General features: G+C 42.6%; 4 protein-coding genes across 10 annotated transcripts; all 4 read left to right on the plus strand.

The window, feature by feature from the left end:
- Positions 1-7,770: 7,770 nt before the first annotated feature.
- On the plus strand, positions 7,771-24,776 carry FMO3 (flavin containing dimethylaniline monoxygenase 3). The gene is made up of 8 exons (XM_033094172.1): positions 7,771-7,971; positions 12,690-12,878; positions 14,110-14,272; positions 15,538-15,680; positions 16,982-17,181; positions 19,289-19,644; positions 21,616-21,688; positions 24,367-24,776. Exons 1-8 carry the CDS (start codon positions 7,840-7,842, stop codon positions 24,707-24,709), a joined length of 1,599 nt encoding a protein of 532 aa, XP_032950063.1. The 5' UTR covers positions 7,771-7,839; the 3' UTR covers positions 24,710-24,776.
- A 3,264-nt stretch (positions 24,777-28,040) lies between these two features.
- FMO2 (flavin containing dimethylaniline monoxygenase 2) lies at positions 28,041-46,955 on the plus strand. Of its 2 annotated transcripts, none has more exons than XM_033092740.1 (9): positions 28,041-28,146; positions 28,481-28,646; positions 36,015-36,203; positions 38,499-38,661; positions 39,251-39,393; positions 41,634-41,833; positions 43,103-43,458; positions 45,522-45,594; positions 46,528-46,955. In XM_033092740.1, exons 2-9 carry the CDS (start codon positions 28,515-28,517, stop codon positions 46,877-46,879), a joined length of 1,608 nt encoding a protein of 535 aa, XP_032948631.1. In that variant the 5' UTR covers positions 28,041-28,146; positions 28,481-28,514; the 3' UTR covers positions 46,880-46,955. The 2 variants fall into 2 exon arrangements, with proteins under 2 accessions (XP_032948631.1, XP_032948632.1); XM_033092741.1 differs by having other exon boundaries at positions 28,045-28,146; positions 28,476-28,646.
- An 11,260-nt stretch (positions 46,956-58,215) lies between these two features.
- On the plus strand, positions 58,216-83,809 carry FMO1 (flavin containing dimethylaniline monoxygenase 1). The gene is made up of 8 exons (XM_033092742.1): positions 58,216-58,526; positions 68,421-68,609; positions 69,855-70,017; positions 71,811-71,953; positions 73,755-73,954; positions 79,103-79,458; positions 79,922-79,994; positions 81,716-83,809. The coding sequence occupies exons 1-8, from the start codon at positions 58,395-58,397 to the stop codon at positions 82,056-82,058; spliced, it is 1,599 nt and encodes a 532-aa protein (XP_032948633.1). The 5' UTR covers positions 58,216-58,394; the 3' UTR covers positions 82,059-83,809.
- A 4,458-nt stretch (positions 83,810-88,267) lies between these two features.
- Positions 88,268-109,965, plus strand: FMO4 (flavin containing dimethylaniline monoxygenase 4). 6 transcript variants are annotated; one of them, XM_033093078.1, is made up of 10 exons: positions 88,269-88,620; positions 90,126-90,269; positions 92,418-92,668; positions 94,800-94,988; positions 95,634-95,796; positions 103,039-103,181; positions 104,331-104,530; positions 105,544-105,896; positions 107,710-107,779; positions 109,525-109,965. In XM_033093078.1, exons 3-10 carry the CDS (start codon positions 92,537-92,539, stop codon positions 109,940-109,942), a joined length of 1,668 nt encoding a protein of 555 aa, XP_032948969.1. In that variant the 5' UTR covers positions 88,269-88,620; positions 90,126-90,269; positions 92,418-92,536; the 3' UTR covers positions 109,943-109,965. The 6 variants fall into 6 exon arrangements, with proteins under 6 accessions (XP_032948973.1, XP_032948969.1, XP_032948968.1 ...); XM_033093077.1 differs by having other exon boundaries at positions 88,270-88,620; positions 92,529-92,668; XM_033093079.1 differs by having other exon boundaries at positions 88,270-88,620; positions 90,130-90,269; positions 92,529-92,668.
- Positions 109,966-144,179: the final 34,214 nt, after the last annotated feature.

Below are 144,179 nucleotides of genomic sequence, written 5' to 3' on the forward strand. Positions count from 1 at the left end.
CACCAGCATGGCTGATGGGTGAACACATTTCCTTCAGCAATACTGACAGGAACAGGAAGTAAACAGGAAGGAGCACAACCCTCCTTTTCCAGGCTTCTCGCTGGCAAAGGAGCATGAGGTTTGCAGAGTCCCACGCCCAGCATCATACAGCAGGGCATAAAAGAACGGATTGGAGGTTGAGAAAAAATAATAATCGGCATGGAATTCTTCAAACCCATCTAAACGCCACTTCCTCTGTAAAGGATATCTTAATTTACGCCTAGACACACCTGTGCGCTCTCTCCTCTGCCTCAGTGTGGTAACTCGGTTTCCTTTTGGTGTCACTTATATCTTGCCCGGGACTAGAGTTATGCTATTCTTGTGTTAATCTCTCCCCTGTCCACTGTTACCCTGTCCATACCAGACACACACCTCATTCATCTCCACGTCTCCTGTGACTTCTCAATAACTTATTGTTGAATTTATTCACTGCTGCATCACCAGTGCCTACAACTGGACCTGGCACATAGTAGGTATATATTTTCTAATAAATGAATTAGTGAATGAATTTAACTGAATTGAATATCCATCCCAGCAAATGAGGCTTGAGTGACACTAGAGGTTTTTGAATATGGAACGCTTTGGTTCAACAGCATGCCATTTGAGAAAACAAAAGGAAATATCTTCTTTGTGGAGTGACTGACCTAATTTTAAACTCAGTTAACTTCTCCTTCCGCCTTGCCCCGCTCCTCCCCATGACAATGTCAAAAGCAATATGCATGCCAAAATCCCACGGATTTAAGTCAATCCAGAACTTGAAGCTAGTTTCACATAACACAATGAATGTAGAGAATGTGTTTAGCAACCTGTACTAATGAGAGAAAAAAAGTATTTGGCATAGACAAACCTGAAAAGATAAACACAGCGTATTATATTCAAAACAAAAGAAGAGTGACCCCAAGCGTTCCTTTGGAAAGAGAGAAAGTCAGTCCCACACCCCAGGGTACCAAACAGCCTGCAACCCTCTGGCAGATGAGTTTAATCACTGTTCTGTGTTGATTATAAGAGAACACTCAGAAAGGGAACATCGAGTTACATCAACATTTACTTACGGAGCTTGTGCTGAATACCCACCTTTCTACTGGGTGTTAAGGAAAACAAAATTATAAGTACACATGCTGTACTTATTATAAGTACACATGCTGTACTTAGTTTAAGTTCACTTATCCCCTGTTGGGAACTATGAAATGTGTCCACAGAGACAAACATGCACATTCATGAGGCGATTAGCCAACCAGCCCTGGAAGTCTGCAAGGTCAGGTAGTGTGGGACATGGCACTGGCTCTCTGGGGACTCAGCAGCAATGTGCGAGCAAGCCTTCTGGAGAGTTTGTCCAGGGTCTCGAAGCATGCCTAAGACTTGTCCAGACAAAAAAGGAGTGGAAGAGTCCCCCATCGTCAGTTTCAGAGGGCTGTGCCAGGAGGGAGCATGACCACAGGCAGAGAGATGAGAAGGAACGTGGTGTGTGATGGGCATGAAGGTACCAGACATCCTGCAGGCAGGACACATGCGGAGAAATGGCGAGATCGGTAAAATGAGGCACAGTGTGAATGCCAGTGGGAGGTGACCACCGACCCCTAAGGAGGGACACGACATAATGGGTGGTTTAGGGAGGATCGTTTCCCGAAGCCATCTGAGGTCCCTGCTTCAGAATCATGGCCCCTGAGAAAGAGAAAAAGAAAGAAACTTGCTGCCACAAGCAGAAGAGCTCCTCAGAAAGAATCGACTTGAGCCTAAGTTCATTTGACTTAGTCAAATGAACCGAGAAGATGAGGCAGTCAGTGGAAACGGACAGGGGATCCATTCTGACCCTCTGCCTTCCAGACTGAAGGGCTTCCCCTCCTCTGGGTGACCATAAGGGGTCAATGCAAGGTGATGTGCCATGATAGCTTGTTATTGCAGGAAAAGAAAGAGCAGATCTTCTCGGTGTCCCTCCTTCTCTCCGTGGGATAAGATGGAACCAGCTGGGCATGGGTCCCAGCAGGGCAATGAAGGAGCCACCCTGGAGAGGTGATAGAATAAAGCCTGGGGATCTAGAAAGCATGATAAATCAAAGTCCCTGGCTACAGTTGTGGGTCCCCCAACACTCCCTTAGGCCCAGCAAGATACAGTAATGAGAATTACAAGATGGAAAATGATCTGGAAAATCTTCCGAGTCCCTCACATATTCTGCAATAAGCAGCCTACCAAACACCAGCCTTCCCACATTTTACAGCAAGATTCACAGTAAATTCTCTTGTGTCTCCGAGCCCCCAAAATGTTAGTCTGCTGCCCAGGGAAGCAAGATAACGGACAGCTTGTTCAAATCACTCCCGCTATGTTTGGCATTCAAACTTGGAACCACCTATGGAATTTGAAAAATGGAGAACTGAAGTCCAGAGATGTTTAAAACTAATTCTTACTCTATAGATGCTTTGGTGTAAACTTCAGAGGCTCCAAAGCAATGGTGGCCTCTGCCCAGGAGTTCCCTTTACCCAGAAGAATGGGCCCTGTCTGGTAGACACTTCCTAAGCAGCTGCTCCTCAACTTGGGGAGCCATTGTACCCCAAAGCAGCGCTATTGGACAGGACCTAATATGACCCCTCGTGAGCTCTCTCAGATGGCTCACATCTGGCTTTCTGGAAATCCTTACACATGCTTTGGCTGAACACACACTGGGAGTACAGGCCAAACCCAACACAGAAATAACTTTCCTTCACAGCTAGCCAGTCCAAATCTCATCATCTGCATTTCCCAGGCAAGAATCGGGTGGACAAAGGTCCTCGAGCCCCCTAACCTGTCTCCAAGTGGTCAGATTGAGCCCCACCACCTCCTACACTTTCGGCGGCGAGAAGCAGGTCTTCTGATCCCATTTCTTTGATGGGAAAGGAACACACTGCACTAACAGCTCTTTCTAGAGAGATCCACTTCAAAGATTCTCTCTCGAGCTCCACTTTCTTGACTCTCCTATACTCTCAGTTGCATCAGCTGAAACTTCCAATTCAACTAGAGGCCGTCAGCAGCCCAATTAAATCGACTTTTTGACAGTGGAGTCACCTCGGACCATCCAGATCCTCTTAAAGCAATTTAAATGTATTTGTATTGTCTTTGGCTTATATGTTCTATCTTTGAAGTTCTATCTTTGCTGAAGTTTACTCAGTAAATGAAGAAATCCACAGAATGTTGAAAGGACTTTAGTAATCCTCGACTTCAATTTGCTCATTTTTGAGAGACTAGATGTCCGGCAAGAGCTACCACCAAATACACAACCAAAGGAACCAATCACTGACTACGTACTGTGTTACTATTAGAGAAGAAAATGAACATGTAGGTATTCTAAGCAGGACGGGCTTCCATTCTCTACCACATAACCCACTGTGCTAGTCAATGCCTAGTGACCCTTCTCCTGTGACCCCCTTCTACCTGGGAAGGACTAGAAGATGAGAAACTACATTTCGAAGACTTCCTTGCAGCTAGTGCTTGGATGCCACTGAAGCATTTCAAATGAGATAGACATCTGGTGTCGGAAGACAAAGGCAAGCAGAGGCCAAATTTCTGTGACTGTGTTGATCAGTTTACATCCGCCAAACTCCAGGTCCCATTCTTTGCATATGTCTCTGGGGGCAGCAGCAGTTTTACACTCTAGAGAAGGGTGTGACTTTACAAGGCCCGTGGCTTCGCCCTGGTTTCTGCTCTCCAGCCCTTGCATCCATGCAGACACCTAACTCCCTGTACTAGATCGCTTTCTTGGTGAAATACAGTGGTGTCCGCTTCCTGTACTAAGTCATGACTGATAGGCATAGCAGTCATTACATAAAGTATTAAAGATGGAAGAATCTTCTTTGTAGCATCAAATCTATAATCAGTTAGCAAGTCCCCAAAGTTCTACCTCCTAACCGTCTCTCATGTCCAGCCTCCATTCTCCCTTCCCCTGCACTGCTCTGATTTCGGTCCTCACTGGCCTAGACCATTGAAATCACCTCCTGATTTGAGTCCCTGTTCACTCTAGCTTCCACTGCAATCTGGTCATTTCTGATCTTGTCACTTCCTTCTTCAATATCCTTGAGTGGATTGCCATAACCTCGAGGGTGGCACTTCAATGTCCTTTAAAACCTTGGTTCTGCATGTTTAATTTATCTTCTGCTGTTCCCATCTGTGGAGGAGAGACTGTTCCATGATATGACCGCTGCCGGACCCTCAAGCTAAACCTGGGACCGAACAGAGATTGCTTCCTGTAAACCCCCTCAATTCCTCTCCCCTGCATCCCACTGCGTGCTGGTTCCTGGACAGGCCATTGTCCTGACCGGATCAAGTACCTAAGGCATTTCACCATACCTGGGATTACTCACATAGCCCACACCTATAGAATTCTTTGGCATCTGCCTGCAGCGCGGAGGATATCCACCTTATCCCGCAGCCGCCCAAGACACACCTCATGTGTAAGTTTCCTTAATAAAAAATTGCCAGACTAGAGTGGCATCTTTTTTTCAGGCTTTCCCGGCCCTCTGCTATGGAGGTAGATTTCTAGTCTAGGGACTTTTCCTGGGGTCTGCGTGCATAAACACTTTACATTCAGCAACACTGAATTAAGTGTAGCTCACTCTGTCATGTTCTCTTACTTCTCTGTGCATTTGCACATATTTTTCTTTGAGGCTTATGTCCCTTGCCTATTGTCTATCTGGCACGCATCTATTCTTCCTTTAAGACTCAGCTCTCTTGTCATGTCCTCCTGAAGCCTCCTTTGTTCTCCCTGAGTGTTGTCACCACACTGACTCACACTTGTTTTGTGACACTGGTCACCTCTCGCTCCTTCCGACGGTATGTTTGTAGACAGAAAGCACTGTGTCTGCTCATCGCTGAACCTCTAAGAGACAACCTCAACGAACGCATGACGTAACGAACGCGTGACATACAACGCGTGACATGCACACTCACATGAGTGGAGTGGGGGGAAGGAGGGTGGTGAGGAGGGGGAATGCAGAGAAGCAGGAGGGGCAGATACAGGCGCAGGAGGGAGCCGGAGACAAGTGACTTCACAATTCTGTCCTTTGAGTTCACTAGTTTTACAAACTCATCGTCTCCAAGAGTTAGCTCAGATCCTCGGATCGGGCCCTCTTAAGTTTCCAGAAAACTGAGCTTTTATTTTCTTAAACTGTTGGTACAAATAAACCTTTCCTTGTAGTCCAGGTGCATAACCTTTGTTTATATATTCTATAGTTCCAAAGCAGGAATAAATAGAAGAACCACTGTTCCTTTAATCTCCCAAGGGTTCATCTTACAGCTCCAGTGACCAGATTAGTCACTGTTTTATTTTTTGGAACCAGGGCCAGGGACCTCCTTCTTGCCCTTCCCCCATCCCTTTCTTCCTCTGCACCCTCATTCTTTTCCGCGTTCTCCTGTCCCTATGGGACCACTCTCAGTCCTTGTCTTCCAGGTTTTACTAGGGCTCTCCCCTCTATAATGTACGAAGAAAAAGGAATTTTTACTTTGACAATAATAACTCCTCCCACTTCCCCAATTTCTACATCAAAAGACATTGGTAAATGCCATTCTCGCCTACATTTAGAGAACTAACAGCTGGTTCTCTTGGAAAAGAAAAGTGGTTCATTAAGAGTAGGGCCCCTTTGAGCACGCCAAGTACCCTAAGTATATAGGGGTGATTTGGTCTCGTGGGTTGCACGCAGAAGGCTGGAGTTCTGGTTCTGACTCCTTTACTTGTTGCTTTCAGACCCTGAAGAAGCAATTTCTAATCTTCTTGGAGGGACAATTGCTTCACTTGTAATTGAGAGCGTGCATTGATGATTGTCAAGGTTTGTCCTGCTCTAGCATTCACTGACCCTGCTATTTTTGGCATCTTGAATAATCAGGAGAAGAAACCAGATTTAGAATCTTACTATATAGCACAATTGGTAATAATAATAATCATAAACTGCATAAATTAATGTGCGCCTGTTTTCTTCTGTTAAGGTGAGGACCCTGACATTTAAACCTCAGCTGGTTTGACTTATTCAAACTTATCTGGTTCCTGAATTAAGATAGCAGTTTAGAAAACATTTAGGGAAAATGACATTTAGGAAAAACTATAGATCTTATAGAATATTTAAATGTGGTTTTAGTAATTAAACTCTGACAGAATAGTAAGAAAAAAATGCCTCCTTTATTCAAAATCAAATGACTTTATAGAGGATTTATGGGTTTATATCCCAAAGACTTCGTAAGTATCTGCTCTTGTCAGAAAAAACAAATTTAGGGTTATCCCAAATGTAAAGTTGTTATATTGATTAAAGCTATAACAAATTAGAATGACTTTTAAAATGTACCTCTAGGTAAGAATACATACATATGTATACAAGTAACCTTTTGTAAGGCACCTACTATTAACAAAGACTCTCCGTAAGCAAACTTTAGTCAAGGTCTGGAGTCCTGTTTTTGACTCTGCCCGGCCTTTGGGCTCTGTCCTTGAACCTGCTAGTCCAGGTTTATCAACAATCCCGCTGGATCCAGTTCAGGGAAAATCCTCTTCCTTCCATATCTGACCCAACTCTACATCCCCAACCCTTGATATCTGATCAAATTCCTTCTTCACCCTGGTCTGCCTTCAACACAGCTCCTGCTGTCAAGCAGGCTTAGCCAGAACGCACTGGTCACCTGCGCGTGTCCTTTGAGTAATTTTCTATCCACCGACCCCCATCCTACTCCTTGGCGATAAGTCTCCCCTCGCCCTTGTAGTCAATCTCTCTCTGCTACCGCGAAACCCCACTGGGGGACCGTGTTTCCCTGAAAATAAGAGCGGGTCTTCTGTTAATTTTTGCCCCATGAGAGTTTCTTTTCAGGGGATGTCTTATTTTTTTCATGTACAACAATCTACCTTTATTCGATGACAGTCACATCATCTTCTTCTAGAACATCCTCAAAACTAAACGTGGCCGTCTGGCTGATGCTCTTAACTGGGGCTTATTTTCGGGGTAGGTCTCATTTCCAGGGAAACAGGGTCGTACCCCAGAATGATGTCGGCCTTATTGTCTTGAACAAGTGTCTGAGTAATTACCGTCTACCACTGTGTGCCAGGTCCATATGAGGCCTGTGCCTGTGATTTCTAGTTCTCACAATCATCCTGCGGGGTAAATACTCAGGTTTACAGCTCAGAAACCTCTGAGGCTCCCAGGGGCAGCCGAATTCAAACCCGGGAAGCTCTACAGGAGAGCTGCCAGCGTTTGGGAATTTGCGGGCGCCGGTGCGCGGGCTCTCACCGTCAGCTCTGGGAAGCGACTGACATTCAGCGCCCTGGAGGCCGGCGCGGCCCAAGCCCCGCAAGGCGCTGGGCAGCGCCGGCCGATGTGTTCTCCATCCTCCGCCCTCAGCCACCACAGCATCCCGGAGAGCGAGACTCCGAGCTTCGGTCCCTCAGGGTTCCCTCTCCCCAGGCTCAGTTCCAGCCTTTGGGGGAAGACAGGCGGCAGGGGTCCGATGTCGGTTACAGTCCAGACAGGTGATTGGAGAGCCCGGCGGGGCCCACAGGCTCCGGGACAGAAAGCCGGGTCGGGACACAGGAGTCTCCGTGACCCCAGCGTCCGCTCACAGCCCCGCCGCCCCACCCCGCACTCGCCGCGCCTCCCTGCGCACTCCCAGGGGCACAGCGCTCATCCCCAGGCCAGGTCACCGCTCCCAGGGGCCTGGCCGAGGGCGGGGCCAGGCCTGCCCTGGAGGCTATATATAGTGTGACAGGTCTGCCCAGGCCCAGGCCGGCAACTCCATTGCAGAATCCTAAGTGTCCAGGGACACTCTTCTAAAGAACCTCTCCAGACCTTCCTACAGGAGACCATGGGGAAGACAGTGGCCATCGTCGGAGCTGGGATCAGTGGCTTGGCTGCCATCCGGTGCTGTCTGGAAGAGGGGCTGGAGCCCACCTGCTTTGAAAGGGGCGATGATGTTGGAGGCCTGTGGAAATTTTCGGTGAGTGGCACATCACTGGGACACCAACAGAAGGGACAGGGGCTCTATAGCCAGTGCAATCTGATCATTTCTAATTCAGACTTAGAGGCAAGTCCTAAAATTTCCAGATCTGGAAAGTAAAATCTTCTCTCTCCCATCCCACTAATGTCCAACCCTTCAAAACAACCATTTGCGCACGCCATCAGGGCTTATCCTGAAAAGGACATCTCCAGCTTATTAAATAATGTCACCAGCCTGACAGATCTCCAGGCTCTAATGTCAGTAATTAGCCAAAATAGGGATTCTATGTCTATTGCTCTTAAATCCCTGGAACATGGGGGGAAAGAAAAAGAAAAACCTTGACTGGGGTCAGAAGTCCCAAGTTCTAATCTCGATTCTCAGGTTTTCTAAGTAGATAGATTTTAGGCAAGTCACTTTTTCCTTTCTGGACCTCAAATGCTCATTTGTCAAATGCAGAGATTGGAAGTGAAGTTACCTTTACTGTGCCTTCCAATTCTAAGGGGCTATGATTCTATAATGAACTCATGTCTATTGGGCAGACATTGTAAGTTATTATAAATGATGATGGTGTGCATTGTGTGTGGTTGTCATATACTCTGTGAGCTCCAAATCCAGAGGAAAAAACGATTGTCTCTGCCATTCAGGCTCATTGTTGTAGAACTAATATCATCAGGAAATATTCAATATAAACACAATTTTTAAATTTCAAAGCTGGGTTTGGGGAAACTTCTAGCCTTTCTGTCGTGAATTTTCCAACCATTATTATTGCTATAGATGATACATGTTTGGTCTGAAGACATTACATCCACATCATTCATCTTGCAACTATATTCTCTCCTGGGCTCGGTTATAGCCCAACCTACAACAGGTTGCTCTAACAGAGTATGTTGGTGCTAACTCAGAACACATCTGTATTTATCTCAAGAGCATTTCGCAAAACAATTGGGGGTGCCTATAAGCCTGAAAGCATTACATAAGACATAAGATCAGTAATTTTTACTTTTCCTTAGGGAATAATCAAGAGAGTGGTGGTGGTGGTGGTGGTTGTTTACGAATTCAATTTTATTTACATTTGCTCAGGGAGATGTGGCCATTTAGCCTAAACGATGAAATGGTTCTCTGTTATCTCATTAGCAGCAATTAAATGCTGCTTGAGCATCTATTTTGCCCAAGTTGTGTACTAGGTACTAGGCTAATATGTGACATAATCACGCTACATGCATGGGTTCTACTCCCTTTGGTGAAGCAAACCATCCTATAGGTCTACAGTCCTTTGATGGAAAGGGGGCAAAGCCCATTGGATGGCAAAACCTGTCCTGAAGTCATATGGTCAGATAACATGAGTGGAAGCCACAAGGCTACGTATAGCCTTCCTCTGGCCCACTCCGTGCTCCACTGCAAAAATTTTATTACATTTGCTTGTAAGGTGCTACCCAAAATCTCACTAGGAGTGCTATGGAAAAACATTTCCCCAGATCGACAAATTCCAAAATATACCTGGCCCTAAGAGTTTCCAATAAGAGATCACAGTACTTTATAACAAGATAGCCCTTGGTTGACAGTCAACTTAATGAACACGAGCCTTGTGAGTTAGAAAAGGGTGGACCACTGAATTCTTAGCAGGTCAGGAGAGACTTCCCGCAGGGATGGCACTCAGCTGAGAGTTGAAGGACGTCCTCAGACACGGAAAGTAGAGGAGCACCGTGTGACACAACTGCGGGGAGTGCCGTCCCCACTGTAATGTGTGGAGGGTGCCCTGTAGACAAGCAGTCACCGATAGTATGCCAGGACCATGTGAGAGAGGTTTCTAGGTTGGGGTGACCAGCAAGCAATGCATAAACAGCACGGAAAAGGCTATGAATGTGGACTCTCCAGGGGTCTGTAAGTTAACCAGTGCAGCCGGACCAAAAAGCCTATCTAATGAAGCAACAGGTAACATATCGATAAGGTACAAAGTCAGACTCTGGGTTATTCAAAAGAGGGGTTATCTCTTTCGGTAAGGTCACTGTATAGAAGTGGGATTATATCCTGTGAGGATGTAAACACATGCAAATAGTCAAAACTTCGGCCCCTCCACCCACCCACCCCTTCCTTCTCTTTGAAGAAAACTTGCTTGGTACAATGTGTGATCAGAGAGGGATTTCGGCAAATGTGTTATATAAGCTTCCATCTGGCAAGTCCTGTTAGGCAGAAGGTGTTCCGGGAGAGAAATCTGATAACTTTGAACCATTCACTGTGTGTTTCTCCTGTACAATGAAACCAAATTAGGTTTAAACACTAGTAGGCTGAATAGCATGTTTTGAGTTTCCTATACTTTACTAGGACCTCCTGACCTCTGAAGCTTTTAATCGGCTGTAATAAGAGGCTGCTCAACAAGTTGTGTACGATAGGTCAGGGTCCCGTGGACTGCGGAAGAGGGAAACAGATCGGTCTGCATGTCTGTTCTATTTATTCCCTCGACTTAGTCATTCATTTATTCACTCAACAAACACATATCTGCGTACACTACATATAGGGCCCTATGTCAGGTACGGCTGCAGATAAGAGGTACAGCAGGCAGCCAATGTTCTAAAAGCAGAGCAAAAGCGAGTGTTAGAATAACTATAATAATACAAGTGACCATGATTAGGACAGTGACGACGTTGGGAGCATGGGAGAGGTGGAGAGGACTCTCAGATGGTGAGAGGCTAGACAAGGAAAGGTATGAGAAAGGGGCCAACTTCTAAGCTGGACCTTCAGGGTAGACACAGACCAGCAGAAATGAGATTGATAAGCAGAGATGGAATACGAAAGAAGATCAAGGCAGATGACTAAAACGCACGCACAGCATTCTTGAACTAGCGTCTGTCCTTGCCCTCAAGTTGCTTATGTCCCAGCAGCGAAGAGGAGACATGGACGCAGTTATAAGCGTAGACGGATGGTGATAATGTACCCACAGTGGCTTGGATCTCTGGGTCTAGGGCTAGCTCTCCCAGCCAGAGGCAAACTCTGAGCTTAATTTCTTCCGTATTATCTCAAACCACCCCACACGTGGAAATAAGAAAAGTGCGAGCTCTCTGGAGCAATTGTCTGTTGCTATAGAATATATCTTTTGTTTGGAGAAAGAAAACAGATGTATTGTATAGTCCACAGATTTAGGGGAAAACCTTCAAAGTGCTTTTTAGGGTAAAAATGCCAGGAGCTCTAGGGCACAAATTCTTCTCTCCTCATGTTCTGATTGGCTGGGGCCCAGGGGCCAAAGGGCAGAGATTCATCAACAATGGAAATCATCCAAGAGCAGAATCGTACATCTTTTTTTAACAAGTCCCCAGCCCGTAGCTCAGCCCTCCCTCCCTTCAAACGGGCAGTTGCGAAGCCTCCTTCCCACCTCTCCTTCTCTCAACCATCAACAGAAGGCAGCAGCTGTGAGTGAACCCGGGGAGACTCAAACCTCAGAACCCACCAGACACCAGCCTTCACCCTCTTCCTGACCTTAGCAGAAATTTCCAAGTGAGGTTTTAAGAGTTAACATCTCCGAGCTCAGCTGTGAGGAGAAATACAGCAACTTATGAGTAGAGGAAGTTTTTATTTTCAACTTGAGGCGAAACCCTGAGGCCTCAGACAGACCCCAAGAGACACAATCTTCCCAGTTCTTTCCGGTACTTCATGTCTCCATCTTCCAGAGGTCAGCGAGGGATGGAGGGAGATAAATATTTTCAATCCAACTGCAACATGACATTCCATCCTTTTCCTTCATTTCATGAGAATTCCTTCAGGATGTGGGAAGCTCAGGCTGCCAGCGTTTAAACGCACTGACAAGGCAGTACATTGTATGAACTTTTGTCCTATCCTTGCAACAGAGAGGAAATGCTGATTTTCGATTAAGCCTCCAACGGCTTCTCCAAAGAAGCTACCTTTCAGTTGTGCGGTGGCTTTCAAATGAAGTCCCAAGACTGAACACAAGTTCTATAGCTTCTGGTTTCCGGTGTGTCTTTGGTGAGGAGTGAACACCTCTAACTCGTGCGTTAAGGCGTTCCTCAAGCACAGAATTCAGTACCAGAGAGTTGTAATGAGTAATGTGTGAAGTGTGTTCCCACGCCCAGCAGCAGTGTCCCCGGCACTTGTTGGAAAGGGACATTCTCAGGCCCCAACCCAGAATCAGAATTGCTGGGGGTGGGCCCAGGAATCTATGGACTAAGGAGCCCTTCAGGTGATTCTCACATCGCCAGAGTTGGGAAACCACTTCGAGAGACGGTTCCCTTGCTGCTGAAGAGCTCAGGGAATTCCATCCATATAGCCAATCAAATAGGCTAAAAGCAGCAGGCTCCTGTGGATCGTTTAGTTGTGTGGTCTTTTGTTTTATTTTTATTATTATTATTATTATTTAACATGAGTATGAGATCAGAACCAGGCCTGTGACTGGACAAAGAAAACTCTCTGGGGCTCAAAACACAGAGTTAATACTGGGGATGATTAGAGTGAGGGGACCGAGGTGGACGGCAGCCAGCTCTGTGCCAGGTATTTATCCTGTGCTCAAGGCATTTCTTTCCATATCTTAGAGACCTGTGAACTTTTTTCCCATGGGTCTTTGGGTTTTGTTTGTATTATTATTATTATTATTGTTATTATTATTATTATTATTTTACATATTAAAACGTTTTTAGTCAACCAAGAACTGAATATTCACTGAGCGGAACACCGTTCTTGGCTTCCTTTTTAAGCTGAGTTATTCTTCCTAGGACCGCGTGGAAGACGGCAGAGCCAGCATTTACCCGTCGGTATTCACCAACTCTTCTAAAGAGATGATGTGCTTTCCAGACCTCCCACACCCTGATGATCACCCCAACTTCATGCACAACACCAAGATCCATGAATACTTAAAAACATTTGCCCAAAAGAATGACCTTTTAAGATATATACGGTTTGAGGTAAGAGCCTTGGGACCTGTGCTGTTGAGGTCGGTATGTTTGTGGGTGGGAGGAGACGCAAAGACACAGCACCATGCTACAGAAATCAGAGCCAAACGGTGGGACACACAGCCATCAGAGGCGAGGATTATACAGGATTATACAGGATTCATGCATTGGGTTTGTTGGGCTTTGTTTTGGTCCCTAAACAAGTTCCCCGTGAGTCTCTGAGAGCTTTTAACATACCACAGGAAATGCTGGAGGCAGCCATTCCATCACAGTGCACGTTACACACTCGCACGCTCATATTTTAGGAACAATCCCAAGCTCTCTAGTCCAAATTTAGACTTTATGTCAATGAGTCTGGTTCAAGAAAACATGGCATTCGCTAGAGTCTTCCATTAGGAAGAGAGGAGCAATTTAAATGAATGATTAATATAGTACTTTCCCTCATCTTTCCCACACTTGGCTCCTTACACCAGGAGCCTTAGGAATTACGGCGTAGAGGCATTGTCTCTGTAAACAACGGGAATGCTTTACATTTGCTTAGAACTCTTAACCTGAATTCATCACTGTTAAACACAGAGCACATATGCTTAGAACACTAATCAGCCAAATTGTGAATTGTGATTATATATAATTTTATTATGTTAAAATAATAAATAAAATTACAGTATACACAATCCCAATTATAATTATTAATTATACTAATAATCATAATTTTTAAATTACAATAACTTAAATTAATTAGAGCAATTAAATATAGTTTTGATTGTATTTAATATAATTAAATTTTTACATATACTTGTGTAATAGTCATATTGTGGAAGTGGCTGATATTCCCAAAGGAGAATGTTTATCCAGAGCAAAGGAGAGACTAAGGATTGTACCCTAAGACATTCTTCTATTTATGGAATAGATGGAAGATGAGGAAGAAATCATGAATGTCTCTGGAAGGTGGCAGTGTGTAAAATGGCATGGTATCTTTCTCCAGACTACTCCGTGTTATATACCCCAAATTTACTAACTAGAGGTCAAAAGAGTAATATACCCCAGTAAGTCGTTTTCCTTTTGAGATCTGAAGATTCATTGTAACTCCAATTTTAATATCTTCCTATACATTTCTCAATGACCAGGAGACCTCATAACAATTACGTCCTCCCCAAAGACACTGCTTAATAAATAAACAAATAAAGAAGCAAACAAATATAGAATTGTAAGTAGAAGGAATTTCTTTCTGATTTTCTTTAAGTCCCTGGTTTGCACTATAAAGAAATGCCCCAGCTTCTTAGTCACCGGCCAATGGGAGGTTGTTGTGGAAAAGGACGGGAAGCAGGAACCGACTGTGTTTGATGCTGTGATGGTTTGTTCGGGACATCATGTATACCCCAATCTGCCAAAGAATTCTTTTCCTGGTAAGTTTGGAAAATCTATAATAAGCTGGGGATTCATATACAAACAGCAAGGCTGGGACAGATCTTTCCATAGATTACACATAATGCTTATTCTTAGGGTTCCAAAGATTTCAAAACGAATTTTTTTAAGTTTGATGATATGTGAAATGCAGTAATAATTGACCTCCTGAAACCCTATACTAAAAGAATCAAGGACCCATAAGTCAGAGATAAGATGAAGACACGGGTTCTTATCTTCGGCGCAGGAACCCGGAATTAACTGCACTGGGATGTCTGAGTGAAGGTACAATCACGAAAGTAGAGTCCAGCTGCCAAACCGTTTAAAGAAAGTCACATTTTGTTATGTAATTTATAATATAAACATATTTGTTATTTTTAGAGGGATCTGGGTTTTGTAACTTCATATATGTCCACATTTTGCAAATTAACTTTAGAAATCTCAGTGTGTGTGTGTGTGTGTGTGTGTGTGTGTGTGTGTAGTGGCACACTCCATTACTATATAAAAATGACAACATGAAATAAATACAATACACAAGCAACTTCCCTCCCTCCCTCCTTTCTCCTTTCCCTCAGTCCCTTCCCGTTCCCTCCCTCCCTCCTTTCCTCCCTTCCCTCTTCCCTTCCTTACAACAGGAACACAAGTCCACTCAAAAATCTCAGAGTTCCCATCTCAAGGCATGAATTTTATAGGCCAAACACATTTAAAAGAGTAGAGATTCAGGGACAACAGAAGATCAAAACCATTCACGGTAAGAGGCAGTCTATTTCCTGTAGGCTGACAATAAATAGCTAGGCTCAGCTCACCTGCGCTCAGCTCCTTATTCACTGGTTCTTTACCATGTGACCCCAGAGAAATCACTTAGTTGCCTCAATGTCCTTGTCTTTTAAAATGGACACAAGGCCAATACCTACTATTCAGAGATGTTATCAAGATTAAGGGCTAAAATATGTAAAGCCTTTAGCAGAGGGCCAGCCCACAGTAAGTATTCAATAAATATTAGCTATTATTATTATCATTATTATTATAAAAATAGAACTGCTCAGATCTTACCGGGGTTTTTGTTTTTTAAGGTACTAAAAGTAATTCTTTGGGGGTTTTGTGTCAAAAACCACCAAAAGGATTCTACTACAAACATTTCTACTGGGGAACTTTTTTTTTAATTAAGACTGATAATAGAAGTTTTAAAATTAAAAAGGTCAAAGAAAGTGAGTCTTCATCATTTCTTCTGAAAATCAACTCAAACCACTCCCCACGTTCCACTTAGGCCTAGACCAGTTTCAAGGTCACTGCCTTCACAGCCGGGAATATAAGGGACCAGAAGCCTTCAAGGGGAAGAGGGTCCTCGTGATTGGCCTGGGGAACTCAGCATCTGACATTGCTATTGAGCTCAGTCGCCTGGCTACACAGGTAAATGATCTAAAATGTTTCGGGATACAAACCGACAGTATGGCTGTACTACTAAATCAACAGCCTAAGTAAGCCCCGAGGATGATGTTTGTTGTGTCAGTCATGTCATAGCGCAAGGGATCCACCTGTTGCACCCACCTATTAAATCAAGGAAGACTTGAGACCTTCTCCTTGTGAAGCAAGGTAATGTGGTCCATGCTAGCGAGAAACTACATTCTGCTGGAACCGGAGGTAAGTGTGTGTGCGTGTGTGTGAGTGTGTGTGTGGGGGGTGTGTGCACGCAAGTGTGCATGTTTGTTTTAATTGAATGTTCTCATCACTTGCAAGCAAAGTGGTAGCTAGTCAGACTCGACCTTTATTTATTTAGCAGTATTTCTTATTGTGTACCAGGCAAAACTCACTGTGCCTCCCACTCCGAAGGCCTGGAAGACATAGAAGATTTAGTTTTTACTATTGTGTATCCAGTCAACAGCCAGGCCTTTCTATGTGTCAGAATTAGGTCAGACTGGAAATAGACACGGAAATAAATCAGAGTAGTGCCTGGCTTGAAGGAGCAGACAATGGGTAGTGAAGGGACGTCAGACAGGCTGACCATTGCGAAAGGAGATAATGAGGTTTCAGTGACCTTAGGTGTGGCGGTGGCAGCACCATGAAAAGAAAAGCTGACTTAGGCTGCATGGTGTCAGGAAACGCTTCCCAGAGGGCTCCAAGCTACACCATACGTGACCTGTAGAACCTGAACAAACAACATTTTTTTAAGGAAATAAGTTCTCAAATGCGTGTACATAAACGCGAAGGATTTTTTAAGAGTCCAATTCCCTTGGGTTATCACAAAAGTGGTACAATGGTCAGGCACTTAGGCTTGTCTCAGGGCTGAGGCAGCTGCCATGGTTTGGGGATACCCAGCAAGATGCTGAGGTGGGTGTGTAGGGAGAACTAGAAAAAGAGACCAGGGACAGAGAACAGAACTAAATCCTTGGCATCTCCTCAGCCGAGGGTTTCCAGGCGGGAATTCCCACCCGTTCTCAGGGACTTTATTCGCTTTCCCATTCCCGAATCCCAAGATATAAATAACTGTTTTCTGTTCTCCACAAATCGTTTCCACAAAGTGACGGCCGATACTACCAACCACCTGGGTTCAAGGAGCTGATTTTCCTGATTTCCCGACCGACTTTTCTCGCACTGTAAGAGTGCTGCTGCCTGGATATTGAGGGAAATGTACGGAGATGTCCACAGAGTTGCGTCGTATCTGCTTGCTTCTTACCGAGTGATACTGAAATCCATGTTTCCTTCCCCACCAGGTCATCATCAGCACCAGAACTGGTTCGTGGATTCTGAGCCGGGTTGCGGATAATGGCTACCCTTGGGACATGGTGTACATTACCCGCTTCGCATCCTTTCTCCGGAAGGTCCTTCCTTCTTTTGTCTCTGACTGGTTACATGTCAAGAAGATGAACACACGGCTTAAGCATGAGAACTACGGCCTGATGCCTTTCAATGGGTATGACACACACGTATTTATCATTCAAAAGAGCGGAACACTAGTTTACGTTGAATTCTTTCTCTCTGGGTCTTACTTTAGTTGGTTCACCGAGGCTGGTGGGATTAAACTGAAGGCTGCATAGGTGACACGGTATGCCCAGAGACCAGGTATGGGATAAAAATCTTACTGAAATTCGTCTCGTGGGGAAAGGCGTAAGGAAGAATACAACATGGGGTGGAGCAGACAGTTAGGTCACCCTGACATGCAGAATTCAGTTGTGGTAGCTACACGCTACAGCAGAGAATTTTGAGGGCTGGAACAAACTCATAAATTGTGTGTATGAAGGGGGGGCGGGTTGAGGAATATCTTTTCTAAGATTATGGGTGAATGGGGATTGAAATAATAATAGTAATACCTATTCCTGAGGACTGTTGTATTCAGTTAGACAAAAAAAAACTATAAGACTTTGTAAACTATAAAGCTTCTCAAAATATTGGTCCTTCGTCGTCTCAAATGTTCTCAGGAACAATTAACAAAGTGGTATTAATCAACACGTCTCAGCAGTAGGAAAACTCAAAACAAAAAGTCCCTCCACCACAGAACGGTGACAATTTTGCAGAATGGTCAGGAGGCAGGGGACATTTCAGGCACTAGGGAGTCACAGAACTGAGAAGCCAATCAAATTCACAAGATGCATGTATGTCCTTCTCTACGGAGACAGAGCCCAACACCTGAGAAAGGCATTCTCGTTAGAAGAATCCCTATAACAATCAACAGAAAAAAATATTTAAGTGGGTAAGACAAGAAAGAATTCACGAAGAAGTTTCACCCTTGGCCCATTCTAGGAAGAGTTTCATTGTGTTTAGAGAAACAGGTTAAGGAAAAATAAGAGGGAACTGGGAACTGGAATAGCAAATGTCAGGGTTAGGAGCTAAACCCTCACTCCCCAGCACTTTTCCTACCTTGTCTGACAGACTGCTAGATCCCTAAAGGAAAAAAAAAAAAAAAAAAAAAGTTGATTTCTTGCATTTAAAATTATGCTTAACGGAATAGCAGTCCCAAAGCTTGAGCTGGTTAAGAGTTTTTTGTCTTATGAGGGTAACTGCAGATTGTATTTTGGCTTTGTCCTTTAGGCAATTAAAACACTGTTTTGGAAATTCACTCCTAAGAACTAAACTCCCTCCCAGAAAGGCTCCCAAGTACCTAAGGTGTCACTGACATATTCTCACTGCTGTCTTGGAGAGCAGAGGTGGAGGAGGGGAGAGAAAAACAGGTTTCACCGCGACCTACTTTGTGTCACTTTATAAGGTAAAGGACGAGGCCGCAGGATTAAATGGAGGTAGAAGTAGAGAGACAAATTCCAAAATTTTTTAAGTTTCTCCGTGTTTGAGATAGTCGGAGGAAATGCCCAAATCCATGCAGGAAACTTAACTGAAAATGAAGAATGTCATCAAAACATCATTCCTAGAATTTTGGCAACTGAAGTACAGTATCAAAGGGGTTATACTTTCTTTTGTGACCTCAGCTGATGAAAGGAAGCCAAAGGTGGCAATAACTCATGCCACCCCAGCCAATCTGCTTTCCTCATGTAAGAGGAACCTTAGTTGCAATAATGGTTCTCTTATAAGAACGGATGCTTGCCGGTGCCAGGCACACTTTTAAGTGCTTGACAGATCATTGTTGAAGTAATTCTCACAACCCTTTGAGTTATTGTCTATTTTCGCCATTCCACACATAAGGAAACAAATGCAGAGAAGAAACAGCTACTAAGAGATGGAGCCAGGTTATAAATTTGGGTCATCGGGCTCCAGAGTCAGCACTCTTAACCAGTTTATTACGTCGTGGAATTAGTCTTATTCTAATCTATTTGGTGAGTCTCCAAAGAGCGTAAGTACCCCTAAGAGAATCTTCAACTTTCAAGGGGCCAAATGAGGGAGCTCAGACAGAAATACTTAAGGACTATTCCAGGCAATACAAAAGGAATCGCCCCCCCACCAAAAAAAGGGCTGTCCTCGTGCTGATGTGTAACCACTCAAATTTGGTTTCAGTGCCATGGGTGGTTGCAGGTATTTGGGGGAAATGAAATACTTTATGGCAAAGACCTTTGTCTCTTGTTTCTACACAGCACCCTGGGGAAAGAGCCTCTGTTCAATGATGAGCTCCCATCGTGCATCCTGTGTGGCACCTTGTCCATCAAGCCCAGTGTGAAGAAGTTCACGGAGACCTCCGCCATGTTTGAGGATGGGACCGTGTTTGAGGACATTGACTTCGTCATCTTCGCCACTGGCTATGATTTCGCCTACCCGTTCCTCGATGAGTCCATCATCAAGGGCAGAAACAATGAGGTCACCTTGTTTAAAGGCATCTTCCCCCCGCTCATGGAGAAGCCAACCTTCGCTTTGATTGGCTTTGTCCAGTCCCTGGGGTCTGCCATCATCACAGCTGACATGCAAGCCCGCTGGGTTGCTAAAGTGTTTGCAAGTAGGTGGGCCATTTCCATCTCTCATTCATGTAGTCAGTTACCATTTATTGAGCTCCTGCTGTATACCAAGCACTATGCTAGGTGCTGGAGATATAAAGAGAACATGACAGACATGCTCTTCAGCCTCAAAGTGCTTAAAATAGGGTGAGGGGAGTGCCACCAGAAGGACAATTCTAGAGTGTTCTGGTGAAAGGAGTTAGGCAGGGAGTCATTCCGTGACGAGGGAACAGCATGAGGAAAGGCCTAAAGGTGAGAAGCAGCATGGAGTGTATGAGGATCCAGAAACATTTTGGTGTGACAGAATATAAAGCCGAGACAGGCAGTGGCAAGAAATGGAGGATGGAACCTGAGCATGGAGGGCCTTATGAGCTGCGCTAAAGAGCTGAGACTTCTAGTTGTGGAATTGTAAGGATTTTACAAGGCTTTATGCTAGAGAAGGAGGGCAGTGGGTCACTGGAATGTCAAAGCACATCTCAAAGGTTGGAAAGGCCTTGTCGGGGGCATGCTGGAAAGCTTGCTGGTGTCAACCTGTGTCAGAATAACGATGCCAGGTCACCCCTACTCTACTGACAATCTTCTTCCCATCCCTCCACTCTCAGCTCCATGGTCTCCAGGGGCTATAAGTACGTTTATGTGAAAGAATCAAGCATATGAGGATTACAGGGAGAAAGGCCAGGTCTCAAATATATTGATTTAACGGACTCCAATTCTACTGGGCATCACTATGACTGAAAGTGTCCTTTCAGTCAAACGTTTGAGAATCTTGGCCAGTAGAGGTGTACCTTATACAACAGGTAATGGAGAAAATGTCACAATCACAGAGTACATGTGTAGGTTTTCTAAAAATGGTATGGATAAATAAGCTTCTATGTCAAATGTACCATGAAGGACCATTATTTTTAAAAGCCCTGCCATGAAGTCTTTTGGGAGGCTGCTCCCCTATAAAATACTCCTGTTGTCTCTTTCTCTTGAAAGGCACAACAGTGCCTACTGCCTGAGGTATTATGGGGAGACAAGATACAGTTCATAAATCCCCCAAGTTTACATGACACAAAGGGTATCATTTATTCATTTAGCAAATATTTACTGGGCACCAATGATGTGCCAGGCTCTGTCTTGGCACTTAGGACACAATGTCAAACAAAACGATCAGAATTCTAGAGGGGGCACAGCAAACATCTCACCACCAAGTACCAACGGACTGAGGTAACAGTGAGTGGGAGGTATTCACTCACTGCAAACGCCATAACAACTGCTTGCCATTGTTACAAAGGCCAATGAGCTCCCGTGGGCCAGCAGAAGAAGCCTCCACGGAGGGAGTGAAATTTACAAGAAACTAAACAATTTTGGCTGCCCCTTCTTGTTTAAAAATTTATTTTTCAATTCCAGGTAACATCGAATCTTATATTAGTTTCAGGTGTACAACATAGTGATTAGACATTTATATACCGTACAAAGTAATCACCCTGATAAGTCTAGCACCCACAGTCTCCTTGGTTGTAAGCTGATACTGGAAAACCCATGCTTCCTTCCATTGTCCCATTTGAATTGCCACGTACCTTAGAGTGAACTATTTGACCGGGTTATTTCTTGAGAGAATCCTTAATAAGAGGAGGCAAACATGAAATACGAAGAAATTGTTAAGCTATCGTGTCTGTGATGTGTACCTGAACTCTACTGAGAATCTGGCTCTCCATAAGGTCACAGGAATATGAGATTGGGTGATTTGAAATTGCAAACTCTTCTGCTGTCACCATCTCCTTGCTTTGCCATTCCCAGAATTAGTTCATTGGCTTCTCATGTCTTTGTTTATGAGAATTGTTATTCTACTAAAGACACCGAAGATAGCTCCTCTTGATACAAAATCTTTTAGGGATAGAGTTCATAAATACTGAAAGAAATCCATCAGGTGTCATTATACATTTCTGGTTGATCTTTTTCAATATTTTCTCTCTTCATTTCTTTTCTAGACTCATGTTCCCTGCCAACTACAAAGGAAATGATGGACGATATTGATGAGAACATGGAGAAAAACCTCAAATGGTAAGAAATGCACTTGCTAATGAAACGAATGGAACACTAACTATAATCAAACAATATTAGATGGGAAAATACTAGTCACTACATTTCTCCTGTATAACACTAGAACACAGGTTCTCAAACAGAGGGTGATTTTGGCCCTCCAGGAGACATTTGACAAAGTCTGAAGACATTTCTGGTTATCACAAGTGAAGAAGACAGGCTACTGGCATCTAATGGGTAGAAAGCGGGGATGCTGCTAAACATCCTACAGTTCAGAGGACTGTCCACCTAAACAAAGAAGTATCCAGTTCAAAATCCCAGGAGTGCTGAGGTTGAGAAATGACTGTAACACTTTCTCCAAGAGCTCTTTCTCATCAGCCATATGTCTGTCCTAACCACAGCAATCAGACAAGAAAAAGAAATAACAGGTATCCAGACTGGAAAAGAAGAAGTAAAATTGTCATGATTTGCAAATAATGTAATATTTTCTATAGAAAATTCTAAAGATTTCACCAAAATAACTATTCAAATAAATGAAGTCAGTAAAGTTGCAAGATACAAAATTAATTCAGAAGCCTGTTACATTTCTATATGCAACTAACAACCTATCAGAAAGAGAAATTAGGAAAACAGTCCCACGTACAATTTTACCAAAAAGTATAAATTATCTAGGAATAAATTTATCAAAAGAAGTGAAAGACCTGTACTTGGAAAGCTATAAAACACTGATGATAGAAATTGAAGAAGACACAAATAAATAGAATGATATACAATGCTCATTAATTGGAATGATATAAAATGCTCATGGATTGGAAGAATTATTATCATTAAAATGTCCGTACTACCTAAAACAATCTACAGATTCAATACAATTCCTATCATAATACCAATGGCATTTTTTTACAAAACTAGAACAAATAATCCTGAAATTTATATGGAACCACAAAAAACCCTGCATAGCCAAAGAAATCTTGAGAAAGATGAACAAAGTTGGAGGCATCACGCTCCCTGATTTCAAACGATACTACAAAGTTATAGTAATCAAATCAGCATGGTGGTGACACTAAAACAGACATATAGATCAATAGAACAGAACACAGAGCCCAGAAATAGACCCCCACTAATACGGTCTAATTGATCTACAAGAAAGGAGACAAGAATACACAGTGGGAAAAGAAGAATTTCTTCAATAAATGATGTTGGGGAAACTAGATGAATACATGCAAAAAAATGAAACTAAATCACTTTCTTACACTATATACAAGAAAAAACTCAAAATGAATTAAAGACCTATAGGTAAGACCTAAAACCATAAAACCCCTATAAGAACACATAGGCAGTAAACAGTTTGACATCGGTCTTTGCAATATTGTTTTGAATATTCTCCTTGGGCAAAGGCAACAAAAGGAAAAATAAACAAATGGGACTACATCAAAGTAAAAAGCTTTTGCAACAAACAAAGCTCATAGATACAGACAACAGCATGTTGGTTACCAGAGGAGAAGGGGGTTGGGAGGACAAAAAGGGTAAATGAGGCCAAATATAACATGATGGAAAGAAACTAGCCTTTGGGTAGTGAGCACACAATAGAGTATAGAGATGTTAAATTATAAAGTTGTACACCTGAAATTTATATAATGTTAACCAATGTTACCACAGTCAATTTAATTTAAAAACAAAAGCTTTTGATGGGAGCAAACCATCAATAAGATGAAAAGGTGACTTACTGAATAGAAGATATTTGCAAATGATATCCAAAAGATCTAAAGAACTCATATAATTCAATATCAAAAAAACAAACAATCTGATTAAAAAATGGGCAGAGGACCTGAACAGACATGTTTCCAAAAACATAGATGGCCACAGACACATGAAAGATGCTCAACATCACTAATCATGAGGGAAATGCAAATTAAAATCACAATGAAATATCACCTTACACCTGTCAAAATGGCTATTATCAAAAAAACAACAAATAATAAGTGTTGGCAAGGAAATGGAGAAAAGGGAATCCTTGTGCCATGTTGATGGGAGCGCAAATTAGTGCAGCTACTATGGAAAACAGTATGGAGGCTCCTCAAAAAATTAAGAATAGAGCTACCAAACGACCCAGCAATTCCACTTTTAGGTATTTATCTGAAGAAAATGAAAATTATTTTAAAAGATATCTGCACCCCTATGTTGATTGCAGCACTCTTTACAGTAGCCAAGATATGGAATCAACCTAAGTGTCCATCAAAAGATGAATGGATAAAGATATGGTCCATATATACCATGGAATATTACTCAGGCATAAAAAAATAAAATCTTACCGTTTGCAACAACATGGATGGACCTCGAGAGTATTATGTGAATTTGTATGTCAACTATAGTTAAAAGTGAATTTTAAAAAAAGAATAATCATGTATTAAAGAAAAAAACTAAGTTAATGAGTCACCCGGAGACCCTAGGGTCAGTTTACTTCAGGCCATTTGACCAGAGGCAAAAGCCCAAAGTGACGTCAAACTTGGATAGAGATTAGGAAGGAGAGAAAAATGAAAGGTCATTTACAGTCAAAGAACAAATCAATGTTGTGGAAAAAGAGAGGAGAGGGGGTGTTACAGAAGGTGCAGACGAAAAGGCTACTTTTCTGAGACAGAAAATAAGAAATTGGTGCTTCTGTTTACAAGTCATTTCAATATGTTCTTTTCTTTCCTCAGGTTTGGCCAGAGCCAGTCTTTGCAGACAGATTACATCACATACATGGACGAGCTGAGCTCCTTCATAGGGGCCAAGCCTAACATACCATGGCTCTTCCTGACTGATCCCCAGCTGGCCCTGGAGGTGTACTTTGGTCCTTGTACCCCATATCAGTTTCGACTTATGGGACCAGGGAAGTGGGATGGAGCCAGAAATGCCATCCTGACCCAGTGGGACCGAGTACTGAAACCAACCAGAACAAGAGTTGTCCGTGAAATTCACAGACCCCGACATCTTTACAATTTGCTTAAAATGTTTTTATTCCCGCTGCTTCTCCTGACTGTTTTGCTTATATTTTATTAGTGAGAAAGTTCTTTGGGTCTCAGAGTTCAGCCTAGAACTCTAATTGCAGACATGCCTACACACATACATATATGCCTACACACATACATATATAAAACCTCACCGCTGCTTTTTCCCTTCCTGCAGATGTACAAATGAATTCTGGCCCATGTGACTCAAAGTCTAAATAAAATGAAAAGTATTCAGCCTCTCTTTTCTTTCTTTTTTTTTTAAGTAAAGTTTATTAGAGTGACAATTGTTAGTAAAATTACATAGGTTTCAGGTGTACAGTTCTGTAATACATCATCTATATATCCCATTGTGTGTTCACCACCCAGAATCAGTTCTCCTTCCATCACCATATATTTGATCCCCTTTACCCTCATCTGCCACTCCCTCCCCCTTTCCCTCTGGTAACCACTAAACTATTGTCTGTGTCTATGAGTTTTTATTTCTTCATTTGTTTGTCTTATTCCTTTGTTGTTTTCAGTTTTATATCCCACACACCAGTGACATTATATGGTCCTTGACCTTTTCTGTCTGACTTATTTTGCTCAGCATAATAATCTCAAGATCTATCCATGGCCAATAGACATACGAAAAATGCTCAACATCACTAGTCATCAGAGAAATGTAAATCAAAACCACAATGAGATATCACCTCACCCCAGTTAGAGAAGCTATCATCAAAAATACAAATAATAACAAGTGTTGGAGAGGCTGTGGAGAAAAAGGGACCCTCATACACTGATGGTGGGAATGCAGACTGGTGCAGCCGCTATGGAAGGCAGTGTGGAGGTTCCTCAAAAAATTAAGAATAGAATTACCATATGACCCAGCAATCCCTCTCCTGGGTATCTACCCAAAAAATCTGAAAACATTTATCCATAAAGATATATGGGTTCCGATGTTCATTGCAGCTTTATTTATGGTGGCCAAGACAAGAAAACAACCAAAGTGTCCTTCAATAGATGATGGGATAAAGAAGGTGTGGTATATATACACAACGGAATACTATTCTGCCATAAGAAAAGATGACACAGCCTCTCCTTTCTGATGAGAATCTATACTCTAAAATGCTTTTCACATGCTGAATTGGCAAGGTTGGAGATGCTTAAAATAAAGGAGAAGATGGGAGAATGAATGGGAGTGAGCACAGATCTGTAGGGTGAACAAAGTTTAATAAACTTTTTAAAGGGTGTTTTGTCATGACAAGAATTGACATCACGACCATATTGAGTCTTCCAACCTATGACACAGTATATCTTTCCATTTATTTAGATCTTTAATTTCTCTCAGGGTTTTGTAGTTTTTAATGTATAGGTCTTACCCATCTTATGTCAGATTCATCCTAAATATTTCATATTTTTGGATGTTATTATAAATAATAGTTTCATTTTTTCCATTTATATGGTTTATTGCTGACATATAGAAATGCAGTAATTTGTTCTATTAACTTTTTTATGTAGATTCCATGATACTTTCTATGTAAATAATCATGTCTGAAAATAAATTTTACTTCTCTCATTCCAATTTGGATGCCTTTTCTTTCTTTTTCTTGCCTGATTGCACTTGCTAGAAACTCCAGTATAATGTGGAATGTGGAATAGAAGGGGTGCTATCAGACATCCTTGCCTTGTTCCTGATCTTAGGAATAAAGCATTCAGTCTTCTACCACTAAGTACATTAGCTGTAGATTTTTCATAAATGACCTTTAAGTTGAAGAAGTTTCTTTTTTTGTAGTTTGCTGACAATTTTATCAGGAATGGGTATTGGCGTTTGTCAAATGCTTTTTTTCTGCATCTGTTGAGATGATTATATGATTTTTAATTTTTAGTTTATAAATATGGTGAATTCCACTGACTATTAATCCAACCTTGCATTCCTGAAATATACCTTACTTGGTCATGAGATATTACCCATTTTATATACTGTAGGATTATATTTGCCACGAATTTTTGCATACATGTTTATGAGAAAAATTGATCTGTATTTTATTTTTTGATAATATTTTTGTCTGGTTTTGGTATCAGTGTAATGATAGCCTCATAGAATGAGCTGGAGAATATTCTGTCCTCTTTAATTTTCTGGAAGAGTTGTATATAATTAGCAATATTACTTTCTTAAATGTTTCATCGAATTTACCAGTGAAGCCATCTTGGCCTAACATTCTTTGTGGGAAAATTTTTAAACTACAATTTCAAGTTCTTTAACAGATGTAAGATTACTCAGGCTATGTATTTCTTCTTGAGAGAGATTTGGCAGTATGTGTCTTTCCGGCAATTTGTTCTTTTATGTAACGCAATTCGATGGAGATTGGACAGTCTTTTCAACAAATGGTACTGGGGCAATTGGATATTCGTATGATATGGAAAAAAATAATCATCTAGAAACTTACAGAGGTACTTGGGGAGCACAAGAAAAATATTTTGAGTGGGGGTGTCTGTGCTTCAGGAACATGGTTCAGGGTATGAGAGTCTCCTCCCCACCCCAGACCCAATATTAGATGGGTGTTTTCTCGAACCAAGACTCTGGTGGAAGTGTGGCTAAGTGCAGTGTTGACCCTTCAGACCCAGAATGTTTGAGCCAACTGGAAATTTCACTGGTAAATTGGACCTGTTGATATCTTATTCAATCAAACGGGCAATATTAATTTTCATCAAACTAAATTTGATGAAATGCTATTTGTAATTTCTGTGTACTTAGTCCTGTGTAATAAATAAACATAAGTATGTCCCTTCCCCTCATCTTTACCAATTATGCAAAATAAGATGAGAAAAGAATACTGAGACCTAGAGAGCATGCTAACTCAAAGGGCACTTCATTCTTGTGGTTGGGTACATAGCTGATCGTCTGTGAAACCCTTGTGAGTATTTAAACGTGTGTAGGATGTAGGTGTGTGGGAATGTCTGTGACCAAATCTAGTGTAAGGACTGACGCAGGCAAACTCATTAACAAATTGAATAACTACAAACCTTATCAATTCATTATCAATAATAATCACTGATTTTTAAATCAGGTTGGTAGAAAGGCTAACAGTTAAGAGACTGCTCATTTCGTGTCATCAGACACAAAAGAAAACTTCTCATTTATCCATATTTGCTAATTTGCAAATAAACATTGGCCACCTCCATTATAAAAAGGGTTTTTAAAGTATCTGTACGATGAGTGTAAGTGTGTCGTATCTGTATCATACAGTGTCATTACTGTAAAGACATTCCACCATTACTCTGGACTTCAGAATATGGGTCTCTTGCTTAGTTTCAGAACTAACAAACCCCTTTGAGTTTCTGCTGGCAGAAAGCTGAAGGATCAAGAGGCTCCTCCCATTTCTCAGAAGCACTTTCCATTTCTCACAGCCTCTTCCAACTTTTAAAACCCTTCTGACTGCCTCCCAGCACGCAACCAACAAAAAAACAACTGTGACAGAGAGACTGCATCAAAAGGCAACAACATAGGTAAGGATGACAGGGGGAAGAAGTTGACCAGGAAAAGCTCAGCTCTAAATGCTAAAGCTCTCAACTATAAGACCTTAAGTGGATTTGGCTAACCTCCCTATAGGATGTTAATTGAATCGTTTGGCTTGGTTAAACGGGTTGTGTTGCATTTCAATGGTACACCAAGCCTTTGTAAAAAAGCCTTGTGCAAAGTGGGTGAGACTTGGGAATCTGACTAATGAGATTCCGTGAATTACTGAATTCGTGCTGCTTATTAAGTTACCACTGTTTTAGCATTCAAAGCCCGTTACCTGACCATACCATAAGGACTCTCTTACCTTTTGCACAAGTGTAGGAGCATTGACTGATCAACTCCTGGACAAGAGACCATGGCAAAGAAGGTGGCAGTGATTGGAGCTGGGGTCAGTGGCCTGATCTCTCTGAAGTGCTGTGTGGATGAAGGACTTGAGCCCACTTGCTTTGAGAGGACTGAAGATATCGGAGGACTGTGGCGGTTCACAGTACGTGAGATCTCATTTATGGAATGGGTTGTTCTGCGATTGCATGGTGAATCAGACTGTGTTTCCCCGAAAATAAGACCGGGTCTTATATTAATTTTTGTCCAAAAGACACATTAGGGCTGATGTGCAGGGGATTTGTCATCCTGACAAATCATGCTGGGGCTTATTTTCCTGTTAGGTCTTATTTTCGGGGAAACACAGTAGCTGTTGATGACCCCTAGTGAGGGATTTCCTAAGCAGTTTTGATCAGATTTACTCCATGAATCTGTACAGGAACTGAAGAAATCAGCTGGCATCTCTCCCAGATCTTTACAGGTATGTGAAGGATCTCTTTCTTAGGAGTCCACCCACTGTCTCTCAGCCCACCTGTTGGTCACTCTCAAAGCATTATGCTAACACTAGTAGAGGACATTTTACAAAATAGAAGTGACAAGGGATCTTTTCAAGACACCACTTTTATTCCAAATCATTGAGCAAATGCTTTTTTACAACGTGTACTCTTATTACTACTGACTTTTACTTTTCTCTGACAAATCAACTCTGTTTGTTTGCTTAGCTTTACTGATGAACCTGCTGGGAAATTCTTTAACTGTATTATTAAATATATTCTGTTCATTAAATCCACGCTATTAGCCAAACCCAAATAGTGACAATGCCAGCTGTCCTTCAGAATTTGTATAAAAATGAGAAAGATACATAGATGGATCGCTGTAAAGATTCATAATGATTCCTTCCTACAATCTTTCGAGTTAAGTACTAACTTGCCACCTTCTAGGTGTGAGATCTTGGACAAGTTATTTACATCCCTGTGTCTTCATTTTCTCAGCTGTACGATAGGGATAATGATGGACAAGTGTAATGATCTCAGTGTTATTGTGAAGATTAAGAAAGATACTTCGAATAAAAAATTTATAATAAAGTGCAAACTTCTAGTAAAGTTATCGTTCGCTACAATAACTACGTTTGTATTTTATAGAAAAGCAAACAGACACTGAGAGAGAGAGTAAGTGATTTAGTCGTGGGTCACAGCTGGAGGAACTGGCTTTCAAACCTGGGTCTCTGTACACAGCCAAGTCCCTACTTATAACCATTCTCTGAGGTTAAGCAAAATTTCAGCTCAGACCTCAACAGTGACAACTTGAGGATTACATATCAAGTACATCTTGTGGGGTGGGGATTAAAACAGGTCGGGATATGCCAGAGAAAAGCAAAAGGGATGAGAGCATGAAGCGCAGACTCATATCAGTAGAGGCCATCCCAAGTGTTCTCCCTACACGGTGACCAGTTAGGGGATGGCGAGGAGATTGGCTCATGTGCTTTGCCACTTCAAACTGAATTGCATGCCAAAGGGCATTGTTTGACATCTGGCTTCTTAAATGTATGTAAGATACACCTGGATGGTTCCTTAAATTACTGAATTTTGAACACGAGCCCAGAATTCCTGAGTCAAAATCTCCTGTGGAGATTTTTTCCCTAACAAAGTATTTTTTTAGCATATTTTTATTAAATTTATTAGGGTGACATTGGTTAATAAAATTATATAGGTTTCAAGTGTACATTTCTATAATACATCATCTGTATATTGCATTGTGTACTCACCACCCAAAGTCAAATGTCCTTCCGTCACTATATATTTGACCCCCTTTACCCTTTTCTACCACCCTTTCCTTCTGGTAACCACTATACTGTTGTCTGTGTCTATGAGTTTTGGTTTGTTTGTCTTATTTGTTTGTTGCTTTCAGTTTTATATTCCACATATGAGTGAAATCATAAAGTTTTCGAGTTTTTCTGACTTATTTCGCTTAGCATGATAATCTCAAGACCCATCCATGTTGTCGTAAATGGCACTATTTCCTCTTTTCTTATGGCTGAGAAATAATCCATTGTATATACGTACATCTTCTTTAGAGTCCCAAATGATTCCTATGAGGAGACAAGTTTGGCAAAAATTGCACGAATACCAATTTTTAAAATCTATTCATCCAATGATTTAAGCATAGCCAGAGCTTACGATAGAGATGTTGGTACTTACACAGGACAAGAAAATTTGCAGAGAGGAAACTGGAAAAACAGTTGGATCACATTTCATTTCTTACTAACAACTTGTCCTTAGAATCATTATAGCTTTTCCTGAGAGGGTGACATCGCAAGGTGGTCATTTCTATCGTAATCAAAGATGTGTTATTTTTGTCCACTCTCAGTTTACCTATAGATTCCATTTGGGATTTTATCCCCCACATAGAATTTTTAACCTCAGGAATAAATGTTTAATTGTAACAAATTTCTATTTAATAATAAATGTCTCACTATTTAGTTTTATTTGGGATTTCTTATCCAAGAGCCAAATGTCCCTTACTTGATTATCATTAATTTGGCAGCAGAAGAGGTGAGAGTTATTTTGAGTGATTTGTCAAAAATATGACTTGATGAATTCCAGGAAGGTACTTTCTGCCCCAAAATATTTCTCCTGCTATCCTATTCCTGGTGTCTCAAATTTCAGAATTAGAGAAACTTCCTATGGATTGGAAAAGTTAGGTTAAAATTTAAGTTAATTAAGCCTTTTTAGATATAAAATGGTTTAAGTATAAAACTCCCTGGAAACTTTAACACTGTCATATTTCAAACCTGTCTTACAACTAAATCCAACAGAGAAATGTAAACAATTTTCTCTACCCAAAGAAGACAACGAAGCTCCCTGCAGAGTGAGACATACAATAAGGCAAAATTTCACAGAGGGTCCTAGGAAGGTCTTGATTACCAGGAGCCTGGACTGCCAAGGGAGGAGGTACTGAAAAGGATGCTGGGAGCCTCCACACCCAGGCCCAGGGCAACTTTGCCTCTGCACCACTCTACCTTCTAGAATTGACTTTGCAAATAGGTTATTCTTCAATTTCTATATTCAAACATAATCGTTCTAAGATCACTTAACACATTTAGGGGTGATAAGTTAAAACAAAATTTAAGACTCCTTGTCCCTTTGTTGTTTTCAGTTTTACAACAAAGGAACAAGACAAACAAATGAAGAAACAAAAACTCGTAGACACAAACAATAGTTTAGTGATTATCAGAGGGAAAGGGGGAAGAAGGGTCGTAGATGAGGGTAAACAGGGTCAAATACATGGTGATGGAAGGAGAACTGACTGTGGGTGGTGAATACACAATGTGACATATAGGTGATGTAGCACAGAATTGTACACCTGAAATCTATGTAACTTGACTAACAACTGTCATCCCAATAAACAAAAAAAGAGTCCTTGCCTCACGCCCTGCTCAGAGGTGCTGAATTCTTCCTAAATGTTCTCCAGCACCCCCTAGTGGCAGTTTTGGAATATGGGATGGGTGGGTAATTAACATATTTTTAACACTTTTTCCAGTAATGGGAAGCACTTGCAATGTATCGTCTCATTTTTCTTCACAATACTCCCAGGAAGTAGGTATTATAATTATTCCCACTTACACAGAAGGAACTAAGGATAAGGATAAACAACTTGCCCAAGGGAACACCAATGGTAGAAAAACAACACAAATGAAGGTCTGTCAGATTCCTGAGGTACTGAGAGAGAAAAGCATGATCTCCCTTCAGCCACTAACCTGCTCTGTCTCCTTCACTGTTCCTGACACCTGTGTTCAGAGGGAAGTTACCAATATACCTTGCTTTTGTGGGGTTTTTTGTCTTTCGTGTTTGCACTGTTTTACATTTGGATATAAATAAATCTTTTTCCAGCTACATATACACTGGATCCTTGAATGGTGGTTGGGGGGCAACCCCCACGCAGTAAAAAATCCACGTATAACTTTTGACTCCCCAAAAACTTACCTTCCGATAATAATAACCTACTGTTGAGTGGAAGTCTTCCCCAAAACATAAACAGTCGATTAACATATTTTGGGTATTATATGCATTATATACTGTATTCTTTCAATAAAGTAAGTTAGAGAAAAGAAAATGTTAAGAAAAGCATAAGGAAGAGAAAATAGAATTTAGAGTATTGTACATATTTATTGGGGGGGGAGGAAACGATGTATAAGTGGACCCAGGCGGTTCAAACCTGTGTTATTCAAGAGTCACCTGTACTCGGCTTATTTTAATTAATCTTCATATAATAGTCTCTAATATCTCTCTATCTTGTTTTCCTTTGACTAGATTTGAGCTGAAATATCACTTTCTGTCTTAAAATGTGACTCCCCCAAGAGCCAATATTCCAAACCAATTTGAATGAGAATTGTAATGTTATCATCAATTGTTGACAAACCACAAAAGCCTCTTAGATATAAAATGGTTTAAGTATAGAACTCCCTGTAAACTTTAACACTGTCATATTTCAATATGTCATTTCACTGTCATTTCATTTTAGAAAAAAAAAAGGTTTTTTTTCGACAGGAAAGCCTTGTCCTAACGCTGAAATTATCAGAGGGGCTCAGACATCAGAACCAGTTCTTCTCATTAGTTAAAATTGACCTGAGAAGCCAACCACACTTTGCAGCCAATGTATTGGCACTTGAAGAAACTAATATGTTGGCTATTGTGTAACAGTCAATCTTAGTTTAAACCATGCCAGATTGAGTAAGATTAACTCTAGTGGCCCAAAATAATAGCAACAGAGGCAAACGTGTACTGAGCACTTAATTAGAGCCAAGCATTGTGCTAAGTACTTTATCGAAACTAATCAAAGCCTCATAAAAATTGCTTGATGTTGGAATTATTAATGAACCCCATTTTACAGGAGAAAATGAGGAAACTGACTTAATGTAAGCTGCTCGTGGTTATAAAGCCATTAAAAGTAGTAGAAGTAGAATATCAACCCAGTCTGATTCCAAAGCCCTGATGTTTAACTCTACTTATAAAAGGGACTACTTATAAAACTATCTGGTCTTGAAAAAAAATTAGTATTTTTTTGCTTGATGAAATATTTCTGATTTTGAGAACTTGGTGGGATAAGAAACTCATAGACACTCAGTCTTGCCAAGAATACTGTGTTCCATCGTGCTGAAACATCCAGAAACAGTTTACACAATCAGTGTGACTCTAGTATTATGCAATTTGAAGCTAGTGTTTGAAAATAAAGCTATCATCATTTATTCATCCAGAGTTCAAAACATCGTGTCCTTTGTGTATGAGACAGAAATCACTTCATATTTTAATACAAACTCCCTTTGCATTCTAACACTTACATACAGTTAACAATAAACACCACACCGGACTCTAATCACCTAGAAAGCTGCCATACCCTAATCTGACTAGCGTTTACCAAACCATTTGGAATTGCAAAAAAGTTATCATCTGAGCCTTGATTCTGGACTAGGAAAGATAAACATGGTGCCCCTGGAAAAAGCATTTGACTCCTGGCCTGAGTAGGCATGAGTGAATAGATGGACGGATGGCTAAATGGACAGATATATGGGAAAGAAAGAGAGGAAGAAATATATATATTATATGGCAAAATCTCACAGTTAACTCTTTTTTAACTCTTTGAAACTGAGGTATAGAGTGAAGAAATAAAATGAGTCACTATAGTCAAGCTGCTAAATTACTAAAATGAAGTAGGCTGAGGTATGAGGAAACAATGTTGTTTTGTTCTTACTAGCCTGGGAATTTAAACTTTTGAACTTGCCCGTCCTGGACATACATCAAACCTCCAGGTAATCCTGATTACTCCCTGTGGTGGACTAAGGAAAGAATATTCATGCATCCAGACCACCTGGGGTCCATTACCCAGACCACTGGTCATCTAGAGAATTACCACCTTGAATCAATCCAGAGGCTAAGAATGCAGGACTGATTCTTCTCAAGAATTAACCTTTTACTATAACTCTTAGCTTTTCTTTCTTCTTTGGAACACTCTGGGTATTGCCTAGTTGTGTTTCCTGTTTGCAAACCCTAAGACCCTTGAAAAAAAAAATCTTTATCATTTATTTCTAGCGAAGCCTCCAGACTCTGTTTAGTTTGTTCAACAAAATCAAGTACAACCTCTCGTACCGAAAAAATCAGAAAACTCAAGTGTGAGCGTGAGTGTGCCTGGATCAGTTACTTTGGTTTCAGATCCACTCCCCAAGGTGCTTTTCTTATACTGCCGTGAACAGTGAGCAGTAGCTGACAGCTTTGCTAAAACTTAGAACTTCCTCCCCAATAACCATATGTACCACTACTCAGCATCTACTACATCCCTGTTTCACAGCTCAGGGGACTGCTCTGGCCCAGGCTCACACAAACTGAAAGAGACAAATTTAAACCTGTGTCTAACTCCTTCTGCTAATCCAGGCTGCCTCTTTCAGTGTTGCCAAAAATCCAAGAAGCCTTGATCTAAATCTTGGCAGGAAAGTAATGATTTTCTATGAGTTAGGATGAGAAAGGAACATGGACAATTAATTATTGTGGCCATGGGATTACAGGGAAATATTTACTTTATTTACTCTTCTGTGGAAGAGACTATAGTGCTGTTTTTGTCTGATTAAGTAATTTATTTCAATTAATCAGCGAACTCCTATAACCCTTCCATGTTTTTCCAAAAACCCTCTCCAATGCTGAATCATAATAGCAACTACTCTTTGCCTGGATGATGCCTTCGTCTCTGCATAGGCAGAAGCATCTATTAAGGAGTTCTTGGATAGCATTATTTAAACTGTCCTCTAAAAGCCTCTTTGATAACATGCTGATACGATATCAGGGAAAATGAATCACCGTCCTTGGCTCTTGTCATGATTTAACATAAAAGATATTATCATCAAGCAGAGCACTTCTTGTAGAGGAAATTATAAACTCAACCACAGCCACAGCCTGTGCTGCCTCCTGTTTTACAAAGCACACCCACTAACATTTCAAATCAAGTTTAAGGTTTGATTGGTATCAATGCTGCTCACTTTCATCATTGGACCAAGGTCGATTTGCATAAAGTGAAGGCAGGGGGTTCAAATCAACATGGGAAAACTCCCTGCCCCCAAAAGTACTCATTTTAATTGAAATTCTCTATTATGGTCTCTGACCATTGTCCCAGGGTTTATTGGTTCCTAAAGAGGCAGAAGGTGGGCATAGCCTCACCAGGGGGAGTTTTAGGAAGAAACTGGTTGTCACAATACTGACATTAAAAAGTTAGAGACCTGGGGTGCTAAATATACCCAAAGAAGTTCCCACTTCCAAACCCACCAATGGCAATAGCCCCTCCAGGGAGGGACACTGGGAGGCCCCACCTACGTGCTATCTATCACACAGGATCATGGAACACGCACTCTGACCTCATCACCCAGACATTTCAATCGCAATGAAAGAGGATCAAATCACCCAGGGGTGAAAGTTAGAGAGAAGAGCAGGATACCCAGGGATTTTTTTTTTTTTTTAATGTATGATCATCACTCTCTTATTTGATCCTTTAGGAAAATGTTGAAGATGGCCAAGCGAGCATCTATCAATCTGTCATCACCAACACCAGCAAAGAAATGTCCTGTTTCAGTGACTTTCCAATGCCTGAAGATTTTCCAAACTTCCTGCATAATTCTAAGCTCCTGGAATATTTCAGGATTTTTGCCCAAAACTTTGATCTTCTAAAATATATTCAATTCCAGGTATTGAATTTGGGAGGGTGGGCAGGGGGTGGAGGGAATGGTTTTCTCTACATTAGTTCAGATCACGTTTAAATAAAGAAGTTACTCTGGTAATGAAAGAACTTGTGAACAAAACAAAGTATTCTAATCCAATGGTTTGCTGGAAGATCAGAGCATGACACAATACCTCCAGAATTACCCTTGATATTATAGATCATACACATTAAAAGAAAAATCATCTGTTAAAAGTAAAGGTTTTGATGATTGGTTATATTGATGGTTAAACTGCATTTAAAGTAATATTTATAACCACTGAAGGGTCCTACCCGCATGTCCCTTAAAAGACATATGGAAAACACCAAGCTGATATTTCATTTTCTTACCTTCTCTATAGAAACAGCATTTTTTAGAAAAATGTGTTAAATAAACTGACAGCTCTCCATTCATCTAAGAAGCCTGTAGAAACTACTTTAGCTAATTATTTTTTTCTAGATGCACTCTCTAGCAAGATGAAGATGGGCAGATCATTTTGAAATACAATCAGAACTATTTTTCCTGTGCTTTCTCGAAAACAATTAATCAACAAGAAAAAAAGCCACTATGCTCACTAACCATGTCTGCTGAATTTTTATCAATAACCTTTACTCTGAGAACTAGTAATTGTGCTTAAGAAATAAAATTTAAAGTAGAACTCTAAATAAATAACTCTTAGTGGAGATTAGTTTTTTAACACGTCTCATTTTCTCAGTAATTTTAGTTTTGTCCCAGGTTCATAAGTTAATTTATATTGTGCTTCCCCGAAAATAAGACCTAGCCAGACAATCAGCTCTAATGCATCTTTTGGAGCAAAAATTAATATAAGACCCAGTATTATATTATTATATTATATTATATAAGACCCGGTCTTATATGGTAGTAAAATAAGACCGGGTCTTATATTAATTTTTGCTCCAAAAGGCACATTAGAGCTGATTTTCCGGCTAGGTCTTATTTTTAAGGAAACACAGTAGTAGTTGATTTGGGTGAAAATCTGTATTTGTAAACACCATTAAAGTGCCCAGTTCCATCTAATGTAGTTTTTCCCCCCAATTCCTGGTAGATCCACCCTATGAATGATAGATTTGTTATACCAGAAGATTTTATAGGTCTTTGTCCACTTAGCTATCAATCTATTTAACAGAAATATTGCCCTCTTACAATACATAATTTATGTTATCTGTTCTTTCAAAGATCATGTTAGAATTCTTTGTCTTATGGCTGTCACTGGTTTCTGGAGGTTGCAGAGGGGTTAGGAAAACTGACTTCTATCTATTGGTCTCTGAGTTGGGATAAGCCAAAAGACGTCAAGGCCCAGTTCTAACTGGACAGGGCTCTGTTACATTTCTAATCAACTCCCAAGAGATACTAAAGGTGTCAGTCCTTGAACTGCCTTTTGAACAGCAAGAAGCCACACTACTTTCACTGACATACTACCCTGGACTACAGCTCTGCAATCTTGACTCTCTGCTGAAAATGCCCAGACATTTTCATAAGCTTTCTACTAATATCCCATATACGTTTTTAAATGTGAACAACTTCAAATGTTGCCAATGTAACATTTTGAAAAATATGTGAAGCTTTGAAAAGCATATATAAGAGATTCAGGTACTTGCAAACAAGAGAAGCATGCCATCCCCCGAAAAGTGAGACAAGCTTTGCTTCCGTTTGATATTGTTACTTAAATACAGCAGACATACGACCTTTAAGTACACCTTTAAAAACTCACAGACCTCCAGACCGTGAGCTACATTTTTAAGATATTAATGAACCAATAAATTGTTTCATCCAAATGAGACCGTGGACATGATGGACTCTGCTTTAAAAATACGAAACATGAACTGCCATCCGTGGAATGCTGGCAAGGTATCGGGCAGTATGCAAAGTGCTTAGTGCACAGTGCTTAGTCTGCACAGAGAGGGGACACACACAAGTTTCTTGGTAAATACAGACTGTGTGATCACTTGAATGGTAAACATGTGTTTGCACGTCGCCCAGAATTTATCTCGCATTTCGCCCCAATGCTTACTTAGTCCTTAACTGACTGGTTTCCACTGCTGATCCGGCCTCTTGCACAAAGCAGCACGTCCTCGGTAGCTCCCTGCCAAAGCAGAGTGGGAAAGGCACGCTTTGCCGTAACTGGCTTGAAATGGATTCAAACGGAACCTAAATGGAATCACACACGGCACTCTACCCATCCCCATTCCTGGGGTGCTGGTCAAGGCCCCTGTAATGAGGCCAGATTAATTCCCCGTGGTGTCTTCTCTGTTTTTGTTTAAGACAACTGTCCTCAGTGTGAAAAAACGCTCTGACTTCGCGTCCTCTGGCCAATGGGAGGTTGTCACCGAGACCAAAGGCCGGGAGCAAAGGGCTGTCTTCGACGCAGTTATGGTTTGCAGTGGCCATCACATCGTCCCTCATATCCCACTGGAAGCATTTCCAGGTGAGGCCGGGGATCCCCAGCTTTGTGGAGTAGGTGTCTAGGCACTTTATATGCAATTTGGATCAATAGGCAGAATTAGCGGCTGCAATTTGGGGACAATAGTAAGATTGGGATAGAGCTAGAAGGACAAAAGACTCCCAATGCCATCTTTGTTTCTATTGACCTTTCTGGGTCTTCGTTACCCAGGGAGTTCAGCTAACCTTCTCCAGAGTCAGCATTTCAGGGAATTCTCACCTACGCTGGCTCTCTGGTGGACAGGCCCTTTTCACCATGTACTGCCGTGGCCTTTTTCCACCCTGTCAAACACCTGTGACTCTGTTCTCTCCCTGCAGCCTTTTCCACAGAAGCCTGCCCACAGGACAGGGATCCTGAGGAGAGTTCCTGGAAACTCTTTTGCTCTTGGACCATAGCTTAACAGCTCTTATATGCTTTAGACGTGGAGTTCGCTATCTGGCCTTGCCATTGCAACTCCCCTAAGCAGGGAAGAGGCCAAACAAATGATTGACCCTAGAAAGGAAAAGTTGACGATGCAGTTTGATTGGCATTAACTTGACAAAGTTGACAGGCTTCTCTCTTTTTTCTCCTGAAGGTATGGAGAAGTTCAAAGGCCAGTATTTCCATAGCCGCCAATACAAGCACCCAGAGGGATTTGAGGGGAAACACATCCTGGTGATTGGATTAGGAAACTCTGCGTCAGATATTGCAGTGGAGCTGAGTAAGAAGGCTGCTCAGGTGAAGGGTTCTCTGTTGACCTGGTGCCATGGAGGAGAGGAAAGCGGAGGCCACACCGAAAAATCTGAGCCGTGGAATCAAGGCTCCATTACTCATTAATTGGTTGGTTGGTTGCTCAGTGTGGTACCATAGAAACTCTGGGAGTCAAGAAGCCAGAGTTGACCTCCCAGGTCTGCCACTTTCAACTGTGTGCCCTAGGATGAGTCATTTCCCTTGTCCGGGATATGGTTCTCTCACTTTTTAAAAGGGAAGCTTGGACCAGGTGACTTCCAGCTTGTTTCTACCCAGGGGGCTGAGTGAGAAGTTGACCTGTTCATATTTTGGGGAGTGTCATTTAGAAATTTAGTGCATACTTGAATTATGTTTGAAATGTAAATAATCACTGGTTATCCAAGGGCCCTGAAAAAAAAGATGAATTTGACTGTAAGACTCCCAACCAAGATCCCAGGTATTTAGGTGCATGCTGAGGCCTTCCACCCACTGTCACCTTTGCCCCTGCTCAGCAATGACAAGACTGAGCTGCCAAGGAATCAAGCATTGCGAGATGCCAATAATGCCAATGACAATGATTGGGACAGACCTGAGCAAAGACAGGAAAATCGCTAGGGTTCCTTTCTCCAACGCCTTCCCTCCCAGCAGGCCTGGACCCAGGGACCCTGTCACTTATAAACTAGGCTCCTCAGCCCGGCATCTTCTGACTTCACGAGACCTACCACGGCCATGGCCCCAACTAGCACAACCATTCCATCCTGAGTCTCACACTTTCTGGACTTGCGATGCCCAGCAGCAAATGTGATAAACAAACATGGTTCCTCCCCAGCAGGTTAATGAAGGGGTGACACTGGGACCTGTCAGAGTCACCTTTCGGTCAGGGACAAGAAAGAGGAGGAGACAGTAAGGGAAAGAGACACTCATGGAAATATTTAAGCATAATACCTAATACCTCATCAAAGCACTGTCAAGTCAACATAAGGGCAACAGCAGGGGACAACTGGGACATGCGCATATCACCACACACAGACCAACAACGTAACACTGTTTTTGCATAAGTGCTACTTCACAAGCTAAGGAGTTGAGGTCCTTCCCAGCAAAATTTGTCTCCAAATTCTGGCTTATCCCAGATGTGTGACACTACATGAAACTCCTCTCCTCCAGCCCTACATTCACAAAGTAATAATAGCTAGCAGGCAATAGTTTAAATGCTTTACGTACTCATGTATCATCTCACTTGATCTGCATAACAATCCCGAGGCAGGTACTATTATTACCCCCATTTCGCAGAGAGAGAAACTGAGGCACAGAGGTTGAAATAACTTGCTCAAGACATTACAGCTAGTAAGTAGCAAGGCTGGGATTCAAATCTAGGCAGTCTAGATCCAGGGTCTTGGGTCTACAGCCCATGATCTCAAACACTTAAGTGAATCGATTTCCTTACAAGTGAAATCACATCTAAGTCTTTATCTGGGACAGCCTTCTACAGTCGAACTCATAGGATGGTACATAAAATTTTGAGAAACAATTCACATATGCATTTGGACAATGGGGGAGCAACAGCAAGCAAGGCAAAATACATAGTTGAACATGTATTTTTATGTATATTTCAAAACACATTTTGAAAGTGAGAGAAATCTGAGTAAGCAAGGGGAAAAATACATCTGAACGAGGAATCAGGTGTGCATTTGAAGAGATTGGGAATCAGTCTAAGTTCAGAGTTTTTAACTTGTAGAATATGTAAAACATTCTTTTAAGTATGGGAGGAAGTTGATTCACCTTGTTACTCCTACTGCAGGTAAACAGAGATCCATACATTTACGTCTACATAGTCACTGGGCTGTAACCATACATTTCCTAGGGTTATAACTATTCACCTTCACTATCAAAGAAACTTGGGTGGGTGGAAAAGACGAGAGGAGGGAAGAAGCATCGAACCACAACTATAAACACAGTAGAGTTGTGGATTTTACGATGGGTATTAGCCCAAAGATTTCCTTGTGTTTCCATACGAGTTCTCAAGACTGGTGCAGTCTTCCTCTATTGGTGTATATACCACGGGGTACCCCTTCTATAATACAGTTGCCACAGACCAGCGAAAACTAGAAGGTGCTTCACTTGGAGGTCATCTTTAAAACAGAACATTTCAGCAAATTCTGGGGCTGTACACGTGATGTGTCACCTACCCAGTAGTTTCCTCCCAAAAGGGACAATGCCCTAACGTAAATGGTATTCCTCTTTGCTTACAGGTATTTATGAGCACCAGACATGGTTCCTGGGTCATGAGCCGTATCTCTGAATGTGGCTATCCCTGGGACATAGTGTGGCACACCCGGTTTAGGTCCATGCTCCAAAGGGTCCTGCCACGAACACTTCAAAAGTGGATGATGGAACGACAGATGAACCAGTGGTTCGACCATGAAAATTATGGCCTTGAGCCTCAAAACAGGTCGAGTTATTTTGCTTTTTTTATGGCATACTCATCGGTAAGTAAGGTTGTCAGAAGTGCCTCTCTTTGCAAAGAACCAACATGGTAGTTCAAGCCACAACCTAACAATATAGTTATTATCACATAGGTCCTGGAGTTTGAATGCCAAATTTGTTCGGTGTGTCTGTAGAAAAGTAAATACTTAAGAAGATCAAGTAGAAATGGTATGAGCTGCTCCAGACAGCAGAATAGATCAGGGAAGGAACTTTCTAATACCCAGAGCTGTTCAACATCAGCAGGGCTGCTTTAAGAGACTCTGACCTTCCTTTCAGTGGGTTGTCATGGGAAACGTGTGTCATATTCTCCATCTGATAACTCATGCTTTGCTAACTCTCTATATCATGAGGATTCGTCCCATGGGCAAAAAAAAAAAAAAAAAAAAAAAAAAATCTCTGTTCATCTCCAAGTTATCCATCACTGACACAAGCACATATTATAGATATATAGTATATTATATAGATATATAAACACAAGCAAACATTATAGATGTTTATTTTAATTTAGCTGATAGCAAGCTCCTTCCCTTCAAAATAAAAACGCAGAGGAGCTTTGGAATATTTCTACCAATGCCATGTGACTACTGTATTCTGAGATCAGATACATGTAGCGTGTATTGTCTTACTATTTTTTAACATGGTTCTCAAATCTACAAAAAAGAATTTAAGAAATACAAGCAGACTTTGCTTTATCACCCATGCTATCACCGTATGTGAGACTTACGGGTCTCATAACAAATATCTTCAAACTTAATTCTATACATTAATTTCCACACTGATCCCTTATTACGTTTCAAAACGAATGAGAACGTCACAAATTTCCCCTTCCTTCCTTCTGATCAGATAGAGATTAACAGTAAGATAATGAAAGGTAGATAACATAAAAGAATGGTAGAAATACCCACAGGATAATAACCACTAGCATAGTCAGGGACTGACCACAGGCACTGCCACTTCGTCTAAGTCATCGGGGATGCTTCCTGTTTCAGAATACCTTTTACCCCCATCACCTACATGTTTTTCCTGTGTTGAGAGGAGAGATTGGTGACGTGGAAATAAAGCCAGAGGCTTGGGCCAGGTAGTAAGGCTGGGCCAGGACACCTAATCAAATTAGAAAGTTTTATGGATAATTGAGAAACTTCTTGATTTACAGAACCAACCCCGTAAAACATCCAGAGGGTCCCAGACTCCTCATTAAATGGTCCTACTGAGTGTTTTCTTCGGTGTGTTGCAGATATCTTATGAAAGAGCCGGTAGTAAATGACGATCTTCCAAGCCGTATACTCTGTGGAGCCATCAAGGTGAAATCCAGAGTGACAGAGCTCACAGAAACTGCTGCCATCTTTGAGGATGGGACGGTGGAGGAGGACATGGATGCCATTGTCTTTGCAACAGGATACACGTCCTCTTTTCCTTTCCTTGAAGATTCACTTGTTAAAGTAGAGGATAACATGGTCTCACTGTATAAGTATGTGTTCCCTCCTCAGCTGGAGAAGTCAACCCTTGCCTGCATTGGTCTCATCCAGCCCCTCGGTTCCATTTTCCCAACTGTTGAACTTCAAGCCCGTTGGGTGACGAGAGTTTTCAAAGGTAAGTCTGTAGGCAAGTGAGTGGCTGAGGGTGTCCTACCTGGTGGAGTTTGCTCAACAGTGAGTTTAGAGGTTGCCTACCTTGGCTGTTCTCATAAGATTTACATCCTGAAAAGTTAGTGCAGACATCACAAAATAACAAATATAGAGATACAATAGTAATAAATACCTTCCATCATTTCTTAGAAAATTAGAACTATTAGAAAATTCAGAGAATTTTGATTGGCATAAAGTTAAGCACATATTATCCTTTCTTTGACTCATGAGAGAACCGCTGAGAAGGAAAACACCTATAACTCCTGGTTTTACCTATATGATGTTTACAAATTCCTCAGAATATGTGAAAATCAAGAGACCTACAGCCTGCACTGCACTTCACTCCAAATGAACTCTTACTACCTAAGCAATTGAACCTCACAGATCCCTACAAAGTTATAAAATTATTGAAAGGTTTCTATCTCAGCATCTGTGTAGCACTTTCTACTGCTCAGAAGGCTGTTCTCTCACCAACCCAAGAGTCAACACAGCTCAACAAAAACACATTGTATACCTAGCCCTGTGCTGGCAGCTGGTGGGATAGAGAGAAATTTAAACAGATCAGTTTCACATAATAAGACAGATACTTTGATAGAGGGATGTATGGAGTGTGTGGGAAAGAGAGAGAAGGCGCGTAGCAATAGCAGGGTGGGACAAGGGGAGAGCGTGTGGTGAAGGAAAACTTTGTAGAAGACTGAATTTCTCAGGTGCAGAAAAGGGAGTCTCTTGAGCTAGAGTGCAGAGGCAGGATGCACATGGAGAATTACAGGCTGTCTGACACTCCTAGAACATGATATGTGACACGTCATGGACCAAGACACGAGAACATTGTAAGGCACGTTAAGGAGCTTGAATATAAAATGTAGAGCGGCTCATCCCAAATCTAACTCCAAATAAAAATCAACCGGTGGGTCCTTAGGGACCCTGATTAAATCTGGCCCGAAGACCCAGAATCTTCATTTTAGAAAGCTCTTCAGACAGAGGACCCAATGAAAGGCTGTAAGCAAGGAAGAGACATTAGCAGATTTACATTTCTGATACATTATGTCAGCATTTGTGTGGAAGGCAGACTTGAAAGGAGAAAAGAATGGAGTCTTAGAGACCAGAAAGAAGGCTACTGTAATAGCCTGTACTAAAATATGATGCAACCTGAGCCAGGCAGACAGACCCAGGGGAGGAGACGATATACATGTGAGAAGTAGTTAAGGATAAAATCAGCAGGACATACTGACTGGCTCAGTGTGGGAAAAGTAGGAAAGAGAGAGGAATCAAGAATGATGACTTGCCAATCTCTGGCCACGGAACCTGGGTGGACATCAGTGTTGTGAATAGAGAAGGGGTGTGTGGGAAAAGATGCAAGCCTGAGCAGGAGGGCTTCAAAGACGAGCTCAGTTTGGGACTTACCGAATCTGAGATGTCTGATGACAAGCCACATCCAGGGGGAACTGTTTTTCAACATGTCTGAAGCTCAGGGAACCCTTGTGGATGGGGTATGGGGTCCTAGCACACGATGGTAACTCTTGCATCAACCTACTTTTTCCATCCCACTGCCCTACATCAGTCTGCACTCCTCTCTCTCTCACCAGGCTTGCTGGAGCAGCCCCTTTACTGGCCCTGCTGCCTTTAAACTCACTTCCCTGGAGCCCATTGTCTGAAATTCAGCAGCGAGAAGGATCTTTTCAAAAGCAAATCTCATCTTATCACCTCCTACAGAAAACCCTCCCACAGCTTCCCATCACCGTCAGAATAGAGCTCAGGCCACCTGGCGTGGCTTCCCGACTCCTCCTTGGGCTTGCCTTCCTTCTCCAGCCTCTTCTCTTACCCTCTCCATCTCAGAGTTCATGCTGTAGCTCCACAGGGCATCATACAGAACTCACAGGGCGTGGTGCTCACTGGAGTTCAACAACGCAGCAGCCCCGAGGGGTGTAACACCAGTAAACAGCCATTGTTTAATGGTAGAAATCAAGTACTAGACAAAGCAAAGCTATTGAATCAAACCCAGGACTCAACCAGCCTTTCCTGTTCTAGGCGTGTGCACCTTGCCCTCAGAGAGGACTATGATGGCAGACATCAGCAAGAGGAACAAAAAAAGGATTGACTTGTAAGAATGCGTTTCTTAAAATTCTTTAACTACAGCCAGTGTTTCTCAAAGCATAGGTCTCTAACCACCTGTAAGAACCATCTAGCTGCTCGTTACAAAAGCAAACGCGAGGGCCACGGCCCAGACCAACTGAATCAGAATCTCCGGATGAGACTGGACATTTGTATTTTCATGTTCTTCCTAGGTGGCTCTTATATACAGGAGTTGAAGGACCGACTACTTAAAGATAGAAATTTTACCGAATCAGAGCATTTTCCCTTTGACTTAATTTCAATTTTGTAAAATGCCCATGTTAGATTCCACATCTTCTCAAGCCACCCACACTCTGTGTTAGAGAGGAAATGGGATGGGGACAATGGTGGTGGCAGTAGCCTATCTCTGGAAAGTGAGCTGGGGGATGGCCCATCCAAGTAAATTAGAAAAGAGGTTGATGTGAACTGAAGGTTCGAGTGCCATGGGAAAGTTGACTTGGAGTCTTACATCACACGAACAGGTTACCTCATGGTCAAATTCTAATCCATCTAACAGTCGTTGACCATCCTATGCCAGCCAGAGTGCCAGGTACTTGAATAATTTAACAAGCGAATCCTAAGTGTCTCCTCTGTGCGGGACACTGAGGTAGCCTTGCATCTGTGTTACCTCACGCACCTTGGCAGCGATCCGGACGGGCAGGCACTCTGCTGAGTAAATACCAAATAAGAATCACAGTGGTAAATTTGGTCACATTCCTAGAACTTCCACGTGTATTCATGGCTCTTTATGTGACAGCCTACAGTCGATCCGAAATGGGCGCCTCCTACTGAGATGAGCCGACACTTTCCACCCGATAGTCACTCAAAACTCACCCATCCATTCGATAGCTATTGCATGCCTACTGTTCGCAGGTAACTTAGAACATCCCGTGAATCTGCCCTTCTTACTTTCTTCATTAAGGTTTGGCGAGAGCAAGAGCCAGATGTTGCAGACCCATTACATCGATTACTTGGACGAGCTCGCCTTAGAGATAGGTGCCAAGCCGGACCTCCTCGCTCTAGTGTTAAAAGATCCTCAACTGGCTGTGAAACTCTACTTTGGACCCTGCAACTCCTATCAGTATCGTCTGGCGGGGCCTGGGCAATGGGAAGGAGCCAGGAGTGCCATCCTTACCCAGAAACAAAGGATGCTAAAGCCGTTAAAGACACGCACTGTAAAATCTTCTCTTCATTTCCCAGTTTCCTTCCTGTTAAAAATCCTGGGGCTTCTTGCTGCCGTTGTGGCCTTTTTTTCCCAACTTCAGTGGTTCTAATCTGTCGGTCTAACGCTTTTGCCTTTATTGTCAGTCAGTACCTCTTCAAGCAAAAAAAAAAAAAAAAAAAAAAAAAGACTAAAAGAAAAAAAATTAAATCTATAGTCTAAATCTGAGAGTTGAGAAGAGCAGGATAACTGGGGAGAATTAGCATAACTAGGTCTATGTACAAAACCAAAATTGAGTCATAAAAGGTCTTTGCCATTTCACACTTCCCTACAGTTCACCAGGCTTTCCAAAGAGGACAATAAAATAACACAGGCTAAATAGTGCTGCCAGACCTGACATAGGTGAGCTGTGTGGAAAATAGCAGAATTGCACAGAATGGAAAGCAGGCCCCATGGTTTCAATCATTGGAAAATTTAAACCGTGGGTAAATACTTGAATTCCTGAGTGATCTTTCATTGTGATCTTCTGGATAGTTTTCCTGTCCAGACTCTTTGCTGACAACGTCCTCAGACGTTAGGTCACGCTCCACTTACTTACCGGGGAATCACTCAAAAATACTGGCGAGAAAAATGAGGATTGACTGAAAACCAACCGCAACACACAGATGGGCTTTTAGGGCTCCATACTGAAAAAGGAGCATGTCTTACGTTTTCTACATTTTCTTACATTTTTCTAATATTTTGACAGACACACTCCTGTAAAACTAAAATTAAGCATGCCATGATAGCTATACGTAGAGTTAGCACTTATCATAGAACAGACATTGTGCTCTGCGTATAGTATACGTACATTAGATTATTTCATTCTGTGAGAGGGGTGCAGCTCTTATACCCATTTTGCAGAAATGAAACTGAGACTCAGAGCAGTTGAGTCACATGCAGAAGACGATACAGCTGGGATTGGAACTGGATATGCTTGACTCTAGAACTAAAGATCATTATCTTGCCCCATAATATCGTTATTTACAGCAACCTCCAGTATTGATAAAGTACTTAACAGTTTATTTATAATCAAATATATGTTATTTTTGGAGGACCTTTACAGAAAAAGCAGCACTCCATACAAAGGTGACCCGATTCATTTTATTTACACTATTTGGTTTATATTTCAGCTAGATCTAAAACACATGTGAAGGAGTTTACAGTGACAGACGCCTATACGTATAACATTTAAGATACGCATTGACATTTGGCAAAAACACGCATCAAGGGGAAAAAGTATATTTCCCAAGTAGACGAAAAGCATTATAACGACCGAACCTTGTGTTTAGCACTAATCTCACAGATAACCGAGCCAAAGGGCAAAGCGACATGGAATCCGTGTCATCTGATAAAAGGAAGCGTATCAGTTTGTCAGGAGACACATTTCCTTGGAACTGAAGTCCAAAAAAGATAGAAGCAACTCAATGTCAATAGACATTGAGCTAAACAATAAACATCTGGTTACAGAACGCTCAGTACAGCTGTTCTTTCTACGGACTGTGCTTTGGGAGGTAAACTATGTTGTAAGCCCAGGCCAAGTGCTTCAAAGAGGGAAAAGATCAGAAATTTAAAAATGTAGGCAAATCTCTGTTCTTGTTCTTCCAAGAACATGGTTCTTTACTTTGACTTGCATGTCTCCGCAAAAGCCTAGAACAACGAACGTGGTGGCAATCTCTGTCACTGCAAACCTTTTCCTTTAAGAGCCATTGAAATGACATCAGCATTTCAACGCAAGCATTTGTTTTCATGGCTTCTGTTAGCGGACTCTTTGACAAGCACCGCCGATGCAGCCTGTACTTAGTTCTCGATGAAAAACCGAGTACTTTGCTAATTAAGTGAAGATTATTAATAGAATTTATCAAACCTTTATAGCGCGCGTAGGCAAACTACTGTCTGTGTGTCAAATCCAGCCCACTACCTATCTCTATAAATGAAGTATTTTGGAGCACCGCGCCATCTATTCATTTACTGTCTGTGGCTGCTTTCACATTACAGTGGCAGAGTGAAACAGCTGCAACAGAAACAGTATGGCCCACAAAGGCGGGCGGGAAGAGGTCCACTAGGGCAACATTACTAAATGTGTACCCTTAAAATTCTTAGAACTAGGATGATCTCTTGAAATCTTTCCAAATATACTGATACCTTTTTGAAAACACAAACAGTCCATTTCCAGAGTCTGAAACTGACGAAGGAGGACACGTCCTCGTCTGTTCTTCTGCCTCCAAACATCCTGAGGCAGAAAACTACCCGAAATAAACCATCTGGGATAATCTGCTCCCAGCTGGGATCCCCTGACTACCTGCATCAGACTATCTCAGGAAGCTTCTAGAATCACAGGTTCCTGAATGTAAATGTAATAATAATTCAGACCTGCTGAATCACAACGTCGGCTAGACGCTCCTGTCTTGATAAGTTCCCTAAGAGATTCTCGGGCACATTAAATTTAAGAACCACTGGTCTGAGGACAAAAGCTGCTCCAACAAAAGCTGCTTTCAAAGTGTAGTCCATGGCCTTTTCCACAGCTCAGGGCCAAATCCGTCCTGAGGTGCAGCCCTGGTGCCGCTTGCTGCCATCTACAAGGTTTGTTCTTCTCCTGAGAAGGATGTTAGCTGGTTACCAGCCCCCTCCAAAGTCTCTCCCTATGATGGTTCCTTTATTAACCTTTCATTTTAACTCTCCCCTATATGATAGCACCTTAGTTCTCTTGCCAAAAGCCAAATGTGTCACATTTGCTCTTTACAGAAAAATAAAGATATTTTTAAAATAAAACTCTTGGATCATGATATGTAACAAAATTTCAAATAATGGAGATTTCAAAAGCTTAACCAAGACCAAGAATCTAGCACTCACATTACAAGGAGGATGGCAAGGGAAGATAAACGGTCTTTCATCCTGGAAAATGGTGCTACCCACCTGCAACGCCCAGTACAGAGCTTTTGGCTGTTTCCCAGGAGGCAGAAGGTTTACACAGAACATAACTCACTTTCTTGTCCAGTCTGCCTTATGACCAGATCATGGATCAATGAGACGGAAAAAAAAAGGCCCCTGAGATTGGATTCCACTTAGTCTGGGTCAGACGCCAACACGAGACTAAACATGCAAGGGTTTTATTAAGGAAAACACCTCTGTAAGGGAAGGTAGGGGGTATGCAAGGAAAGGCTAGAAGAACCATCAGACAACAATGCACGTCTGGCCCTGAGTAAAGGAGACTAGGAAGAGTCCTCATGCCATCAGCAAGTCCTGACTGTCCTGTGAATAATCTGCTTCCGTCTCTCAGATGTCTCAGTCAGTGCTGGGAGCAGCTCATGGGAAAAGAGGCCGTAGCACCAGCCACGGACTTCCAAGGCAGCTGCAGCTCAAGCCCTTTGTCAATTACACTCCCTGTGGTTCGAGATCCGTGACTCACATTCTCATGGCTCCCACAGGTGCATAGCACCATTTCCGTAGTTTCCAATTCATTGAATTATAGTTTTTAAAAATCACTTCACCTAGCTAAGTCGTCTGCTGTGGCTGTCATCACAGCCAACTCTAAGACCCTGCTCCCTGCAAAACAGAAATTAAGCGAGAGAGGCATGGGAGCATCTTCACTGTTCATCAGTTTCCCTCTTCAAAGGGGAGAGAATGAAAGTCTGAAGTGCATGTCACCGGACAGGGTTCCTCTTACCATTTCAATGCTGCCGTTCACCAGGTTGAAATATCAACAACGGCTAACCTCAGGTTTCAAATTCTGCATAGCCTTCCTTGTCTCTGGAGACCCGGGGAGCTGGGGACTCCCAGGCCAACACTGGCTCCTGCTGATGCATTCTGATTTCTGCCAGTTCCAGAGTCGTAACTGTGGCCTGGCCCTCGGTATCACGCATTACAAGTCCATAAAGTAAGTAACCAGACATAATCTCTGATTCCTTTGGATTAGGGAAGTGAGGCCTGGATTTTTTCTGTTTTGTGACTATGCTTCAGGACCGAATCACCTCAGCAGTCCTGTCTCCTGAGTCTGTGACCCCGGAGGGGCTATAAAACCACTCCCTGCCCCAAAGTACGGAGAGAATGGTGAATGCTGCAGTACTGAATGAAGTATTGTTTGTAATGAAACAATAAAGTCATATATTATCAAGCCATCTGTACACAATAGTAAATCCACTGCTGGGTGAATTATTAAGTGGCTAACCAAAAGAAAAAGCTTGGATTCCTAAGGCAAAAAAGGAAATCACAAACTTTTCTTAGCTGCTTCCATTAATAGCTTCTAACATGGTGTCAGACTATAGTTTGGGGGTTTGTCTATCAAATGTTGGCATTTGACACAAATTGGAAGAGAGAGGCAACCCCCCCTTTGGAACCTGACTAATTTGTGTTGGCATGTCCTTTTCCTTTGTTAAGAGTCCCCCATTCTATGACAACATGTTTTTTCATACTATCGTCAGATTTTTCTTGCTAACCCCACTCCCAGCTGAATTCACAAGATTACAAATTTCACGGGTTTTGAAAATCGCTTGTCGATCCCCAGTTTAGTGCCATTTGATTTACAGATGGAGAAACAACGTCTCAGCCTCTTGTCATTTCTTAGTTACCCCTCCAGCCTGGGGCACCTGGATGGCCTTGTTTCTGGCACGGCACACTTAGAGCCTGGCAGAATTTCTCTTATCTGGTGGTGGTGGGTAGGAACAGGCTTGAGGAGGTGGGGAAGGGCTGCTGGGGAATGGAAATGCCAGAGCACGGCCGCGCTCTGACCCGAGTTCTTACCGGTTTGTGCTGGTTTGTTCCAAGGGCTAAGTGGGCATGCTCACTGGCCCCAGTTGCCACCCAGCTAAATCTACTATCTCTGATTATTCCTGAAATGCATAGCCCACTTAAGGATATTGTATCATTGTGCAGTCTGTGCCACATCCACGTGTGCCAGTATCCATGTGCTAGGAAGGTGTGTGTGTGTGTCTGTGAGAGAGAGAGAGAGAGAGAGAGAGAGAGAGAGAGAGAGAGAGAGAGAGAGACATGGCAGGTGTATAAAGAAAGAGCTGGACATAAGTCTGACAGCAGCAATGAATATGGCTTCCACGGAAACATAGGTGAGTCACACTGGAAACATTTTAAAAAAAAAAACTGGTTAACTAATATAGTGTGAGACTCAGATGTAAGATAATCTGACACCAATAAATAAAGTCAATTAAAAACAAATACCCACAAGGTGAAACTCTAACCCAGAGGTCCACAAGCTTTCTAGATTCAAGGGGCCCTTCAGCGTGTAACCCTTCAGCGTGTAACCTTCAGCATGTAACCTTCAGCATGTAACCCTTCAGCGTGTAACATTCAGCGTGTAACCCTTCAGCGTGTAATCCTTTCACAAGTGCCCCCAGGCTATTGTCTCTCTTATTAAGTAGTCAGGTCCAAACAACTTACATATTTCTGTTCTTACAACTTTGTAATTGTTTGGGGGAAAAATAATACACAAATTGAAAGAAAAGGGATATTTTAATTTTATTCTTAAATAATCACAATTCCTTAATAAGGAGGTGTATGTGCCTGCTGAGCCCTGCACAAATCCCCAACCCTTAGGACCAGACCACACAGTGTCCCTTCATTGCCTGTTCCACCTAGAACAGGAATACTGTAATTATTTATTTTCAAGCCTGACTTCCCCACCACTTTCTAGAGAACGCATCATGCCTTATTCACCTTTTGCTCACCCAATACCTCCTCTCGGACTCAGCAACACAGAAGACCCTCGTCCAGTGGCTGGTGGCTAAATTAAGCAGAGAATGCATCCTTGAATCTGAATTGACAGGACCTACAGGGCATTTGATTCCACCCTCTATGCGATCTATTAATCCCCCACTTACAATGTCTCCAAAAAAATCATTATGTGAACTCTGCCTGAACAAAGCAAAGAGCAGAGCTTGGAATGCTAGAAAGTGCTTATACTGAGCTAACACGTGCCTCCATGTATCGTCTTTGTTTCTACCATTGGTCATAATTCTAATCCTTCTTTCCGCAAGGATCCTTCCAATGTTTAAAAAGGCAGATGTTTACAGTACTGCGTCTGGCCCTTGAAATAAGAGTCCGTACAACAGCCCCTTTTGCAAAGTGAGCCCAAAGTTCCCACAGTTGGCTCACAGGTAGCCAGGTCCCTGGCGGGGCTTCCCTCTGCCCAGGCGAATGGTTGGGGTGCACGCATTTCTTCTCACTGAACCAGCCTGGTGCTTTCCATCAAGCAGTGTATACCTGAAACTACAACCTCCTAGTTAAGGAAACATACAACACTGGACTCGCTGTACCAGGAGCCCTTTCCTCCCACCCGGGACCCCTGCTCTGGACACCATGGCAGGATAAGCAGGACTAGCCTCTCTCCAAGGAAATTTCATCTCCCTCTGCTGACCTCTGCTCTGGTGTCTGTATAGTCATGCTAGGGGCACTTCTTCCATCTAGTCTTCTATGACCCTTGTGCTTTAAAACGGTCACAAAAGATAAAATGGTCACAAAAACATAGTAGGGAACAACCTCAAAAAGTCGCGTGATTTGGTGTTACATGTATTGAGCACAACGCTGCGGGAATTAAAAGAACAGAAAACTGAAGGGAAAGGCAGAAGCACCTCTGACGGACCACGTTCTTATAGTTACACTAGGTCATATGTATCGAGCACTTGGTATGGGCCGGGAGCACGTCTAAGACTCGCGTCTCACACACCACTGCGAGCAAACTACTACGACTCTCTCCATTCTGATGATGCACAGAGGGGTTAAATCACTTGCCCCAAACTGCCGTCACTGGCAGAGTTCAACAGTCACTGGCAGAGCTAAACTTTAACCAAGCTCATCTGGTCCAGAGCCTGGTTGCTTCACTACATTATCTCCAATGTTCACGCAGCACTGGCTTCTGAACACTGCAGCTGCCCAGAAGCCGACTTGGCAAAGGCGTGACATCACTGACTGGAACACAGCCCTACCTGTGAACCGCCTGTGAACCGCCTCCCCCTAATATTTTGCTCAGTGTTCAACAAACATGGAGTATTACTGTGCTTCCCTTGAAATTCTAAAATAACTCAGAGCACCTCTGCCCATCATTTTGGGAGTTCTGACCCCACCCTGACCTCTAGCTCTGACGCCCTATCCATCCTCCCAGACCAGAGTGGGTAATTCAGTCTGACTTCAGTACATGACAAACTTGCACTTTACTTCTTTGAAGAGGCAGCAGCAGTATACAATGCCCAGGAAAAGAATAGCAGTTTCTTGCCCCATGGTTACAAATATTAACTATTATGCAACCGACTGGGAATTCCCGACTCATTCAGCAATGCTGTGTGGCTGAAGTTATTTTACTTGTTATTTTTATAAATTCACTTTCATCCAGTGACACCTACCTCACCAATTTAGTCATATTTTCTTAATGCGTATTACTTACGTCTTTCACATTTAGTCAGTTTTGAGGAAGCTTTCTTCATTAAAATAATAGTAATAAAACACATTGCGTTTGAAACCTCCAACAGAGGAATGGACAAACTTTTATTGAATATTCACAAAAGGAGCAATAGGTTTCAAATGTTGTTTTTGCAATAGCATGCAAAATAACACTCTAATAACTACCGTGTTTCCCCGAAAATAAGACCTAGCCGGAAAATAAGCATGATTTTTCAGGATGACATTCCCGGAATATAAGCCTTAATGAGTCTTTTGGAGCAAAAATTAATATAAGACCCGGTCTGTACTTTTCACCCTAATAAAATATCCTACTGTGTTTATCAATCATTCTATCTAAAAGTATAGGAGTCACTGACTGGAAGTAAATTTTAATTAAAAAAAATAAAGGAAGACAAAACTTCTTCTAAAAGGCACTTATTAACTTTTTTAATCACTGTAGTTTTATATAATTACAATATCTGAACAAGAGGTTGGATACATTGATTTTTATCCACACGTGAAGACAGTATTTACCTTGTGTGCTTATGTTTTCCTTATGTTTGCTTTAGCAAACCTGGGGACAACTCAAATGACACCTTGGTGACAGACCCGGCAGATGTGAAGTCAGAAAGAAAGAAAGAATCCTTAAGAGTGGCTTTGAAACCTATTTTGTGCCCTCCTTTTTTCTTTTTCTCTCTTTCCCTTTCTGTCCTCATCATTCTTCTATTTCCCTACTCATTTCCTTCACTTAGCGAAAAGACAACCTTTAGATACAGATTTCTAGTTTTCTCCAATGGCTCTGATTCTAAATATTCTGTAACTTTGTCTCTGTAAATATCCAGAATTGTCAAGGCAGATAACCACAAAAATACCAAATTAAAACAAAATCTCCTGAAGGTGTGGCCATAACCTAGCAACATTTTGGGGGGCACTTCACATGTCCCAAGACTGTGCTAAATGCTTTTTGAATATTAGTTGGTTCATTCTTACAGCAGGTTCTACCTCCAGCTTCATTTTAGAGAGAAGGACCCACAATATTAGCTCCTGGGGGTGGGGGGGGTGTAGCTTTTCCTCTCATCTTTCTAAGTTCTTCTGGCTGGGCTAATGATGAAACGAACACGAGACAGATTGACAGGAGGAAATGTCTCAATGTATTACATATGCACATATGGGGTCCCATAAGAATATGAAACTCTAGGACCAGTGGAGGCTTATAAGCCATTTTGAGCTAAGGAAGAAGTGGGGGTTGAGGCTTGGGACTTCAAAGGGCAGGAGGACAATTCACAGGGAGATAGAAAAGCAAACATTTGGTAAATAAATGTTTGCTGGACCATCTCTAGTAACCAAACACCGAACTCCGGGAGGACTTTGATCAAAAAGGGCCATGCTGAGTTTCTCCCTGTCCATTACACGCTAGTTCATATGAAACTACAGTTATCTGTGATGACAGCTTCCTTCCTGGAGCAGGTCCTCTATCTAAACTCCCTTTAAGCAGGTAGGGGGGAAGTCAAAGGATTTTCCTGAGTCTTTCCTTTCTTAAAAATAACCAGCTGGAAATACTCTGCTCCCTCCAATCCCCCCAAAACGGTTGCTCAATTAATTTTTCTTTCATTGAGAAGGAGTTAAGGTAATGACTTAATTCATTTTACCCATCAGGACACCAACCCACTGCCAAATATTTATGCAACAATTATTAGAGACCAAACGTGCTGCTAGGAGCCGTGAGACAACAAGAGACAAGTCCAAGAAAATGCTCTACGTTGGTGGAACACAGAGCCTTACGTAGAGAGACCAATAGATTCGATCAAGTGAATCCCCACGAGCACGCAGTCCCCTCTGGTGGGGAACACACTAGTTCCTGCAGGAGTCAGGAGAATGGCAAGCTCACCAGGGACACAGGCAGACCTGGATGCCTCCCTGGACCAGCTCTGGCCATCACTCTCATGCTCCCATCTCTGGAGGCCCACTTCCTCCCCTTCTCTGCCTGTCGGAGTTCTCTTCATCCTTCAAAACCTGGAGCAAATAATATTCCTGTGTTGCTTTCCAACACCCCAGAGTCAGAATTAGCACCTCTTCCTTCATGCTCTTATTACAATGTGTACATCAGACATATCTCTGTCTTAGCACCTGACACAAAATACTGTAATTATTTATTTTCAAGCCTGACTTCCCCACCACATTCTAGAGAATGCATCATGCCTTATTCACCTTTTGCTCACCCAATACCTCCTCTCGGACTCAGCAACACAGAAGACCCTCGTCCAGTGGCTGGTGGCTAAATTAAGCAGAGAATGCATCCTTGAATCTGAATTGACAGGACCTATAGGGCATTTGATTCCACCCTCTATGCGATCTATTAATCCCCCACTTACAATGTCTCCAAAAAAATCATCATGTGAACTCTGCCTGAACAAAGCAAAGAGCAGAGCTTGGAATGCTAGAAAGTGCTTATACTGAGCTAACACGTGCCTCCATGTATCGTCTTTGTTTCTACCATTGGTCATAATTCTAATCTTTCTTTCCGCAAGGATCCTTCCAATGTTTAAAAAGGCAGATGTTTACAGTACTGCGTCTGGCCCTTGAAATAAGAGTCCGTACAACAGCCCCTTTTGCAAAGTGAGCCCAAAGTTCCCACAGTTGGCTCACAGGTAGCCAGGTCCCTGGCGGGGCTTCCCTCTGCCCAGGCGAATGGTTGGGGTGCACGCATTTCTTCTCACTGAACCAGCCTGGTGCTTTCCATCAAGCAGTGTATACCTGAAACTACAACCTCCTAGTTAAGGAAACATACAACACTGGACTCGCTGTACCAGGAGCCCTTTCCTCCCACCTGGGACCCCTGCTCTGGACACCATGGCAGGATAAGCAGGACTAGCCTCTCTCCAAGGAAATTTCATCTCCCTCTGCTGACCTCTGCTCTGGTGTCTGTATAGTCATGCTAGGGGCACTTCTTCCATCTCGTCTTCTATGACCCTTGTGCTTTAACACGGTCACAAAAGATAAAATGGTCACAAAAACATAGTAGGGAACAATCTCAAAAAGTCGCGTGATTTGGTGTTACATGTATTGAGCACAACGCTGCGAGAATTAAAAGAACAGAAACTGAAGGGGAAGGCAGAAGCACCTCTGACGGACCACGTTCTTATAGTTACACTAGGTCATATGTATGGAGCACTTGCTATGGGCCGGGAGCACGTCTAAGACTCGCGTCTCACACACCACTGCACTCAAATTACTACGACTCTCTCCATTCTGATGATGCACAGAGGGGTTAAATCACTTGCCCCAAACTGCCGTCACGGGCAGAGTTCAACAGTCACTGGCAGAGCTAAACTTTAACCAAGCTCACCTGGTCCAGAGCCTGGTTGCTTCACTACGTTCTCTCTCAGCGTTCTGAAAGCCAGGGGTCAGACGCTCCTCCCCCTGCCGCAGTGGTGACAGTGCCATGTCCCCCGGGGGTGAACATGGCGCGTCCCACCTGATGGTGACACGAGGACGCCTTAGCATCCTCCCTTCCCACCATGCCCCCTCACTGGCAGCACCCTCTCTCTCCCGCCACTGACCACGCATTGGTAGCACATGGGGGAGGATGCACAACCCAGCCAGGGCCCTGGCAGCCTGCCAAGGACTGGACTCTCCCCGAGGAACGCTGCAGGGGCCCCCGGGGTGGCCGCAGTGCCTGGGCTCCTAGTCCCGGCTTCACGCCACCAGCTGCTGTGGGGTCTTGCATCACGTCGCCACACCAAGCTGAGCTTGTTTCCCGTGTTTAGTAAAAACCGTGTCTGCCAAGGTGGTCCTTGCCTGGTCCGCCTCTCTAGTGCCTCCGAGGGTCAGCGAAGGGAGGCTGGAGGCAGCAGTGCAGTCCAGACAGCAAAACTCTGTCCACTAAAACGTCCAAGTTCAGGCCCTTGGCCAGAGCTACAGTCCCGGTAACAACTGTACTAACATTTGGTACCAGTTACAAGTGGGCAGGGGGGTTGGGAGGGGAGTATACCAAGCACACACAGGGTTAAAGCAGTGACTGGAACATTTCTCTTACATGCACACCACCAGTGACCAGCTACGGACGATCCCATAGGAGCAAATCCCGTAATCTTCCAAAACCTTTTTCCTGGTTTGCTAAGCAAGCAAGGATGGGGTGGGGCTTCCCCTTGTGAGGGGAAAAAAAAAAGAATCTCTGCTGCATTTTCCCCACACAGGACAACATGGCCAAGCGAGTGGCAGTTGTGGGGGCCGGAGTCAGTGGCCTGGCCTCCATCAAGTGCTGTCTGGAGGAAGGGCTGCAGCCCACCTGCTTCGAGAGGAGCGACAACCTTGGGGGGCTGTGGAGATTCACCGTAAGTGGGAGTTTGCAACCACTTTGTTATTGTGTCTATTTAGAAAAGGGCTTGACCGTTGCAAAAAGAGATTGAATTTCTTTCACAAAGGCCAGTTGCCGTGGGGAGGGGCTGGAAATTAGAAATGTCTGCTGAACAGGCGGCCAGGAAGGGCCACTGAAAGTGACCAAGAAAAGAAGCTGGGCCCAGCCTGAGCTCAAGTGGGAGGTGCGTCAGCCGCCGTACAAACTGTATTCAGAAGCAAGATGCTCACGAAGAGTGGAAGAGGACGGAGTGGGTGGGCCAGGCCAGGGAAGCCCCAGATGAGGGGAGCAGAACCAGGGGGTCTGAGGCAAGACCAGAGACTGCATTGTTTGGGGGCAAAGGTGTACACACAGCATGGGAATTTCAGCCTGTGCAACACTGCACAGCATGTACCTGCTTCTTTTTCCAGCTGTCTCTAGCTGAAGCAAAACAACACAAGGCTGGGTGTAAAGTGAGTGAGTTCTAGCCTCACAGTCGTGCTTCCCAGACAGTCTGGACCAGGCCAAGAGCAATCAGAAGGCAAGAATGTGGCTTTGGAGCCTTTTTTGTTCCTTGAGCAAAAGAAAGTAATAGTTTCAAATCTCGGTGGGGCTAGTCTGGACTGGAGAGGGGGTTGGGATGAGGAAGGAGGGGAGGGGATTACAAAGCCCACACTTAACTGGTCCAGGGTCCGGGGGCGTCACAGGTGCCCTGGGGAGGCCCCCGAAACCCTGTACGCCCCAGGCTTCAGCCAGGGAAACATTTGCATCAGATCTCCCCAAACCTCTTATTTTCCTTCCTTCTCAGGAAGGCAGAAACATTTCCTGTGAACGTGAAATGTGCTGAGGAGAAAGTTGTCAGGAACAGTGAACCCGAGCATGGTGTCAGCCACCCTGGCCTCAGAGCCCCTGAGGGGCTAGAGAGAGACGGAGCATTCCTCCAGGATAGAAGGCGGAGCTCTGGAACTGGAATAAAGGAATCGTGTTCTAACTCAGTGAGCAAAGCTCCAGAGAGGCCAAGGTTACGAGTTTAGTCATAGTTCTCCCTTCATAGGCAAGCTTGGCTCACACGAAGAACGGTAGATCTGGAAAGGTGTCCAACCACCAAACATGTGGCACCATCAATGCCTGGGGACCTCCCCTAGGGGACTAGCTGAATGAGCACAGCTGCTCCCATGATTCACACCACATATGTTCCCATGATTCACACCGCATATGTTCCCATGATTCACACCACATATGTTCCCATGATTCACACCACATGTTCCCATGATTCACACCGCATATGTTCCCATGATTCACACCACATATGTTCCCATGATTCACACCGCATATGTTCCCATGATTCACACCGCATATGTTCCCATGATTCACACCGCATATGTTCCCATGATTCACACTGCATATGTTCCCATGATTCACACCGCATATGTTCCAACAGGAGAGCAGAAACCCGACACCCATGGTGCCATAACTCTCCCCTCCCACGTCCACTGAAGACATTGCTAATCAAGCATGATCCCCTGTCCTGGGTAAGCCTCAGAAGCCTTCTTAACACAGGACTCCAGAGAAGTACTACTCATCCACCAGAGGCAGCACTGAAACTGCCCGATGAGAGGGGTAATTAGCAGAGTTATTTGGTTAATCTGCCAAAGCGAAAAGTGAGCCCAGAGACCCTGTGCTACCAGACAAAAATGCTCCTTATATAGGTCACGGACTTATATATACACACACAAAAAGAATGTAAGAATTTAGAGAAAGCAGTTCTAGATCTGGCTGTGCCCAGCTAGCTGTGTGACTTGGGCAAGTCAAACATCTATGCACAAAGCACGGTTGAGGACACAAAACTCAGAAGGATTTACCCTGCCTTCTGGGAGCTGTCAGGCTGATGGAAAAAGGGCAGGATCCTGCAGATCAGAAACAGCGCTATGGGCGTTTAAATGAGGTCAGGATTACATCTACTTGAGGGAAACCAGGGAAGTCTTCATGGAAGAAATGGTATGTGATGGACTGCAAGATTTCAACAGGCAGAACAGATTGAGTGGGAGACACCAGGGAGGGAACCAGTAAAGAAAAAGGACTGGGCCTGCTTGGAAAATAAAAGTAGCTTATTGGTGTATGTGATACATGTCAGAGAAATAATGAGGGGGAAGGAGGGTGGCTGAATGTTTGGATAAGGGAGTCATACTCAATTTAGAAAGCGATGGATAGTGAGGAACAGAATTAAGGAGATTTATTGTTGTTATTGTTGTTGTTGTTATGTTTGTTTTGTTTGCACCATGGGAGGACCCAAATATGTTTACAGGTAGAGAAAGCATCTGGATGGGAGGAAATGGTTGAATCCATAAGCCTAAACTGGGACAACCTCCTAGCAGAAAAAGGAAGGCGTGAAATCACAGGCCCAAGTGGAAGGGTTCACTGTGGGAGGGTGGAGAGGTACCACGTCCTCAGAAACTGGAGGGGAAGGAAAGCGAAAGGAAATGTGAACACGGAAGGGAAATGTCAAAGTAGAGGGGAAAGAAGATACAAGAGCATACACATCGGAGAGCTCAGTTCTTTCAGAAAAACATGGCAGCTGTGGAGGGTGAAGAAGGAGTCGGGGTGGAGAGTTCAGAAAAATGGAGAAGGTCATGAAAAAAACATTGCAAGGCATGAGACAGAACATCAAAAGGATGGGAAAGCGGGTGGTCCAGCAGTAACCAGGGAAAATGGTGCCCAACTGAAAAGTCATTCCAGCCCCCCTGCCTCGTTTATAAAATGAGAACACAGAACCAGTTTTAAAAATAAATAGAGCAGGAAAAACCACCCCCACCTCCATTCAGCAGCCCCCTCTTGACACAGCGGCCTCTACAAACGTCTCTGTACAACCTTCAGATTCCTCTAGAGCCTGACTAAATATCTTAAAAATCCCTAAAGTAGGTGACCATGCAGAGGCTTTAGCATGCTGAGTCTCCTAGAATTTCTAGAGACATGCTGTCCCCCTCTACTCCAATGCACACGCGCGTGCACACACACGCCACAAAAGGTTGGTTAGAGGTGTCTGCACTCAAAGCACATGGCCCACTCAACACCTGCTCTTGCAAAGGCTGTGCTTGCCAGAAAGCATACGAGGGGGACTCTTTGTACCTGCTCTGAGCAGAAGGAGCCATAATGCAAAACGAGACAGGAAAACTGCAGAAACCCAGTAAAACACACGTGGACTGTTTCCATTTCCTGCCCCCCCAAATTAGAGAAGGGCATGAATCTGCTCTTTTCCAGCTATCACAGCCTTAAGCAAAGAGGAAACCGACAAAGGTTGCAATGGAAAAGAAAGGCCACCATTCACTGGGGAGGGGCAGGGGTGGCAACCTTTCAAAAAGGGATACGTTGGTAAAGAACCCACTTATGACCACCACGTCAAGTGGAGGCAGGAGGTCTGTTCCATAACCCACTCTGTCAGGCTCTCGGGAGGGAAGGACTTAGGACAGTAACACTATAGGTGCCTGACCTCGATCGCACGGTAATACTGAAGAAATTGTCCTGTCACTCAAAATCAGTATTACTCTTGGAGAATCTTAGCACAGGAAGGGGCCTTGGGAAATGACCTTCAGGTCACACTACGCTCACACCATCTGGAGGTAGTCACACTACACGGTCTTGGTAGAAACGCGCTGTGCTTTACCCTTCACATCCTGTGACGCGTCCCAGGACCTCAGAGCCCTGCCTGGAATGATGTCCTCCCTCCGGTGCCTCAAGGTCATCTCCTCCACATACGCATCCTTTCGTTTATTCAACACACCCTGATTGAGCACCTACTGTGTGCCTCATGTACCATATACATTTTAGATTCAGTGAGGGCAAGTATGAAGTACAATACTTCACCCCTCAATCACAGAGGAGTGATTTGTGAAAAGTGATGGACGCTCCTCAGTGATTTCTACTCGAAGCTTGGTGAGCCTGCTTCCTGCACTCTCTCTCTCTCTCTGAAAGCCTTATTTCTAAAAGGTCAGTAATCTTGGTAGGTTTCCTTTTAGTCATGTATCCAATAAACAAACATTTATTGAATTCCTATTATATTTAAAGGGGTACAAATGACAGGCCCCCACCCTTTGGGGGTTCCTCACATCTCTTCTGAGATTTGCCCAGCTCTCCTGCGTTGTGGATCAGAGAACCAAACGCCGTCCTCCACTCAGCCTGACTCTTAACTAAAGAGAAGGTGCAAAGCAAAATGGGTTTGGGCTGCTCCAAAAGAGGAAAAGGAGGAGAAAGGAATTGTGCTTGGAGAAGAGGTGTGACTGTCCAGCACAGAGAGAATGTCCCGACTGAGGAGCCACTTTTATTATTTTACACCTCTTTGTAAAGTGAGAAGAGAGAGGCCTCTGACCTCATAAAGCTTTCTTCTCATTGCCCATAATCCTCCCCAAAGGACAGGAAGCCGGAGAAAGTGAATCTCGTGGTGATTGTAGAAGAAGACCACAGTTAACAGTTGTGGGGAGCCGCCCGGGCACTGTTGTAAATGCATCATAGCTGTCATTTCAGTTGATCCTAGGGGGCATGGACTATTATGATTCCAATTTATAGCTGAGGCCACTGAGACACAAACAGGTCGAGACACAAACAGGTTTCCCAGGTCATCAGCTTTAAAAGCACAGCACTTGAGTCTGAGCCCAGGAGGTGCGAGAAGTACACTCCGTGTGTTTCCAGAGTGTGTTGCCCCGCTCCAGAATGAGGGCAGGCATATACCCTGGACCGTCCGCGGGCTCTCACGCCGTGTCCTAGCGGGTGATGGCGACCTTCACCTTGCATCGCAGGACCAAATGGGCCACGAAGCCAGACAGCACTCCACTCGTGCTCTTACTCTGTCCTTCTCTCCACAGCTCGTCCCTCCACCACCCTCACTCATTCTTTCCTTCAGTGCAATCGTCCCATCCATTCTCAGGAGGCATGTGCTTCCAGAGTGCCAGGGCAACTGGCAGACCCATACAGACACAATGCCAGGGGTGCCTGGCGGCTGGGGTCCCCACGGGCCTGGGGACCACTGGGGCATTGTTCACTGACACAAATACTGGGGGGCAGGGCCCAGGACCTGCATCCCCCTTCAGAAGTGACTCTCTGTATGGATGCCAGACACTGCAGACCTTGTGTTTCTCCAGGAGAAACAATCAGTGGGAGGAAAGAGAGACTAGAGCAAAGAGATGGTGCTGGATTCCACCCTGCGGGCTGTTTCACTCTAAGCTAGTTTCTTCCCGCTAACATCTGTGATACATAATATCATAATAGGCTTCAGTGTTGTCAGAAACATTCTCTTCTCCCTCTCTGTGCAATTATCTTCCAAAGTTTTGCAAAACAGAGTTATCTGGGGGTTTTTTTCTTATTTTTGTTTGTTTGTTCATTTGTTTTAAGCTCCCATAAAATACACGTCTCCCTGGCTTACCCAATTCCAGAGTCCCCATTACTCTTTGATAACTAAATGTGCCATAACAAAATGCTTTAAATTTTTTGAACTGTTTTTATGGAAATCTTTACAACATGTACTATGCACCTCTCAACAACGCCCCCCACAAAAAAAAAAAAAAGTACATATTCCAAACTTAGCCTTTTGTTATTGCTAACTAGAAATTGACAGTATTAACAGAGTATTTTTGACTATGTCATAGTCTCATATGCCAGAGAAAAGTGAGGGAGCTTTGGCCATGCACTAATTGACCTCAAAATAATTATAACTGATGTGTTCCCCGGTATACGGACAAGAAAAAAAAATTCTGAGAAGTCCTCAAATTACACCAGGCCAGCGAGGGTGCAAGGTAAGCGCAAGGTAAGCGCGAGAGAGGTTAATTAGTTAACAATTGCTGGGCAAAACAACAACAGACTGGTAAGATTCCTGAATGCATGTTGAAACTGAGTTAACTTCCAGGAGAGGCAGGCACCTCTGCTTCTTGCTTACGCGTGAACTCTGCTGACTGTTGCCCACCACCAATCCTCCAGAGCAAACTCTTCTTCCGTACGGACTACACACCTATCCCAGAACCAGCCCCACTTCACCTTCTCCCATCCCCTTTATCTGTAGCCAATGTAATTCTTTCAAAGCAACTTAGATCTTTCTTCCCCAAACTGCTGGTCAATCCCAGGATGGTGGACACGCTGTCTTCTCCATCCAGCCCTGCTGCTGGTGGTTTAGATTGCATGCCCCCGGACCTGGTCCTTTTCTGGCTAGCACATCGCTCAATAGACCCTTTCTTTCTGAAAAGCTTTCAGTTGTGAAGGTTTCTGTTTAACAATACTATAGTTTCTTCTGCAGTTGTTGCTCTCACTTCTCAATACTACAGCTCTTCATAGCTATTTCTATTGTCTTTTTCCTTATAACCCGGAGGAAACTTGATCACTTTTAATTAAAGGAAACCAACATTAAATTTAGTTCTAATGCCTGACTTCAGGTTTCAGGAGATTCGAAAGCTCTGCGAGCTAATAAAGTGGCTGTTGACGTAAGAAACATCCAAAATTGTAGAGAATTTGTATGAGTTTATTTCAGCCTGACAACAATTGCCAGGAAGCAACATCTCAATAGATTGAGGAAATGCTCCGGATAATGGCACTTCTGCAGCTTATTTTCTACATGAGAATCAAATGAGGAGACCTAAGGAGGGTTACGTGAAATCCATGAGTAGTAGATTAAGGGAGTGGGAGAAAGCAAAGTGGAGAAATTTTCAGGATTGGATAAAAAGTAAAATGGAGAGACACATGCCTCTTTTACATGGGTGGGTGCAGGACAGTTAATAATTCACATTTACAGCACACAGAGATGGTATGCAGGGAACAAGAAAACAATGAGGGTTTCGTGGTTTCGTGGTTTCCTGCTCTGGTGCAAAGAGTGTGCCTTCAAGGGGTAGGAAAGGAAAATGACTCAGACATTCCATGGGTACGTTATCCTAGATGCGTAAGAACAGTGGACAGGCTCACTTAAGGCAAAGACTGACCTTTGCTAAGGAAGTTACAGGCCTGGGACGTGACTACCCACCATGACCTGCCCAGTTAGGAATCTGTGATCAGCCCATCCTGGGTGGTTACTTTGGGTCACTGAGCTTGTCAGGTTTCTTGCATAGCCCCATTTTCATTCACATTTCAATCAGCCACATGTAACTGTGGAATGTCGTTGACACGACTAAGAAACTGAACTTTTCATTTCATTTAACTTTAATTTTAAAACCAATCCTAAATTCAGCTATTGGAGAGCTTTGAAGTATATTTGTTAACAATTTGGGGATGTGAATTCACTGTGTCCAGTGAAAATTCAGCATTTAAATGGAGATGTATAAAATACACACTGGATTTGGAAGACTTCAAATGAGAAAAAGAATGAAAAATACTTCATAAGTTTTATATTGATTACATGCTGACATAATAAAATTGGTCTATAGTGAGTTAAGTAAAATATTCTATTAAAATTAATTTCACCTGTTTCTTTTTATGTTTTTTTAATGTGGCCACTGGAAAAGTTTACAGTGCCTCTGTGGCCTCCTCATGTTTCCGTTGAGCAGGACTGCTCTAAAGCTTATTACTCAAAGCATGGCCCCTGGACCAGCAGAATCCACGGGGGAGCTTGGCCCCCCCAAACCTACTGAATCTGCACCTACATCTTAATAAAATTCCCCAATCGATTTTTCACAAGATTAAGACACACGGATCTAGAGAACTGTGCTTCTCAAAGTGGAGAAGAATCAGTGTTTCTCTCATTTCCAATCGAGTATAGACAGTTATATTTGCAAAATATAACAAAAATGAAGTATTAGAAAAATGAGAATGAAACAAAGAGAAATCTCAAACTATCACATCAAAATTTGTAGAGCGTCAAACAACATAAAATACTTTTCAAGAAATGTCATTACACAAATGTAGAAATAAAACAAGTCCAAAAAGTGGACACATTGTTCTTTGAAAGTGTGTACATAGGCAATTCATACAAAGAATCACCATTACACTTGTAACTTTTTATCAAACAAAACATGTGTGGAATAGCAGTTATTCCGTATGAAACACATGTAGTAGGCACACTTTCGATATGCATTGCACATATTAATATTGAAGGTTGTTAATGTGATAATGAAGCTTGCTTCTTGCTTGTCAATTTAATCTGGATTGGATGGATTGACAACTCTCCTCCCGAGATAATGTATATCTAAACCGTTTCTAAATTTTGCTTGATAGAGAAACGAGGCTCACAGTACTATGCTGATTGGAATAGGAGAGATTTTAAAGCCATTTCAGCAAAGCTCAGGCTATTCATTTTTAAAACTGCTATCCAAAAAGAAGCAAACACTGCTGTGTGTTTAATACATCTTCAGTCCTTTATCAGTAGCCAGTTCTGATCATTTATTCTGTAAGGTTATACTTAAACATCAATTACCTTTCAATGAACGAAAATCATTATAGATTTTAAGTACGTTTGGAAACAGTTTCCAAACTAACCTTAAAACCTCACACATTGTAACACAGTCCTGCTGCATGACTCATTCGAAGCTTGGATCCTACACAGCTCATCACAGGAGTTAAATCCAAGACTGATCTGTGCCCCATTCAACACACAGGAGTCCACTTACTCCGATATTGAGCAATGTCAAATTATTGTTATAAAAGTTTCTAGATGCTTATTCTCAACTCCTGTCTTGTCCCAGGCAGGTAATAAATGGTTCCCATCAGTGCAGCGATGCACACTGCATTTTGAGTCACACTGGTTTAGGTCTTCCTGCAGAATAAAAGGTCAGGATTCAAACAGTCATCTTTCTCAGAAGGCTTTTAGATTCCAATTTTCTGGATTTATTCTGGATAAATGAGACTGTCAGATACGGGTCCACAGATAAGCAAGATGGAGTGAACTCATCAGCTGATGGATCGGTAATGTGAGTTCAAACCACAGAGATATGTTTATAATTTTATGCTCTGGGATCGCTATACACGTCATGCAGACATCCATGCCCTTTGAGGGAACAAAGTAAGCTCTCTCCATATGTGAGGTTTATGTTCATGTTTCCACTTGTTCACACAAATAAAGTAATTTTTGTTTCACAGGAAAAAAAAAGAACTATACATTTCCAAGATGGTAAATAATATTAAAATACCATGGACCTTTCCCACTGAAATCGGAACAATCCAAAAGACAGAGGCAATGTATACTAAAGACACGACGAAACTGCTTATTATTCAACCTTGTGTTAGTCATCTGAGATGTTGATATTCACTAGTTATTCAAGTCAAAATTTGGGGCGGAGACTTGGTTAGTGCTGCGCCATGTGCTATTGTCAAACACGGAAACCTCTGATCTGCTTCCTCTCCTAAGCCGTAAAGCCAATCAGTTTCCCCATGCTACGCATTGTACCTTACTGCCGTCTATCAAATCCCACCGCTCTGGGTTTCAACTGCCATTGCCTCTGCAGCGGTCCTCATTGGCAATCGGGTGGATTTGTGTCTTCCTTTCCTTTCCAGATCCTCCTAAGTCTTGTGTTGTAGAACCAGAATTACCTTTCCAAAATTTAGTAGGAATCCCTTCCACATTAGAACATTAGGAGGACTGCCATAACCTTCCTATAACATCCAAATTCCATATTCTCCTGTATTTTCTGTGATAGTGTGTGACTCTGGACTGGTGAGTTTACCCCAGCCTTCTTTATTAGCACTTAATGAACGAAACTGTAATTCTGATCATGACATTCATAGCGGGGTCCAAGGTTCACCATCTGTCACGTGCAGGGATAGCAAATCCCACCGGAAAGGTGTCAGGGAGCACACGCACGCATGCGTCGTCTGGATCACCTTAATCTTGGTCAGTGCTTGAAACGTCTGAAAATTAACATCCCTTTCACGGGTGTGCACACACATGCACAAACACGTCCGCGGTCATGTGTGTGTACTGTTTGCACAGGACCATGTTGAAGAAGGCAGAGCCAGCCTCTACAAATCTGTGGTTTCCAACAGCTGCAAGGAGATGTCTTGTTACTCAGACTTTCCGTTCCCAGAAGATTATCCAAACTATGTGCCAAATGCTCAATTCCTGGAATATCTCAAAATGTATGCAAACCAGTTCAACCTCCTGAAATGCATTCAATTCAAGGTAAGACACGAAACATCAGTGACGTAGCAGTCACGAAGGGTTTGTTGGTTTGTTTGCCTATTTTCTATGATCTCTCCGTAGCCTAGCCTTGGGTTCTGTAGATGAGAAAATGAACTGGCAAGACTGAGGACAACTGGTTGGATTCCTTTTCCCTTTGTACTTACCCCCGCCCCAAGTAAATCTGGCGTTGGAGGTGGTTACTTTGTGCAAGCATTCACTTGCATAAATTTTTAGTTTGCAATACTTATATCCAAGTATCTGAAGGGGCCTAAAATTATCAAGCAACATTTCACCTGGGGCCAAATGCCTGCACACAGGGACAGTGAGATCTCCTGTCAGCCCCTGGTACTCTCTTCTTGACTAGTCTTTGATTGGAATGAATGTGCGCAATGGCCCATATGCAAGAGAACCTCACTATTTAAGGGATGTCTTCTCTTGCTATCCCTCGGAATAGAAACATCTGTGAATATTGTCCTTCTCATAGGGCCTACTCACCTCCCTTCCCATTTCAGAGATGAGAGGAAGGTAGAAGGACATGGGTAAATGAACATATCCTTTTTTCTTTCTTTTTTTCCTCCCTCTCCAATAAACAAATGAAAACCCATGTGTTTCCCTTCTCCTGTTTCCCTCCCTATCAGAGATCAGTATGTTGAGGAATTCATAAGGAATTAACACAGAGAAAGCAACATGAATGGAAAGATTGGCCAAAACAAGTAACAAATAAGACTTACATTCACAACCTTAAAAGTACTGCTGATCAAAACAAAATTGCTGTCTCGAAAAGATTACTGCACCCCCATGTTCACTGCAGCATTACTTCCAAAGGCCAAGACATGGAATCCACTGATGGATGAACAAATAAAGAGAATGTGATATATATATATATATATATATATATATATATATATATATATATATATATGATCAGCCATAGAAAAAGAAGGAAATCCCATTGTTTGTGACAACATGGATGGACCTTAAGGGTATTATGCTAAGCAAAATAAATCAGACAAAGACAAATACTGTATGATCTTATTTAAATACGGAATCTAAAACATTGAACTCATAGAAAGAATAGGTCAGTGGCTACCGGAGGTGGCCCAGTTCGATTTTCAGTGTTATGTTCATTAGTTATATTTAGGCTGTGCTCTAGAATGTTTGAAATGTCAACTGGCCCATCAGCCAGCATGCCTTTACTGGCATCTTGACCACGATTAATCACGACCTCTATGATTCTTTTTTCAGACTAAAGTCTGCAGTGTAACAAAACGCCCAGATTTTACCGTCACTGGCCAATGGGAGGTGGTCACTCTGTGTGAAGGGAAACAAGAGGCCACCATCTTTGATGCCGTCATGGTCTGCACTGGGTTTCTCACTGACCCATATTTGCCACTGGATTCCTTTCCAGGTACAGCACAGTCTGCAACTAACCTTACTTTGTCTCCTGGGAGCCTTCCTAACACTCGACAACTCTGGGAGTGAATTCCTATGTCTCCTCCGTTAAATAAAGCTGTGAGGTAACAGGGGTTTTTCTTCACCAAGCAGTTTTGGGTTCTCGTATGTTCCAAACGACCTACGAGTACCAAAGAGTAGGATGAAAAACTAACGAGCCGTTTTATACTTCGCTGAGGTTCAACGTCCCTCCTTACGTGACCGGCAGCACTTGGGAAGTCTTCTAAAGACGGGGGATGCTTAGATAAGTTGGGAACCGAAACACACTGCCGGCGTTGAGTTTAGAAGCCAAAGGGCAATCAGCGAATAAAGGAAAAAGGACATTTGTTTGTTTGTTTTTGAGTCATACTAATGAACCAGATCAGAAGTTTATGGCGCTGGATCGTAGTCAACAGGGAGATAAGTCTTAGGAGGCAAGTTAAGACATCTTTGGGTCTCTGTTCCTTTTTCTGTCTTTTGCAACCATGAATCATGTTAATCTATGTCAAATATCAATTTGGACTGCAACTCAGAGGGAATAGAAAATGTAATGGTATGATTTATTTTATCTGCAGTAAAGGGTTCAAAAAGTTAAAACTTTAGGAAATGTTTCTCTAAATAGGTCCTGTACTGATCCCAAGGCTTATTTGCTAATAAACTCAAGTACTTCCAATGATCCTTGGTTACTCAAGTCAGGTCAAGTTAAGATAAAGCACATCCTGAATACTGCCCTAGAAGACAATCACTGAAGGAAAGCACCAAGTTCAGTCTTCTTCCCAATGCAGGAAACTCTTCTCCAATATCCTTGAGAGAAGCTCAACAGCCCTGCTTGAATACGTTCCACAGTGACCTCTCATCATCCCACAAGTCAACCCAATCCTTCGTCAGTTGTTTTCTGCAGAGAAAATTCCTGAGCAGCGAGCTACTCCTAACTCCCAGGAAGGAGTGCCTGGTACAGGACATTGTATTTATTTAGCACCTACAGTATTTAGGTGCTTAGAATGCAGACGGGGACAAGACACCATGTAGCCTATATGAAGGAGTGGGGTTTTATCGGAGTCCGATGGAGGAATCACAGTCTGCGTGTACCAATACTCATTTTATAACAAACTCATGTACCTCCAATGGCCCTGGATCTGCACCCCAGATGTCAGGTCAGATTAGGATAAAACATATTCTGAAAGCACTCGAGTCAGGTCAGATTAGGATAAAACATATTCTGAAAGCAACTGAAACAATGTACCCATTTTGAATTGGATGAGCTTGAGACCCAGGAAATATAGATTCCAGGCTATACAATTAAGAGCTAAATCTTGGGCTTTCCACTTAACTTTTCTAAACCTTTGTTTTTTCACCCATAAGTTGAGGGGCTCTTGTTCCTTGGTTGTGAAAAGCTCTCTATAAATCAAATACTAATATATAAGATATTACTGCCCCATTGATTTCTATCAACCTTTAAAGGGTAATGACTCCTTACACTTTTCTTAATTAGTCGTTATGCCATGATATTTCAACTCAGTAGTTAGTCATCTAGTAAATAAAACTAGAGGCCTATCTAGTGCAATGGAGTAAGTACCTCCATTGAATAAATAATCACTCACTAATTGCTCTATCTTATAACGTCATGTATTTATATTTCAGATTTTCTTTAAATTGAATATGCTATAATAAACAACCTAAACCATTGTCAAAAGGATGTCACTAATTGAACAATATTTATGTTTTGTTCACTGATCCTATAAATTCCCTATTTGACTTTTTTTTCTATAGGTATCCATACCTTTAAAGGCCAGTACTTTCATAGCCGACAATATAAATATCCAGATCTATTTAAGGACAAGAGAGTTCTTGTGATCGGAGTGGGAAATTCTGGCACAGACATTGCCGTGGAGGCCAGCCATGTGGCAAAGAAGGTACCAGTCTCTATTTATATATAGAAAGGCTTTTGGGGGTATTCTTTTTAGATTTAAATGTTTTTTGATTTCCATTATGATTGCTTTTTAAGTCATGAATAATTAAAAAAATTTTTTTTATTTTTCAATTACAGTTGACATTCAATATTATATTAGTTTCAGGTGTGCAATATAGTGGGTAGACACTTATATAACTTACCCCGTGACCCCCCAATAAGTCTAGTACCCCTTGACACCATATACAATAGTATCGATTCTATTTCCTGTGCTGTACTTCACATCCCTGTGACTATTTTGTAACTGCCAAGAACGTACCATTCTTGATGTTATTAATGAAGAACTTTATCCTAAGACACAGACCTCAGACAAACAGTGTGAGACACCATGATAAATGCTGAAAGGAACTCAAAATTCCTGAAACGTATAGATTTTTAAAAGCATTTTTAAAACACATTTGTAAAGTAGTTTTTTAAAGGTGGATAAATTTTACTGTAAATTCCTGGTGTCACCTCTCCTCCAAAACCTACTTCTGGGACTTCCTATTTTGGTTGTTTTCCTACTCATCGAATGAGAGCTCCTGAAGCCATCAGTTTCTCACCTCGTTAGGTCAGAAACTCTTGGCGGTTTCTCCTTGCTACGATGTCCCATTTGCTCCCTCCTTTCCTTATGAATTGCCACCACCATCATCAGATCCATACCACCTCACACCAAGGCTGTTGTTGCATTTTCCTCCTCATACTAATACTATTGACATAGTATCATTTCTATATCAAAAAAAGAAACTCATCTCAGTTTAGAACACAACTCATTTCTAATAAAATGTCCTATCCGATTCTGCATCAGGACACAGAAAGAGGCAGGTTCAGTGCAAATATGGCTAATATCAAAATCATGGAAACACTCGTAGCTCTTGCCCCACATTTCTTGTATTGCACATACTGCTCCATTATAAGGCCAAACAAAATATATAACAAAAACAGACACAGTTGCTCTGGTCACCATGCCCCAGGATTTGGGGCGGGAAACATCTGTTAAATCAGTCGTTTTGGATCTGCAAAGTAACAGGTTGGTTGAATTTTTTTGAGTTTCCACCAAAACAAACTGTATTAATGAATTCAATGGCAGTTCAAACAGTAGTTTCTGTTGAAACCTTTTGTGGACCACTTTCGATTGCAACCATTCCCTGTTCTTACTGCCTACAACCATGTTTCCCCGAAAATAAGACCTAGCTGGACCATCAGCTTTAATGCGTCTTTTGGAGCAAAAATTAATATAAGACCCGGTATTGTATTATATATTATATTATAGTATATTATAGTATAGTATAGTAAAGACCTGGTATTATACTATATTATACCTGATCTTATATTATATTACATAAGACCTGGTCTTATATTAAAATAAGATTGGGTCTCATATTAATTTTTGCTCCAAAAGACGCATTAGAGCTGATGGTCCAGCTAGGTCTTCTTTTCGAGGAAACACGGAATTAGTAGTGTACACCGGTGTAACCCCAGGAGCTCACCACAGTATCTCGTTCCCCAGTGTCTAGCACTGAGGCTGACATATAAGCGCTCAATAATATACCTACCCTAAGGCATCTTAATTCTCGAGACACTCGAACCATCACCCCAAAATAACTTTAAAATCGGAGCTGGAGGGGCCAAAACTATCTTGTCAGGGATGTATTCTGAGGGGGGCAGATGTCTGGGTGTCATTTAATTCGTGCGACTTCTCGAATCTCTGTCCAGGCCAGCCCTGTTCACGTGTTAGCCTGAGTGACCTCTTTGGTTGCTTGCAGGTGTTTCTCAGCACCACTGCAGGGGCATGGGTGAGGAGCCGAGTCTGTGACTCGGGGCTCCCGTGGGACATGGTGTTCATGACGCGATTTCTGAACATGATCCGAAATTCTCTCCCAACCCCGATCGTGAGTTGGTGGATGGCAAGAAAGATGAACAGCTGGTTCGATCATGCAAATTATGGCTTAGTACCAGAAGACAGGTAAGTATGATGTATCTTGTTGTACCTTCTGGGGGCTATTCAGAAGACGGCATGCTAGTCCTTCCCATGGCATATCCAAACCTGGCAGTAACATGACAACACGACTGAAGACGCAGGGAAACTTCATACAAGCTTACTCGATCCTAATAGCTAACAGTTTTTGAGTTCTTGGTAAGTGAAATCATGGATTTCATCGTGTCAACAACTCTTAAAGGGAGTATTATAATCTCCCTTTCATCATGGGTGAACTGAGGCTTAGCGAAGTTCGATGACGTGCCCAAGCTCATTTAGTAGTAAATGAACTCTGTGGCCTAGGCAAGTTCCCTGAGCCTCAGCTGCAGCAATCTAAAGTGAATGATTTGTCTGTGACTCGACCAAAGCAACACACTTGCCTTGTTTCACTGGGCAGGACAAATCAAATCCTATAGTTTCCCTTCGCCATCACTCTAATAACAGTACCGTCTTGACCTTGTCAAGATGACCTTGATTTCATTCTGCCCTATCTGCTACAACCTACGACTTACCCGTTAACAAGAATTAATGGTTTTACTACCTTATTCATTAAGTTTGTACAATGAGGTTCCATCACCAGGGTGACCACAGTCTGATCCCTCCCCCCCCAGTTTTTACTCTGGACCAGCATGGACCAGGTGGCACCCAAGCCGCCGTTGATGGCACACAGCCCCCTTCCTATTACACACACTTCTTCTTTCCTCTTGCTCCCTTCCTCCTTCTCTTATAAACCTTCCCCCAACCTTGCTCTCCCCTTCCCTCCATTGTCTCCATCTTTTCCTTCCTCTCTCTTACCTTCCCTCTTCTGCCTCCTACCTCCAAGCCTCTCTCAGAGGTTTCCAGATCTGTTCACCAGAGCTTTTTCTACCATAAGCTTTATCTAGCCTGAATCTAGCCCATGGGACTATAAAGCATTCTACTTAATCCCATAGACTCCAGAAACTGAAAAGAGCCTGAGGAATGATCATTCTTTATCTCTTAGATTTAGTAAATCCTTTACCATTCCCGAAGTTCTTACATATACTGTACTGTTTCATGTCTCGCCATCCTACCCAAAGAACTAAGGATGGCAAGTGTTAGTATCCCTATTTGACAGATAAATAAAAGCAAGCCTAGAGGGAGCGAATGACCTTCCCAGCCTCTGGTAAACGGAAATAGTGCTCTTCCCACTTTATGACACACCCTCTTGCTGTGGATTCGCCACACGCCAAACATGGAGCAGCTCATTTCACATCACCTCACTAGGGGTTTCTGTAGTGATTCACAGCCAGAACAAAATCATTCTGCCCTGGTTCCTTGTGAGCACATGCCCGGTTTCCTGGTACAGCTGCTTCCCAGGAGAGAGCTTCCCAGGTGCCAGCAGCTCTAGAAGCCTCTGCTTCTCCTCGCAGTCCTGCAGCACTCAGCTGTGTCCCAAATCCCAGTGATGGCTGAATGCTGAAATTCAGCAAGGGGAGCCGGGCTTCCAAACCCTAGTAAATGGTAAGCACGTGTCATCAACCTTCTTGGTCACTCAGGAATCCCTCCCACAGAGGTAACGTCTCCCCTGACTGGCACCTCCGAAGATGGCGGTGGCCTGGGGGGGGCGGGGGGGTTACTCTCGTCCCCCTCCCATGAGCAATACACATGGATACACAAAGCAATTACTCCTGTGAGATAGCCAAGCGCTGCACGAACAGCTTCTGACAGCAAACAGGAGAAAGAGACAGAACAGAAAAGACCGAAAGCGCGGCAACCCTCAGGGAGCTGTGGGAACCCTGAGGGCAGCGGGAACCAGTGAAGGCCATTGCTACCTACGTCCCCGTCCCCTCCGTGGGGGGGCAGGAGCGCCACTGGGGGCGTTGGCCTACCTGCAGGATCCCCAGAGCAGTTCTCAGCTACCATGCCTGGAGCCTTTTGCCTCGGAACAGAGGGAGCAAGTGGGAGCAGCAGGGAACGCGGACACCTGTTCTGCCTGGTTCTCCCAGCAGGTCAGTGTCCGGGGTACAGGGGCGCATGCTCCGCTCCACGCCGCTTCCCAAACTACTGGCACGTGGAGCCCGCAGAGGGCGGCAATACACCCGACCACAGAGAGATCGTTTGCAGAAGGCTGGGGAACAGGGGGACCCTCCTGGAGCTGTGGGGACCCCTCCGGGCCATTGTTACATCATCCTACACCACTATATGGCAGGCGGGGACTCTATTCCGGGCTTTGGCCTACCTGCAGAGTCACCTGAGCCTGTTGCCAGCTACATCACCTAGCAGGGGTGTCCAAACTGCATCCTGGGCTGGGCCAGCTGCAGCCCGCAATCCATTTTTAACTGGCCCGCAGCAAATTCCAAAAATATATTTAGTTTACTTAAATAAACCAGGTAAGGCAATAAGTACTTCACCTGGAGTGAGTGACCCGGCTGTTTGTGTATTTTACCTCATATGGCCCTTGGTGAAAAAACGTTGAAACAAGCTGGGTATCCCTGACCTAGAGGCTTTTGCCTCGAACAAAGGGAGCAGGAAGGAACAACAGGGCGTCACCATGCGCACCTGCAGGCCAATGCCCCAGGTGCCATAAGCATCTGCCCCCTCCTATCTGCTTCCCCAAACCACCCAGCACATAAAGCCCACACAGAGTTCTCCTCTACTCAGGACCACTTTCTGAACAACAAAGGAGAGAAACTATATATGGCATGCTGGGGAGCTGTGAGAGCGCTCTGGGGATTACTGCATTTCTCCAGGGTTGGAAGGGCTGGTGAGGGCCATGGCCTGTGTCCCCTCCACCTCCATAGGGTGAGTGGGAACTCTGTCCAGGTGCTCTGGCTGCCTGCAAGTTCTCTGTAATGTGTTCCCAGACTCATTGCCAAGCCCGTTTCCACAGGAACAAAAGAAGCAAGCAGGATCAACAGGGCAGTACTACCTGTTCTTGCTTCCCCACCTGGAGCCACTCTGGCTGAAGGGTGGGGCAGGAGGGGGCACAGTGCCCCACACGCCTTAGGAACCTGCTGGGCTCCTACCCGCCTCCCAAAACCACCCAGCACACAGTCTACACAGAGGCCATTTCTACATCAGGCCACTTTGCAAAGACTGGAAGAGAAAGCTATTTTGCTTAATTCATAGAAAGAAACCTAGAAAGTCAAACAAAATGAAAAATCCTCAGGAGAAAAAAAAATATCCTAAGGAACCCTAAGTAATTTGCCTGATAAAAAATTCGAAGAAATGGTCATAAGGATACTCACCAATCTTGAGAGTGGAATACAGGAACTTAGGGAGAACTTCAACAAAGGGAAAGTATAAGAAAGAACCAAACAGACCTGAAATACACAATAACTGAAATGAAAAACACATTAGAAGGAATCAATAGCATATTAGCTAACACAGAAGTATGGATCAGTGACCTGGAACAGACTAATGGAAATCACCCAATCAGAACAGCAGAAAGAAAAAAGAATTTTGAAACATGAAGATAGTTTAAAGGATCTCTGGGGTAATATGAAGTGCTCAAACTGTTGCATTAAAGGGATCCCAAAAGGAGAAGAAAGAGAGAAAGGGATGGAAACTTTATTCAAGGAAATAACGGCTAAAAACTTTCCTAACCTGGAAAACTAAAAAGTTTTTGCACAGTGAAGGAAACCTCAAGAATACAAAAAGATAACCTACTGAATGGGAGAAGACATTTGCAAATGATATACCCGAGAAAGAGTTAATATCCAAAATATATAAATAACTCATATAATTTAACCTCCCTCCCCCCAAAAAACAAGTAATCCAATTTAAAAATGGGCAGATGACCTGAATAGACGTTTCTCCGAAGAGGACATACAAATCGCCAACAGATATATGAAAGTTGCTCAACATCACTAATCATCAAGGAAATACAAATTAAAACCACATGAGATATTACCTCACACCTGTCAGAAAGGCTATCATCAATAAATCAACAAATAACAAGAGCTGGTAAGGATGTAGAGAGAGGGAAACCCTGATACACTATTGATAAAATTGCAAATTGGTGCAGCCACTATAGAAAATAGTATGGAGAGTCCTCAAAAAATTAAAAATAGCCTATGACCCAGCAATTCCTCTTCTGGGTATTTATCCAAAGAAAACAAAAATACTAATTTGAAAAGATATATGCACCCCATGTTCATTGCAGCATTACTAGTAATAACCAAGATGTTAAGCAACCAATATGTCCACCGATAGATATCGTGTTTCCCCAAAAATAAGACCTAGCCAGACAATCATCTCCAACGTGTCTTTTGGAACAAAAATTAATATAAGAACCTGTCTTACTTTACTATAAGACTGGATCAATATAATATAATATAATATAATATAATATAATATAATATAATATAATATAATATAATATAATATAATATAATATAATAATAATAATATAATAGCAGGTCTTATATTAATTTTTGCTCCAAAAGACCAAAAGATGCATTAGAGCTGATTCTCTAGCTAGGTCTTATTTTCGGGGAAATGGGGTAAATGGAAGAAGGAAGATGTGAAATATATATATACATATTTATATTTATATATATATATATATATATGAATATTACTCAGCAATAAAAAAGAATGGAATCTTGCCATTTGCAACAACATGGATGGACCTAGAAGATGTTATGCTAAGTGGAATAAGTCAGTCAGAGAAAGACAAATACCATATGATCTTTATATGTGGAATCTTAAAATAACAAGATAAATGAATAAACAAAAGAGACACAGACCCATAGCTACAATAGAGAACAAGCTGATGGTTGCCAAAGGGGAAAGGATGAGGAATAGGAATTTTTTTAAAAAGCTCAGGATCCGTGACAATGACATGTCAATGTAGTAGGTTCATCGGCTGTAAAAAATGCACCACTCTTCTGTGGGATCTCGGTGGTGGGGGAGGCTGTGCGTGGGTGGGGGACAGGAGATAATATAAGAAATCTCTACTTCCAATTCAATTTTGCTGTGAACCTAAAACTGCAATGAGAGATAACGTTTATTCCAAAAAAAAATGTTTTTTAAGCTCAGGAAAAAAAAAAAAAAGACGGGCAGGCATGTCCTGCTTAGCCAGGGGCAGAGCCCCCCAGTGAAGACGGAAGGAGAAGGAGGTGGGAGGGCTGGCTGCATGGTCACTGGCGGATCTCTCCTGTTTTTGTTTAGGACGCAGCTGAAAGAGTTTGTGCTAAATGATGAGCTCCCAGGCCGAATCACCACCGGGAAAGTGCTCATCAAGCCAAGCATAAAAGAAGTGAAGGAAAACTCTGTCATATTTAACAACACCCCAAAGGAAGAGCCCGTTGATATCATTGTCTTGGCCACTGGATACACCTTTGCTTTCCCCTTCCTGGATGAGTCCGTCGTGAAAGTTGAAGATGGTCAGGCATCGCTGTATAAGTACATCTTCCCTGCGCATCTGCAAAAGCCAACCCTGGCTGTGATCGGCCTCATCAAACCCTTAGGCTCCATGATACCCACAGGAGAGATGCAAGCTCGATGGGCTGTACGAGTCCTCAAAGGTAAGTGAGTGCGTGAGAAATAGCAGGGCGGATGTCTTATTTTGGATACTGGAAATTTTGAGAACCGACCCAAAACATCAGTATCTTTAAAAGCAGGATTCATTCGATTGCTCACTGAAGTACACTATCATAACGAATGCATGCCAGTACTAGCCCAAAAGGTGAATCGGAGGTCAAAAATTATAAGCTGTGCCTACTTGTCATTTTGGCCGAATCAACTGGTTCGGTTCATATTGAAAAGTTCAATCAACTGAATGACAAAACTCCAGCAAAGCAGTTGTGAGGCTCAGTCATATCAAGTAAGTAGTAAGATGGCCAGATGCTTATCTTTGCAGCGGGAGCATATTACCAGAACTTTTGAGTAGCCAGGTACTAGAACTAAAGATGAGCAGTAAAGCACCTTTACCCACTATGGAAGCACCAACACCGAAAGTTAAATGGCCTTTTTTGGTCTGTTTTATAGGCGTGAATAAGTTACCACCAGCAAGTGTCATGATAGAGGAAGTTAATGCAAGAAAAGAAAACAGGCCCAGTGGGTAAGTTAATGACTTATGCATCCTTTTTGAATCATAACTGAAATTGGTAAAAACAGTAGCAAAGAGAGGTGAGAATCACACCAGATGGAAAAAAAGCACCTGGCTCTAAAAGAAAAAACTAGGATAGTCTGCTTAAGGAGAAAGGAGGGAAAGGGGAATTGAGAAATTTTAATGTCACAATATCAACACCTCAAACCGTGGTCATCTAATACCACATGGAGTTTGGATTCTAAACCAAATATAATTAACCCTCCTCTACCAGGTACGTTATTCCGTAATCAGCAGGTGAACAGTTATGTTCCATCCACTCTGACACTAGAAGGGTCTGCTCATTCATTCATTCATTCATTCATTCATTCAACAAATCGGTATTCAGCTCTGTTGTTTTGTTCAGACACAACGCTAAAGCAAGAGTTGGTAAACTATGGCCTGTGAGCAAAAGTTACCGACCACCTATATTTTTCTTTCACATGTTTAAATGGCTGGAAGCAAAAGAAGACAAAGAATATTTTATGATGGGTGAAAAGTATATGACATTTGAAAAGTAAATCACAGTGGCCATAAAGTTTTATGAGAACATACCAACATGCGTTTATTTACATCTTATCTATGGCTGCTTTCCAGTTACAACCGCACAGCTGAGTAGTTGAGATAGAGACCATAATATGGCCCTCAAAGCCTAAAGTATTTGCCCTCTGGCCTTTTGCAGAGTAAGTTTATTAATCCCTTCCTTCGAGCAGAGGTTTCCATTTGTGCTCTACTCTTTGGCTACCTTTCAAGGACTGGAGATAAAAGTAGGGAGGTGGCCAGTGAAAAGGGGAATATCGGGGACTCCCCACTCTCACTCCTAATCCAACTAAAACATCTCTGGTTTTATCTGTTTTACTGTTTATCTGTTTTGGGTTATGATACCAATTTTGCCTTAAAAAAAAAATAAAAGGTTTCTAAGGACAAAAAAAAGTTTTAAAATCACTGAATAAGTTGAGGAAACAACTCCATCTAGACTCATTTATAAATATGAACTACGATCCAAAAACCATGGAAATAAAGAAGCAAAGAGCAAAAAAAAAAAAAAAAGAAAAGAAAAGATTCTTTATCACTTCTTTCATTCATATAGACTTTCAGACTTCAAGTGTTGTTCTACCCTCATGCACATCCCAAAACAATAAAAGCATTTTGGATGTCTCTTCTTCATCCTCAACCTGGAATATGATTCGATGTCCGTTATGGAATTCCAGTATAACATAGAAAATTAATTAGAACCACACAACGTAAAAGCTTCTTTTCACATAGGTCAGTCAATGATTTTAGGGTCTAATACCAGCATTACACGGAATTCCACCCTAATGATTTTTGCGGCTTTTTATATTACACAAATACGTATAGCAATAATTGAGTTTTAGAAAGATTTAGGAATGGCAAAATTATGTAAAATATACTTTTTTCTAGAAATTGCTGATCATTTGATGAAAGAATGAATACTAGAAGCATTGAGAGCATTTGGAGAACCACATGTATAGAGCCTCTTTTCAAGGAACCCAGCTTGTATTAAAATAATGCAGTGAGACCATTAGATAGCTATGGGCGTGGAGGGAGGAATACAGAAAACCATTCCAAATTTTGCAACATAATTGTTTGCTTTTGGCAAGTTTTCTTGTTCTAGGTTATCGTTATTTTATCGTTTTGTCTTCCCTTGTATCCCCAATCTTCCTTTTATAAAGGTTTGGCTTGTGTTACTGCAAAGCTTTACAATCAGATTACATCACATACATAGACGACCTTCTGACCTCTATCAATGCAAAACCCAACCTGTTCTCCATGCTCCTGACGGATCCACGCCTGGCTTTGACCATCTTCTTTGGCCCATGCACACCATACCAGTTCCGCTTGACTGGCCCGGGGAGATGGGAAGGAGCCAGAGATGCCATCTTGACCCAGTGGGATCGAACTCTCAAGGCCACCAAAACTCGAGTTGTACAAGAATCCCCATCTCCCTTTGCAAGCTTTCTTAAACTCTTTAGCTTGCTGGCTCTCCTTGGGGCCATTTTCCTGATCTTCCTATAAATGAAAGGTGACCTAAATGATGTGTCAAATGCACAGAGTAGATTCCCCTGCGTGCCTTTGAATCTCTGCCAAGCACTAGTGACGGTAGCTGAGTTTCTTGCTGTGGAAAGGTCTGTCTTCGTGGGGAAGGCTGATGTACACAACTTAACCAATGAGAGATGCCAGACGAGGAAATGTCAGTTGATTTGTCCCAAGTCACAGAGCTCATAAGTGGCTGAGTCAGGACATACGTCTCCAGAGCACACATCCAGGGCTTTGAGTCCATCTGGAGTTTCCAGTGTTCAGATGACTTCAAAAGTCTTAATAGTGATACCATAAAGGTCATATTACAAGGGTATCACTCCATGAAAATATCTGTACGTCTGTCTCCCTTTCTCGCTCTGCCTATGAGTGTCGACCTGCCTTCTGGGATTTGGCAGGTCTTTTCCTTAACGTACAGCACTGTGTTTCTGAATCTCCTCATAAATCATTTCTCTGTTTCTCCCTCCGTCCTCATCTATGACCGTGACCATGCTGGACCTACTGCAGGGCCACAGTGTAGGACAGACTCAATAGAAAGCACGGGTCCTCATGCCTCGTCTTGAAATTATTCCATAAATCACACGGGGAAACAGTATTGTTTTTTTTTTTTATTCCCATTCATTAAAACATTAATTTAGTTAGGTCCCAGAATTCTAGTAAAAGAGGAAACATATTAAACACTTTGGTTTCTTGCACACATCCTTTAAATCGGGGCTTCTGAGGCATTTCATCTCCAAGAGTAATTTGACATTTTCAGAAATTCTTCCCAGTGTATACAAACAGGGCCCCCTGCGAGGCCAGTTTTAAGTAAAGATGTCTGTCTTCATACATTTCAATGCTCTGGATCTTTCAAGTACCTCCCTGTGGGGGAGATGCTTAGAGAACGGGGCCCAGTGTGGAAAGCTCTGCCACTTACTAGGCCTGTGAGCTGGAGCAAGTCATTTACTTTTCCTAAGTGTCACTTCTCCTTTCTATAACATAGGAGTTATCATACATCCTACTTCCTGAGGGTGTCGTAAGGTTTAAATGGTGCGACCTACGTAAAATGCTTAACCTTAGTCCTGGTAAGTGTGTACTAACTAACAGCCATTATTACTATCATTACCAAAGCAGGATGCATGTTGTACTGCTTGCTTTATTTTTTTCTGAACCATAGACCTAGCTCCTCGTTGGACATTCCCAACAGAGTGTGTCATGGGCTGCTCAAATGCAGTATGTGCAAAATTCACCTCAATATGATCCAAACAGCCTCCCACTCATGCCCTGATATCATTACTCTCTGTAGGGAAAATGTATGTTACATATTTCAATAAATAATTATACAGAACTGCACAGTTTAAAAATAAGTGGCACTCAATAAAATTTGTTTTCTTCTTTCATAGTCGAATGAATGAATGAATACATAAATACATAAATAAAAAAGCATTGTTCCGAGCACGGCCTTGGGGCTATCTGATTTTGAATCTATGGAAGCTATTTTAAAATTCTGTAAATTATAGGCAACAGCAATGCAAAATAATTCTTGCCTATAGACACGTAAATAATATCCAATAGGTTTAGTTGGCTCTGTGCCCCCACCAGGGAGAACACTAATTTTGCCTCTGTTTGCATATTCATTTCAATAGCCCTGATCTATAAACGCGTGCCTTCTCTGAACTGGTGGTAATAGCGTACCCATTCCCTGCTTTAATAACAAGTTAAATAAAAGTTTTTAAACTGTGTTCCGTTTATATTTTTGCATGAGAGTCATGATTTTGCTTCCTTTGAAGGTGCTCTCTGAACACCTCTCTCCAGGAATAACAGTACTGTTATGCATCCATAGTTTTCACTAAAACACAAGTCACCGTGCCCCTCAGACTTCACGTCTCATAGTCAGCAAGTCCTGTCAAGTGTGTCTCGCGTGCAGAGCAGGGATCATGTGGACGTGTGTGTAAAAGTGCGGACGTGGCGTCCGATGGCCTGAGTGGAATCCCACCCACTTTGCTGTACAACCTGGAGCAAGTTATTCCCTCTCTTCTAGCTTCGGTTCCTCTAGCTGTAAAGTGTGGCAATACTACCTGAGCATTTGACTAGGTCACTGGCCCCATCTCCATGCTCCCCCGACCCCAGTATGATTTGAGGGTGCAGTCATAGTAGGAGTAGATAAATAAAGAATTTCTTGGGTTCTCCGACTCCAGTGCCCCCTTATTCACTGCTCCCCAGTTAAGGATGTTTCACGTGGAGGCTTTAGAGAACTGAGAACTATAACCCTTCAGGGTTGTCCTGTCCTCGATAAGACAGAACACATTGTTTTTAACTAGTCTAACTTCAGAAACTTTTGATTTAAAAGAAAAAAAAAAGTCTTCACATCTTTCTCTGCCAAAAAGAACTTGATTCAGCATTTTAAAATAGACTCCAAAAGTTTAAGCCAAAAGGGAAAAGATGGGACGATCAGCTTGTGTCAACAGAATAAGCCTACTGAGCACATTTGCCTACGGAGTATGAGTTATACCCTTTAACTGTGCAATGTGTTTATTTCTGACATCGATTTTCATGGAAGTGCAAGCAGACTTTATAAAGAGTGTGACTGTGATTTTGAGTTACAGCCACATTAGCAAACAGAGAGGGAGCAAGTGCCACGTGTGGTTCGGGAAGGAAGCTAAGTCGAAACATCAGCAAAGGAGGAGAACACGTGTCACCAAAAAGCTCTTCTGTAAAAGCTACTCTATAGAGTCCAGGCATAGAAGGAATCAAGGGGAGACATTCCAGGACGTTTGAGAGGAAGTTGGTAACTGTGGGATGAAAATGTCATCAAATGCATTTGGGGGCAATTTGGCAATATTGACCAAAATTTTAAATACATAGATCTTGTGGCACAGCAATTACACATCTTAGAATCTGTGCTATAGAAATTGTCATGTACAAAGATATGTACACACAGATGCTTTTGTGCACTGTTTGTAACAACAGCAAAGAGAAATAACAGGGTTGGTAATGAAATGGTTAAGTAATTCATGTAACAGTCTAACTGCAAGGAACAGAAACTCAACACTAACTGGTGTAACAAGGGAAAACTGTGGCTCGTATCACTGGAGTCTGGATTTTATAGACTCGCTTACCGAAGGGCATTTTGGTGACACCCGTGATGATGGGCTTCAGGGATGAGTCAACCCAGTGGCTTCAGTACCATTTCGCCACAGTTCCCTTGGATCTGCCCTTCTCCCTAGACCAGCCTCATTCTCAGCGTGCTAAGAGGGCTGCAATTGCAGTCCACAACCTGTAGAACAAGAGAGAAGTATTTCCAGTATTCTTCCGGAAGCAGGATATGGCAGACAACAACTTGTATCCAAAAAGTCTGTTTACTTTTTCCTTCTGGTCACATGCCCACCTAGCTAAGGACAACCTTTCCCAGCCTTCCTTGCAGCTAGTGTGGCCATGTGATGAAGTTCTTGCAAATGGGATGTGAATGGAAATAACACATGTGATTTCTCCCTCGCTCACTTAAAAGGAAAGGACTACCTCACTTTATCCTTTCTGCAAGCTGTGTCAGGGTCATGGCAGCAATTCCGCTTCAGCTCAGAGATGGCAGAGGAACAAGACAGAAAGAACAAAGTTCACTGAATGACTCAGGCAACAGAGCTGCCTCAGCAGCTGAGATTGGTCCAATTGTTACATAACGGACATTTTCTCTTATTCGTCCATTGTGTTTCGAGGTCTCTGCTAACACCAGCTTCCCTTTTACACTAACTAATATGTATATCCTACAGTCTCCAGGGACTCTCTCCTCGTGTCAAGTCCTCATGGCGTGAATCGCATCAAAGCGCCCTTCGAAGGCAATCATTTGCCAGGGGGATGGGATTCCCCTTTGACTCCACACCTGGAGCTCTGGGTGGGGTCAGCTATCTCAGAGAGGCTCAGAGCTGCCTGCAGGAGGAATGAAAGGACCTCTCGCTCAGTGTCTCTCTTCCCCATCACTCCTGTCAGAATTCTGCAATTACAAAATCAAGTGGACCATCTTTCCACGCCATGTCCTCAGTTCCTGAACCTGGTTACCTCTAAGGATTTGATCCTCCACCTGTCTCAACCATCCACTGCTATGTCCACAATCTAGAGCGGTGCTGTCTAATAGATCGTTCTACTGTTGTAGAAATGTTTAACCTTCACCCCCCACCAATGTGGTCACGTGCCACGTGTGGCTGTGAAACACTTGAAATGTGGCTAGTGCCAAGGAAGGACGGAATTTTTAATTTCATCTCATGTTAATTCATTTAAATCCAAGTTTAAATAGCTCCATGCAGCAGCGACTATTGAATTAGACAGTACAGGTCTAATTCTTTCTCTCTTTTTTTCCTTCTCAACAAGTGCAGCTCTCCACAGCCCAAATTACAAACATCCCACTCTCTACGGGCCGGCCCGGTGGCTCAGGTGTTTAGAGCTCCGTGCTCCTAACTCCGAAGGCTGCCGGTTCGATTCCCACATGGGCCAGTGGGCTCTCAACCACAAGGTTCCCAGTTCAATTCCTCGAGTCCCGCAAGGGATGGTGGGCTCTGCCCCCTGCAACTAAGATTGAACAGGGCACCTTGAGCTGAGCTCCCGGATGGCTCAGTTGGTTGGAGCGTGTCCTCTCAACCACAAGGTTGCCGGTTCACCCGCAAGGGATGGTGGGCTGTGCCCCCTGCAACTAGCAAAGGCAACTGGACCTGGAGCTGAGCTGCACCCTCCACAACTAAGACTGAAAGGACAACAACTTGACTTGGAAAAAAGTCCTGGAAGTACACACTGTTCCCAATAAAGTCCTGTTCCCCTTCCCCAATAAAATCTTTAAAAAACAAACAAACAAACAAACAAACATCCCACTCTCACAGGATACCACAAGAACATCATTTTCATACAACCAAGTTTTTGGTGAAGTAGGGGGTTTTGTGGAGATCTATGAAAATGGTGAATATGGGAAAGAGGTATGATCGCTCAGCATACTCTCTGGGGCAACTCACTGAACTTGGCATTGGAAGAGGTGCACACATTCTCGCTGCACAAGCCAGCTCCGTCCGGTACACCACCAGATAGGGACCTCTGGAAAAATCTGAAAGTAGACTGTATGTATGTTGGATAACATTATTAAATGTATATTGAGTTTCTTGGCTGCAGTGATGATAATGTGACTTTCTGGGAGCATGTCTTTATTCTCGTGAGATATCTGCTGAAATCTCCTGATGTTTGAAGACCACTTTCACGTGTGTGTGTGTGTGTGTGAGTGTGTGTGCACGCACACAAAGAGAAGAGAGGTGGGTGAGGGGAGAGAGTGACGGAGAGAAAATGTGCCAAGAGGCTAATAGTTGATGAAATAAATGGGTGACGGGTACACTGGGGTTCGTTAATGAAACTGTTCATTGGACTTCTCTGTTGGCTTGATAGTTTTCCAAAGAAAAATTAATTTGCTGCCAACAATAGATTTCATCGAAAACTCAGGATTTGCAGTTTCTATTGAAAAGAGCCTGACACCTTGGGCCCAGGATCTCGAATAGCAGTATTTAGCTGAACCTAATAGACGGGCTTCTTATCTGGCCCTCATCCCTGCTTTGGGTTACCTTCCTGTTCCCTGTGATCATTTGTATTTGTGCTCCTGGTCTGGAAACTGTTCAGTGAACCCAAGATGGTCTATTATAAGATGGTCTGTTCCATGGACTTGAAGAAGGAGGGAAACAAAAGAGAAAGAAAAAAGGATGGTGCCTATTTAGTATTCTATAATCGCCACTGCATCTGTAACTATTCCTTTTCTTGTGCCCTAGGTTAATATTTGAAACTAATTTTATGCTTTCTCAAATGCATTTTACCAGCTCCCTCTGCTGACGCTTCCTGAGAGAAAGAAACTGCTTAAATTCATTGTAAGTTTTGAATTTTAATCACACTCCTGGGGTTAAATAGCTCTGGACGTAGAAGAGCTTGATGGCGTGACAGTCACTTAAATTACTTTCTCCTTTGGACAGTTCCTGCGACGATGGTTCAAGAGAGGAATACAAGAGTCAGGGTTTATACTAAGCAGACCGCCTGTTTCAAGGAGGGCTGTGCTTTGGGGCGACTTGGCGCCCTCTAAAGGCTACAAGGAGAAGAGCAGCCGATTACCACCTGCTTCCTTTTAAGTTTAGAGCTTGGCAGGAACTGTGACGTTGAGGAGGGTGGAGAAAAGGGGCAGAAGAAGTCGTTGGTGCCCTTTGAATCCCAAAGCCCGATTCTAATTTGCCCTTTAGCCCTCCCTTGTGATAACGGAAGTATCAAGCTTATGTGCTACACAACGTTTTTTACCCTCAAGAAGTATTCTTTCTGCTGTCACCAGCGTACAGGAAACGCAAATGGTTTTTGTTTTCAACTAAGAGAACTTTGATCAAAATCAGCATTTCTTGGTTTTTCTTTTAGAACAGAGGGTTTGAGTTTTGAGGGGTTTTTTAGTTTTGCTTTCCGGGGTTTTTTTTGTTTTGTTTTGTTTTGTTTTTTAAGACAAACGCTATCTTTGCTATTGGCTTTGAGAAATCATTTATCAGAGTATCTGCTCTATGTTAACAAGGTAAGTGTCCTGGATTTCTTTCTTTTTTAACGGGGAAATGGTTCCAGGAGCTGCTTTTGCAGAGCCTGAATAGTCTGCTCGGTGAGTGCGTTCCTTAAGAATTAATGTGATTCTCTTTCTCCGGAGCCTCTTCATTAGGGTTAAAGACACAGAATTAAGGGGAAAGTCAGGAAATTAAGGCACGCTGTAAGGAAAAGTCAGGTTGCAGGGAGAAACCATCCAAAAGGAAAGTGTCCGTGAAAATCACAGAATCCTGGGACTTTCCGTGATTCGAGGCTCACCTCTGACTTCATCTTATGAATGAGAGGGGGATGCCGGGCTTTGGGAAACACAAAACACTCCACAAAGGTTATGACAGGAAATACTGTAACAAAGCATGTGCGCTTTGTTACACATGCTGGGGTAAGAATAAGAAATAGGAACAGATCAAATGTCACACTCAAAGAAATCGCAATCAGTTACATGATTTGCCAATCACTCAAGTCTCTTCATGTCTCGAAATTGACTCCTAATGTTTTCTGGTCTGTCAGACGTAGGACGGAGTTTTCATGTTGTTCAAAAGTCCAGCTCAGTAGTTCAGGGTTCATTTCTACCAAGAAACTAAACATAAGTGGCCTTTGAGCTTCAGAGGGACCTTATGCTGACAGCGCGCTTTATAGTTGACAAAGACATTGCACATTCCTTCTGTCCTCCCAACCCTTCAAGCCTGCAGTCCTCTCCTCTCCCTTTCCATCCACATCTTATTTTTGGCACCAATTACTTGGCATTCAGACATAAAAACAGTTCTTTCAAGCTGGAAGGGAACAAAGAGAAAACTACCAGAACCCTCTGCTTTACAAATGGGGGGACAATGTCCCAGGGAAATCAAGAATTGTGTCCAAGTTTATGCAGCTGGTTAGAGGCAGAAGCAGAACTAGACCTCAGCTCTCCCAATTTCCAGTTCACTCACTCATTCCCCTTAGTGACTTGAAGCATTTTTTTAAAAAAATGGCTGCCTCCACTCAGAAATTCATAATCTGCAACTACGGCGTAATTTTAAGAGGTGCAAATTCCTAACTTGTTTTTGCTGTCTCTGAGTCAGTGTGTAAAAGACAAGGTGTTCTTGCCCAGGAAAGACAAGCCCCTACTGTGTCTCTAACTAGGTCCCCCGGGGATAGCGAGACAGCCTAAGGGTGTCTGCAGGCCATTGTGCCCAAAGCATACTGCTAGGATCGGACATACCACGTGATCTGCTATGTGTGACAGGACATACCATGTGATCTCCTGTGTGTTGGTCTCTCTCCATCAAGCCGCAGCTCCTTGTGGAAAGTCACTGGCTCTTTTATTATTACTAGTATTGAGTCTCTGGGACTCAATCATCTTTGGCCCCCCACACACACACTTGGCTCAAGAGGTAACCAGGATGCATCTGTTGAATGAATTTGCTGTCAATCTATCCACTACAGCACATTTTGCACTTTTCCAGTTCAACTAACAACCATTTCTTTTGTGTTATTATTGCAAAGACAGAGCACAGCCCAGATCTGCCAACTCTGGACCTCTCTCTACCTAGTTGCCTAGAGATTTCAGCGTTCTTCCTGGTAGAGGCCATTTATTTCTGATTTGAAGCTGTCTAGACCTCTAACTTCTCAACTCCAAAAAAGCCACAGGTATGTCTGTCCACTTGTTTCCAAACTTGTTGATAACAGCTATCTGCGGGAGCTGTCTTTTCTAGGGAGAAGAAGGAATTAGGGAGGTAGGTGATGAACATTGAGTAAAAATGTGGTGCTAGGTACTTGTATGTGAGTAATGTGACTTTGTTTCAAACAATCCCTCAACATAGGTATGTTTTCTTATTTTACAAATCTTAAGGTGTTTAAGTAGGTTGGTTGGGGGAACGTGGCACAGAGACAGAGATCGAGCCCAGTTCTGCTGCCTCCAAGTCTATTCTCATTGCAGCCAACCTAGCTCTCCCACATCAGTAGAGACTCCAAAATAAACCCATAGTCTATGGGGAAGAAGTGTAAATGTTGCTACGTATAATGAAGCCAGATACGAGTGTCTCATCCTTACAAAGGGCAGGATGACAAGCAAGATTTGGAAAGAGGCAACAGGTCAGATCTGTGTTGCAAGTGCCCAGATCTGCTTCAGAACCAGGTGCATCTGAGGGGCCCAAGGGCTCGGAAGTCTTCCTCTGGCCTCTGTGAGAGCAAATCCACTTTGTTTCTGTGAATGGGGGTGCTGATCTGACTAGGAGGCCAGTTGCACAGCCATCGGGACAAATTCCCCGCAACCGGTCCCAGCAAACCTAGGCACAGGCTTAGTAACAGGCCACCTCAGGCTCTCAGACCGACGAGATGTGCAGATCCAGGCCCAACGTCAGAGACGCAGAGTCACTCCAGACTCGGCCACTTACAAGCACCATGTCCTTAAGTTGTGACAAATGATGATGCTATATTTCCCCATTTACTCATGCTCAGGACTCGAAACATTTTCTCTCTTGACAAATTGATGGTCGCCAGTTAGGAGAGGGGCTGGGGTGGGGCGGGGGCTGGGTGAAAAAGGTGAAGGGATTAAGAAGCACAAATGGCCAGTTATAAAAACAGTCACGGGGGTGTAGAGTACAGCACAGGGAATATCATCAATAATATTGTAATAACTGTGTACGGTGTCAGATGGGTACTAGACTTATCGGGGTGATCCACTCGTAAGGTATATAAATGTCTAAGCACTATGCTGTACACCTAAAACTGTAATTGGAAAATAAATTAATAATAAAAAAAAAAGGTTCCTCTCTCGGTTCCCCAAGGAAACTACCACTATGGTAAGTGGCATGACACTACAAAAATGACGTAAGGATTATTTCTGTTTCATAAAATATCTACTACTGATTTGACTTCAAAGGCAAAGTCAAATCAGCGGTATATGTTTTATGAAACAAGTACTTTGAGGTCTCAGCTACTCTTCCTGTGTTTTTTTGCACTGATCAAGGGGATTGAGAGAAAGAGACAGTGCATGCACCTGAGTCTACCTGACATTTGAAGGGCCTCAACATGGCAGAAAACTGATTTGCTGGAATTAAATAACTAGTTAGACCATCTGGATCTGAGCAAAAGCTATAGGGGTGTTTGCACAATCCCAAATTACGAAATCAGGAACTGGTCATAAATCCCCATGACACTTACTGCCTCCAGTCTGCCCAAGTATCCCCATTTCCACAGGACCACATCTTGGACTATAGAATGTTCCATATGACTTTCCTTGGGAACTTTGTTCTGGATCATTGTCAGCCAACGCTGCCTCTGTGCAAGGTTAAGAGCCTACCCCCCTCCATTCATGTAATATCTTATCTTGGTTGTAGGGCAGGACGTGGTCCATGACTAGCTATTCTTGAGGACTCTAGATGCTTTGCATAAAAATGAACATTTTTGCTAACTGCAGTTTCTGCAGGGAGGCCAGGTGACAGCAGAGGGCCCCTGTCACACTGAGGGATATCTGAAGACCCAAAGGGATCAACATCCTGGCAAGACTAGCTAATAATAATAACTAAATTTAACTGAGCACTTACTTTGTAGCAGACACACTTCTACAACCGTTCCAACATATACTCATTCATTTAATTTCATAACAAATATTTAAAATAAGTATTATTATTATTAATTCTCATTTCCATCCCCATGGTACTGATGAGAAAACTTAGGCACCGAGAGGATAAACAGCTAAATCACAGTCATACTGTTAATAAGTGAAGCCAGGACTTACACCAAAAGTCTAATTGCAGAGCCCTCATTTTTCATCACAATGTGATTCTGCCTCAGCTCAAAGATGAAAGGAGGGTATTTCTGTCACCACCAAAGTTGAGCTCTGTGATAAGGCCTGCCTGCCAGCCTTGCCACATAAGGAAGCTTTCCTCGACCTTCCCGTAACAGAGCAGACCATGGTCAAGCGCGTTGCCGTGATTGGAGCCGGTGTGAGTGGCCTGTCCTCCATCAAATGCTGCTTGGATGAGGACCTGGAGCCCACCTGCTTTGAGAGAAGTACTGCCATCGGGGGGCTATGGAAGTTCACTGTGAGTAGCTCACACCCTCCCAGCTCCAGCAGTGGTGACCCGTCTGTGTGCGTGCTCTGTCCTCCTTGGGCACGGTGGCCTGCGCCGACCTTGCTGATCATGGAAGCTCACGAGTGCATGGTGCCACGGTCACACTGTGCAGAGGTGGTGTCACAAGTGATGGAACGGGAAGACGGCAGGGCAGGGGCGGGGATAGTGGGGAGAGAGAGGAAGAAGGAGGTGTGTCTGATACACAGACACAGGACGGAAAGTTATGATGCCGTCTGGTCCATGGCCCCAACAAGACAAAGTAGCCGAGTGTCACACTGAGTGAGCTGAATGACACTGCTGACTATGGAGCAGATGACACATTAGGAAGGATGGAAGCTGGCATCAGGGAGTGGAGCCCCAGCCCCCAGGGCTTGCTCAGGTCTTTGCGAAGACAGCTGGCAAGGGTGAGGCAAGAACCCTGACCTTGAAAGAAAGAATCTGAACAAGAAGCACCCAGGCACTGATCTGTCCTTCTTCGGAGCAGAATGTGCAGCCCAGAGGTTATGCTCAGGGCCAGGCCAGCCATCGGGGGACCTGAGCATCAGGAATTGGGGCTGGAAGTGGCTAACACTACCTGCCTCTGGCCAGGACTGGTCCCGGTTACTGGAGTAGCAGGGTCTTCAGTGGGGCTGCAGGGGGATCTGCCCCGCGGGAGAGGTATAAGGTGTGAGAAGATGGGCGGTCCAACCACTGATTGCTTCAGGGGGAGAGAAGAGCCACATTCAGTGGGAGTTCCAAGTGAGGGAGAGTACTTCAGACTGGTCTGAATGAGGGAAGGCTTCATGGAGGAGGTGGCATTTGCCAGTCTGTGATGGATGGTGAAGAAAACAGAATAAGCAAGTGCGTGCAAGCAGGGAAGGTCGCAACCTCAGGAGTACAGGTAGTAGGAGAAACATTTCTCCTGGTGTCTGTGAGTCTCCTCAAGCACCCACATCAATGAGGAAAGAGAGGATTGGGTCTGGTTCATGGCCCTTGTGCTATTTGACCCCACAATGTGTTTGGTTTCCTTCTCTTATTCTAAAGTAAGGTAAATATTCACTTTAGAATACTGAAGTAAACAAAAGGAACAATGCAAATTAAATATAATATCAATACCCCTGGGTCAACACCGTTAAAAGTTCAAAATGTAATTTCTTCCAGTCATATATATGCTTTTTATTTTTTTCCAAAATGCAATTCTATATTAATTTTCGTTCATTGAACCAGTGCTTCTCATGTCCCTGTACCAGGATACAGTGAGGAACAAGATTGACAGGGAACCTGCCCTCCTTACAGTTTGCAACTCAGGGTGACCCGTTCTGACAGAAGGACAGGGTGCTACGGGGCCACAACTGCCACCTCCCACGGATCTGATGGGTCAGGGATGGCTTCTTAGCGAAAGTGATGACTCAGAAAGTGCCGTGGAGGAGACATAGAGGTTAGCTTCAGCCCCGAGAAATCCATCAGCGCCTTTACTATCGGTCTTTGTATTTGTTTTGGTTTTCGAATGACGGAGATTGAGACGAGACACAAGCAATGCGCAGACGAGTCCGTGAGGAAACAGAGGCTGCCGGGACGTGGCGATTCTTTCATGAAGCTTGAGACAGCACAGAGAGAACGCTGTCTCAGAAGGGGACTTAGGTTGAACGGGGTCGGGGGTTTGGTTTATTTTTAAAATCAGAGCCTTCAGGATTTCAGGAGCTGGTGGGAAGGAGCCAAGGAAGACAGAGAGTTTGAAAATATGCATCGACGATCGATAGGGAAGTCAGTGAGGAGTTCCTGGAGCAATGGCAAGAGATGGGTGGAGAATTAACCATGGCAAGAGGAGAAGGAAAAGATAAGTGAGAGAGGCCACGGGCCCCATGTTCACGGAATCGCTGAAGGGCCGTGTCAGTCTTGGAAAGCCCTCTTAAAGTTTGTTAGCTTCTTTGGAGTTTGAGAAAGATATTATATCTAATAATTTGAATCTGAGCAGTGACTTCAGCTAACGGTAGCATGGGGACCCGATGCTAAATTCTCCTGCAATTCTTTGGAAGGACAAATGGGACCCTGACTGCTGAAGGTCTCTGTTCTCTCCCCACCTGTTCCCCCACTCATCAAGCTAACTATGCTCTCCCCGCAGGAAACTTCCAAAGATGGGATGACTGGGGTCTACAAATCCTTAGTGACAAATGTCTGCAAAGAAATGTCATGTTACAGTGACTTCCCCTTCCAAGAAGATTATCCCAATTTCATGAGCCAAGAAAAATTTTGGAACTATCTCCAAGAATTTGCCGAGCACTTTGATCTTCTGAAATACATTCGGTTTAGGGTAAGACATCTTGGCTCATGGAAGATTAATGAGCAGGGGCTGGCCCATTCAGCAATCTAATGGAAACGGGATGATGCAACCAACTTCCTGATTTCATCTCTCGGAATAAGGCAAATCATCATAGACTCCTCACTGTCCTGCAGCTCACCTACTACTCCGATAAATCACTAAAATACTGAATTTCCCCGGTTCCACCTCTAAATCCAAACGCTCTTGCAGCATGGAATTTAGAATTTTTTCCGAGAGAAAGGAAAACATGAATTTTGTTCATGAAACCCATTGGGCAGAAATGACCAGATGTCTGACCTGCAGAAATAAGAACGGGTCAAAACTCATTTGCCTAAATGTTTCCAGTGCATCCACTGGATACACTGAAAACTTGCCATCTCCTTCTCACCGGGAATAAAAATTGAATGTTTCTTCCTGCCCATGAAGGTCTTCAGATGTTTTGGGTCCTAGTCTATATGACCATCTTTGAGACGTTGCCCAAGTTACTTAACTTCTCTAGGGAAAAGATAAGGCAATGGTAACAGAACTATCGTGAGGCATACTTGGCCTTGAAATCCCAGACATGGTTACCATACCCATCATTACATGAGGTCCCAAGGTGCTTCATAAAAAGCAAGTTTTGTCTTTTGCTTTCAGACCACAGTGTGCAGCATAACGAAACGTCCAGACTTTTCGGAAACTGGTCAGTGGGATGTTGTCACAGAGACAGAGGAGAAGCGGGAAACAGCTGTCTTTGATGCTGTCATGGTTTGCACTGGCCACTTCCTAAATCCCCGTCTGCCTTTGGAGTCCTTTCCCGGTGAGTCACTTCTACCTGAGACCATGCCTACTCTTCCGGGTTCTTCTAGAAGAACAGTTATTCATTTGTCATTGGAAATACTTCCTAATGACTATAGACAACTTTATGTTCACCCTCAGACACAATACGTACAAAATAACTTTGAAAGGTATAAAGCACAATCTAAGTGTCAGGTCTTATAATTCACTTGTGAATATAAATGCTACTGTTATTGAAGCTTTATCATGTCTGTTGATTCAAGTTCAATGACCACCTAAGGCTCCAAACTAGCAGATCTGTCATGAAACAGAACAGGCTTTGAATTTTGTCATTGAATTATAGGTTATCTGAATCAGGAATGACCTGTAATCAGTAATTTAAAGGAAGTGAGAATATAAGGAACCTTGACAGATTTCTTTTTTTTTAAGAAACATGCCTGAAATTATACATCCAAAGGAATAGTTTCACCACAATAAAAGTCACCACAATAATAATCCATATATACCTCTTATACCAGGTTAGCAACAAAAAGGAGTGTTAGAAATTCCCCTTTAGAAATGCATTTGATTCCAACAGCACGTTCTTTTTCATATACTCACAATCGGAAAATCTCCATTCTTGAGCTCAAATGAGGATTTCCGATATGTAGTAAAGCTACTCTTTGGTCACTTCTAAGTGGCTCTCAAGGCAACTGACTAAGCGGAGTTTGAAAACTTCTTTTAAAGGAATTGAAAGAACTTTTTTAAGGAAGGGTGTGAAGAATGAAACTGGCAAACCTTGGCTAATAAAAAAAAAATCAAATATAGATCAAAAACTAAAATTATAAATGTAATCTCAAATTCAAATATCTTATTCAAAGAAATAGATACTAAGGATCGAGTGAAAATTCAATACACATTTTTGCAAAGAAGCAATATTGTGAAGGGTGGGTCAGCTTCAGGCTTGCCACTAGGCTGGAGGCTAAATACACAAGTGCACTAAAATGATATTTAACCAGCACTCACACAAACTTTAACCAGCACGAAAGCGACCTTTAACCAGTACTCAAGGAATATTTAACCCATACTGAAGCACTATTTAACCAGCACTAAAGGAATAGTTAACCATCTCTTATAATAACATTTCTATGGGCAATGTGTTACAAGTGTCATACTAATACTTTGGACTGTGGTGTCTTGTCAGGTTTGGGACAGCCCACACTTACACCTCACTGCCTTCCATTCCACTTAGGCCGTAACAAGAAGGCTGTTGGGGAAGACAGATCAAGAGCTGAGCGGTGAGGACCTTTGTGGCAGTATCAAGTGTCTAACTGGGCACAGTCGGTCCCCCAAAGAAAGGGACCAGACAACCACACACTAGAATAGCAAGGTAGTTTCATGTCATCTTGAGAGCAAACATGTCTACATCCCTCAATGACGGCTGAGGGAAAAAATGATTGTCAGAGGAATAGTGGGGTCTCCCTCCCTTTTGCCCTAAAACACAGATGATGGAGAAGAGGGACACCCACTCGTACAGACTTCAGAGATTGCTCCCAAGGAGGTCTTGGTTTGTGACCAGACTTTAGAAGGACCCATTACAGGGGGACACCAGAGCAGATAGTTCCAATCTCCTCTCAGCTCCCAGGGGGACGTATGTTGACAAGTGGATGTATGTAAGGTTTCTGGGGAGTCCTGGTCTGCTGCACTTGCCTCAGGGCAATGTCCTTTGGTAGGTGGCGCTTAGCACAATGTTTCTGAACGAAATGCTGGAGTCCCACCTCCTGGACCAAATCCTGGCACTAGTTCCAGAACCTCAGCCCGTGGGAGCCTCAGCACAGTGGAAAGATGAGCTCCCATCTCACGGAGCAGCAAGAAGGATCAAACGAGATCATCCACGTAAAATGGCCCACAGAGCACATAGTGAGCTCTCCACAGATATCAGCTACTGCTGCCAGGAATCGCAACCTGCTGTCAGCTATGACCCATCTGCTGAGAACTGCGCAGAAGCCCCTGCTTCCTGAGAGGCCTGTGAGTCCTCCAGACTGAGACATGTGTGTGCCTCTTAGTGAAGTTACAACTCCGGCCTCCGCAGCCTTTCCACCTTGGAGTATGGGCTCCTCTCATGTCCCGTGTGGGGAATCCAGGACAGAGAGCAGTTCTGCGGGTCCCCTCTTGCATTCCGGTGTCTCTCCCGCACACGGAAGGTGTGTGAAAGGGACCCTTTACCCATCAGTTGTGATCGCTAGTTACAGAGCAAGGATCACGCATGCCCAGTTACGTTCGGTCAATTATTATCAATTGTCCTGAAACTTTGTGAGCATTGTAAATAGATTTCAAGGCCCAGGGCTTTCTTTCCCTAAGGTAGTTCCAACACATAACAGGGCAATAACTATAAGATGAAGAAAGCACAATAGCAAAGTGCTCCAGGGATATTTGGCGACAAGGCAAACGAAACCCCAAGCCCCTCAGCAGACCCTGGGCGTCATTATATAGGAGGAGAGCGCAATAACTGAAAATAATAAGGGTGATCTTGAACTAGCGACATGTTCCACTTTGAAGACAGAAAATACGTAAATGCTTCAGGAAAAAAAGCATTTCTTCTATTAAAAAAGTTTTAAGATTTTGATATTTCTGTGCTAAACTGTCCAGTTATCTGAAAACCTCTCTCCAGAATGTAGCATTTCCTAGCATCAAATGATCCGTTTATTGTATAGCCTTATAATTCCCAAAATGGGGGGATGGGAGCTCAGAAGTCCTCAGGAGTCACCCATCTGCCATCTCCCTGACCTCAGGCCCAGACCCTAATGTGAGATGTAAAAAGGAAACTACAATAAAATGAACGCTGAGTCGCGAAGGAAATGTGACATTAGTACCTGTTTGATATGTGTTTGTTGAATACAATCAGATTCCTACAGTCTTTTATGAAAACAATCTGAGGGAAAAGAATTAGTGTCATGACAGATACAGGCTAGGCTATCACCACAGCCCAGTGTTTCCTAAACACCACAAAACCCAGAAACGCTTGTTTTAAAAGCGCGTTCACGTGGCACTGATAAAGAAAGTGGGACCCCGGAATCCTAATGTTGAACAAACTCCCCCCAGCGATGTGATGCTTGTGCAAACAAAGTTTTGAGAGCCATTTCCTTAGCCCCCAGTACGGGCAGCTTAGCCTGGTGGTTAAGGTGGGGCGGGCTGGGTTCAAGCTGCGGCTCTGACATTTATTGGCGCATGGGCAAATCCTGGGTCCTAAGTCCCTTTTTCTCCACTTGTAAAATGAAGGACTCACAGTGCCATCTTCCTGGGGTTGCCGTAGGATGAAATCAGCTACTGCCATGAGTGCCCCCTCGACCAGCACCCGGAGCAGAGACAGTGCTCAGTACAAATTAGCTCTGGGTGTTAGTAGGAAAGAAGTCTGCCCTCCCTCTTGGAGAAAAAGCAATGGGAAAAAATAAATAAACTAATGGTGCCGCATTAACTATAATTGTCCATTGCTATTTTCAGGGCAAATTCAGTCACGTAAGTCATTGGAATGCGAAAGACAGCTGTAACATAGGGCAAAGTGCCCTGGCCTTGTTTGCCATCTTAACATGGAGGGAATGGAGACAATTTAGGGGCGAGGGAATGATTTCTGGAAAGATGAATGGGCCCTTAGGAGAGTAGATGGGACATCTGACTGACAAAGTGCAGACTGCTGGTTTCCTCCCCTGTGATGAGAGTCCCAGGAGGGGATTTATGACCGCTGAGCTCCTTTTGCAGGGTCTGTCTGAAGGCAGATAAGGGGAGTTCAGAGAAAGCTTCTCCCTGTAGTTGCTGTTTGTCAAGTAACTTCGGCTCAAAATAATCAACACACCAAAGTGGCATATTTGGGGGGACATGTCTGAACTCCTTCAGGGGTGAAGTAAAAATCTCAAACACACCAGCAATCCAGAAATAACATCAAGTAGCCATGTGATTCAAGGAAAATGGAGGAGCATGGGAAGACAAAGCCCGGGCAAAAATCCCAGTAGTTTGGGAGTCGATGTCCTGTCTGTCAGTATTTACACCAGAGTGCGAGAGACCTAAGGCTATTTGGTTAACGATTTAAAATGCTGTCAGAACCACTCTGACATCTGGCTGAGGTTGACTCGTTTAAACTTCGTTTTCTGATTTTCACTAAATCACAGTATCTTTTTTCACAAATAGTTGTAAAACTAATGTCGAACATGAATACTGTACTTGGGAACAAGAAACGCTTCTCTGTGTCGAAAATATCAGGGCTATTTCTGCCCTACCTATCAGAAAATCTATAGAAAAGAGAGGCTCTGTCTGCCAGGTGTCATATCACAACTCTTTGACAGGTGGAAACTGTGATGCACGTCACCTTTTTTTTTATGCATGCAAATGGCCTTTCACTTTGTGTCCTGAATCAATAGTTTTGATGGCACGTAATCATTGCCTGAGAACTACCTATGCATTCTATGCTTTTTCTTGGGTCCCCTGCTCAAATACGCAATTATGGAGAACCTATCATTTGCAAGGCATTGTGTTAGGTAGTATGAAACGTACAAAAATCTATGAACCAAGGTTAAGCCCTCCAAAAGCTTCTGTCCGGCAAAACCTCACTCCACGGCTCGAAGCCCCACATTCTAATGCGTGAAACGCACACACCATTTCCCCTTCTTGGAACCCTCTTAGTGTTCCCCTTTTCAAACTCCTACCGTGTTTCCCCGAAACTAAGACCCAGCCGGACCATCAGCTCTAATGCATCTTTTGGAGCAAAAATTAATATAATACCTGGTTCTATTTTAATATAAGACCGGGTCTTATATTAATTTTTGCTCCAAAAGATGCATTAGAGCTGATGGTCCGGGTGGGTCTTATTTTCGGGGAAACACGGTAATCATCCTTCAACTGTCATCCTTTAAAAATATGCGTATGTAGATCACCTCCTCCAGGACGCCTTCCCTGTTCCGTCTAGGCCAGATGCCCCATTGGAACCATCATGACATGTGTTCTGAGAAGCAGCATCGTGTCATGTTGGCAGCTGAGCTTCAGAGTCAGGAGACCTGAGTTCCTGTCCATGCTCTCAAACTTACTGTGTGTGCTTGGGCAAGTTGCTTAACCTTTCTGTGCCTCACTCTCAGTATTAGTAAAATTGGTTAATAATATCTACTCTATGGACTGTGGTTGTGAGGTTTAAATTAATCAATATTTATAAAGACCTTAGAGGAGTGCCTGGGACTTCCATAGTAGGGGCCGAATAAATGTTAGGTAGCTTTTGTCTATTTACTGTTTCTCACGTTAGGATGGACTCCTTGAGGGTAGACACTGCCTTTTACCCTCATATCCCCTAAACCTGGGGTATACAGTAGTGAAAGGACAGATCACATAAGGCACAGTTATTCACCAACTATTTTTTGTGCAATGCCCCTGCAGACCTGATCTGTGGGGCTTGTCTTTCCCCTGCCCCTGGATGCAATCTCAGGCTGTTCTCTCCACTTTTCTACTCACTCTCAGATAATGAAAAGTTCTCTAATCACTTTTAAATCACCAAAAAAATTCTCATTTTCATAACTAAACTGTCCTGTCCCGTGCACTAGTCAACACTTGCAACGGCCCGCAGTGAGGAAGCTTCTCCCCTCCCTGCAGCTGGCACCTGCTTTGGACTGCCAACTGCCATGGGAAGAGATGGTGTGCCAGTTCCTCTTCTGCCAGTTCCTCCTCCCACCCAACCAGTCACCCAGAGCTGCAGTCTCTGACCCTTTCAGAATGGAAGCCAGGGGAAAGACGAGAAGACATAAGGGGGCAGGAAAGGTCTTTCTTGACAGGCACCAATCGATGGATGCTGGTTTTCTTGGGCCTTGGGGGTGTTTCAGATGGACGCTTTGTATGATTCAAAGCCTTTTAAGTATGATTCAAGCACCAGTCTCTGTGCTGCATAGGCTCCAAAGGTCAAGGTCTCACAAGGGTCTCCTTGAAGCCCCTGGCATGTGGCTCCATGCCAACTCCTGGCCACTTCACCTTCAACACCTGAAAGTGAGTGAGGAGCTGAAGACCACAAAACTGGTCTGCATACACATTCTTTGCAAATTCTACACAGTTGCTCTATCACCCACCCTCCTTAGAATACAGCAACTGTTGTAACTAGTTTCCAGCTTTGGGGACCTCAGCAGGTAAACAATCATATTCAAACACTGTGTTACATAGTAGCTACTCAATAAATGTTGAGTGAATGAATGACTCATTGGCTCTATGGTAGGAGAATGATATATTCTAGGAGACAGTTTCATCTTTTCCCATTAGAATTTCAAGAGCACTTGAAGTATTGGGGTGAGAGGCTGTCAAGTCCTGTAAATGGCCAAGCTTCCTTTCCTGGTTCCTTATCTGTATTTCGTCTTATCCATCCATGGAGCTGACAGTCCCCGGCCCCATCTGCCACCTAAGTTTCCTCCGCCACCTTTCATAAATTCCATTGTTGCAGCCACCACTGTCAATACCTCTACTTCGACTGTTACTACCATGTTAGTGTATATGAAGCCATTCTTTATGTCTCTTATATTTGCCAAGGAGATAATTACCAAAAATAAATCCGAAGGAGAAATATTTGGTAGTCCCTCTCCTGTATATAAATGTCGTAACAGTGATAACTTCTATTGACAGAGTGTTAAGGAGCTTAAAAGATCTATCAGAAACACAGATATAAATAAAATAAGAATAAAGGACAAATAAGCACACAGGTCAATAAAGCATTAAGCACATAATAAGCATAAAGTAAAATGAGCGTGAAGTATAAGTAACAAGCCTACATCACGAAAATAATGACTTTACTAGAGAATTCACCACAGAATTTCTTTTGTGGAAAATTGTAATTAAAATTGAATTCAAGTTTGATTTGTAAACATGTGATATTCACAAATTACATTCTTATAGGACTACTGGGTGAAATGACACGCATCAAGCATCGACTTCTTTCCTCAGATGATCAGGGGCCTCGTGCATGACATTTAGACAATAAGACATTTCTTATTGTCTGCAGTGAACTTGATTTCCCGAAGGAATTGCTTTAAAAGGGAATGCTCATATGGAATATAAATTCATCTAATTTTTTTAACAAAGCAGGTTATACCAAATCTATAGCTGGGCTCACAGCATCCAAAGGGAGAGGAGGAAGCTATTCTGGTCCCACTTCCTGTAATTAGCCTCCGGGGGCAAAGGGCTGACAGATTTCTGGGACTTCCCTTTGCCCACAGACACTATGCCTGCACGCTGCGGAATTTCTGATTTCCTGATCCCTCCTTCCCCTCAGGAATCCATAAGTTTAAAGGCCACATCCTCCACAGTCAGGAGTACAAGTTCCCAGAATGTTTTCGGGACAAGCGCGTCTTGGTGATCGGCCTTGGGAACACTGGAGGAGACGTTGCCGTGGAACTCAGCCGAATGGCAGCCCAGGTACACCATCTCTGAATGCACGCCCCCACCCCCAACAGCATGTCTGGTGGCTGGAGAGAGGTATTAAACGCACTGGCCAATTGCTCAATTATGTAGACACAGGGTGAGTGAGACAAAAATCCATACTTTACAAAACTGAACCATCTCTAAGAAAGATCTAGGAAAACTGCGCGGATGCCAGACCAACAGGCACTGTGCATTCTCCCTCGGGAACAAGACCAAACGGGAAAATTGTTCCCCCGCAGGCCAATTATCTTTGTTTTACACTCTCCTTTTGTAAGTCTGGCAAAACTCCCGTGTAAAAATGGGGAGGTTGTTTTCTGAATATCCCCACATTTTCAATTAGAAGACAGATTTATACTTTGTTTTAAGAGAAAAAGCAACCTTTACGTTGCCCAAGAAGATTACATAACAATTTTAGAACGTCCAAGCATAGATTCACAAATTAGAAATCTATTCCACTCTAACATAAATTATAGGACAATGATTAGATCTTAAAAAAGAAAATAGACTTTTCTTTAAATCAGGATTAAATTTAAGCAATTAATATTGTTTTCTCAAGACTTCACGTTAAATTCTATATTATTTACATTTTAAAAAATTAGTAGCACATATCTACTACCATGTTTCCCCAAAAATAAGACCTAGCTGGACCATCAGCTCTAATGCGTCTTTTAGAGCAAAAATTAATATTAGACCCAGTCTTATTTTACTATAATATAAGACTGGTCTAATATAATATAATATAATATAATATAATAATAAATATAATATAATATAATAAATATAATATAATATAATGTAATGTAATGTAATATAATACACTGGGTCTTATATTAATTTTTGCTCCAAAAGACACATTAGAGCTGATTGTCTGGCTAGGTCTTATTTTCGGGGAAACACAGTAATACCACAATTCTTTATATTAAAATGATGCAAATATTTAACAGGTATCTAAATCAGGTAAAAGTGATTTGTGAAAACAATGACAGCAGCAGAAAGAGATTGTCACTTGTAAATTTATGCACAAAGTCACCAGTCCCCTGTTGTTCTAAGACCAGAATGTTATGAGACCATTTGAAACCCACCAAAGAAAAAAGCACTACAAAATGATGGACATGTATTTATCCTTCTTGCCTTACTCTTTAGGTACTTCTCAGTACTAGAACCGGTACCTGGGTTGTCAGTCGCTCTTCAGATGGAGGCTACCCATTAAATATGATGAATATAAGAAGATGTTATAATTTTATTGCACAACTTCTGCCTTCACGTGTACTAAACTGGATTCGAGAGAGGCAGTTGAATAAGAGATTTAACCATAAGAATTATGGATTAAGTATTATAAAGGGGTACTTGAATTTTTTTATTTAATGGGAAAATTCTTGAATCAATATCTCGCATTCTATTTTATTCAGAACTCAGAATGTTCAATAATTGTGATGCTATCTTTGCTTATTCTGTGTGAAGCTTATTTCCTTAAGACAATTGTCCATCAGGTACCACAGCAGCTCTTGATGTAGAGGTATTCTCTTTCTCGTAACAAAAGTAGCAATTTCTGAGACTAGAAGAAAATGGGAGGATGAAAACTTTTCATTTCCAACTTGGCTTTGAGGAATCCTAGAATGGCTGGATCTACCAGTAGAATTTGCAGAATCAGTGAGTACAGGTGCCCAGCTCTCCCTAACCTTTAATGAATGTCTACCCTGGCTGAATAGAGGTCTGAATCTCCAATAGGAAGTCCCAGAATTATATATTTTAATATACACCTGTATAGAGCTGCACGTTGGCAAGGAAAAGAATACCTTTTAAGTGCATGTAAATGTGATTTTTATTAAATGCTTGACCCCTAGACCTTTCTTTGGTAAGAAAGCTTTCAACTTATAAAGAAAACTAATGGCAATGGGTGATTTAATATTAAATTTTATAAAGACTATGTCTGCTGATTAGGTAGAATGATGTTCGTAGTGAAAATATCAGTATAAATAGATTCAGGTTTTTTTCATTTTCATCCCAAAAGTTTATTAACTTTGTCTAATGTCAATTCTTTGAGGCCTGGTGATGTGAGACCCAAAAGTGATCAAATGAATTGTTGCATCCTCAAATCCTGATACTCCGAGAAATTAATTCCAAGAGACAGAGAATTCTAAAGCCCAGGCAGGAAAGCGTAGGTGTAGTCATTTTCCACGTGCCTTTTACTGGGAGCAGGGAAACAAAACATTGTAGAAACAGTAAGTCGGGTAGACATTGGCCAATGCACTCCCTTGGCTTGGCCGATAATTTCCCTGATTTGACCAAATAAATCATTTGCTGAAGTGTCTCATTGACAGAACTACAGTGGATCCTTTTCTCCCCCATGTCAAAGGAAAAAACAGAAAGTCATCATAAATGATGAACTGCCCACCTGTATCCTCTGTGGGACCGTCACCCTGAAAAGTGGTGTGAAGGAGTTTACAGAAACCTCCGCTCTCTTTGAAGATGGGACCATGGAAGAAAACATCGACGTGGTGATCTTCACGACAGGATACACATTTTCTTTCCCCTTTCTGGAAGAACCCCTCAAAAGCCTGTGTGCAAAGAAGATCTTTCTGTACAAGCTGGTCTTTCCCTCCAACCTAGAGAAGGCAACACTAGCTATCATTGGTCTCATCAGCCTTCAAGGATCCATCTTAACAGGCACAGAGCTCCAAGCACGCTGGGCCACAAGAGTATTCAAAGGTACGTTGACTGTATTTAAAGCCCTAGTTTATCAACTGAGTCTTCAAATCTGTGCCCTGCAGTTTAGCCAAAATCCAACAGATGGGAGCTAAATATGGGAATATCGAAAAGTTGAATGAAAAATTAATTGTACGTACATGTCAAATATGATCGTGGGTGTGCTTATGTCACTAATATGACAAAGTGGGAACGAGGTTTTGGACTCTGGATGGGGTACATGTAGATAACAGAATGTAATCACGTTTCTCCAATTAGCTGAAATTGTCGGAAGCTTTGGGATCCTAAGTCTCGTCTAGTCTGTTTACTCGTCAGTCTTTCCATGTATTGCTAGAAGCAGAATTTTATATGGCTCCCAAAGAAAGAATCATGTACGCTGTCAATAAAGTTGAGCTCTGAGGAGACAGTAACCTTTAAGAAATGCCTATAAAAATATTTTAGACTCTGGACATTCACTGTTATTAGTTATCACTGTCAGAGGACTGGTGATAGAGTCAGGATGACCGGGGCCCAATCCCGCCTCTGCAGCTCATTCCTTATCTAGGGACCCCTCTGAAAATCAGTCCTTTCACCTGTAAAATGAGGATGATAAAACCTCTTGGACAGCGATTTTGTCAAAGGGATGATGTCTGCAAAGCGGTTAGCACAGGACTTGGCACCTTGCTCATTAGTACTGGGTACAAACCCTCACTAAGTAATGGCTGTCATTCTCACCTTGCTAAAGGCAGGCAAGTTTTAAATTAGTAAGCATTTTCAAGACCCTCATGACCAAAAACAATCACCAGTAATTTATAAAGGGCATATAATGCAGAACGAAGCAGCGCTGACTTGATCACATTGGACAAATGCGATAGCTCTCAAACTCCACAACCTTTCGTTACATTATCACAAATTTCTATTTCTTTAAGGCCAATTAAAGGGCTCTCGTAGCATTATCTGATTATATTAAAACCACAGAAGACTCTTAGGGTACCTGGAGTTTGCATTTTAACTATTTTATAAATGAGCTCCAAAATGCTTATCAGAATGCCAGAGCGGGCAAAATGAAACTGGGTTAGGTCACACCACAGGAGTGATTCCACGCTTCTCCCAAGCCTCCGGGAGCAGGCAATCCGGGAACCACCAAGTAGTCTTGCCAGCTTTTTATGGGAAAAACATGACCCGAGTGGCAAGAACACTGCAGAGCTGAGATGGACCTCTGCCATGTGGAGGGCATCCCCATACCTTGGGGTCCACATTTGCTTCCTGATGGGGTAGGCTGGACAGAGAGCAGAGCCCCAGCACTGAGACAGCCTGGATGGGAGGCTGAGATGAGAACATCCTCACACCTCAAGAAGACAGAGTCTCTGTGAGACTGAGAGACCCCAGACCCCTCCAGGCTTGAGGTCCCTGTGTCACAAAAGTGAAGACATGCCTGAACCGGGTTCTGAAAATGGGGTCATCTTAAGTGTTTACATTTAACCAACCAATAGTTCTAACACACACAAATACAAATAGAGCATATATACAATATAATCCAAATTATATAACCAGCTGATGAAGGGCGCAGGGGCAGGCCAGCTGGGGCAGATGCTAATGACCAGTGTGTTGGTACTGATAGAGGCTGGACCACAATTCCCACAGTAGAGTACCCTGGTAAGTGAGTTTGGAGGGGGATTTTTCCTCCAGAAAATTACCCGCTGCCTCTACTTCCATTCAAACCTTTGACTCTCACATGGCCTGAGGTTGGAGCCGTGGGAGGGCAGAAGAGACGGGGAGGAACACGCAAAGGAAAAGCCACGGGTGACTTCAGTGTTGTGTCCGATTTTTCTCACAGGACTCTGTAGGATACCTCCATCCCAAAAGCTGATGGCTGAGTTTACTGAAAAGGAGCAGCTCATAGAAAGGTATGAAACATTGCTTGCTACAGCGAAAACTTACCAACGTATTCTGTTACAAAAGAAAAAAGATACAAAAGCCATCCCTTCGAGAAGCAGCATGGCAAGTTGGAAATCACCGCATTAGGAGTCAGAAGCGTACGTTTCTGGTCCTAACTCTTCCACCAACTAGATGTGTGTCCTTAGATGTGGCAGGTGGGGCACCAGGTTGTCTCAGTAGAACACAGAACCTGGACCCCCACCAGGTGGCAGTCCTGTGTTCACTTGGCTTGGGGAACTCCATTCTGTCTTTGTTCTGCCTCTGGGGCTGCTCTTTCTCTGCATTTACTGGTGTCTCCTTTTCCTCACTCCTAAAAATGGTGAACCCCAACCTGAGTCCTCAGACCTCTTCTGATGTCTATTCACACTCACTTCTAGGTGGCCTCACCCAGGCCCGTGGCCTTAAATGCCACCACATACTCACGGCTCCCAAACTTGTGTCTCTAGAATGATCATTTTCTCCTCTTTTCCTCTCACATCCCATATCAGCAAATACTGTCAGCGCCTACCTTCAAATACCTCCAGAACCCAGACCCTTCTTCCTACCCCCGTACTGCCACGTCAGACGAGGCCTCCGTCATCTCTTGAGGACTCCCCACTTACTGTCACCTCTTAGCTGGTCTCCCTGCTTCCACTCTGCTGTTCTACAGGCTAGTCTTGACACCACAGCAAGAGTGAGCAATGCCCCGCTGTTCTATTCAAAACCCTCCGATTGCTTCCCATTTCCCTCCCAGAAACTCCCCTGCAGCCCCACAGCCCTACAGAGCAACCAGCTACCTCCATTCCCTCTTTGCCTACCGTTCTCCCACCTCAGCCATCCTGCTCCAGGCTCTCCAGCCTCCTCCCTGCTCCTCAAACATGCCAGGTAGGGCTCCCGCACAACCTTTGCAGTTACTCTTCCCTTTGCCTGGAATGTTCTCCCCCGTCCCAGATACCTGCAAGCCCTCTCTTGTTCACATATCGCCACAAGGGAGAAGCATCCTCTGATAACACTGAGTACATTGGGAACCCACCCAGTCTCACCACCGCCTTGCCCCCTTACCCTGCTTCATAATGCCCATCGCCACCTGATGTATTACATGTGCATTTGGCTGTGTCTTTATAACCTGCTGATTTCCCCCATTAGAATGTGAGCTCCTTGAGAGCAAGGACCTTGTTTTGTTCACTATTGGAACCCGAGAGCCTAGGAAGATGTCTAAGGGTTATAGACACTTATTTATTCAATGAATGACACTGGGACATCATGAAAGTTTATGAGCAACAGAAATAGGTAGGCATAAAGCCTTCATATACACTCCACTCATATCTGTGTCGTATTCAGTACTGGTACACAAGTATGGCCCTCTCCACTCACAATTCACATCGATAAAGATAACATTCGTAACATGAATAACAATAACAATGCTTTCTGATCGTGTTCATTTGTCCGACAACTATTGTATTTGGACTGATCAGGTCTTGCCCTCATATCAATTTCAAGAACCTAACACATGATTTCAAGCTCCCCTTCCAATTGCCTCCTCTTCCCATTTCCTTTACCAAAATGAATTGCCCTCACAATACCCTCTGTAGGTAAATTCTTACTTCTTCTTTTCCGCATAGAAAAACATTCCCAAACGTGGTTTGACTCTGTCAATACAAAGAAACACAGTGGTGGGAGGAGGGGTGACTCCATAGGTTGAACAGGAAAAGTGATCCATCTTTCTCCCTCTCAGGGGCGTGATGAGAGACACGAGTGAGAACAAACTTGAGTACATTCCCTACATGGATGACATTGCTGCACGCATAGGCGCGAAGCCCAGTGTCCCACGTCTGTTCCTCAAGGATCCCAGACTGGCGTGGGAAGTTTTCTTTGGACCATGTACTTCTTACCAGTACCGCTTAATGGGCCCCGGACAATGGGCTGGAGCCAGAAATGCCATCCTGACCCAGTGGGACAGAACAATGAAACCCTTAAAAACGCGAATCGTTCCTGATTCCTCCACATCTGCCTCTATGTCATGTTACTTAAAAATGTGGGGGGCACCTCTCCTACTTGCCTCTCTCCTGTTGATCTGCAAATCTTCGCTGTTTTCGAAATTGGTGCGAGATAAACTACAGTATAGAATTTCCCCTGATTTAATAAGTATTTGATAAAGATGAGTCTGATTGGTTACGAGGGTTGTACCACGTCATACTAATTCGGTCTCCACATGTCTTGTGCATTCCTTCCTCTCCTCTCCATTATAACTGCTATTATCTAAGAGCAGGTTTAATCATCTCTGATCAGGATTATTCTTCTGTCTTCCTCTCTGGCCTCAGTACCTCTTCCAATCTATAGTCTACTCTATTACCGGAGCAATTATTCTAAAATAAAAAGAGTGTCACTGTTCCCATCAAGATCCTGGTAGGAATAAGATGGCACTCAAGTTAGGTAATTTGTAGAAATTTTAATATAGAGATTATTTCAAAATTTGGGGGCAGATGTAATGAAATAAAAGGGGTAATGAAATATTCCCAGACTAGTAACAAGGACAGTCCAACAACAGCTAATTTTATAAGTAAAAGACCATTACAGTAACTGGGAGTCTTGTGTACTTACTGAAAGCACTAATGTGTAACTAACTCTAACTCTAAAGCACTAACTCGAAAATTCAACCTGGATTATAAACCCAGCTTTGTGGCCGTGGCCAATTTACTCAGCTGCTCTGAGCCTCAGTGTCTCACCTGGAAAATGAGGAGAAAGGTAACAACAGTACCTCTCTTACAAGTAAAAATTAAGTGAGAAAATAGAATCGAATTAACTATTAATACCTGAAGAGTCTGGAGACATTTTCCATTCTCTGAATTAAAGGATTTGAAACCTGTTGCCTGACCCTGTTCCCTGTCACCCGATCAGAAAGTATGGCCTTTGCTTCCCATGGATTCTCTGGTAGCACTTTCCAGCTAGGACCACTCTTTTGTCCTTGGGTCCCCCACCAAATCACTGAGGCCTATTGCCACCACCATCACTGCCACGACCACCACGTCACCCATATGCTACTCAAATGGACCCTTCAGAAGGCTGCAGATAAATAGTAGCAAAGGAGAAATTGTCCTCAATCATTAGGGGTGGACCTCCTGATATAACTTGTTGATGTGTCTAGGGTTTTGCTGACGACACCGCCTCCCGCCCAGTAGAAGGGGCACCCAATTTCAAATCTTCAAAAACCAACTAAAGATGACCAACCAGAGCAAGGTCACATTTAAGCTATTTATACCTGAGTTCTTGATGGAGAAAGAACCGAGATGTCTTTATTCGCTCAGTATATAGAATGTTGCTATTTTTTTCTCCAGGTATTAATTTTTAGATGAGAAATCAAAGAAGTTGATTTCTTAACTCAGAGAAGTTAAGTAGTTTGCCCTGATTCATTCACTAAACTAGTCGGAGACAGAACAGAGATCTGAGCTCAAACGTAGGCAATCCGAGAGCCCAGACTACCTCACTAGCCGGCCTTGGCAGATAACGCCCCTCACCACCTCCCAGTGCTTGTTGATGAACCCCAAGTTGGACACCTCCACCCTATACCTTGAACAGACTTCTACATACTGTACCCATCACATCCCATGACGCCACTTTTCAAAGAATAAATACACCAGGAAAAGACCACTGCAAGTGAGTCATTTTACATGGGAATCAAAATTTCACAGTAAATAGTTGGGGGGCGGGGCGGGGCAGGGAACAGGAATTAGGTTTTATCAAGACTTGAACTTGAGACATGAGACCAGAAATCATAAAGATAGGTTTGCTTGGTTTTGATTATAACAGCAACTATGTACTAACAGGAGTTGCCTAATTATCTAACAATTTATATGACAGGAAGATAAACCATCTTCTACCTCATACAATCTCATAACATTATTTCCTGTTTGACCTCCAAAGCAAGAGTATATGATCGGTCATTTTGTAAAAACGTCCAAAGTTTTCACTAATTTTACCAAGTAACTCTTTTAATTACTTCATAATTAAATTATTTAATTTTGCAACTCTCGTCATCCTGCTTGTCAATTATCTCTATTTCATTCTTAAAATTTCTTACATGATTTAATTCTGCTAGATCCAGATTTGCAATAGCTTAGTTCTCCAATATTACCATCAACAACTTCATGAAATCCTTCTCTTTTTGAAGGATTTGTGATTTCACTGGATGTTATATACTTTGCATTGTATGGTAGACAATATCAGACAATCATTTAGATTCACCACAAAGACATTGATGAAAATGATATCCAGGATAGACTTTCCTGTTGAATAAGGATATATGTTTGAGAGAAAGAAAAGTTGAAGTGGTCAGTCCATTCATTCATTCAACAAATATGCATTGAGGACCTACTCCGTGTCAAGCACTATTCTAGACCATAAGTACACAGCAGTGAATAAAAAGACCGAAAATCCTTGGCTTCGTGGAATCTATAATCCAGGGTGAGAGGGAGGAAATAAACAATAAAATGTTGGATGGTGCTAAGGGCCATGAAGAAAAACAAAGTAGGTTTCAAAGACAGAGCATGATAGGGAGTTGGACAGGATACCCAGACAAAGTGTTTCAGGCAGAGCGATCAGCAAGGAGGGTCTGAGGGCATCTATGTTAGAATAGTACTTCTCAACCTTTTTCACATCACCTAGTACACCTTCCCCTCCTCCCAGGTGGATGCTGGCACCTGTCTCACAACCAGGTTTTCCAAAAGAAAGCCCTGCTTGTAATGCTTGCAAATTTCCATGGTGCAAATATTGTCACCATGGCTGTAACTCTCCTTGGAATTTGTAATTATACATTTGCAATTGTTAATTAACCTCTATCATACCCATCAGAACGTAAGTGCCAGGAAGACAGAGACAGTATCCGTTTTGCTCTCCATTATATTCCCAGTGTCCAGCACAATGCCTGGTGCAAAAAAAGGGGCTCAATAAATATGTGTTGAATTAATCAAGCAAGCAAGCAATTGAAGATGGAGGGTTGGGCGGACAGATGGATGAACAAATGGATGGATGGATGGATGGATGGATCGACCTGAGTTTTTGTCCCTCCTCCAAATTGTATGCAGTTCCCCTCTAACTAGTGCTCAGCCTTCCTCTGAACACTTTTGCAAAAAGTCCTCTTAGGAAGTAAAACATTTTCTGAGTGTGCCACCACAGTATAGTGGCACACTCCCTGTCTGACAGTCATCTGACTACTTACTGCCCAAGGACTAAACGCCAGTTAATTTCTTTAGGGCTGAGTTCCATCTATGAACTGGATCTCTCAGCACCAGCCACTGCCTTAGTTATGCTATTGTGCCTCAAAAGTCACCCTCTGTAATTAAGACAGTTCTCCAGAGTCTACCTTGGAACTTGGGTCCATATCCAATTTCCTTCTTTTCTGCATATGTTTCTTACCACGGCTCATACATAACTCCTTTTATCCAAGTTACACATTAAGATCAACATTCACTCAGCTTGACTCCTCCAGAGAAGTAATTTTCATTTGTAATGAAAATATTTTCCCAAAGTTAGAATTATCATCTCCACTATCTAAAGATGTATTGTTTTTGAAAAAGTGGATTTTAAAATATGGAATTGATTCAGATGTGTTAAAAATTATTAAAGAAGACAATTTAGATGATACAAACTTTAATACTTCCCGAAGCAGACAGTCTCCATTGGAAGAACGACAAAATGGGGCAGCTTTTAGAGGATAAACAACAAGGAACAGACAAATAGAAAATATCCGATTGGTGGGGCCGCATAGTCAACCTCATTTGGGGACAAAGAAATACGTAGAGAGTCCAGAACTGGCTTGGCATTTGAGGATTGGCTGACTGGATATACTGTTTCTCTGGTTAAAAGGAGCTTTCACAAGAACGCGTCAATTATTTAAGTACTGGTGACACTGATGTGTCAGCCCAGGCAGAAGTGGCTCCATCTCGGGTGTAGAAATTTAGTTCAGCAAATGTAAGGAGTTACTACTATTTATTAAGAACCTAAGAGCTCTCCCTATTCGGATCTCCTTATACAGGTTTTAACACCTACAATTTTTGGGAGAAAATAAGTCAAAAGTTTAAATTTTAAAATATTGTCTGAGAGCTCAGTTAAGTATGAGTGATATTACAATTTATACCAAGAAATATATATTAGGTCTTTGTCCCATTCCTGGCACAGGGCTCCTAAAACCCTTGAGATTTCCTAAGTCATAAGAGCTATAAAGATGACTTCTGTTATTCATAACAAGCCCCTTTCAACCATACCTGAGTTTATGTTAATATAGTGACTTTTGGAAATTTCATAAGGATGGGGGCGGGTTGCCAGGGGAACCAACCATATGATTAGAGGATTGGAACTTTCAGCCCCACCCCAAGACCTCCTGGTTGGGGAGAGGGACTGGAAGTTGGGTTAATCACTAATGGCCAATGATCTAACCAATTAAGCCTGTGAAATGGAGTCTCCAAAAGCAAAACAAAAGGATGGGCTTCAGAGAGCTTCTAGGTTGGTGAACAGGAGAAGATGCTGGAAGAGGGACAGGCCCAGAGAGGGCACGGAAGGCCCACACCCCTTCCTACGCAGCCTTGCCTTTTGCATCTCTTCCATCTGGTTGTTCCTGAGTTACATCCTTTTAAAATAAACCAGTAATCTAGCAAGTACACTGTTTTCTTGGCTTCTGTAAGCCACTCTAGCAAACTGAACCTGAGGAGGTGATCATGGGAACCTCTGATCTATAGCTGGTGGGACAGAAGCACAGGTGACAACCTAGACTTGAGGTTGGCATCTGAAGTTGGGGTGTGGGGGTAGTCTTATGTTCCAGAATTGCTTGCTGTGTGGAAAACCCACGCATCTGGTGTCAGAGTGAAGCAGTGTTGTAGTCGAGTATTGAGAGCAGAGGAGAAGCAAAGGACCATTTTTCCTTTACAGTATAATGCAAGTCACCTAAGTAAACAGGTGAGGGGGGACCGCCACATTCATGAGACTTTAAAAGCTTTTCATCTGGCCTTGCAGAATTCTTCCTGGCAGATTTTTGCGATTTCAATCATTTGGCACAATTAGGAGTAACGTGTGACCTGCAGGCCATCTACTGCCAACTTAAGTTTGCAACGCAGCTTAGGATCTAATTTTAGGAATACTTCAATACTAATAGTGGAGAAACTGAGATCCACTTAAAGAGACTCAGCCCAGCCCTGGTCTGACACTTGCTCATCAAGTATTTATGATCACATCTCACAGACGAGAAAGGACCAGTGAAGCGCCTGAGCTGCTGTGTGTGCCGCTCCCTGGGAGAGGTCATTGGAAAGTCCAGCCTGGGCCTGGACTTGGGCCTTTATAAGGGGTCATGGTTGGAGCTGACACTGAAGCCGTTTCCCACAGGACAGCAGCTACGAGCCTTCCTGTCTCCTCAGCTGAAAATGCAACACAGGCCCCAGGGGTGATCCACAATCCCATAACATTCCCAAAATACCATTAAAGCCATTTTATCTTCTCTCACTTATCATATAACCCATATTTTTAAATATGAAAGTATAATTTCAGTGAAAAAATGCAATATAGAGACACATTACGAGGCAAACCACATTTCACGAGGTCATCCAAGGAAATTCAAATAAACCAGCTGTAAAAGTCTCTTACTCTACAATAAAATGTACTCAAAGCTCAGCATTACAATTAGATACTTCTATTATGCAACTTCTGAAAGTTTATCTCCCCAAAAGGAAATCTTTTAAGTGAAAGAGACATCATTTAAAAAAAAAAATAATAAAAGGACTAAGCTTCAATGATTGCATTTTCTAGTTTAATAACAGGTCTGGATAAGAACAGGAAATAAATCAAGCTCCAAAGCATTTATTTTTCTTGGACTACCCTTGTGCATATATAGGGGAGCAAATTTTGCCACCCCAAACTGTGTCCCTTTGGTTTGAGGATTAATGTAAGTGGATTATTTTTAAGAAACAGTAGACTCAGGAAGGTTTTTTTTGTTTGTTTTTCTTGTTACCGCCCTCTTAGGGTGGGATGGTGAGAGATGCAGGATATTAATCATTTAAGTACCAAATAATATAAAACATTGTTTTCACATGAGATTAAATGTGGCGGTCCAAGAGGGCAGTGCTGTGAACAAGCTCCCTCCCATGAACAAAATGAAAACTACACGTATAGAGAAAGTAGTTACTCCTGAGAGACAACTGCTAAATGATCAGCTTCTTAACAACAAACAAGAGAAAGAAAGAAGCTGTATAAGGAAGGCGGAGAAGCCGCAGGAGCCCTGAGGGAGCTTGACAACTCTCCAGGCTGGAGGAGTGAGTGAAGGGCATTGTCACATCCCCTCCACCTCCACGGGGTGGCGGGAGCTCCACTGGGGGGCTTTGGACTAGTGCAGGCTCCCAGCTCCCAGCGGAGCCTAGGTTCCAGCTATATCACCTGGAGCCTTTTGCCTCTGAACAAGCAGGAACAACAGGATGGTCACCACACCCACCTGGCCTTCTTGCCGAGTAGTGTGCCTGCCAACCAGGCAGGTCAGTGCCCCAGGTGCCATAAGTACCTGCTTGGCTCCAAGCAGCCTCCCAAACTACCCAACACTTAGAACCCACACAGAGGTCTCTTCTACATGGGACCACTTTCAGTACAACAAACAAGAGAGAAACTGTATAAAGGTGCTTACCGGCAGCTGCAGGGATTCTCTGGCATCAGAGTGATCAGCAAACACTGGCCCCCTCCATCTCTGTACGGTGGGCAGGGGCTCCTTCCAGGTTCTCTGACCTGGCTGCAAGCTCTCTGAGCCTGAGCCCATTTCCGCCGGAACAAAGGGAGCAAGCAGGATCAACAACGCAGTACGATATGCACCTGGCTTCCCCACCTGGAGCCACTCCTGCTTAAACGGCCAGTGCCCCAGAACCTGCTGGGCTCCTATTGGCCTGCCAAAACCACCCAGCACACACAGTCCACATAGAACCCACTTCTACATCAGGTCACTTTTCCAAGACTGGAAGAGATAGCTATTCTGTCTGATTCATAGAAAGTCAAACAAAATGAAAAGACAAAATAACTCTCAAAGGAAGGAGCAAGAAAAATTCCCAGAAAAACAAAAACCCTGAAAAAATGAAAAATAAGTAATTTACCTGATAAAGAATTCAAACAGTCATGAGGATGCTCACAAAACTTGAGAGTGGAATGTAGGAACTTAGGGAGAACTTCAAGAAAGAATGAGAAAGTGTAAGGAAGAATCAACAGACCTGAAATATATAATAATCGAAATGAAAAACACATTAGAAAATATCGACAGCAGATTACCTAACAGAAGAACAGATCAGCAACCTGGAAGACAGGCTAGTGGAAAAGTCCAGGACCAGATGGTTTCACAGGTGAATTCTACCAAACATTCAAAGATGAATTAATACATATCCTTCTTAAACTATTTCAAAAAATTGAAGAGGAAGGAACACTTCCAAACTCATTTTATGCAGCCAGCATTACCCTGATATCCAAACCAGATAAAGACATTAAAAAAAAAAGAAAGAAAATTACAGCCCAATACCCTTCATGAGCATAGATGCAAAAATTCTCAACAAAATATTAACAAATTGGATTCAAGAATACATTAAAAGGATCATACACCATGACCAAGTGGGATTAATCCCAGGGATGCAAAGATGGTTGGACATCTATAAATCAATCAATGTGCTACATCACATTACCAGATAAAGGATAAAAACCATATGATCATTTCAATAGATGCAGAAAAGCGTTTGACAAAATTCAACATCCTTTTATGATAAAAATGCTCAACAAAGTGGGTATAAAAGGAACATATCTCAACATATTAAAGGCCATATCTGACAAACCCACAGCTAATATCATACTCAATGGTGAAAAGCTAAATTAGACAACACAAAGAAGACATCCAAATTGGAAATGAAGAACTAAAACTCTCAATATTTGCAGATGACCTAATACTACATATAGAAAACCCTAAAGACTCCACAAGAAACTAAAAGGACTAATAAATGACTTCAGTAAAGTTACAGGATACAGAATCAATATACACAAATCGGTTGCATTTCTATATGCCAATAAAGAACAATCAGAAGAATAATTTTTTTTAAAATCCCATTTGTCATTGCGTCAAACTGTACACAATACCGAGGAATAAATTTAACCAAAGAGTTAAAGACCTTTACCCTGAAAGTTATAACATTGAAGAAAGAAATGAACAAAATACAAATAAATAGAAGGATATATCTTGCTTATGGGTTGGAAGGATGAGTATTGTTAAAATGTCCTTACTACATAAAGTAATATACAGATTCAATGCGATCCCTATAAAAATATCCATGGCATTAGTCTCAGAATTAGAACAACTAATCCTAAAATTTATATAGAACCACAAAAGACACTGAATTGCCAAAGAAATCCTGAGTAAAAACAAAGTGGGAGGTATCACACTCCCTGATTTCAAACTATACTATAAAGCTACAATTATCAAAACAATATGGTACAGGCATAAAAAGACTTATATAGATCAATGGAATAGAATATAGAGCCCAGAAATAAATCCTCACTTATACAGTCAACTGGTTTATGACAAAGGAGGCAAGGATATATAAATGGGGTAAAGACAGTCTCTTCAATAAGTGGCGTTGGCAAAACTGGACAGATACATGCCAAAAAAAAAAGAAGAAAGAAAGGAAGGAAAGAAGGAAGGAAGGAAGGAAGGAAGGAAGGAAGGAAGGAAGGAAGGAAGGAAGGAAGAAATTAGACCACTTTGTTATGCCATATACGAAAATAAACTCAAAATGGATTGAAGACTTAAATGCAAGATCTGAAATCCTTAAATCATAAAACTCCTGGAAGAAAACATAGGCAATAAACTCTTTGACACTACTCTTAGCAACATGTTTTTAGATATAATTCCCGGAGCAAGGGAGATAAAAGATAAAATAAACAAATGGGACTACATCATACTAAAAAATGTTTGCAGAGTGAAGGAAATCGCCAACAAAATGAAAAGACAACCTACTGAATGGGAGAAGATATTTGCAAATGATAATCTGATAAATGGCTATGACATAAACTATATAGAGAACTCACGAAAACCAAACAATCCAATTAAAAAAGGGGCAGAGGACCTGAATAGACATTTCTCCAAAGAGGACATACTGATGGCCAACAGACACATGAAAATATACTCAACATCGCTAATCATCAAGGAAATGCACATTAAAACCACAATGAGGTATCACCTGACACCTGTCAGACTGGTTCTCATCAATAAATCAACAAATAACAAGTGCTGGCAAAGATGTAGAAAAAAGGAAAGCCTGGTACACTGTTGGTGAAACTGTACATTAGTACAGCCACTATGGAAAACTGTATGGAGATTCTAAAAAAAAATTAAAAACAGAGCTGCCATAGGATCCAGCAATTCCACTTTTGGGTATTTATCCAAAGAAAACAAAAACACTGATTTGAAAAGATATATGCACCCCTATGTTCACGGCAGCATTACTAGTAAAAGCCAAGATATGAAGCAACCTAAGTGTCCATCAACAAGTGAGTGGATAAAGAAGTGATACACACACACACACACACACAATGGAATAGTCTCAGCGATAAAAAAAGAATGAATCTTGCTATATGCGACAACATGGATGAACCTAGAGGGCATTATGCTAAGTGAAATACATCAGACAGAGAAAGACAAATGCTGTATGATCTCACTAATGCATGGAATCTACAAAACCAAAAATGAATAAAGAAAAAATAACAAAAGCAGAAACAGACCCATAGGTATAAAGAACAAGCTGATGGTTAGCAAAGTGGGGTGGGAATGGGGATAGAGTGAGGGTATATGTGGGGAGCCATGATTTCTTGATGCTTTGGAGCCTTGAAAACTGGCTCAGTTTATGATTAACTTGTTTCTGCTCCTGAGGCATTGTCTCGGCTGCACCTGGAGGGTGCTTGCAAACTGCTGAGGTATGTAGTGGGAACGGCCAGTTTCTCGGACACAGATCACTGATGGCTATCAGGATAATGGATAGATTCTGTCATGGGATAATTGCTTTTGGGGAGTTCTTTAGTGATTTTGTAAGTTTCTGGGTAGAAGTTAAAAATTTACTTTCTGTGAGGTAATGCACACTCTTGATTGTTAAACTGCACGTACTCAAAGGGTATATATACGGTGGAGGTGAATAAAGCCGGTGCTTCAGCATCACTGGAGACCGACCGATCGCATCATCATTTGTGAGTGTCTTTTTTCATTCCCACTCCCCTTTTCAGGTACTATTCGATTTGTGACGGCTGGCTCGTCACAGGTATAGGAGCAAAAAATAATAATGATAAAATAAAATAAATGTGCACAATTTCTGGATGAGAATCTAGTATTTGCATTAATTTTGAGATCATTCAGGAGAGCTCAAGGAAATGGGGCCATGTGGAGGCTTTGCTTCTGTGTGCTCCTCTCCCAGCCCTCCCAGAAGTGCTCTGCTCAGCGCCAGGGCTGCTCAGACTTCAGTAAGATGAATACATTACTAATTCTGTAGAAAAGTTTGAGAGGCTCCACTCGAAACACTCGGAAACATTAACAAATGGCTCCTCATGCTGACCCAGTTTTTAAGGAAGCTTGCAAAAGGTACCCGCCTGAAAGGAGAGGATGGCTGGACACTCAGTGAATTCTCCTAGGACTGTCATGGGTCCGGCTCACAGACTGTGCTAATTAATCCTATGTGAATAGGCGGGAAGGTCCCCCTATAGCTTTCTGAGGAGTCATTTATCAAATCTCCATTTCAGTAAAATGAGTTATGTTGTGCCTCTGTTTTTCCAGGACGAGGGGGGGGGTAGGGAGTGGGGGCAGGCACAACGGTCCCAGTGGGTGGATTGGACTAGACCAGTCAGTGGCTTTCAACTCCCCTATTACCTTCTTCAGGGGACCAAAGGTACTTGAATGGGAGGGGAAAAAATTCAAGCATTTCGTCTCTGCAACCCCACCCACACTCCTGCTTTTTAATCTGTTTTACATAGTGGAGTACCCAGTCATTTTTATCAGGGAAAAAGATACTGTGCTGAAAATTTGGAAGCCACTCATTCCTACTCACTCTCATAGAAGAGGATTCTGAGTATAAATGTTAAACTCCATCTCACGTACTGTCTGTCTTCCCTGGTTCTGCATGCAAGGGGAGATGCCCAATGGATAGAGCTGGATACTCAAGTCTGGAGCTCCTGGGAGACAGTGTGTTCTCATACAGAGAGCCCTGAGAGAGACAGAACACGGAATTTCTGCAATAAATTCAGCGGGACTACACTGTTTCTTATAATGTTCTATGTATTAACTGACGGCACAAGTCACGAAAGGCAAATCTAGGAGGGACAAAAATAGCCCTGTACAAGTAAGCAGGTACCTGGTGTTCTAAAGGATTCCATATCTTTCAGAAATCTTCCGTGAATATTATTCCTCTCCAGTGAGATTTTGGCAAGAGTTCAGCTCCCTACAGATACCATGTTTCCCCGAAAATAAGACTGGGTTTTATATTAAGTTTTGCTCCAAAAGACACATTAGGGCTTATGTTCAGGGGATGTCCTCCTGAAAAATCATGCTAGGGCTTATTCTTGAGGAAACATGGTAGGTGGTCAGTTAAGGGAGTGTCTGCAATTTGACAATCAATTCTGCCAATGTATATAGAAGCATCTGGACAACTATGAGAGCCCAGACTTCCAGACCTTAGAGCGTACTTGAGAGAACTTTTGCTGGGAAAATTCTCTGAGCTCGAGTCACCAACTGCCCAACTGGTAAAAAGACAAAAAAAAAAGAAAAGAAAACTTCAATGAAGTGTTCTTTTTATTTTAGCCGTGTACTTGGTACTTTACCAATCCCTCAAAACAGTCTAACTGCAATATGTAATCCCGAGTCATTAAATGAATTGACCTGTTGTTTATTTTATATGCGCCAATTAAATGTTGGAGGATCCCTCCTGAAAATGAATGTGTAAAACAGATGCACTCCCTGCCATCTTAGAGCTTACATTCAAGCGGAGAGATGGATATTAAACAAGCCATTATAAAATAAACACCTGAGTACAGATTGTGAAAAATATTTTGGAGGAACAGTCCAGGAAGAGAGAATGACAGAGTGACCTAATTTAAACTGTGAAGGGACCTATGAAGGAAGCTCTCGCTGAGGAAATGACATTTAAACTGAGATGTAAAGGATTAGTCATAACTCTCCAGCTAAACGGAGGATTAAGGGTATTTCAGGCACAAAATCCACCGGTAGGAAACCCTTGAGGCTAAGGAGACTACAGTAGGTCTTGTCTGCTGGAAATCAGTGAGCAAGAAGATTTTCAGGGAAGGGTTCTGAGGGATCAAAGCCAAACAAGCTGAATAAATTAAGACCTTACATATCCTGGGAAAGAAGTCTGCTTGTAAACAAAAAGTAGTACAAAGGAATCTTCTACACAGCCTTATTGAGGTGTAATGGACCTACCATATAATTTCTCTATTTAAGCCTACGGTTTGATGAGTTTTAATAAATTTATACACACATTGGAATTGGTCCTATACATTATAATTGGGTGCAGAACTTTGATCAACTTTTTAAGTAAATGGGCCATTTGTATTTCTTCCTCGTGGTTTCACAATTCCTGTTGTTTTGACTTTTTTTTAATATTCATGATTATGGAGGCTCTTTTTGGTTTATGAATATTAACCCTTTGTTATATGCATATAGTTTCTCCCAGTCTCTTTATCTTTTATTTTGCTTACGGTTTATGGTAACTTTCACCACGAAAACATTATTAATTTTACAAGAGAACTCTGTATATCTGGGGCGGGGAGGATAGTGGCTGCTGCTGGGTTTGGTGTCTTGTTTGTGCCTTCTTCTCCCCAAAATTACTGAGATAATCTTTATATTATTTTAGCACACCATGGTATAGTTTATGACGTTTACTCCTCTAAGGAATTTGGAATTTATTTTAAGGCATGCTGTAAGATAAGAATAAACTTTTTTCTTTTTCTAAATAATAGCCGATTTTCTCAATAGCCTTAATGAAATACTTCATGATTCCCCTTCAATTTGAAAATGCCACCTTTAATATGCTAAATTTCCATAAGTACACACGCATGTGTTACCGGAATCTCTACAATTGCTGGATTCTCTAAAGACATTCTTCTTTACAGTAAGAGATTACAGCAATTCCTGATAATAAAATCGTGGTATCAGCTTACATGTGAGCTTATCACCTTAGGAAGAGGTGATGTACTCAACTCAGAGGGATGTGATATGAAGCCCTTATAGAAGAGCTGCTTTAAAATGAGAGCGTGGACTACACCACATTACATTTCACTTCCAGCTGAATTAAATATCTATTGACCCAGATTTTCAGGATGCTACTCAAAGTACAGGTTCTTCTTTAGCTTCCGAAGCTCTGGGGACTATAGAAAGCTAAACAGCTACGTGCAGAATAGATTCCTGACCACCAAGGCAAAGACCAAAGGAAGATCAATGAAAGCTGCAAATAATGTTATGCTTAGAAAAAAGATTTCATCGCAAGGTGATGCATGAGTGTCATGCGGGGCGTCCGGCGGGGTCTCCGGTCCCGCCCCCCACACAAGAACGCAGGACATGGTGAGGCCAAAAAGGAACACCCACGGAGCCATAGGTAGGGGAGTCACACCACTATAGTCTCACTGGCGGCTGGGCTGGAGACACAGGAACCAGGAGCAACACAATTCTCAACCCGACGCTTGCAGACTCAGCCACCATCTTCTTGCTAGCTCCCCCCTTCTCTTCTTTGCTAGCCTCTTCTCCTAGCCTAGCCACGGCAGTTATATTCATGGCTAATGGCTCACTGGTTACAGCTGACGGCCAACTAGCCACAGCTGCTGGCCATTTGATCACAGTCGATGGCCATTTACTACCTGAGCCAGCACCCTTCTATGTGAGGCCGAGAGCCTAGAAACTGCTTTTTGGGGCTCTGTCCCCACACTCCACCCCTACAGGCTCTCGCCTCACAATCTACGCGACAAGCGTCTTCCGCGAGGGGCCCTGTGCGAGGAACCTGGAGGTGAATGCTATTTCCTGGACACAGCCAAGCTCTCTGGTCACAGCCAGGGTTTCTCAGGGCACCACCAGTACTTCTGGGCACAGCCAGACTTCCTGGACTTCTTAGGGTCCCACTAGTCTCCCCGGGCACAGCCAGGGTTTCTCAGGGCACCACCAGTACTCCTGGGCACAGCCAGACTTCCTGGACTTCTTAGGGTACCACTAGTCTCCCCGGACACAGCCAGGGTTTCTCAGGGCACCACCAGTACTCCTGGGCACAGCCAGACTTCCTGGACTTCTTAGGGTACCACTAGTCTTCCCGGATACAGCCAGGGTTTCTCAGGGCACCGCCACTCTCTCTGGGCACAGCCCGGCTTCCTGGACACAGCCAGGGCCTCTCAGGGCACCGCCCCTCTCTCTGGGCACAGCCCGGCTTCCTGGACACAGCCAGGGCCTCTCAGGGCACCGCCACTCTCTCTGGGCACAGCCCGGCTTCCTGGACACAGCCAGGGCCTCTCAGGGCACCGCCACTCTCTCTGGGCACAGCCCGGCTTCCTGGACACAGCCAGGGCCTCTCAGGGCACCGCCACTCTCTCTGGCCACTCTCTCTGGGCACAGCCCGGCTTCCTGGGCTCAGCCAGGGCTCTCAGGGCAGTGCCACTCTCTCTCTGGGCCTCTCAGCGTACCGTGCTGGAACAATAGCGGCTCACAGTCAAGGTGCTTACATATTCTCGATGGCGGCCGGTCAAGACACAAAAGCAAACATCCCCCAGTTCCACTACATGGTGGTATGTTCCCAAACAGTCAAGTGGTCCATTAAATTAGGGATGGAAGGCAATTCCCCATAGTCCATAGTCATTCGCCAGGGCTGTCCTGGGGATGAGGGATGACCTTGACCTCACCCTCAGCTCCCGCGGAGGACTCAGCAAGCCTTTCCTCCTGGGACTACAAGTCCTGCATCCGGGCTGCCTCAGCAAGCACTTCCCAGCCCACAGGACCGCAAGGACCTTCGCTTTCTCTGGCCTCTACTGGTTGGGGAACCGTCCACGTCTTCCCACCCCTCCACGGGGTCCAGCTCTCAAGCAGCTGCTCCTCCTGGTCTTCCTCAGACTCACGCACAAACTGCTCCACTGCCCTTCGGAGAGCTTTGGCCGACACCATACCCTGCTCGCTGCGCCATGTGTCGTGCAAGGGATCCTGCCGACTACGCCAAGTGTCGTGCGGGGCGTCCGGCGGGGTCTCCGGTCCCGCCCCCCACACAAGAACGCAGGACATGGTGAGGCCAAAAAGGAACACCCACGGAGCCATATGTAGGGGAGTCACACCACTATAGTCTCACTGGCGGCTGGGCTGGAGACACAGGAACCAGGAGCAACACAATTCTCAACCCGACGCTTGCAGACTCAGCCACCATCTTCTTGCTAGCTCCCCCCTTCTCTTCTTTGCTAGCCTCTTCTCCTAGCCTAGCCACGGCAGTTATATTCATGGCTAATGGCTCACTGGTTACAGCTGACGGCCAACTAGCCACAGCTGCTGGCCATTTGATCACAGTCGATGGCCATTTACTACCTGAGCCAGCACCCTTCTATGTGAGGCCGAGAGCCTGGAAACTGCTTTTTGGGGCTCTGTCCCCACAATGAGTAAGACAATGGTTGATAATGGAAGAGCAGTGACTAATTCTCTCCTGCTGGTCCTGCAAACTATTTACCTGAGAGACCCTGACTGGAATTTGTTCAGGAGGAAACTTACTGGCAAGCATTTCAAATTTAATAACTAATGAATTAAAGGTCTGGAATCTATGGGGAATAGAGAAATGACTGATCAAAGAAGGAATAGACCACACTTTGAGCTCCCCCCTCCCCGCAGATGGGACCATCCTAATGGAGTGAAAATACAAGCGAGGGCTACAAATTAGAAACCGTTATTCCACAAGCCTCGAATATCTTAGAGGCAGGAGATTTCCCCCAGACACTTTGTTTATTTGGGGCCATGCTATGTGAGAGTGTTCTCGGTCAGAAAAAAAGCTTAGCGTTGATTTACTTATTTGGTTTTCTTCTATCGTTATATTCCTAAGAAAGTAAGAGCGAAGATTTTGAGTTGAGTCAGTTCTTCCAATGATCTTGTTAAAACAAGAACAATTTACTGAATACCTTTCTCTCAAAATCTATGATGTCAAAATAGCTACTGTAAGTATCCTTATCCCCTTTTTACAGATGAGGAAACTGAGGCTCAAAGAATTTAAGTAACATAAGACAAGTGTATGGCATGGCCATGACTTCAGGGTAGGCCCAGCTGATTTCAGAGCTCATACACTTAACCATTGTAACCATACCAGCTCAAAGTTAGGAACGGATGGAACGGCTAGGGTAATGGGTGTGAGATAAGGAGACTATACTCCTTGTGTAGCAAAGAAACTATTAGAAACGGGATTATATCTGAATTTCTCCGGATAGAAATGAGAGGAAGCAAGGTTTATTTTCAATAAACCCAAGTACACGAATCATCCTACAGCCGTGGTGCTTAATGGAAGAAATGGATGCTTATTCGTTTAGAGGACTTTTCATTTGTTGTTCTTATTGTTTTGTACAACAAAAGGCAGGCTCACTAAACCAGCCTAAGCTGACAATGGTTTGGTTAAAATTGTCCTACCACAATCAAATGTCTTCATTAAATTTCAAACTATAATTAGAAAATGTTATTTTGAATGTTTATCACTTAATGTTGCTACAGACTAGCTTAGGTTCATTTCAAGCATCTTTTCTTATTTAACGTTATTAAAGACAGGAGACATCTAAAGTGCAGTGTGTCGTTTGGTTTTGTGATCAGACAAGCAGCAATTATGATCAGAAGGCTTTAATCGAGTCTGCTGAACAGACCAGATCAGATTCTATGGCTCAGAGTAGGAGACAGGGGCAATCCTCAGTGTATCTGATAAAAATATAAACTTAGAAGTCACCCTCGGTGGAAAAAGATGGACTTTGCTGAGTGGGATAATTTTTAAAAGACAGGATCAAATCCAGGACTAACTGTTGACTTTTAGGGGGAAATGGTAAGAAAGTGGAGAAAATAAAGCAAAATGCCAAGGCAGGTCAGCTTCCAGAACGTGGCTAGGCCAGTGGCCCCGATTCTAGGTCAGGTACCTGAGCTCTAAAGGCTGCAGGTAAATCCCACTGTGCAAAGGTAAATTTCTCCACCACCGGGACAATGTTCCTTTACCCTGAAGAACAGCCCCAACTTGTCCAAGGGGAGAGGTTTGGATTCACACTGCTAAACAGAGACCCGTTGCGAGTGATGTCACTCGTGATGCAAACACCAGCCTCGTGTTTGATCCAGAATCTCAAACTGTACTCATCATGCATCCTCTGTTTCCACACCAAAATGTTTTAGATTGAATGACATCTTGAACCCGTCTTGCTCAGAACTGTATGATTCTCCAAGTATAAGATCATAGGGAGAATTGGCACAACAGCAGTTTCTGAGGGAAAGAAAAAGGTCCCAAAATTATTCACCAGGAACTGGGAAACACCAACAGGTCGATGACTGTAAGAACAGCCTCTAAATCAAACGGGGTAACAGGATGAGGGCACTCTTTCCAGAATATCACATTCTGTTCTAAGAAACACATTCTAATAATGACGCTGATAAAATGGAATGTAACCAGCAGAGGGTGGTCAGGATGGCGAGGCGGAAGGGACATTAGGAGGGGCGGGAGGGTTAGGGAATATTCGTCTGGAGCTCCTGGTCATAGAGTTCCCCCCACAGCCTTGCCATCAGAAATGACCTGGGAGTCCAAGCCAGAGAGAGAGGCTAGAAATGAACAGATCACCCCCTTACTCCTGAGAGACCACGAGGACTAACGTCAGCATGGCTCACCCCCCTATTTACCCACTAAAGTCCAAGTTTCCAGGCCATCCATCGTCACTGGACTCTTCTCCTCATTGGACCCTGGACACAGTGGACTGGCCCCATCGTCCCTCAATCCTGAACCACCCAAACTTTCCTACCATGTCCTGTGGAACTCACAGATGTCATCTGCAGAACCCCTGCACCCTCAAACACTGCTCTCAGTGTTCCCTGCTCTCTGTGCTCCCCAAAAGCCCCCATGTGTACGCTACGACGCCTGGGTCCTTCTCAAGGGAATGGTGGTTTTTTCCATAGTCAACATGTCACAATGCCTAGAGCTGATAAACGTGTCTTTGCTCCTCATTCTCACATAAAAACCTATTGCTCTCCCTGCTCTGCCCAAAATTCCACTCTTTAAAGAACAGTCCGTTAAACTTGAGTGCCCACCACCTCTTCATTGTACTGTCATCCATCAACCAACCTCCAGTCACTCGCCCTTGTTCTTTGAAGATGTAAAGCTCCTGATTTTCTGGGTTCCTCTGTAGCCCAACAGCGATCTTGGTGACACCACCACCAAATATCTTAGCCAACCCGTGTCTTGGCCTCTCAGGGACCTCCCCTCCTCCTCACCACGATTACTTCCTGTCTCTGACAGCTGCACTGCAGGCCTCCCGTTCTCAGAGCACCACTTTCCAGCCCATCACTCCTTCAGCCTCACCAGAAACCCGACCTACTGACACCGCAGCTTTCGCTGTCCAGCAGCACGCTCATTTCTCTGCTTACCTGCTTTATCCTCTGTGGCCCAGCGTCACAACCACCCTGTGCATATACTACCAACTGCCTTGAGTGATTTTTCTTAGTTGGGAGGCAAAACTTAGATCTGGTTAAAACCAAATGTCCATCCACCTGCAGCTGCACCCAGGCAGCTATACACAGTTCGATTAACACACAATCGTGCTAACTGGTTTCAACTGTAAAACTGGGTCTCAGCTGGGTCTTCAGCACTGCTGAGCTCCTGGCCGGAGTCTCTTGGCAGGAAAGGCAAATGTCTCAGTTATCTGAGTGATTCAGCTCAGGTGAGTGAGAATGAAAGGGGAACAGGGAATAATTATGAAAATAAGGGCCCGAGACACACCTATAGGTGATAAGACTATGTCTGGAAACAAGCCAGTGTCTTTCCAGAACATTAATTTCTCCGAAAACTGCTACCTAACTTTCAGGTTCAGCTGGTTTTTTTAACACAGTGTTTTACTTCCACGGGGTCTGTTCTTATTATGTCACTAAAGACCTCTGAGTCCTCTGCTTGGTATGAGCCATTTTCCATAACAGGAAATGGGGTGAGAAATGCTGAAATAACTCCACCCAGATGGTTAAAGCAATATAGAGTGGGACAGAATTAAACGCACCTTAAAATAGCTTGCTGGAACACATACCCAAAAGTGGGATTGCTGGATCACAGGATAGCTCTACTTTTAATTTTTTGAGAAAATTCCATACTGTTTTCCTCAGCAGCTGTACCATTTTGCGTTCCCAACAAGAGTGCACAAGGGTTCCAGTCTCTCCATTGCCTTACCAGCACTTGTCTTTTGTTTTTGTTTGATTATAGCTACCCTCATGGGTGTGAGGTGATATTTCACTGTGGTTGTAATTTGCATTTCTCGGATGCATTTCTCTGGTGATTAGTGATGTTGAGCATCTTTTCATATATCTGTTGGCCAAATCAGAATCTGGAAGAGGTACTAGTATTCTTATGTTCACTACAGCACTGTTTACAATAGCCAACCTGTGGAGACAACTTAAATGTCCATCAACAGGTGAACGGATTTTTGAAATGTGATCTACACATACAATAGAATAACATTTGGCCTTACAAAGGAAGGGAATCCTGCAACATGCAACCACAGGGATGAACCTTGTGGACGTTATGCTAAGTGAAAGAAGCCAGCCACAAGAGTACAAATACTACATGATTCAAATACTACAGGAGGTATCTAAACCAGTCAGACTCCTGGAAGCAAAAAATAGCATGGCGGCTGCCAGGAGCTAAAGGAAGGGGGAAATGGGGAGCTGCTAGTCAATAGGTATAAGTTTTCAGTTATGCAAGGTGAGAACGTTCTAGAGATCTACTGTACGGCACTGTGCCTGTAGACAACACTACTGTGTTGGGCACTAAAAACCTGGTAAGAGAGAAATCACATGTTAAATGCTCTCATCACAACATATATATTTACTTACATATTTTTTAAAAACGTGCTTGACATTGACGTGTTCTTTACATTGCGTAGTGGTCAAGAGCATTTATTATCTGTGGACCTTGGGCAAGTTACTCAACCGCTCTGGGCCTCCCTCTCTTGATCTGCAAAATGGGACAATAATAGCACCTGCTTCAGAAGGAGACAATGAGAACTAAATAATTCAAGGGCTGGAAATGGTGAAGGACATGAGATAAGAAGTACGCGTATTATTGTTATTGCTGTACTTATTCTGAGGAGTCATCCATTAGAGAAACATGTCTCAAAGGAAAAACTATCTCCCCACAGCCTATGGGTAAAAGTTCCCCTCTTGTCTCCACTGAAGCACTGTGCAGCAACGTGCTTTCAGTGCACAACGGTCCCTGCTAAAAAACAACTATAGGACATTCCCTAGTAACACGTCACTTCAAATGCATGGCTACCCTTTGTACTGAGCCCTCTGCCAAGGTCTTAGGGGCCTTCACGGGGCATAGTAAAGATACAGTTGTCTGGGATTTTAGAATGGGTCAGGTAAGTTGCTGATGTGAACAGGGAGAGAAGCATTCTGGGAAATCTTGGAGCTTGATAAAGACAGGGAGTCCCCAGAGATAGATGGGTTTATGGGAACCCCATTGGACAAAGGGGACAGTGGACGGGAGGAGGTATTGAACTCTTCCTTCTTCTCTCACGTCACCCCTGGATACAGAGGATGGGAAAGGAGTTGGTTATCAGAAGAAATCTCGAGCTGCTTTCATGGTGGGAGAAGGTGGGACAATTTCAACTTCATATCCCGGGAGGGCCCAGTTTGTTCAGCTCCTGATGGCATCTTTGTTCTGTTAATCGCCTGAAGTCTCCATAAATATCCCCTCGGTGTCAGTGAACTCAGACAATCTCTTTGATAGAATTTTTTAAACAGTTACAGGTCGTCTATCTCCAGTGGACCAGCTGTGCTCGCCAGGTCAGCTTTCCCCACTTTTACTATCTGCTGATCGACATCACAAAGGGAGAAGTGTTGTGTGGTGTGTTGTTCGAAAAATAGGTGCCTGGATTTCCATTTTCCCTGCCCAGACGAGAAATGCAACATTTCACGCAGACAACCATCATTCCTCCATCTTTGATTTTGGAAAAATGACTCCAACAACAAGATGGCACAAAGAACTAGCCAAGTTTGAGCTACATCGAAAGTGCTGGTGGAATGTCAGAGGAAGCTGGAAGATCAGGAAAGTCCCCACAGATCTGTGAGGAAGACATAGTATTGTTATTGGTGGATAAAGACGGAAAGTGATTCCAAGTGAAGGACTGGCATGATAAAAGTAGAAAAAGTCTAGGGTGACGGGAGCATAGAAAAATTGAGAGTTGGCACTGAGGGTGGGCCTGACATTCAGGCAAATCCTTGATCTTAATATTCGTATGCCATGTTAAATCCCTGCAGGTGACTTACTCATCCCTTCATCTTTACAGGCTCTAACAGAGTGTTTTGCACAGTGGCAGACTGTTAAATATTTGTTACATGAAAAAGCGAATGTGTGAAACTGCACTTACTCATGCTTAGCTGAGTCAGATGGCCTCAGAAACTGTGCAGTGTAACCCAGGAGAAGAAGCAGGCAGAGTCAAGTTAGGAAATTTACATTTGCATTATCGCTTCTTGCTTGATGAGCTCACCCGCTGAGTCAGCGACAGGTTCCAATGTTCCTATACCGTCAGATGGCTAACGCTTAACTTGTTTGCTTCCAACTTTTTAAAAGAAAAAAGAAAACAGTTATTATAAAAATAAAACATGTTCATTTTAGAACATTTGGAACATACCCCAAAACATATAATAAAGACAGTTTAAAATCCCTATAATCTCACCAACTAATGATGTCATACGATAAACCAGATTTTCTCATGTCATTAATGATTCTTTAAAAGTATGGTTTCTATTGATGCAATTTTTTATTAATGCGTCCATCAAGCCATTTTCAATTTATTTAACGATTCCTCTGTTATTGGACACGTGGACAATTTCCAAATATTCACTACCCTCCTATAAATGTATCTTTAAACACATCTCTAATGATTTCCACCACCGAGAGTCTTACAAATCCTATTTAAAGACATAAAGGAAGGCCAGAAAAGATAGAATACCAGAATACCATGTTGATGTAGGATAGCTTACCAGTAGAAATCTGTAGATTCTTCTAAAAATAACATATACATATCACACATTTTCAGTCAAAATCCCAGCATGACTTTGAGAGGAATGTGACACATTCATTCTAAAAAGTATTTAAAAAATAGCTAAGACACAAGTAGCTAAGGCAATTTTGAAAAAGAAGAGCAAAGATGGAGGATTTTTCTTAAAAGACATAAAGACATACCACGAAGCCACAGCAATGAAAATAATTGAATAGTGGCACAGAAATTGACAAATAGACCAATGGGATAAAACAGGGATCCAGAAGCAGACTGGTGGATATGGAAACTTCCTATATGATAGCGGTGGCATCTCTGATCAATGAAGAAAAGATAGATTATTTAGGAAATGCTCTGCTGGGAGAGCTGGCTTATACTACATGGAGAAAAACATGGTTGGATTCCTACCTCACATCACATGCAAATATTAACTGTAAGAGAGAGTTTAATCCGAAATGGAAACCAAAACAGATAACGACAACGTAGAAGAATGTCTTTTCGACCTTGAAATAGAGAAGGAGTTAGTAAGGAAAGCCTACAAACCACAAACTATTTGGGGGAAAAGGTGTGAATTTCAGTATATCAAAATTGGATTTCTTTTCAAAGGACATCCTAGGCAAATGAAACAAAGGACTACCTAGAAGAATATGTTTGCCACCTCTAAAACTCGAGGAATTAGTATGTAGAATATACAGAGAACTTCTGTACATCAACAAGTAAGAGGCAGGAAATTCAACATAAAATTGGACAAAGAATTAGAATAGGCAAATCACAGAAGGAAGAATCTCATTATCTAACAAATCTATGAACAGATGTTCAAACTCTCCAGTAATCAAAAAATGCGAGTTAAAATAACAATGAGATAGTGGACTTTTAAATTTTTACTCAAAGGATTTCCAGGCCATTTGTATTAATTAATAATACCATCACTATTATGATATTTCCAGACCCATTTTGCTCTTGCGAGTATGCCAAACATCTTTTCTCGTGTATTTTTTTAATGATATAGACTTGCCCCCCTCCCCAATAAGAACTCATTTTCAGATGACTCCCGCATTCTTAAAAATTTGTTCAACTCTTTCAGGAGAAAATCTCCTGGATAATATATTAGAGACCTCAGAGGCCTATTTCATAGACTATCAACTTTTATTATAGTAAGCCTCGGTGGCAATCTATGTCTTACATAAATGTAATTTACTATTTACCTCAAGACACCTCTAATTTGGTTAATAGTCTCTTGGAATTATAAAATAAACAGTGTAAAAAGAAAAATGGTCACATAGTCAAGCCATGTACTAAGGAAAAGGGCATGAAAACATTATCCTTAAAAATATAATTGTATCAACTAAACAAGCAAAAGTCACTGATTGGTTCAGTCTATCGACATTTACAAATAAGTGAAAAGGAAAATTGTGTGAACCATTTTGTTTTAAGTCCACATTTTAAAAGCAATGTTGAACGGAATCTCTTTCAGCTTTTTAAAAACATTACTGAGAGATTTAAATTATCTTTGCTGTTAACAGCTTTTTCCCAGCTCCCCACAATGGAAACCAAAAAAGACAAAGCATTTATAAACAAGTCTGTAAAGTGGCGACTGTGCAGATGCCAATCTTTCTTTAAAAAAAAAAAAAAAAAAAAAAAAAGTCCAGGCTAATTGCTTCAGTCCAGCAGGAAGAGAAAATTTGTGTACAGTTATTTGGCATGTCCTTTTGGGAGCTTATTATATAAACAGATAATGAAACACTCCCAGACAATACTTGACTGAATGATGGGTAAGTTTTTCTCTTATTTGTAAATTCTTTCATAAGGAAAATGCAATTCTTTTTGTCTGACATAAATTTGAATGCCATAAAAATCAAGTCTATTTGCTAATTATGTGAAATTTGTATTTGTTTCTATTTTCGAAATGTTTCTTCATTCCTCTTCAAATAAATTAATATTTGCCAGGCAAAAGTGTTTGCCCCACCTACGATTAGAAAGGGAATAAGCTTTTGCAGGTAACATACATACAAAAAAATAAAACAAAATTCCAAAAATGTATGTGTGGATTGATTAAAAGAGGAATTCCATTTATATTTACACACCATCTAGAGAAAAAAAATCACCTCTATATGAATAGTGTACACTCAATGGTGACATCTCACCTAAATGACTGATTTTACTCCCACCGAGTATTCTTTGATATACACTAATTTCATCTCCTATGCTGCTTCTCTGTAGACTTGAGTCCCTTTCTAATATTTCAGGCAGCACTCCTTTTTCTGTAACTGGTCATTCCTTCTACTTAGATATTTCAGGAAAGTTATCTGTGCGGAACTATCAAAAGAAAGTAATATACATTTGGGTCCTTACTCTGCTCAAATCACTCCTGAAGGGATTTTTTCATGGTTTCTCCACTAAGCAGTATGGACAATCGAGGCACCTTAATATCCAGGGATCTTCCTTTCTACACTTTCCTGAAGAAGAGGGAAAAAAAAGCAACCTCTGCCATCCCAGTTAGACACAATAAGCACCATTCTAACAATGTCAGCATGCCATTTTTATATCCAAGCAGCCCACAGGGAACAGCACATAATAACATCCCACCCCCTCCTTTCACCTCCCACTCCCTTCTAAGGGATGGAACACCAAAGAAAGTGAACAAGCAGATAAGCCAATTTGAGATATCGTGGGTGAAGTCTAAAACCTGTCCGTTTTAGGAGAGGAGGCCTCCAAACGGTCAGACCCCCAAACCACTGGAAACCTTGGTTCTTATCTGACATGTCTTGGCCCTTAACGTCTGTACCAGCCAGATTGTACCCGACCATATTGATGACTGACGTTGTTAGTTCTCTTTACACACAAATCTTCACATTTTTCTCAGTCTTTAAGACAGAGGAAGACCTTACTCTAAAAACTAATCAAAGTAACTTTGTTTCAGGAATATGTGTTGGTAAATTATATTTTTGTAGATAAATTGTAATTCACATAAACCAGTGGACCTATCCATCTAAAGGATTCTTGTAATAAATGGAATCCATCACTACTAAGGATTTAATGAGGTCTGCTTGGTGCTTTGTACTGTGGTGTCTGAAAATACCTTTATGTTTGTTCCCTTGTTTTATTATCTGTTTCCGACAGCCAGAATGAAAGCTCAGGAATTTTGGAGACTGTTTATCTTTTATCTTTTCCTCTGCTTTATCTATTGCACCTAGAACGTAATAATAGGAGTTCAGTAAGTATTTGCTGAATGAACTCAAAGGTGCCAGCAGCTAGCCAAATGTTCTTCCCTAACCCTAGCAAGCCGCCTGAGAATCTCTGGCACCCATAAAATCCCAACTGCTTTTAGCTAAGTTGCTACAGCAGTGGCTTCCTTATGGGACAGCAGTTCACTGACAAACCTCCTCAAAGACGTTCCTATGACGACAGTTTGCTTACCCCTCGGGGTACTCACTTATTCCTTTGCTATAAACCTAAGACCCGTACATGAAGCAAATTTAGACCAGCTGGTAACTCTTGGAATCCTTTACAAGGTTTTTACAACAATTTTACATGGTTTTAAACGATGATTTTAAAACCAGGCACCAACAGTTACTCTGACATAGTCTGGGGGGGTCCAAAATATGAGCATCAGCAGATGCACGGGGGCCATGCTGAGCTCAGCTGGGCATTCTTGAAAGCAGAGCCAAACAGGGATTTTCCACAGGTACAGTCAGCCCGGAAGTGGCATGAAGCAATTTTAACCCCTCTATCTCAGGCTATCTCTGCCTGCACAGAGACTCAAAGAAGCAGCTGCCGGGGCAGATGGCGGTGAATAGAACAATTGGCTCCTACGTGTCTAACCTTCTCTTAAGCACCAATCCTGCCTCTTGCCATCAGTGTTTCTCCTGCTCATGACTTCACCCAGATTTCTGGGTGCTTCTCCTTCTCAGAGACGATCCCTGATGTTATTTTGACTTGATTTCACTCAGACAGAAATGGTAAAAAGGTGTTTTCCAAATTTACCCGACCATAAAAATATCTGGAATATTTATTTTAAAATGTAGCTTCCAAGGAAATTGCAGACTAGTCCGTCATGCTGGAAATCGGCATCCTAAACCTCCTGGTGAAAATACAAAGCAACCAGGAATATAACAATGGAACCCAAAAACACAGATACACAGTTTGTGTACACCAATGTTCATAGCTGAACCATCCACAATAGCCAAAAGGTAGAAACTACGCAAACGTCCACCAAAAGATGACTATATAAACAGATTGTGGTATATGTACACGATGGAGTATTATTCAGCCTTAAAAGGGAATGAAATTCTGGCACATGCTACAACATGTCTTACAGATATTATGCGAAGTAAAATAAGCCAGACGCTTACATGAGGCCCCTAGCGTAGGGAAATTTATAAAGACAGAAAGTAGAACGGTGGTTACCAGGCACTGGGGTGAAGGGAAGAGGGGAGTTCGTGTTTAATGGGTGCAGAGTGTCAGCATGAGATGGTGAAAAAGTTCTGGAGATGGAGACTGGTGATGGTTGCACAACCGTGCGAATGTATGTAAGCTCGCTGTACATTTAAAAACGGTTAAAATGGTACATTTTATGTGTATCTCTATTTTACCATCATTAAACAATCAAGCAAATACATAAAGACACTCCGTTTTTTTGTGCGACTAGGGAACAGATATAACCTGCAGATGCTAAAACACATATCAGGGCCCGTAAAAGCAGCTGAGAACGGGCAAAAGCCATAAAAGAGGAAGCGAACAGGAGACATTTCAAGGGTGGTGAGGGACCCTTGTATTAGATGTCAGAAACTACCAGGGGGGAAAGTCAGTTACTTGCTGAGGGTAAGGGACTCACGCTGTAGCTCTGAAACAATATCACTTTGTTTGCAAAAGGGGTTGTGGGAACTGGGATGAGCAAGGCCGTTAGCAGAAGCCCTCCTGACAGCATGTGGTCCAGCGAAGCAGGGGTGGTGAGACCACCCAAAGCATCACACAGACAGTCCAAGTCTGAGAGCAGTCCGTTTTGTTTCTGTAGCAACAGAGGAGGAGAGAGCATTTGGGTTATAAAGCTTCAAAGGCTACCCTAGCTGCCTCGCTGGCTGTGAAATAATCTGCCAAAAAAAGTGGTTTATGAAAATCTAACTAATTCACTGTTAGGCAATTAAAAAAGGATCTGGCACCACATTGATACAAATATACTTCTTTTAAAAATGTGAAAACAAGTACAATCTTACCAATGGACAAAGCAGGAGAAAAATAGCTTTCAAGAAATAGATGAAATTATAACCAAAATGTTCACCATGAATTAAAAAAAAAATGAAGTAATTGCATCTCTGGAAGACACCCACAAAATAGAAAAATACAAGAACTCTGGGAAGAGATAATGAGACAATAATAAGAAATAAAATGTGAGCCGAAAGAAGTACAGGAAAAAAGTAAACCCAGTAGAGATGAGAATGAAATAAATAGAAGGAACACAGGGAGAAGACACAGAAGGAAAATACAGTCAGAGTCACAGTGTATAAAAATAAGAAAAGTGCAACAAAAATTTTAAAGGACAGAGCATTGTATAGACACAAGTAAAGGAGTACCCATGTATGCAACATTGAAATCCTTGCAGAAGAAAACCAAAATAATGTAACAACAAATAGATAAAAAAAAAAATCCAAGAAAGCTTTCCTGAAATAAATGAGGTTGTGAATATACACATTAGAAGGACATTCTAAGTACCAAAGAAAACTCATCCAAACAAGCACACCCTAATAAAGTTATTAGACTGAAAAGGTAAATAAGAATCCTTTGGACAGCCACGCAAAAGATTAAATCATTTATAATGGGAGAGAGTCGTGATGACTTCAGAGTCTCCCATAGGCACTGGAGGTTTGATTAGATCCAGATTTCACTTCGTAGCGTTGCGGCTGGATTTGATAATTCATTGATTAATTGCTTAATTCTACTAATATTTAGGAACCATTCAAAAAATGTTTGTATGTGTGGACAATAGAAGAATCATCTGATAACCTATCAGTTTCCTGAGGCTCAAAACCATGTTTTACACACAATGTAATTTATAGATGATGTGATACAGAATTGTACACCTGAAATCTATGTAATTTTACTAACAATTGTCACCCCAATAAATTAAAAAAAAACATGTTTTATTTAACTTATATGCCCTTGGGAAGCTCAGACCACAGACTAATGGGAAAGACAAACATGTACACAAATTATTACAATACAATTTGCTAACAATCAAAAATCAAGATAGGAACAGTAGGAAATGTCTGCTCAGATGGACAAGAATTTCAGGTAGAGGTAGGAGAAGGCCTAACCTAGTGTCCGATCATTATGAAATTTGACCTTAAATGATAGGTGACAGAAAGGTCAATGGAGGGTTTTAACTTTGGGAGTAATAAGGAGAAAGTGTGTGTCTGTGCGTGTTCTGTGCTTGTGTGTGTGGGGGGGAGGGGTATAATTGTTACTGGACCTCAGAGGTCCAGGAATGAGTTAATCATACTTGATAGGTCGTGGCATATTATCATTTGTGTGTGTGTCCAGACAAAACTCTCTTTTTATTTACTCTTTTTATCCTCTATTCTGTCATTCCCCTCAACTCGTAACCATATTATGTTTAATGATATTTTTGTCTGTGTTCCTACAAAATATACATGCTTTTGCTGAACACATTTTCCAATGGCCACCTTTATTTTCAATTCATTTCTTCAGAACACTCTGGCATTTGCTCCTTTTGTAGTAAGTTAAAATTGAAGGTGACAGTCTTCCCAATGTCCTAATACCTGAGTACCAAGGGACACTTGGCTTGTCCTGTTGGTGTGTTCCAGGTCCCACTTGCTTTTTGTAGCTAAGGAAAGTAACGATATTAATTTTGAGAATGCATTAACTGTCACTTAAAAAAAAGAAGCTAAGTTGAGTTAAATTACCAAGAGTTTTGGTTAATATGGTATTTCAGAATGTCATAAACATTGGAAGCCAGTTATCTGTCAACAACTAGGTCATCTTCAACGATAAACAAACACAATTGCCAGCCAGAGTCCAAAGGTTCTCCTAAGTGCCACAAAAACTGTAGGGTAGGTTCTTGAATTCAACCACTTGGCTAAAAAGCCCAGATTCTTCTTAGAAGGAAACCAGCACCAGGAAAGAAAGGAAAGGGGGTCTGGCAGAGAATGGAGTGCCATGAAGAGTATCTCATGTGAAGGAACCGGTATCCAGTTCGAAGTCACCCGTCATTACGTGCAGACGTATTAAAAGGAGAATTGCTTTACACTGTCACAACCACAAGATTCACAGTACAGACCACATTCCCAAGACGCGGATTCAAAGACCCACAGATGTGGAAGGGGATGGTTGAGGTCATCCAGTCTAATTTGCTCATTTTCTGACAAGGAAACTGAAGATCGTAAGTGTGACTTGCTCATGGTGACAAGGTCCTGGGCGCCTTGCTTCAGCAGCTACTGCACCCAGCGTAGATTATTCAATAAATGTGTGCTAAATTCATGCTTTTGAACAAAAGATGGGACGGGTCCTTCTCACTGTTTACATTCTAGATGTAAGAAGGCTTGCCTAAAGGAAGATTTCTAGAAGAGGGTGAAGCAAGGATATGACGCAGTCTGTCACTGAGACACACCTTTAAAAAAAAAAAACCTTTTACTGTGGACATTTTTTTAAGTGCATGAAAAGAGAGAATACAATGAACGCCCACGTAGCCATCATCCATCTTAAACAGTGATCAACATGCTGCTATTCTTGTCATGTATGGATTTCCCCCTTTTCCTTTTCTTTTTTCTTTTTGCTTTGTTTCGTCTGGTTGGAATATTTTTAAAGCAAAACCAAGACATGGTATCACTGTACCTTTAAATATTTCTGTATCTACCTCTAAGAGATGAAGACTTTTAAGTGATCTCACCATAATAACATGATCACACCCTGTTAAATTGACTTCTTAAAAAGGCGAACGTCTAGCGCAGGAAAACAAGTCGATTCACTAATGGACCAAATTCTCAAACGACAATCTTTCAGTAAGGCTTAAAATTCAACAACATCAACAACAACAAGAAAGAATTTCAAAACTAAAGATTGCAATCTCATTTTTTTTCTTGCATTAATCTGCAACTACAAATCTGGAGATTCAGATTCCAGGATAGGATAAAACTGGGCCCTGAATCGAAACCATTAATCATATCCTGTTATGTTTAGTTCTCTACTTCTTCTTGATGTTTTAATTCAATATCAGTTGAATATATTTAATCATGTTTTCCCCCAGGGAAAAAAGTACTTTAGATCAATCATGGAAAATTTTGACCAAGGGATAAATTCAAAGCTAAAGTAGGGTGGCTGTCAGAGTCTATATGCAAGATGTTGAATGAGGTGCTAACTTAGTCCTGTAGAAAGTCCTGTGTTAATAGGCTGTCGGATCACTCAATTATCTGCCACATAGAGCTAGTACAAAACACCCTAAGACTCGCACCTACAAATGTGAAAATCACAAAAAACAAATAAATGGCAATTGGGTAACAGGTCGCCTTACCCCCTATACTAAAAGTAGACACTAGCAAATGACAGGTTGAGATAGCTCATAAAACATTAGGCTTTGTGTCAACTTGGTATTAAACTAAGCGTTTTATTTTTATTGGAATATTTAGAAAGACCTTTCCACACACAGCAGGTGCTCCATAATATGTGTTGATTGGATTTAACGTTGGAAACAAGTGTTTCCAACATAGCCGTTACTGTTACATCCCTGACTATGTAAAGTGCAATGGATTTGTGTTATTCCACATCCTAGAACGGAGTAGGAGAAAAGCTTTTACTTACCTAGGCCTTTGTGCTTCCCTCGGCACGTTTTCTGCTGCCCCAAATCTATACCTTCATATTCAGGGCTCATGCTGAGTTGGTGTTTGTGTGGGTGGCGACACCCACATCCTTACTTCACCCCCCTTCCTAACTTTCAGAGAAGCCAGAGGGCTGTCCACGGGGGGGGGACATTTTCTGAATAGTAGAAAGGCACTTGCCAATACTTTATTTTGACACGTCAGTGCTGATTCTCCTGAATAAACAGCCTATTCGGTAAGTCATACCTCTCCAGACAATCCTATCTCATCTTTTTCCTGGCCTGGAATTCACGAGACCCAAATAGAGATTATGTTATCATGTAGGTTCCTAATTACACACTAGCTTGTGTATAAACACATTTGATCTCCCACGTATTTTTCTACCGGCACATCTTCCCTCCCAACCACAGTAACATGAAAAAAGCAGTACCACTCGACCCTTTTTATAAAGCCTTAGTCTGTATTTTGCAGTATGGATGATATGGGCAAAGAAGTTCGTGTTACCCAGAGCCCAAAACCAACCCACCAACCAACAAACAAAAAAAAACCGACGTGACAACTAAGTTTTCCTCATTAGCTGTGTGTCAATCATCTTTGTGGTGAGACACGTCTGCTTTCCTGGAATCGTGCACAAAAAAATCATATGAAGAGTGCTTTTTTTAAAACACCGTCCCCAGTACCTCTCCAGGCCTTTATCAGAAGGCGAGACCCAGGAATCTGTAATCGTAACAATTCCACAGGTGATTTTTCTGTGGCCAGCGCCAACAGTGTGTGAGAATCACTGCCCAGAGTATTTGAGTGGCACTCTACATGTATCGAGTTTTATATAAATGTGTTGAATAAATGAATCAAAACTGGGAACTGGCAACTCCATGAGCTTAGACTGTCTCCAACGTGTACAGGTCCAGGACCTTGGAAATATTTCACATCCGGCATTGTCTGGCCTGGACAGAAGCTGACTCCATTCTCATCCAGGCTGCCTCACCTCATCCCACCCTGAGCAACGAGCAACACTGCCACTCAGCTGAGAAAACCTTGCTTGCTTTACCCCTTTTCTTGTAAAGCAGGGAGACTGAAATCATAAACCCCAACCTGACAGAAACACTACATACCATATAACTACTCGTTGGCTATCTACTATAATAGACTCTATGTATGCCGGGCACGGTAGAGGATACAAAAGGATTCAAGGTTTGATACGTGCCCCTGAACAGTTTACATTCAAAGTTGGAAAGACCAAAAAAGGATGTGTCACATCCTGTGCTGGGAACTTCTTGACATCATCTTGTTCATTCCTTGGAGAAATTCTGTAAGAGGGGACAAGTATTATCATCTCTATTTTATAGGTGAAGAAAAGGAGGCACAGAGAGATTAAATACCGGCTCAAGGTTATAGTACGTTTGGCAGAGTTTGGATTTGAACTCTTCTTTCTGACTCTACAATCCAAGCTGTTGCTGCTAAGCTACTATCCAGAGTGCAACGGCGATGACTATGCATTCAACACCCACTGAAGAAGTGTGCAGTGGGCATTTAATGGGCCCTGGCACAGATGCCACTCACGCTCCATCCCTGTCTTCATACAGCTCCCAGTTTCATTGGGAAGCCAGACATTTAACAGTGAGTGCAATGCATGTTACAGGGGAGAACTGCAGGGTGGTACACAGCAGCCTGGAACCAGGAACTTCCGTTGGTCTGAGGATTCAGCAAGTAGCGGAATCCAAACTTCGCACCTTCGCTTCCTAGCTGCCTGGTGGGGGGGGCCAGTGACGGTTCCTCGTGGGCAACATAAGGACAATACTACCAATGACAGATCTTGTGAGGGTTAAGGGATACACGGTATGTGAAGCACAGAACAGGACGCAAAGTAAGCACTCCAAACCCATTGATTAGCAATTATTTTATATATATATATGTATATGTACATATACATATACATATATATATATACAACTAGCTTGCACAGCTTTTTATAATTTAAAAATAATAAAATTGGTGATAGATACTTTTATTATTTTGATTGTGGTAATAGTTTCACAGGCATATACATGCGTCGAAATATATCAACTTGTGCACTTTAAATATATAGCATACTATATGTCAAATACACCTCAATACTAAACCTATAATCAAATTATTTTTAAAAATAAGTCGTTTTAATCAAGACAAAGATAAAGACAGGAAGACAATTAAGAGCTACCAAAAGTTTCCTTAGATGACAGGTGGTGGTGATTTGGATTATGATGATGGCGATTGGAATGGAGGAAAAGAAGAAGTTGGGGATTGATCAGATGTGGAGGGTATTCAAGATAAAGGAGAGAAAGGAGTCTGGTATTTTCCAGATTTCTGGCTTGAGCAAGCTGGGTAGATGGTGCTACAGGTTGGGTTCCCTGGGAAACAGACAAAAATTTGCACACAGAACTTTCATTAGACTGCTTTGGGATCAAAACCAGTGAAAGGGGAGAAAAAAGCAGAGTTAGACTGACTGAGAAGCTGGTCTACATACCGTCCCTACGTGGAGCTCAGGAACCGAGATGTCCCCTACAATAGTCCTCAGATAGTGGAAGGGCCAGATCTTCATGCCTCCACCCCGATTAGTCCTTAGAGGGTGGATGCCTCTGGAAGGAGGAGTGCAAGCTCTCCTTCGAGGAGGCCGTCCCCAACGAGGGCTGGTCCTTGGGGGCCCTTCGCAGCCAGCACTCCCGAAGGGAGATCGGGCAGCATCTCTCAGAGTCCTGCCCTCTCCCTGAGACACAGGACACTTGTTTCTCAGATTGGTAACAACTTTTTAAGCCACACCCCTGCAGGAATAATTCCCCCATTTCTTAAGATGAAAAGGATGAGGTTTCTGTGGGAATAAAAACAATCTGAGGAAATTGGCCCTGCTGCTTCTCTCCACTCACGGTGCAGGATTCAAACCCCACGCTGCCTAGTCCTTGGGTTGTCATGACAGCTTCCTAAAACAGCTGCTCCTATACCCAGGCAAATCTCTCTCTACCTTTCAGCTAAAGAAATGCTTCAAACACTAACCATTTATATCCCCAGCAGCTGGCACAGTGCCTGGTACATAGCACATGCTCGATTAATACTTGTTGAAAGAAAAAAATGACTGAGAAATAATATACCTGAAGCTCTATTTCATGTGTGATGTCAATAAAATTCACAAATTTTACCTAGACTAGGAAACATCCAGTTTACACCCATTCAAAGACTCTTCTTGGCCCCAGGGGTAAAACCCAAACTCCGTTTATAAGGCTGTGGTCTCTGACCACCTCTGTCCACGTCCTCA

The sequence above is a fragment of the Rhinolophus ferrumequinum genome, chromosome 22, assembly GCF_004115265.2.
Source record: "Rhinolophus ferrumequinum isolate MPI-CBG mRhiFer1 chromosome 22, mRhiFer1_v1.p, whole genome shotgun sequence".
NCBI lineage: Eukaryota > Metazoa > Chordata > Mammalia > Chiroptera > Rhinolophidae > Rhinolophus > Rhinolophus ferrumequinum.

Bases quoted from the DNA above. Each gene is read 5' to 3' on its own strand.
- FMO4 (XM_033093078.1), top strand. From the start codon at position 92,537: ATGGTCAAGCGCGTTGCCGTGATTGGAGCCGGTGTGAGTGGCCTGTCC. The intron at 92,669-94,799 runs GTGAGTAGCTCA...CTCTCCCCGCAG, and splicing joins GGGGGCTATGGAAGTTCACT to GAAACTTCCAAAGATGGGAT. The intron at 107,780-109,524 runs GTATGAAACATT...TCTCCCTCTCAG, and splicing joins AAGGAGCAGCTCATAGAAAG to GGGCGTGATGAGAGACACGA.
- FMO1 (XM_033092742.1), top strand. From the start codon at position 58,395: ATGGCCAAGCGAGTGGCAGTTGTGGGGGCCGGAGTCAGTGGCCTGGCC. The intron at 68,610-69,854 runs GTAAGACACGAA...TTCTTTTTTCAG, and splicing joins TGAAATGCATTCAATTCAAG to ACTAAAGTCTGCAGTGTAAC. The intron at 71,954-73,754 runs GTACCAGTCTCT...GGTTGCTTGCAG, and splicing joins CCAGCCATGTGGCAAAGAAG to GTGTTTCTCAGCACCACTGC.
- FMO2 (XM_033092740.1), top strand. From the start codon at position 28,515: ATGGCAAAGAAGGTGGCAGTGATTGGAGCTGGGGTCAGTGGCCTGATC. The intron at 28,647-36,014 runs GTACGTGAGATC...TTGATCCTTTAG, and splicing joins GAGGACTGTGGCGGTTCACA to GAAAATGTTGAAGATGGCCA. The intron at 39,394-41,633 runs GTGAAGGGTTCT...CTTTGCTTACAG, and splicing joins TGAGTAAGAAGGCTGCTCAG to GTATTTATGAGCACCAGACA.
- FMO3 (XM_033094172.1), top strand. From the start codon at position 7,840: ATGGGGAAGACAGTGGCCATCGTCGGAGCTGGGATCAGTGGCTTGGCT. The intron at 12,879-14,109 runs GTAAGAGCCTTG...ATTTTCTTTAAG, and splicing joins TAAGATATATACGGTTTGAG to TCCCTGGTTTGCACTATAAA. The intron at 21,689-24,366 runs GTAAGAAATGCA...TTCTTTCCTCAG, and splicing joins ATGGAGAAAAACCTCAAATG to GTTTGGCCAGAGCCAGTCTT.